Source organism: Aethalodelphis obliquidens, unplaced genomic scaffold (genome assembly GCF_003676395.1).
Source record: "Aethalodelphis obliquidens isolate GAN/ISIS:26980383/991018 unplaced genomic scaffold, ASM367639v1 scaffold34, whole genome shotgun sequence".
NCBI classification, from domain to species: domain Eukaryota; kingdom Metazoa; phylum Chordata; class Mammalia; order Artiodactyla; family Delphinidae; genus Aethalodelphis; species Aethalodelphis obliquidens.
The window spans coordinates 2,582,622-2,725,291 of NW_020837978.1; the positions used below are offsets into that span (position 1 = coordinate 2,582,622).

General features: G+C 44.2%; 4 protein-coding genes and 1 long non-coding RNA gene across 15 annotated transcripts; 3 read left to right on the forward strand and 2 right to left on the reverse strand.

Annotated features, from left to right (window-relative positions):
• Positions 1 to 14,928: 14,928 nt before the first annotated feature.
• PRP4K (pre-mRNA processing factor kinase PRP4K) lies at positions 14,929 to 55,809 on the forward strand. Of its 11 annotated transcripts, XR_003437513.1 has the most exons (20): positions 14,929 to 15,133; positions 22,315 to 23,514; positions 26,213 to 26,389; positions 34,707 to 34,862; positions 36,192 to 36,273; positions 37,587 to 37,797; positions 40,828 to 40,901; positions 42,123 to 42,213; positions 42,933 to 43,080; positions 44,780 to 44,917; positions 45,538 to 45,691; positions 48,275 to 48,389; positions 48,948 to 49,099; positions 50,403 to 50,489; positions 51,213 to 51,490; positions 51,820 to 51,951; positions 52,466 to 52,511; positions 53,029 to 53,115; positions 53,898 to 53,942; positions 55,623 to 55,809. XR_003437513.1 is itself a non-coding variant. In XM_027128265.1 (16 exons), exons 1-16 carry the CDS (start codon positions 14,997 to 14,999, stop codon positions 51,414 to 51,416), a joined length of 3,264 nt encoding a protein of 1,087 aa, XP_026984066.1. In that variant the 5' UTR covers positions 14,950 to 14,996; the 3' UTR covers positions 51,417 to 55,807. The 11 variants fall into 11 exon arrangements, 1 of the variants encoding a protein (XP_026984066.1); XR_003437510.1 differs by lacking the exon at positions 51,213 to 51,490 and adding an exon at positions 16,099 to 16,236 and having other exon boundaries at positions 14,949 to 15,133; positions 53,898 to 55,807; XR_003437511.1 differs by lacking the exons at positions 51,213 to 51,490; positions 52,466 to 52,511 and adding an exon at positions 16,099 to 16,236 and having other exon boundaries at positions 14,949 to 15,133; positions 53,898 to 55,809.
• Positions 55,810 to 59,529: 3,720 nt separating this feature from the next.
• FAM217A (family with sequence similarity 217 member A) lies at positions 59,530 to 68,850 on the reverse strand. The gene is given in 9 exon segments (XM_027128173.1): positions 59,530 to 61,129; positions 63,487 to 63,554; positions 63,652 to 63,726; positions 64,352 to 64,365; positions 64,533 to 64,617; positions 66,867 to 67,039; positions 67,138 to 67,166; positions 67,838 to 67,942; positions 68,798 to 68,850. Coding segments are annotated over 9 exon segments (1,818 nt in total). The 3' UTR covers positions 59,530 to 59,913.
• A 1,860-nt stretch (positions 68,851 to 70,710) lies between these two features.
• LOC113631693 (uncharacterized protein C6orf201) lies at positions 70,711 to 77,090 on the forward strand. The gene is made up of 2 exons (XM_027128267.1): positions 70,711 to 71,447; positions 77,027 to 77,090. The coding sequence occupies exons 1-2, from the start codon at positions 71,230 to 71,232 to the stop codon at positions 77,088 to 77,090; spliced, it is 282 nt and encodes a 93-aa protein (XP_026984068.1). The 5' UTR covers positions 70,711 to 71,229.
• ECI2 (enoyl-CoA delta isomerase 2) lies at positions 76,846 to 97,332 on the reverse strand. Its single transcript, XM_027128266.1, has 10 exons — positions 97,239 to 97,332; positions 94,033 to 94,195; positions 91,818 to 91,916; positions 91,422 to 91,610; positions 88,820 to 88,889; positions 85,415 to 85,517; positions 84,548 to 84,668; positions 80,023 to 80,112; positions 78,290 to 78,433; positions 76,846 to 77,652 (listed from the first exon to the last, which is right to left on the reverse strand). The coding sequence occupies exons 1-10, from the start codon at positions 97,292 to 97,294 to the stop codon at positions 77,497 to 77,499; spliced, it is 1,191 nt and encodes a 396-aa protein (XP_026984067.1). The 5' UTR covers positions 97,295 to 97,332; the 3' UTR covers positions 76,846 to 77,496.
• A 5,419-nt stretch (positions 97,333 to 102,751) lies between these two features.
• Positions 102,752 to 111,760, forward strand: LOC113631694 (uncharacterized). Its single transcript, XR_003437514.1, has 3 exons — positions 102,752 to 105,261; positions 107,738 to 107,881; positions 111,098 to 111,760. It is a non-coding gene; the product is annotated as an uncharacterized LOC113631694 (long non-coding RNA).
• Positions 111,761 to 142,670: the final 30,910 nt, after the last annotated feature.

The window sequence follows — 142,670 nt, forward strand, 5'->3', positions numbered from 1 at the left end:
GGACAGTTAATCCAAAGCAATTCAAATTCTCCCCAGAATACTACCTAGAACTTATAACTTGAGGCAGTGCCCACTGACCAGAGGAAACAGGTGACTTCCTTCTAGCAGGGTACACCAGAGGTACCCTCAAGAGAGGTGAGAACGTCCCTCCAGTGAAGTGAAAAGGGCGAGTCTAGTAGCCGTTGTCTCTTTCAGGAATGAGAAAAACACAGGAATACTCCCCATGTAGAAATAGTGGAGAAATAATCCAATTCTGTAGCGGATGTCTCTGCCTTTTATATTCTCTATTGATAATCCTATCGACAACAGGAAGTCGGTCATCAGTTTAACAAGCACCCAAAGTAGGCAGGATTCAGCATTGTTTATGCCAAATAGTTTGTGAAAGTGGCGAAAGGCTTTAAGTAGGCAGAAAATAAGAGGAGGGGGCAGTGACTGGAAGCGACGACATGCCCCCCACATATGAAGATGGCATGAGTCCCGGAAGTTTTGATTTTATCCTTTCTTCAGTCTTGAGGACACTTGTAATAGGTAGCTATCCAGCACTTACTTACTACTTTGGATTGACGGCTAGTTGGTTATAATTTTTAAATGAGGCCTCATTTCCTCCACTATTAATTTTTAAAAGCAAACATCTATACGATTAAATTTTTTTTTTTTTTTTTGCTGTATGCGGGTCTCTCACTGTTGTGGCCTCTCCCGTTGCGGAGCACAGGCTCCGGACGCACAGGCTCAGCGGCCATGGCTCACGGGCCCAGCCGCTCCGCGGCATGTGGGATCTTCCCGGACCGGGGCACGAACCCACGTCCCCTGCATCGGCAGGCGGACTCTCAACCACTGTGCCACCAGGGAACCCCACGATTAAATTTTATAATAATTTTCAACGAGAAAACATTACAGTACACATGAAGGCAAAATAATTTGACCAAAAAAAGGAAGAAAAGCAACTGGATGAGGTTAGATAAAGAGAAGCAGTAGGTAAGACTGGAGTGGGAACAGATCACACGTAATTGCCGGGAAAGGCAATCTCCTGCCCACGGCCCTTCGACCTCGCTCGCTGCCTGGATACTTCCTCACCAAGGGAAAGAGCCCACACAGCCTGGTCTTTTATGGCCTTGTGTGGGATGTATTTCCCTGTTTCAGGCTCACTGTGGGCTCCTTTGCTCCGCTCCAGTGGGTGTCTGGATAACCCACAGACTTTCAGTATTTCAGACTCCTCGGGGAGGGACCGGGTCCTTCTGCTGCAGCACAAGAGAGGTGCGTGCAGGCCGTTCGTCCTGCCTCGGCTGGGGTGGGGAACTGCTGGCCGTGGGAGAGCAACACACACTGTTTACTGGAGCTGATCGTCCTCTGCCTCTTCTCTACACGAGTAGAAGTGTTGGTCCATCCAGCGCTAGACCGCGCTGTGTTTTCCTTGGCGACTCTGATACCAGTGATGAGTTTCGCTGCCCTCCGGGGGCTGGAGCCCTCCCTGGCAGTGCCAGCCAGTGCACGGCGCCACCCCTCCCTATGTGTCCATTTAACTAAGTTTTCTAACTACCGTCGCAGTTCTCCAAGTGTGGCCCACAAATCACTGGGGGTTTCCAGACGCCTTTCATAGGGTCTACAATGTCAAACTACTTTCATAACAACACTGAGATGCTGTCTGCGTTTTTGGCTGTGTCGATGCTGTACTGATGGTACAAAATCAAAGGTGGTAAAACTGCTGGCACCCTAGTACCCATCAAGGCAGTGGCACCAAACTGTATTCTTCACCACTGTGCCCTCATGGCGAATAGACTGCAGGCTTGTCAAGATACGTAGAAAAGCTTTTAACTCTTCAAAATTATGGACATATATTCAAACAGACATTAAGAGGAGACAATATAATGCATATACTAGAAAACCATTTTCTATTCCAACACTCTTTGATTATACTGAATTCTATCAAACTGCCTGAAATTTTGCAAGCTGCAAAGGGCTAATAGTAACCAGCTGCACTAGGAAACACAGGTGCCGTGACTGTTCACATCCAAAATACGATTTTCTGAATTTCATCTGAGTGAATAAGAACAGCAACAACCAAAAAGAAATGCTCTAAACTTTCCAGAAAAATGACTGTTCAGAGACTTAAGTTATCATAACGAGAAGTCTCCTGAGATTTCTAACATGTTCAGCTTCACAGAAAGCCAAACACTATGGACAATTTAAAAACCACTGATGACTGACTCCTTTCTGTGATGACTGATTCCTATGTTTCCCCCAATCACTTTGTGTCAAGAAAACTTTTTCCCTATCAAGCGCTGATGATTACTTTTCGCAGCATGTGAAAAACTGTGAAAATTGTCTTCCCATTAAGTTCTACTTAGATCTCAGTTACAATAGAAACGTGTAAATCCGAAAGGTCTCTATTGACATTTACAACATAAGTTAGTACGACTGTGGTCTAAAACGGGCTACACAGAAGGTTTCTTTCATCACAGCATTTTAAGAGGTAAGCTCGATTGTCATTTCTTCCTTCTTTTCTGACTTTTATCAGTTCTCATTTTGAAACAACTTTGGACACTGAATTCTCCCCAGGTTCTGAGATTGTATAGTAGAAATTCAGCATAAGCCAACAGCTCTAAAGCACTCAGGCCGGGTCTTTCTATCTTACCTACCTGATTGTAGCTCAGAGGACATTAGCCACAGGAGAGAAAGGCCCATTAGCAGGAACTGTCCAGCTTCTTCCGTGTGATTCACGGGCCCACGAAGACTGTCGCTGTGACCACCCGGGGTTAGGATCTGACACAGAATTTAGGTCTGGGAGCACGTACGTTGGTAACAGAAAAGGCATCGTTTCCAGATTTTGTTTGTTTTCTGACTAATCTGCATTCTAAAACTTGAAGTTTTCATCTGAGTCGATTTTCATTTCTGGTTCAAAACCGTACTGGCACCTATCATTCAACAGGAAATTAAGACGTGGCTCCGGAGGCGTCCTTTGTGTTGGCTCGTGACCTGGCAAAGCTTGCACCCACACGTCTCTAAAGAAAGTATTTCTCCCAAGCTTGCAACTTGAGCTTCAAAGTCTTCCCCTAGGAACCCTAGGAAAAAGGATTTGGACATAATGCTTTCCTCTGGTAAATGTCAGGATCACAGGAAACGTACTGGAATGTAAATTCAGATTCATTAATTTAACAACACAGACCTACCTATGAATAGAAAAAAAAAAAGAGAAAAGAACGTATAAGAAGGCATTTTAAAAGGCTGGTGTTAAATCCTTTTTTTTCCCCAGTTTTATTGAGATATGACTGACATACAGTTGGGTGTTAAATTTTCACTACAAGGCACACAATTTTAAAAACAATCTATTGTAGGGCTTCCCTGGTGGCGCAGCGGTTGAGAGTCCGCCTGCCAATGCAGGGGACACGGGTTCGTGCCCCGGTCCGGGAAGATCCCACATGCCGCGGAGCGGCTGGGCCCGTGAGCCATGGCCGCTGAGCCTGCGCGTCCGGAGCCTGTGCTCCGCGACGGGAGAGGCCACAACAGTGAGAGGCCCGCGTACTGCAAAAAAAACCCCAAAAAACCAATCTATTGTAAATGTGGAGGGGAAAATGTTGCTGAAATGACATCTAGTTATCTGTGACTCCACCCCGTACACAAAGACACCTCCCCCACACACTCAAAACATACAGAGGTCTACCTCACAAATTGACAGCTGAGCTTTTTAAAAACTAGACTTTATTAGAGTTTTAGGTTTACATACAACGGAGCAGAGAGTACAGAATGTTATCGTATACTCCTCTCTCCCCATCTCAGTTCCCCCTACTGTTAATGTCCTAAATAGGTGTGCTACATTCATTACAATTAATGGACCAATGTTGATACATTATTAACTAAAGTGCACAGTTTACTTTAGGGTTCCCTTTGGTGTTGTGTGTTCTATGGGTTCGGACAAATGTACAATGACACGTATCCACCATTATAGTATCACTCTCGTAAAATCGTCTGTGTTCAGCCTGTTCATCTCTCCCTCCCCTTGGGCCCCTGGCAACCACTGTCTCCATAGTTTTGCCTTTTACAGAACGTCATATAGTTGGAATCATACACTATTCAGCCTTTTCAGACTTCTTTTACTTAGCTACGTGCATTTAAGATCCCTCCATGTCTTTTTGTGGCACGGTAGTTCATTTCTCACTATCCTGGAATAGTATTCTATTGTACTGATGTACAACGGTTTGTTTATCCATTCACTTACTGAAGAACATACCATACAGAGATCTACTGCACAAATTGCTGTGCTTGCAACTGCAACCTAAAAAAAAATTTTTTAATACAAAATGTTTTGACTTCTAGGCATATCTTACCTAGATCTTAGAAGGTAATTTTATCTGAAAAATTAAATCATCTTTCCCTAAACTTCAAAAAGGTTCTGAAGTCACTGAGAAGTGACATATACATCAAAATTCTAGTTTGATCAGTCACGTAAAGACCTACAGTGAATATTAAAAAGTCTGGAGTATATCCGATAGAGTACTTTGTAACAAAATGTAAAGTTGAGGGAGATTTTTTTGGCCTGGTATTTATTTATTTATTTGGCTATGCCGGGTCTTAACTGCAACATGTGGCATCTTTTTTTTTTTTTTTTTTAGTTGTGGCATGTGAACTCTTAGTTGTGGCATGCGGGATCTAATTCTCTGACCAGGGATCGAACCTGGGCCCCCTGCATTGGGAGCGCGGAGTCTTAGCCACTGGACCACCAGGGAAGCCCTGAAAGAGGAATAACTGGGGCAAATGGCATTGACATTCGTAAGGATCTTGAAGCACATTACTAAATTCATTCCCACCAGCAGTGTGTAAGCAAGTCCATTTTACCAAACTCTTGCCAGCACTGAGTACAGGAATTTATATAAGTACCTGGAATTTGAGAAAGCAAGAATGTGTAGTTATCCAATTTTAAAGAATAATAGGCTGCAGTTGGAAGGTCCAATGAGGCTCTCGTCATCACCTAGCTCCACTCCTTCATTCTAGTCGAGGAAACTGAGATTATACAACTCACTCAAGGCCACACGCTATTACTTGGCCGCAGAACAGTTAAGGAAATTGTTAAATGTCTCCTAACTCTTTATGTGAACTTAACGTTTTTTCTCTAATGGCACCTAAGTGATAACGCTTACTGCCAATCACCCTAAATAAGCATGGCCTTTAAAACCTTGCCTACACTCTTCTCCATCTACCTTCTTGCCCAGAACCTAAGTGAGCTTGGTCAATCTCATTCTTAAAATGCATGCACACGCCATGTCTCCAGAACGTCTATCTCCGGCTCTACTTTCACCCTTGAACTCCAGACCTGTCTATCCACTGCCTACTTCACATCTACAATTAGACATTTAACTGGCATTGCAGTGTGAGGAGTTCCATGAACCCACTCCCCAGCAAACCTGATAAAAGGTATTTAAAACAATCACTTATACTCTCTGGAAATTATCCTAAGGGCATGCAGCAAATGAAGAAACACTCATTCAAGAAAATCTATTAGGGGCTTCCCTGGTGGCGCAGTGGTTGGGAGTCCGCCTGCTAATGCAGGGGACACGGGTTCGAGCCCTGGTCTGGGAGGATCCCACGTGCCACGGAGCAACTAGGCCCGTGAGCCACAACTACTGAGCCCGCGTGTCTGGAGCCTGTGCTCCACAACAAGAGAGGCCGCGATAGTGAGAAGCCCGTGCACCGCGATGAAGAGTGGCCCCCGCTCGCCGCAACTAGAGAAAGCCCTCGCACAGAAACAAAGACCCAACACAGCAAAAATAAATAAATAAACTCCTACCCCCAACATCTTTAAAAAAAAAAAAAAGAAAATCTACTATAATTTGGTAAAATCAGTGAGAGTTTGTGGTATTTGAACCAACACCTGCTCCCTCCTTCACACCCTCCCAAATCAGAGAGACAGAAACTCCACCCCAGCCTGGTGTCACCCAAAACACGGGGCTCCCTGTCCCCCAGCTCCCAGGCAGAGGGCCATCTTCTGGAGCTGTCAGCCTTTCTCATTCTGCCCCCAGCTCCCTGTTCCTCAGGCTAAGTTCCAGGAGACGCAGCCAAGAGGAGAGGACTTTCTTCTGCCCAGCTCCCGTTTGCAGACTGAAGGCTTTACACCTCAAGTGTGGCACCACTGAGAATACTGGGGCCCTGACTGCCTTTGCCATGGTCCCAAGGCAGAGGCACTGGGAGAAGGAGAGGACCTGTGGCTACCGTTGTCCCCTTCCGCCGAGCGCCCAGCCCCTAACACAGTGTCACTCAGAGAGAGGCGTGTCACTGCCCCACTCCCAGCTCCAGAGTCCTGGATCAGAGACTTTGCCAGGAGGCTACAGGAGGCTGTAAAACAGACAGCTTCTCATCTCCTCCCAAAGGAATGGCTTCCTCTGCAACAGAGGAGAGGAAGTTCGAGCTTCCAGATGCTCTCAGAAACAGTGGAGGATGTGGGGAAAGACAACCCGGAGGAGATTGGTAGAATCATTGCATATGGAGGTTAAACTGTAGGCCAGCCGTTTGTAACAGAGAACCAGGGATAGAGACTGGTGGTAGGAACCCACCTTGAGTCAGATCTCAGTCAAATCTCAGACAGTGACCTTAGAAAGTATCCTGTTAAATGTCCCTGAATTTGATTGGTTTAGTCTGTGGACCAATTTATGCCCCAGGGTAATGTTGAAAACAATACAGCAGTCAGCCAGCACCTAGTGGAGCTTAGCACACCGGGGTATGGCCAGTACGAGAAACAGGCAAAGGGAACCTTTCCAAAACCACTGTCATCCCAGAGCGACTGTAGGAATCCGCAAGGCTGCAATCCCTCAGGAGCAACACCAGAGACTTCACACAGCATGAGGTGAGGAAGGAATAGACTTCACTAGAATAACTCAGTCACTCAACAAATGAACAAGCATATAATAATAACAAGACTGGAGAAGGGTGGAAGCCAGTAACCAGAGTTGCTAAAACATGCCAACTTCCAGCAAAAGGTTACAAGGCATGCAAAGAAACAGGAAAGTATGACCCCACACCATGGGAAAAAAGCAGGCAACAGAAAACGCCTGTGAGAGTAACTAGATGCTGGACTTACCAGCGGCTTTCAAAGTTGCCCCTGTAAACATGTTCAAAGAACTAAAGGAAACGTGGTTAAAGAAGTAAGGTCTGATGACAATGTCACATCGAATACAGAATATCAATAAAGAGAAATTATTTTTAAAAAACAAGCGGGAATTCCGGAGTTGAAAAATACAAGAATTGAAATGAAAACCTCATTAGAGGGGCTCAACAGTAGATTGGAACTGGCAGAAAAAAAAATTAGTAAACTTGACAATAGATCAATAGGAATTATGCAATCAGAAAACAGAGAGAAAAAAGAATGTTTGAAAGAATGAGCAGAGCCTTAGGATTGTGTGACATTCTAAAGCACACCAACATACGTGTAATGAGGTTGCCAGAGAGAGAAGAAAAAGGAGCAGAAAAATATCTGAAGAAATAATGACTGGAAGCTTCCCAAATTTATTGAAAAGCCATAGAACAAAGAGCTCCAAGTAGAATAAACGCAAAAGAAATCCACATATAAACACATCACAGTAAAATTGCTGAAAGCCAAACACAAGGAGAGAATCTTCAAAGCAGCAAGAGAAAAACAATTCATCATTTAAAGGGGACACTGGGACTTCCCTGGTGGTTCAGTGGTTAGGACTCCAAGCTTCCATTGCAGGGGGCACGGGTTTGATCCCTGGTTGGGGAACTAAGATGCGATGCGGCCCAAAAAAAGTTAACCTCAATGAGATTAACAGCAGGTTTCTCAGCAGAAACAATGGAAGGCAGGAGGCAGAGTAATAACATATTCAAAAGGGTCAAACAGGCTTCCCTGGTGGTGCAGTGGTTAAGAATCCGCCTGCCAATGCAGGGGACACGGGTTCAAGGCCTGGTCCGGGAAGATCCCACATGCCGCGGAGCAACTGGGCCTGTGCGTCACAACTACTGAGCCTGTGCTCTAGAGCCCACGAGCCACAACTACTGAGCCCATGTGCCACAACTACTGAGCCCAAGTGCCACAGCTATTGAGACCCGTGCACCTAGAGCCCGTGCTCCGCAACGGGAGAGGCCACCACGGTGAGAAGCCTGCGCACTGCAATGAAGAGTAGCCCCCCTTCACCACAACTAGAGAAAGCCTGTACACAGCAACGAAGACCCAACACAGCCAAAAATAAAATAAACAAATTTAAAAAAAAGGGTCAAATAAAAACCTGTCAACCAATAATAGTATATCTCAAAAGTTATCTTTCAAAAATGAAGATGAAATAAAGAAACTTCCAGATAAACAAGAACTGAGAATTTGCTGCTGGAAGTCCCACCCTACAAGAAATACTAAAGGAAGTTCTTTAGGCTAAAAGAAAGTGACTACAGACAGTAATCTGAATCAACACATAAAAACAAACAGCACTGGTAATTAGGTAATTACAAAAGACAGCGTAAATGCCTTTTTGTTTCTTCTCTTAAGAGATTTAAAAAACAATTGTATATATTCATACAATCGAATATTATTCCTCCATAGAAAGAAATGAAGTACTGATACATACTACAATGTGAATCAACCTCTAAAACAAGTAAAAGAAGACAGATTCAACTGGTCACATAATATATTATTCCATATAGATAAAATATCCAGAATAGATGACTCCATAGCAACAGGATACGAACTGGTGGTTGCCAGGGGCTGGGTGGATAGGGGAATGGGGACAAACAGCTTAGTGGGTCCAGGCTTTATTCTGGAGTGATGAAAATATTTGGGACTAGACAGAGGTAGTAGTTGTACAAAATTGAGAACGTACTATAAAATTGAAAAAGAAAAATACAATGATTGCCGAGAAAAGACAAATCCATAGAGAAAGAAAGTATATTAATGGTCGCTTGGGAGCAGGGGTGGGAATGGCGAGTGACTGCCAGTGGGCATGAGGAAATACCACAGGGGTGATGAAAATGTTCTGAAACTGGATTATGGTGATGGTTCACAATTATGTAAATTTGCTAAGAATCACTGAAGTGTGCACTTAAAATGGGTGATTTTATGATATGCAAATCATACCTCCCTAAAGTTGTTTTTAAGATGCACACATGAAAAAAAGCAATTGTATAAAACAATACATTTTATGTATATAAATAATAAAATGTATGGTTGGGTCTATAACATATAGAATAGAAATGTAACATATTTGCTCACAGCAGTACAAAGGAGGTGGGTAGAAGCAAGGCTGTACTGAGCTAAAGAAATTACTCCAGATGGTAACTTGGATCCATAAAAACAAGAAATAAAGAGAACGAGAAATGATAAATAAGAAGGTCATACATAATAAAAGCTATACAGTCGACCCTTGAGCAATGTGGTATTAAGGGCACTGACCCCCTCGCAGTTGAAAACGTGTTATAGCTTTACAGTTGGCCCTCCATATCCAAGGTTCTGCATCCGTGAATTCAACCAAGCACGGATCATGTAGTACTGCAGTATTTATTGAAAACAATCCACGTATAAGTGGATCCACAGTGTTGTTCAAGGGTCAACTGTAAATATGTATTGCTTTCCTTTCTTCTCTCAGTTTCCTTAAAAGATATAAAGTAATCAGCATAACAATGTACTGTTGGGCTTGTAACATTTATAGATAGAATATAGATATAATAATTATACCACAAAAAATAGGCAAATAGAACAAACCTATACTGGAGTAAGGTTTTTAATCTCATTGGAATTACGTTAGTACAAATTGGGAGCTAATTCTGGTAAGGTAAGATGTATGTGGTAAACCCTAGAGCAACCACAAAGGAAATAACTAAAATAGTGGGAAAAAAATCACTTAGAGATTAAACTGCTACATTAGAAAATATTCACTTGATTCAAAAGAAAACAGTAAAGGAGGGACAAAGGCACAATAAGACATGAGACATACAGAAAAGTAAAATCATAGACATAAACCCAACTATGTCAATAACATTGAATGTGAGTGGATTAAACAATCTCTAATCAAAAGGCAGAGATTAGAATAGATTTTGAAAAACAAGACCCAACTACATGCTGTCTACAGAGATATACTTGATTTCATAGTAAAAATCACGCAAGCAGCAACCACAGAAAGTGGGAATGACTGTGCTAATGTCAGACAAAATACTACAGAAAAAGAGGGACATTTTGTAATGATGAAAGTGTCAATCCAATGTGTGAACCTAATAACAAAGAACCAAAATACATGTAGCAGAAACTGACAGAAATGAAGGGGAAAATGGACAACAATAATTGAAGTCTTTAAGACCCCACTTACAATTAGACATCTAATAGACTCTGAAAACATAATATGACTGAAACAGAACTCTTCATTTGCCCCCAATCCCCACCAATTAAATCTGCTCTAAGTGGCAATTGCATTATATCTGCTCAAGCCAAAATACCTTTAAGTCACCGTCTCTCACACCCCACATCCAATCGATCAGTGAATTCTACAGCTTGTCCTTTCAAAATATATCCAGAATCCAACCACTTTTTCCCACTTTCACCCTGTTCTAAGCCACCACCTCCACTCACCAGGATTACTGAGTTACACTCTTAACTGGATTCCACCTTTCCTCCCCAGGTCCCCGGCTGTCTAGCTCCTTGGAGCAGCCAAGAAAACATTCTAAAATAAATTATGCCATTCTTCAACCCTGCACTTACTCTGTCCAATAAATTTTAAGTGAAATCCAAATCCTACAAACTCCCTTTCCAGCTTTACTTCCTACTCCTGTAATCACTGCACTCTCTCCACACTGGCCTCTTCGCTATCCTTGGCCCGTTATGAGACTGCGTTCATAATGCAATTGCAGTTTTTAAAATGTCATTAATATACGAATACAAGTATAAAAAAGTGAGAAAGGCTAGCTAGCCCTATTATAAAATGTGAATAATAATTATCTACAGGGAGTAGGATTACAATTTTCATTTTTTCTTACTGCAAAAAGTGCTTCTAATTTATGTATTATTTATGTGTTACTTACGTAATAAAATTATAAAAAGCTGTGTATAAAACCCCTTACACCCAGTGTAGCAACTGTATGTAACTACATACAAAATCTGGAACTAAACAAAAAAATCAGAACAAAAGAAACAAACTAAAAAAAAAAAAAACCTTGCCTATAGAAATAGCTAGTATTTATCAATACATGCTCCAGGGACTTTCACTCATTATTTCATTTAATTCTTGTAATAATCCGACATGATGGGAACTATTACCCTCACGTTACTGAGGTGTAAAGTGAGGCTCCAAAGGTTAAACACGTGGTGAAGCCCAGGTCTTCCTGACCTGAATGGTCACGTTCTGAACACCACTGGAGACACTGCCTCATCAGAGTCACACACAACAGAGCAACACTGACCCTACTGGACACCCAGTAACAAAGGAAAGGGCCATCGTGTAGTTACGAAGACATTTACTAAAGCTAGAATTATGTAAAAATTGATAGGCATGGGGCTTCCCTGGTGGCGCAGTGGTTGAGAGTCCGCCTGCCGATGCAGGGGACGCGGGTTCGTGCCCCAGTCTGGGAGGATCCCACGTGCCGCGGAGCGGCTGGGCCCGTGAGCCATGGCCGCAGAGCCTGTGCGTCCGGAGCCTGTGCTCCGCAACGGGAGAGACCCGCGTACCGCAAAAAAAAAAAAAAAAAAAAATTGATAGGCATGTTACGTGGAAAAGCAAACTATCACATTCCATACAGGAGTACAAGAAATATTTCACGTGGAAATAGGCCCCAATAGGCCCGTACATGAATTTTGGTTCAGTTTGGGCAATGGAACTCTGGGTGGTTTTCGTTTCGTTTTCTTTTGCTCTCTTGTATTTTCCAGATATTCGTGAATGCATTGGAGCTGCTTTAAAACAAAGAACAAAAAACTATTTTCATGGAACAAAGGGAAAAGTTTTTGTTTTGTAATAAAGGAAAAACTCAACCCAGTGTCTTCCCAAGCATCTACAAATCCCAAGTCTAGATCTAAACTGAGACAAACCTTACGTGTTACCTAAAAGGTGGTCGACATTCTTCGAATTGACATCTGGGGAGTCTGCGCGGGCCGGTTTTCCTCAAAGGACTTAGGATAGCTGTTTGTTTGTCTGCTAACGAGCCACGCTATAACGAGCCTATGAAGAGCTTGGCGCGATCAAGAACGGGGTAGCTTAGAAGGTCCAAGTTTAATACATCGCTTGGCACGGGAGGAACGTCACGCTAAAGCACCGCACTATTTCGGGAAGGTGCGTCTTGCAGGAAACCACTAATACTTGGAAAACGGTAAGAAAAAGTCCAGTGTGCGAAAATGCATGCTTGTCCCCCAAACCTTGTCCTCGGGCCGGAGAGTGTGTCCGGCGTCCGGGCGCTGCGGTCCCCGAGATCCGTCAGCAGCACCGAGCAACCCTCACGGGTCCGCTCGCAGGCGCGAGCCTGGCTGGGCTCCGAAGGGCGGGGCGGGGCGGGGCTGCCGCTCTCCTTAGCCCCGCCCATCCTTTCCCAGGCGCACGCACGCAAGGACGCACGCACGCGCCTCCCTGGGCCGAGAAACGCGCGCTCGCCGAGGCCCCGCCCCTCCAGGGACTTCCGGTGGGCGGGGTCAGCCCCTGAGCTCGCTCCCGGCGCGGGATCGACCCAGCAGCCGCTACTGCGGCTGCTTTCCGGTGCAAAGGTTCCCGAACTAGGACAGGAAAAAGTAGCGAGGCTGAGAGGATGGGCTTCAAGTTTAAAAATGAAAAGTTGGGCTTAAGTTTGTCGCCTAGTAAACGTTTGCTGAATGATTAAAGTAATAAGTGGATGTTTGCTTTAACTTCGCCTTCAGAGAACCCCGTTTTTCCCAAAACTTCAACGGCAGTATAGTTCGGACTGAGTCCTTGACAAATCCTGTCCTAGTGCACCCTCCGAGAGTAGTACCGAGCGAGAGAAAAGTGTTTGCCAGCATCATTTTCTGAAACTTGATTTTTACTATGCTTTTGTTGAAAAACTTGAATGGTTTGTCCAAGTCTAAACTTGAGCCAGTCATAATCAGGCTTCAAGCCTGAACCTTACTTCCTGTGTTCCCCACCTATCCTTCGCCACACTCGGTGTGCTTAGTTTAATGTCCACATGAAAGCTGCTGCAAAGAAACGCGGAGCGGGGGGGCGGGGCGAGGGAGGTCAGGGAGATCACGTTATGACTGAGGAAAGATTGGTTTATAAGAGTTCCACGAATCAGCAACAAGGAAGAGACTACAGCTTACGGACACAGAGAAAATAAAGAATTTCTAGGTGCCAATCCAGTGCTCTTTCCGTTACCTTTATTCGAAAGGAGTTTGAAAACCAAAGAGCTGTGTGGGTAGGTGCTCAATAAGGGGATGCTAAACCAATGACATTTCTGTGGGAAGCAGCACAGTAAGAAGGAAGAGCACAGACGAGAAATTTCAGTTCAAACCGTGTCTTGGCACCCAGGAACTGAGTCATCACAAGCAAGTCACCTTACCTCTGAGTGCCAGTTTGCTAGGCTTCTTTGCCTTAAAGTATATTATTCTACTGTATATCCAAGGTGAGATCTCTTACAGGCTTGCCCTCAATTCCAAGAAGAGATCTGTAATAAGTCTGTTACACTCTGTTTATTTTCATTTTAAAATTATTTATTTAAAAATAATGTACTAATTTTCTGTTATTTTAATAACATATTTGAGCTATTCTTAACACAATGACACATGGCCTTGCCTTCGTGGGACAGAGAATATAATAAACTGTAAATACAAGGCTGCCATATACAAAGTACCTTTGAAAAGATATACAGGGATGAGAATCTAGAGGTAGGAACAATTAGTGGAACTCTGAAATCCCAACCTACACACTATTCGTACATAGATAAATATATGGTTGAAAATATAAACCATTCTTAACATATTTCTGAAAACTATTTCCTTTGAAAGAAGCCTTCTAAGTTATTATACCTGGATTTGATTATTAAGGAGAAAGAGAAATCCTTCATAAGGAAAACAATATAATTAAGGACCATATAAAGAAATGCAACAATAGGTATGTGGGGGGGGAACCCACAAAAATCAATAAATATCCAGGGATTGATTTAGTGTTCCATGTTAATAAAGTCTATGAGGGGAAAATGCTTAACATTTTAACACATTTGGAATTCCAGCCAACGGAGGACTTACTTTGTAAGAGTATTTGTAACTCTTCCTCTCTGAAAATCAAGAGATATATAAGAAGCTCAGATATTCCGAACTCAAATTTCTAGGTCAAACCCAAACTCAGTGGATTATAAGAATAAAAGTGATCATCACCCTGCTTTCAGGTTCCAGAGTATGGAGAAAGATATGTCTCTTTTGAGAGACAGAGAATGTAAAAACTTCCATGGTTTTGAAAGCTCTCCAAGAGACAGTAAATGTTTTCTCACACAATATTTCATTTAATCTCGTTACTGTAAATTCATTATAGAAAAACAAAGTTACAAAGTTATTCGGACCAATTACAGAACCAGCGAAACTAAACTGGAGTAACGGATTCCTGAATCGTTACCCCTGTACTTAGCAAAAGCTAAACAAAGTTCAAAAGTTTCAAAGAAGTGTATCAATAAAAATATTTCCCTATGTTCTAGGCACAGTCCTAGGTTTCCAGTACTCCTGCCTTTCTACAAGTTTCCTTTAATGCCGCTTCACATTGACTTATCTAGACAGTAAAAGGCATTTAAAAGCAAAGTCATCTTGTTTGCCCCAGTTTGAGAATTTTAATCCAACTGTGGGCCCCACAATGTAACCAGTTCTCGGAACCGCGCCTGCAAGGCGGACACCCCCTTTTCCCACCGGGGTCCTAGAACGTAACGTCGGTTCTAACCCAATCAACGCGTGCCTTTAAAGCCCCAGCCCTCGCCGCCGCAGCCCCGCCCCGTCGCGGAAGTGCGTCATGACGCTAGTGCGCCCTGTCCCCGGATGCATTTTATATCCGGATTCTCCGAGCAATTCTGAGTTCCACGGTTCCCGACGCTGTCGGCACATGCGCGACGGCCCTGCTCCCTCTTCCTCCTCCTCCAGTGGCTTCCACCGTCCGGGCAGCCACCGCCACCGCCGCCCAGGAGTCAGGAAGTTCAAGATGGCCGCCGCGGAGGCTCAGTCGCTGCGGGAACAGCCAGAGTAAGTAGTCTAGGAGCGCGGAAGGCCGGCGCCCGGGGTCGGCCGAGGGGGAACGGGCGGAGAGCTGCCCGGGCGGGCGGGCGGGAAAGTTCGGGCCCTGGGGCCGTGGCCAAACTTTGCCTCCCGCGAGGCGTTGTGGGGCGCGGGCGGGCGGCCTGCGCGCTCCGCTCGCCGGGAGGCCGCGGCTGCTGGGTGGAGGGCGGCCGGGCCTGCCGCGTCGTTGCCCCGGGAGGCGTGGGCGCGAGCGGCCTCTACAGGTCCCGAGCGCGCGGCTCCAGCGGGGGCGCGCCTGCCCGCCTGCAGTCCGCGGGGACGAGCGGGGCTCCCGGCGGCCTCGGTGCGGGCCCCCGAGCAGCAGGGCGGCGCGGGCGAGCCCTGAGACCTTCCCTCCGCAGGCGGTTCCCCCAGTGCTTCTGCTGCCCTTGTCAGTCTTAGGACCTGAAAGCAGGGAGGAGAAGGGGTGCCGGGGCCGTGCTCCTTGACCACCCCAGAGCTGTAGTTTGCGGCTGGCGGGGTGCTTTCTCCTGCCACCCTGTACTCTACTCCAGCATCCACCCGATATCCCCCCTTCCCCTCCCCCCCCGGCCTATTACTGCAATTTGCCAACTTGCAAACTTGAGACAAAGTAAGATCAAGTCCTCGGTTTTGAGGCCTAGCATTTTTGGCCTGAGTTTATAGTGCTTCTTTGGGAGTACGAGTGGAAGAAGTAGAAATTGTTAGCTACTTCCAAACCCAAGCACTTCATGTCTGTAATTAAGCTAATATAAGGATCGATGCGGCCGAGCGAAAACAGACTTGTACATGCTGCAGGGGTGACCGTTGCCTAACTAAAAGCAGTATCTTGTTTTTCGTGTGTTTGTTAGGAAAACTCAAGAACCTAGAAGAGAATGGATTTTAAAACAGTTTTCCTATAGCGACCTTTTCTTTTGCATCCGCATTATCTGACTTGTTTCCTGACATCTTAGGAAAGAGGTAGATACATTCTCCCAGCAACTTTGGACTGAGAGAGAGGAGAAATCTTTGCCACCAGCCAGCCCATCGCTTCATTGCTGTGCGTCCAGTTCTGGACTGCTCAGTCATTTGTTTTACTCAGCTAGACAGAGGTATTTACGAAGTTTTTCATTAGAGGCCTCTGAAAGCTGCTTTATTATCTTCACTTCAATTTGACTTAAAAGAGGGCAGATGGATTCCGAAGTTCTGGGTAGACTTTGTCTCTTTTTGTTTCTCCTCGAGTTCACAGTGAGGCCCAGTTCCAGTCTTCATGACAAGATGGTCCAAACCTTAGGCAACGCGGCTGATTTTTCTAGTAATCTGTTTAAAGTTCTATAGTATGTCCATTTATTTGATTACAGGGACAGTTCAGATTCCTTTTGAGGAGTGGCTCAGCCATGTTTATTTACATATTCAAATAACACTAGATTTAATAATATTTATTTTGGCCCCTGCAGTATGAATGACCCTGAGATAGTCTTTAATTCCACCTCCCCCCTCCTCGACACTTGTTTTGCATGGAATGTGTGGTCTGTGTGTGTCCCACTTTCACTTATTTGAAAATGTTTTGCCATAGAAAATGACAGTTTGCTAAGAAAGCAGGTACCCTGTTGGCTGCCCGCAGTGAATGCTGGAATGTAGTGTCTTAATAGTTTTTTTTTGAGGACACAGTGAGGAGTTCACAGTTACATGGAGTCTATTCCAAGTGGAACATTTAGAAAAGGTAAACGTATAAAATAGTTTTAAGCTCCCTGAAGGCCTTTTAGTGGCTTTTACATTTGTCAGTCTCTTTAGTTCAGCCTTTTTTGATGGTTTTAAGCATTTAAATTTTTATATGCATTGACTTACTTGCACTTACCAAGACCAGGTACTGAACAAATATCACCTCAGTCAATCCTTCCAACAACCCGACGGAGGTGGATACTGTTATTTCCCGCATTTTACAGATGAGGAAACGGAAGTATGGAGAAATTAAGTTAGCTTGCCCAAGGTCACACCAAGTGACAGATGCAGGATTGAAACCCAGGCAGTCTAGTTCTAGAGCCCTGCTCCTGACTTTTGTACTGTCTGGTCCCTCGCTATACAGTGTGGCTCCTTTTAAAAATAGCCTTTAACATTTGAAATCATTTTTATTTATTTCCAGTGTCCTAGAAAGGTCCGTTTTCATGATATGACAGTTCTAACTCTTTGAAACTTAATATCCCACTTGGAAAAGGTGGGGGCAGAGGAAGGTTCGTTTTAAGACTAGTTGGTCTTTTGAATCCATTTTTATTTTTACATCTACATAGTCAGAGAAACAGGCTTAATTATTTTCCTTATAAAATGCAGTGGCATTCATTTTGCTCCCCCTTGCCCCCAACTGCAAAGCATGAATTGAATGCTTCCTGAATAAGATGTTATTAAGAATATTCTTTGAAAAAAATATGTGAAAGAGGAAGTTAAAATAACGCTAGAGGTTGGTAACTGGTCACTATTTTAAAGTTGTTCCATGGCTATTTTCATTGTGCCAGATGCCCCAAGACCCTGGGTTGTTTGAAGGGTGAAACTTGTACAATGTATTTAACCAGACACGTGAATGAATACTGTTTAACACTTCCATACTGTCTGCACTTTGAATTCAGCTTTGTTTCCAAGTGAGATTTGAAGGATGTTACTCAGCTCTCAGTAAGTACTGGTTTATGACAAACCTGTTGTAGACCAGTTTAGTGTAGACATATACCTGCTAAATGTGTAGTGTTAGGTTGCAAGATGTAAATGTTAAAGTATAAATTTATGTATATGGAATTTGTATATGTGTGTTTATTGTTAATATGAACCATCCAGGAAGATGATCAGGTTTCTTTACAAGAAACCTTTTCCTAAAGCTTTAGTAGAGCGTTGTTGATAATGAACCTAAATTAACTGACCTAGCACAAGCTCGAGCATTATATGTGATATGTTACGAGTTCACTTACTCGTTGAGTTCAACTTTCCCTGATTTACCTAGTCAGACTTCACTCGTTATTTTCTTTGAAATTTGCCTTGAGAGATCAACGGAAGAGGCTGAAGGTCTGCTCTCTGCCTAACCCCAGTGTAGGAGAACTCGGGTTAGTTATTAAGGTTAGCCTAGCTGGCCCTAAGGCACTGGTAGCGTTTCATTAGCAGCCTAGTCATTATTTCTTGAATTACGTTCATTAAGTTACAAGGAAAACTGGGGTCACTCATGGGAATGACTGTTTAGTAACATTGGGAACCGCGATGTCAGTCTTCATTCTGAGGCTTTAGGAGCTTGATTTTCTTCTGAAGGAAATTACTTCCTCTGTGGGTAAACTCTTTTTTTTCTTTTTTTTTTTTTTTTTTTTTTGCGGTACGCGGGCCTCTCCCATTGCGGAGCACAGGCTCTGGACGCGCAGGCTCAGTGGCCATGGCTCACGGGCCCAGCCGCTCCGCGGCATGTGGGATCTTCCCGGACCGGGGCACGAACCCGTGTCCCCTGCATCGGCAGGCGGACTCTCAACCACTGCACCACCAGGGAAGCCCCCTGTGGGTAAACTCTTAAGAATTTTGATTGAAACTCCTTGGAAGACTTGTAAATTATAGGAAGCATTGGAAAAGGGTTAAAAGAGCAGATTTTTCTGCGGAAGGTGGTTAAATTTAAATCGTTTGAGGGTCTTGCCGTCAAGAAATAGGCATGTGCACTGTATGGGGCACTGGGGGTGTAAGTGAGTGAAAAGTGTTCACCGTCAAGAGCTGCGAGTGCGGGTGCAGACAGTGTAAACCAGCTGTAGTCAGTGATACCGTTTCTATATGTTACTCTATGTAGATCGTTTCTTTGACACAACAAATACTTACTGAGTACCTGCTCTAGCTTAGATCATCTTATGGGCCTCAGGGATAGAGCATCGAGCTAAACAGATTCAGATCCTGCCCTCTTAGGGCTTGTGTTACAATAGGGAGAGGTGAATAAGAATTCTATTAAGTGGAGGGCAGTTAAGCAGAGAAAGCGCATCTGTGTGGGCTAGGGTGGGGTAGCAGTTAAAAGGAACTGGCCCGGAGGCCTGGCTGAGGAAGTGTAATTTGAGCAAAGGCCTGAGGTGGGCGAGGGGCAGCAGCGCTGTCTGGGGGAAGCGTGCCAGGCCCTTTGGTGGGAGAGCCCCTGCTGTGGGAGGAGAGCAGTGAAGGTGGGAGGGAACGAGGGGTTCAGGGTGGTGGACAGGTTGGGCTGATAGTATAGGACTCAGAGAGTTTACGTTTTTGCTCTGAATAAGGTAGGAAACAGTAGTCAGTTTTCACTCAGAGTGGTGACATGACCTGACATTTTAAAAGCATCTTTGAGCAAATGCAAGAGCTCTGACTTTGAATGCAATACCAGCCTTCTCACCAGCGTGAGATACAGCTGCCCTTAGGCGAGTCCCGTCCGCCTCCTTGAATGTGAAGTCTCATCTGTCCTGGGGACATAGGCAGAGGCAGTACTTCTTGAGCACTTTGTGTGACAGTTTAATTTGTATGAACTCATTGCTGCGACAAACCTGTGATTTGCCAGTGCTGTTTTGTCCCCCGTTTTTACAGTGGAGGAAACTGAGGCACAGGGGAGTAGCTTGTCTAAGGTCACATTAGAGGTGTCCCATTGCAGGCAGCGTTGGAACAAGGCCGTTTGACTTGAGGATCCTCGCTCCCGCCAGGATTCCTTAAAATAACACCCTTAGTGTCTGTCTGCAGCTGCACAGTATCCACAGTGGGGAGCACATTTATCCAGTGTCTGAACAATAAGAACAACTTACTTTTGGGGCCCTAGGGTTGTGCTAGGCCTCGCTATCCTTGATGTCTGTTAACCAGCACTGTGCTGTCCTTACCGTGTGCCTTGAGGTGGGTACTGCTCCTTTCTCCATCAAGCTTAAACTCACCTAAGGCCACACAACTAGTAAGTAGTGAGACCAGGAACTGAGCCCAGGTAGTCTGGCTCTGGAGACCTTACCACCCAACTCTCCTTTTTCTTGAGGATACTTAGAGGGTCTTCAGATGGTTTGAGTTTGTTTTTTTGCTGCACTGTGCAGCTTGTGGGATTTTAGGTCCCCAACCAGGGATTGAACCCAGGCCCTTGGCTGTGAGAGCATGGAGTCCTAACCACTGGACCACCAGGGAATTCCCTAGATCAGGGGTCTCCAACTCCCCGGCTGCGGACCGTTACTGGTGCGCCGGTGCGTGGCCTGTTAGGAACCGGGCCGCACAGCAGGAGGTGAGCGAGCGAAGCTTCATCTGCCGCTCCCTATGGCTCCCCGTGGCTCCCCGTCGCTCGTGTTTTGCCTGAACCATCCCCCGCTACCCCGTCCGTGGAAAACCTGTCTTCCATGAAACCGGTCCCTGGTGCCAAAAAGGTTGGGGACCGCTGCCCTACATTGTTTGGGTTTTAGCTTATTGACTAGAATTTTGTACTTCGGACACTGAGATTTTATATACCTGAAAACCCTTCCCGACCTTAAAAAGGTTCTCCGTACCTACTTCTGTATCTTGAATTAGCCTAGTTCTGTTTTTCTCAAGCTTTTCTCTCTGTAACTCAAGGTTCAGAAAAACCGACACATAGCTCACCTTCTAGACTGTGGGCTGGGAGATTCTAGGGAAGGGAGGTGGTTACCTGTATGAGGTTGTAGTCTATACAAGGATCAAAGTTGAAATGTCTTTGTATCTTCACCCTAAATCTGTGATTTTTCCCCCCTCCTTGATAAAGCCATGTTGGTTTTTTCTTTTTTAAACACAAAAATTACACTTTCCTTTTCCAAATCTCTGAGAAAATTTGATGATCCCAGAACACTACTTCATGTATCCTGTGTCTTCTTATACCACATCTGAGAGAAGTCAGGCCAGACTGAAACCTGACTCAGCTGCAGACACGGCTTCCTCTGCAGCACTGTTTAATACTTTCTCCTTTCCCACAGTGCATAGTGCCAGAAACGGACATTGGCAGTCTGGCACCCCAAATTCAGAGTTCGTGCCATGTGGTAGTTGTATGTTCTCCATGTTCTCCACACCCCCTCATTGTTGTGAGCGAGTAACTTCACAAGCATGCTGTGCTGTGTTGTGCTGCTCGCCCCGCCCCTCATCCCCCAAGTGTATCGAAGACTGAGACCTGGCTGGAGGACCATGATAGCAGTATCATTACAGACCATCCATCCAGTAGCTTAACCTTGCAGTTCCTGAGCCTCTGACTGTCTCAACCATGTGCTTCCAGAATCCCATACTATATCTTTTCATCTGGAATTGGTCTGCTTGAGATCTTAACCTCCGTTAGACCAGTCTCTTCCACAAGTTTGATGCCCTGGTAACACTGATCTTTTTTCCTATATCTAAAGTACCCCTTAACCCTTGTGGTTAATTTCTTACTCATTCTTTAGGACAGTGTTACTCACCCTTTTTTTTTTTTTTGCGGTACGCGGGCCTCTCACTGCCGTGGCCTCTCCCGCGGCGGAGCACAGGCTCTGGATGCACAGGCTCAGCGGCCATGGCTCACGGGCCCAGCCGCTCTGCGGCATGTGGGATCTTCCCGGACCGGGGCACGAACCCGTGTCCCCTGCATCGGCAGGCGGACTCTCAACCACTGCACCACCAGGGAAGCCCAACTTTGAAGTTTTTAACCCTCGGGATGTGTTTACAATATCAACATCAGCCATCAGCCGCCTGTGCACATCGAAGGGACTGCTGCTTTTGGGTGTAGCTCTGTATTGGCTCTAGAGATTTAAATATATATATATTTCTGAATCCAAGTGGAGAAGGAGATGAGTGTCCCAATATATGTCATTACTAATGTTTTACGGAAAAAGAAAATGGGAGGGGGGGTTCCTTTGGTGTTGAGTTGTGTGAGAAATGCTAGTTTAAAAACCAAGTTACTTGAGTGACTGTTTAAGGAAGTCAGCAGTAACAATTTGTTGCACCTGGTTTGGATTCCCTTCCTTATTCTATTAAGTATAATTATGTTAACCTCCCCCATTATGTATTTCCTGTAATACTTTTGGTATTTGAGTTCAACCATTAGAAACAAATTAAAGTTAAATCACTGTTCAACTCAGTTCTTGCCATATACCTTTGAAATAAAATATTTCAGTGACTAACTTCTTGTATCCCATTGAGATGTATTTTTTATCATTGCTATTATTTTGTTATGATTCTGAATGCTTGATAAATGATGTGACTTTTAAATGTGTTTGATACATTTATAGGATGGAAGATGCTGATAATTCTGAAAAGAGTGTAAATGAAGAAAATGGAGAAGTATCAGAAGACCAATCTCAAAATAAGCACAGTCGTCACAAAAAAAAGAAGCATAAACACAGAAGTAAACATAAGAAACATAAACATTCTTCAGAAGAAGACAAGGATAAAAAACATAAACATAAGCATAAACATAAGAAACACAAAAGAAAAGAGGTTATTGATGCTTCTGACAAAGAAGGTGCGTCTCCAGCCAAAAGAACTAAACTGGATGATTTAGCTTTGCTGGAAGACTTGGAGAAACAGAGGGCCTTGATTAAAGCTGAACTTGACAACGAGTTAATGGAAGGAAAGGTGCAGTCTGGCATGGGGCTCATATTACAAGGTTATGAGTCTGGCTCTGAAGAGGAGGGGGAGATTCATGAAAAGGCACGAAATGGAAATAGGTCTAGTACTAGATCGTCAAGTACGAAGGGGAAACTTGAACTTATGGACAATAAAAATAGTACAAAAAAACGAAGTAAAAGCAGATCCAAAGAACGGACTAGACATAGGTCTGATAAAAAGAAAAGTAAGGGAGGTGTGGAAATAGTTAAAGAGAAGGCGACGAGGAGCAAGTCAAAGGAGAGGAAAAAGTCCAAAAGTCCCTCCAAACGAAGCAAGTCTCAAGATCAGGCAAGAAAGTCCAAGTCTCCTACCCTCAGAAGGCGCTCTCAAGAGAAGATTGGGAAGGCCAGATCTCCTGCCGATGACAAGGTGAAAATTGAAGATAAAAGTAAGTCAAAAGATAGGAAAAAATCCCCGATTATAAATGAAAGTAGAAGTCGTGATCGAGGCAAAAAATCTAGATCCCCAATTGACTTGAGAGGTAAATCCAAAGACAGAAGGTCACGGTCCAAAGAGAGAAAATCGAAAAGGTCTGAAACTGATAAAGAGAAGAAGCCAATTAAATCTCCCTCTAAAGATGCTTCCTCTGGGAAAGAAAATAGGTCCCCCAGTAGAAGACCTGGTCGTAGTCCCAAGAGAAGAAGTTTGTCTCCGAAACAACGTGATAAGTCAAGAAGAAGTCGATCTCCACTCTTAAATGATAGAAGGTCTAAGCAAAGCAAGTCACCTTCTCGAACTCTGTCTCCTGGTAGGAGAGCCAAGAGCCGATCCTTGGAAAGAAAACGCAGGGAGCCTGAACGGAGACGCCTTTCTTCGCCAAGGTAACTTGACTGCAAAGCTGTATTGCAGCAGATTTCAGAGGAGAAACTAGAACTTGTGGACAATAAAAGTGAGATGGTAATGAGTTTTATAGTGTTATGTATAACCCTGTCCACTAACTATATTAATGTTTGCACTTTTTTGTCAGTATCTTGACTCTAGGTGATTTTTAATTTTATTGACATTTTAAAAGTTCTTAATTCAGTATTTGATGTGCAGAATCACTCCTTTAAATCCAAGTAATTTGGCTGATAAGTCTATGTGTGCCCATTTTATGGGTAAGGAGAATGTATAGTTCCAGAGTAGGGATTGTTCTTTGAACAGTATGGGCTGACACTTTAAAAAATGGAGGTATCAGTTTAAGGATTGTGATCTGTCCATTCTTTTGAATTGACATGATTTTGAATTCTGACAATATGATTGGAACTACAGTTGTCTTTTTTGGTCCCCAAAATATAATTAAATTAAAACTGGAAGTTTTTTTCTGTTACTAATTCATATACTTGTAATCTCATTGAAAAAAATAAATAGTACCTCTTAAGTTTAGGAAGAATAGTGTAAAGTGATTTTATTTTTTATCAATAATAATGAAAATACTTCATATACATTTGGTCCATCAATTCTTTTCTCAAGTTCTCATGATTGTCTCTCATGAAGTGGAGTGATCCTCATACTTAATTTTTTTTTGGTCATTTTTTTTTCACATCTTTATTGGAGTATAATTGCTTTACAATGTTGTGTTAGTTTCTGCTGTACAACAAAGTGAATCAGCTATATGTATACATATATCCCCATATCCCCTCCCTCTTGAGCCTCCCTCCTGCCCTCCCTATCCCACCCTTCTAGGTAGTCACAGAGCACCGAGCTGATCTCCCTGTGCTATGCGGCTGCTTCCCGCTAGCTATCTATTTTACGTTTGGTAGCGTATATATGTCCATGCCACCCTCTCACTTCGTCCCAGCTTGCCCTTCCCCCTCCCCGAGTCCTCAAGTCCGTTCTCCACATCTGCGTCTTTATTCCTATCCTGCCACTAGGTTCATCAGTACTGCTTTTTTAGTTTCCATATATAGTTGTTAGCATACGGTATTCGTTTTTCTCTTTCTGACTTAATACAGAGTGAAGTAAGTCATACTTAATTTATAAATGAGAAAATAGATTGAGAGGTTATCTAACTTACCTAGGGTCATAGAACTGATGAGTAAAGGCACAGAAGGGATTTTGGCGGAGAGGGGAGGGTGTTGTTTAGATTAGTCCAAAAGCTACTTTAGAAACTGATTTTTTAATGTCTTTATGTTCAGTAATTAGACATGAGAAATTACCAACCAAGTTTCTAAAAGAATGTCGGCTTATACCATGCAAAGATAACTCTGAATTCCTAGCCATCTACTGTTGCATGTTAATGTTTCCTGTGTATGGGTATAAATCTGAACTGGCCTTGAAGTTTAAATAAATCATCCTATGTTTTGAGAAGCTTCAAGAATGCTATTTTCAAAGTGCTGTATCTTAAGAGATCCTGTTGACTCTTCTAAGCAGTGTAATGAAATGGCTCTGCCTGCAGCTCTGTGGAGACAGTGTTGCTGGTGTTATCTGACGTCGTTCTTAAGGTCCTGTTCTCTTTCTGTTGCTTTCAGTTTGAAAAGGAAATTCTGAGGAGGAGTTTATCAAGGACTAGAGTTGAATATTTGAAACAAATTTTTATTTTTAGTTGCAGAAGAGATACATGCTAATTAAAGAGAAATTTAAATCGTGCTGGAAGCCTGTAAATTCACTTTTTCCATCCCTCCTCTGCTGCCACTCCAAAGAAGACTGTCTCTTTCTAGCCCCTTTACTATGCACATACAATTGTATGTATGCGTTTTTTCTTAAAAATAGGATTCATACTATTTATGTTAACAGTGATTTTCTTTTTTCATGAAACACTTCTGTGACAATACATAAGGATCGTTTTTAATTCTTCATATATCAATAATAGCAACATGGTATTTCACAGCGTAGATGTACCATAATATATTTAACCATTCCCTTGTTGAAACTGACGAAAGTTGAGGTTGGTTCCAGTTTTTCATGATTGTTTGCAAAGACATCCATTGGTTCTGCGTTGTTTCTTTTAGAATAGATTCATAGAAGTGGAATTGCAGTCTGAGATTATGTACATTTACATTTTAGAAAGTTAACTGCCACATTTCCTTCCAGATAAGTTATACCAATATTTACTTCGATGACTAGGTGGACTGTCATTTTCCCTAAACTCTTACCTGTATTTCTTCTTCTGAGGTTAATGTTGACTTTTAAGGGGGGTTTTATTCTTAACTGATACATTAAAAATAAGGCTCTTAATTGCAAAAATGTCAAAAATTTAAAAAGAAAACAGTATTCAAACCAAGGGAATGGAATATTATTACTCACTTGGGCAAGTTTTATTTGTTTATCTGAAATTAAAATCAGTGGCTTTAACAATATGAATAATCTTTAATAATTCTTCAAATTGTGAGACCAGAGGAAATAGACCTTCTATTGTGTGTCTGCCGTAACACCAGATGTCACTGTGATCATCTGAATTTTTGTTATAAAACTTATTAATCTGTGTTTACTACCTTTAGGTTAATGTGCCCTTTCTTCAAGTGTTCTTTACATGCAGAAGAAATTCATTTATTCTGATTTGATTTATTCTTCTTTGAACTTGTATTTGGTCCCCTTAAGAACACGACCTCGAGATGACATCCTCAGTAGGCGGGAAAGGTCAAAAGATGCCAGCCCAATCAGTAGGTGGTCTCCAGCCCGAAGAAGAGCCAGTAGATCTCCTGTTAGGAGGAGGTCCCGCTCCCCCCTCAGACGGAGCCGATCTCCCAGAAGAAGAAGCCGGTCTCCTCGGAGAAGGTAAAGATACCCGTTTGATCCGTCAAACTCTGACTGCTTTTGAAGCTCAGTTGGTAGGTTTTCTTAACAAACAGTTTTCTCTGAAAAATTGTAGCTGTGACGCCATATAGTTTTCTATTACCAACGTGTGATGTTTCACACACACTGATTTTTCTTTAATAGAGGTTTCCTTCAAATTTATATAAATCCATGTTCGTTAAAAACACAATCTTTTTTTTTTTTTAAGTAGGACATTTTTTTTCCTCTGTTTTAAAGAGAGATAAATACTAAATGAGCTAGGCTTATGATTTTTCTTTTAACTAGCAGGCTAGATCACAGTAATAAATAAGTATCCTGTCATTCCATAGTTGCAGCTCTGTATTTATTTTTCTGTGAACTTGTATTTGGTCCTCTTAAGAACACGACTTGGAGACGATGTCCTCAGTAGACGTGAAAGACTCTTTGGGTGAAGATCTCTTTTAACTCACAGCAGTAGAAACCAGTCTTTATGTATGTATCTTTGAATGTTTTTTGTTTTTTTTTTTTTTTTGCGGTATGTGGTCCTCTCACTGTTGTGGCCTCCCCTGTTGCGGAGCACAGGCTCCGGACGCGCAGGCTCAGCGGCCATGGCTCACAGGCCCAGCCGCTCCACAGCATGTGGGATCTTCCCGGACCGGGGCACGAACCCGCGTCCCCTGCATCGGCAGGTGTACTCTCAACCACTGCGCCACCAGGGAAGCCCTCTTTGAATGTTTTTGTGTGCTAGATTCTCAGAAGTGGAAATGCCTTGATAGTGTGTTTGTCTAATTTTTTTTAAGTTATTGCCATATGTTTTGGTTTCATTAGTTTTTTTAATACTGTTCCTCACACGTTTCTGTTCTGCCCAGTTTCATCACATTTCTTGCAGATGGACATGGTCGAGGTTAATGTAATCATTGTGATCGTATACATACCGTTCATTCCAGAGCAAGCAGTCGGTGGGAGAGGGGAAGAGAGGACTCTCATGCTCCCAGCCTTCTGGCTCCAAGCTGACGGTAGTTTGCGTAGGATTTGCTTCCCTTTTCCAGAGTCCCTTGTTCTTCTCTGACGTTGTGATTCCGTTTCCTGTATCCAGTTTCTTGCTTTACCTCCTTGTTTGCTAATGCATCTCCAATAGCTTTTTGAGGAAAGTGAACATAAAGGACAATTTTGGGGAACTGTGTCTCTAAAAAATGCCTGTTATTCTCATTGCTGATTTATCAAGGAATAGAATTCTAGTTTGAGATCATTTTCTTAAGAATTTTTAAACTGTTATTCCACTGATTTCTAGCTTCCCTTATTGCTATTCAGAAGTCCTCCTCTGATAAGAGGGCGTTTCTTTATAGGACTTGCTTTTTTCTTTCTCTTTTTATAAGAAATGTCCTGTGTTCCGAAATTTCACTGTAATAATGCCTTGATGAGCAGCTCCTTCTTTTCCACTTATTTTGCGGGGCACTAGATAGGCCCTTTAAAGCAGGGAGATTATGGCTGCCTGTACTGGGAAATTTTCTCATGTTTTTGTTTGCTTTCTCCCCCATTATTTTCTGGATTTTTTCCAATTAGACCTTATAAATTGTTACACTGACTTCCCCCTCTCTCATCTTTTTTTTTTTTTAATTTATTTTATTTTATTTTTATACAGCAGGTTCTTTTATGTCATTCCCAAACTCCACCACCACTGCCCCCTACCGCTTTCCCCTCTGTTGTCCATACGTTTGTTCTCTACATATGTGTCTCTATTTCTGCCCTTCAGACCAGTTCATCTGTACCATTTTTCTAGGTTCCACATATATGCGTTAATATACGATATTTGTTTATCTCTTTCTGACTTACTTCACTCTGTGTGACAGTCTCTAGATCCATCCACGTCTCTACAAATGACCCAATTTCATTCTTTTTTATGGCTGAGTAATATTTCCATTGTAGATATGTACCACATCTTCTTTATCCATTCGTCTGTCGATGGACATTTAGGTTGCTTCCATGACCTGGCTATTGTAGGTACTGCTGCAATGAACATTGGGGTGCACATGTCTTTTTGAATTATGGTTTTCTTGGGTATATGCCCAGTAGTGGGATTGCTGGGTCATATGGTAATTCTATTTTTAGTTTTTTAAGGAACCTCCATACTGTTCTCCATAGTGATTGTATTAATTTACATTCCCACCAACAGTGCAAGAGGGTTCTCTTTTCTCCACACCCTCTCCAGCATTTGTTGTTTGTAGATTTTCTGATGATGCCCATTCTAACTGGTGTGAGGTGATACTTCATTGTAGTTTTGATTTGCATTTCACTAATAATTAGTGATGTTGAGCAGCTTTTCACGTGCTTCTCGGCCATCTGTACGTCTTTGGAGAAATGTCTATTTAGGTCTTCTGCCCATTTTTGGATTGGGTTGTTTGTTTTTTTAATATTGAGCTGCATGAGTTTTTTATATATTTTGGAGATTAATCCTTTGTTGATTAGTTTGCAAGTATTTTCTCCCATTCTGAGGGTTGTTTTTTCGTTTTGTTTATGGTTTCCTTTGCTGTGCAAAAGCCTTGAAGTTTCATTAGGTCCCATTTGTTTATTTTTGTTTTTATTCCCATTACTCTAGGAGGTGGATCAAAAAAGATCTTGCTGTGCTTTATGTCAAAGAGTGTTTTGCTTATGTTTTCCTCTAAGAGTTTTATAGTGTCTGGTCTTACATTTAGGTCTCTAATCCATTTTGAGTTTATTTTTGTGTATGGTGTTAGGGAGTGTTCTAATTTCATTCTTTTACATGTAGCTGTCCAGTTTTCCCAGCATCACTTATTGAAGAGACTGTCTTTTCTGCATTGTATATCCTTGCCTCCTTTGCCATTGATTAGTTCACCATAGGTGTGTCAGTTTATCTCTGGGCTTTATATCCTGTTCCATTGATCTATATTTCTGTTTCTGTGCCAGTACCATATTGTCTTGATTACTGTAGTTTTGTAATATAGTCTGATTCCTCCATCTCCGTGTTTTTCCCTCAAGACTGCTTTGGCTATTCGGGGTCTTTTGTGTTTCCATACAGATTTTAAGATTTTTTTGTTCTAGTTCTGTAAAAAGTGCCACTGGTAATTTGATAGGGATTGCATTGAATCTCTAGATTGCTTTGGGTAATGTAGAAATTTTCGCAATATTGATTCTTCCATCCAAGAACATGGTATATGTTTCCATCTGTTTCTGTCATTTTTGATTCCTTTCATCAGTGTCTTATAGTTTTCTGGGTACAGGTCTTTTATCTCCTTAGGTAGGTTTATTCCTAGGTATTTTATTCTTTTTGTTGCAACGGTGAATGGAATTGTTTCCTTAATTTCTCTTTCTGATATTTAGTTGTTAGTGTATAGGAATGCAAGAGATTTCGGTGCATTAATTTTGTATCCTGCAACTTTACCAAATGCATTGATTAGCTCTAGTAGTTTTCTCGTGGCATCTTTAGGATTATCTATGTATAGTATCATGTCATCTGCAGACAGTGACAATTTTACTTCTTCTTTTCCAATTTGTATTCTTTTTATTTCTTTTTCTTCTCTGATTGCTGTGGCTAGGACTTCCAAAACTATGTTGAATAATAGTGGTGAGAGTGGACATCCTTGTCTTGTTCCTGATCTTAGAGGAAATGCTTTCAGTTTTTCACCATTGAGAATGATGTTTGCTGTGGGTTTGTCATATATGGCCTTTATTATGTTGAGGTTGGTGCCCTCTATGCCCACTTTCTACAGAGTTTTTATCATAAATGGGTGTTGAACTTTGTCAAAAGCTTTTTCTGCATCTATTGAGGTGATCATATGGTTTTTCTCCTTCAGTTTGTTAGTATGGTGTATCACATTGATTGATTTGCGTATATTGAAGAATCCTTTCATCCCTGGGATAAATCCCACTTGATCATGGTGTATGATCCTTTTAATGTGTTGTTGGATTCCATTTGCTAGTATTTTGTTGAGGATTTTTGCATCTGTATTCATCAGTGATTTTGGTCTGTAATTTTTTTTTTTATAGTTTCTTTGTCTGGTTTTGGTATCAGGGTGATGGTGGCCTCATAGAATGAGTTTGGGAGTGTTCCTTCCTCCGCAGTTTTTTGGAAGAGTTTGAGAAGGATGGGTGTTAGCTCTTCTCTAAATGTTTGATAGAATTCACCTGTGAAGCCATCTGGTCCTGGACTTTTGTTTGTTGGAAGATTTTTGATCACAGTTTCAATTTCATTACTTGTGATTGGTCTGTTCATATTTTCTATTTCTTCCTAGTTCATTCTTAGAAGGTTATACCTTTCTAAGAATTTGCCCATTTCTTCCAGGTTGTCCATTTTATTGGCATAGAGTTGCTTGTAGTAGTCTCTTATGATGCTTTGTATTTCTGTGGTGTCCATTGTAACTTCTCTTCATTTCTAATTTTATTGATTTGAGTCCTCTTCCTCTTTTTCTTGATGAGTCTGGCTAAAGGTTTATCAATTTTGTTTATCTTCTCAAAGAACCAGCTTTTAGTTTTATTGATCTTTGCTATTGTTTTCTTTGTTTCTATTTCATTTATTTCTGCTCTGATCTTTATGATTTCTTTCCTTCTACTAACTTTGGGTTTTGTTTGTTCTTCTTTCTCTAGTTCCTTTAGGTGCAAGGTTAGATTGTTTATTTGAGATTTTTCTTGTTTCTTGAGGTAGGCTTGTATTGCTATAAATTTCCCTCTTAGAACTGCTTTTGCTGCATCCCATAGGTTTTGGATCGTCGTGTTTTCATTGTCATTAGTCTCCAGGTATTGTTAGATTTCCTCTTTGATTTCTTCAGTGACTCTCTTGGTTATTTAGTAGCGTATTGTTTACCCTCCGTGTGTTTGTGTTTTTTACGTTCTTTTCCCTGTAATTGATTTCTAATCTCATAGCATTGTGGTCGGAAATGATGCTTGTTGTGATTTCAATTTTCTTAAATTTACTGAGGTTTGATTTGTGACCCAAGTTTTGATCAATCCTGGAGAATGTTCTGTGTGCACTTGAGAAGAAAGTGTAATCTGCTGTTTTGGGATGGAATGTCCTTTAAATATCAATTAAATCTGTCTGGTCTCTTGTGTCATTTAAAGTTTGTGTTTCCTTATTAATTTTCTGTCTGGATGATCTGTCCATTGGTGTAAGTGAGGTGTTTAAGTCCCCCACTATTATTGTGTTACTGTCAATTTCCTCCTTTATAGTTATTAACAGTTGTCTTATGTATTGAGGTGCTGCTATGTTGGGTGCGTGAATATTTATAATTGTTTTCTCGGAGTGATCCCTTGACCATTATGTAGTGTCCTTCCTTGTCTCTTGTAACAGCCTTTATTTTTAAGTCTGTTTTATCTGATGTGAGTATTGCTACTCCAGCTTTCATTTGATTCCATTTGCATAGAGTATCTTTTTCCATCCCCTCACTTTCAGTCTGTGTGTGTCCCTAGGTCTGAAGTGGGTCTCTTGTAGACAGCATATATATGGGTCTTGTTTTTGTATCCATTCAGCAAGCCTGTGTCTTTTGGTGGGAGCATTTAATCCTTTCACGTTTAAGGTAATTATCGATATTTGTCTTCCTGTTACCGTTTTCTTAATTGTTATGGGTTTGTTTTTGTAGGTCCTTTTCTTCTCTTGTGTTTCCCACTTAGAGAAGTTCCTTTAGCATTTGTTGTAGGGCTGGTTTGATAGGCTGAATTCGCTTAGCTTTTGCTTGTCTGTAAAGCTTTTGATTTCTCCATCGAATCTGAATGAGATCTTTGCTGGGTAGAGTAATATTGATCGTAGGTTCTTCCCTTTCATCACTTTGAATATATGGTGCTACTCCCTTCTGGCTTGTAGAGTTTCTGCTGAGAAATCAGCTGTTAACCTTATGGGAGTTCCCTTGTATGTTATTTGTCATTTTTCCCTTGTTGATTTCAATAATGTTTGTTTCTCCTTGGGTTTATCCTGCCTGGGACTCTGTGCTTCCTGGACTTGGGTGGCTATTTCCTTTCCCATGTTAGGGAAATTTTTGACTATAACCTCTTCAGATATTTTCTTGGGTCATTTCTCTCTCTCTTCTCCTTCTGGGACCCCTATAATGCAAATGTTGTTGCGTTTAATGTTGTCCCAGAGGTCTCTTAGGCTGTCTTCATTTCTTTTCATTCTTTTTTCTTTATTCTGTTCCACAGCAGTGAATTCCTCCATTCTGTCTTCCTTGTCACTTATCCGTTGTTCTGCCTCAGTTATTCTGCTATTGATTCCTTCTAGTGTATTTTTCATTTCAGTTATTGTATTGTTCATCTCTGTTTGTTTGTTCTTTAATTCTTCTAGGCCTTTGTTAAACATTTCTTGCATCTTCTCGATCTTTGCCTCCATTCTTTTTCCAACGTCCTGGATCATCTTCACTATCATTATTCGGAATTCTTTTTCTGGATGGTTGCCTATCTCTCCTTCATTAATTGTTCTTCTGGGGTTTTATCTTGTTCCTTCATCTGGTACGAAGTCTCTGCCTTTTCATTTTGTCTCTCTTTCTGTGAATGTGTTTCTCGCTCATCTTTTATGTTTGTCCTTTTGTTCTACTTTCAGTCTTGAGAAGCTTTCTCAATCTGCCTTCTTACCTTTCTGTTGATTTTGTTTTTCTCCCTTCTGCACACTCATAATTTTTTAAATTTCCAAGACCTTGTTGGCTGTTTTTTAATAACATTTTACTCTCATTTTATGAAAGTAGCATCTTTATGTCATAGATGATAATGAGTCTATTTTGTGGCGCTTTTCTTCTCTCTAGTCTCTCCTGTTCCCTGTGTATTGTTTCTACCCAGATTTCTTTGGCTGCTTGTTTGCCTTTTCATTTGAGGACTTTCCTCCACCAGGTGGATCCTCCCTTGCTGCCTATTCTGATTCATCTGCCTATCGTCTCCATGAGAGTAGGATCTTAGGTCTCTGACCAGGGATGGAACCTGGTCCCCCTGACGTGGAAGTACAGAGTCCTAACCACTGGACTGCCAGGAGAGTCGCAAATGACTACTTATTTATTTATTTATTTATTTTTCTATTCTGGTTTAGAACGCTAGATGGAAGCTTCCTTCCATTCTGACAACCTGGAACTTGTGGTTTGGTGGCGGATTAGCGTATCAGTGACTGTAGATCTTTCCTTTTGGGCTTGTGAGTTTTCCAGAATCTCCTCATCTGGAGAGTAAGACATGGCTGCCAGTAGAGTTCTGGTCCTAAATAATGTGGGTCCCCCCTTAACCCTTCTCTTCCCAGTGCAGTGCCCTCCAGTACCGTGGGCCAGTTTTCACAACCACCACTACCTCTCTGTAAAGTGAATATTAAGTTTCCTGCGGTAGTGTGGGGAATGGCGGCCGGTGGCATTCTCCACTGAGTCAGAAAGGGGAATATACCAAGTCAAGCTGTTCCTAAAGGATTTCAGCCAATTCTCTTTAGCTTCTCTCTTGTACTCCATCCTTCAGAGGATACAGTATCTCCAGATCTTGAGACTTTCTGGGGCTTCGTGGCAGGCACTGACTTGTTTCTTATTTACCCTGTGCGTCCCTATTGGACTAAGATTTAGATTTGATCTGCTGCTGCTTTTCTGTCCACTTTGCATGTTTCAAGCTTTTATTGGTATCTGTTGTCACATCTCTTCACATTGTCTTTGACTGAAGGTTTTATTTTGTCATTGTTCCTTTTAATGTTGTTTTAGTAAGTTTTCAGAAGAAATCTGAGATAAACATGGTCAGATGTGACATGAACATAGTTTATCAGCCCTCTGTAGACTCACAGCCTTCTCTGGGGGCCCCACAGCACTGTCTCACACAGACGTCCACCTTCATACTTGCACTCTGAAGTCACTTTCTGTTTGGTTAACAGGGCATTTATAACAATGTCTGAGGGCCATATTAACTAGACTTATAATTTCTGTCACCTTTGTCTTTCCCGTACTTTATTCAGCAGTGATCTTTTTAAAAATCAAGTTTGTCGAGATATATTATTTACATAAAGTAAAATTCACCCTTTTTGTTGTAAAGTTGTGAGTTTTGACAGATGTGTGGTTGTACAGCTGCCATCGAGGTACAGAGCCCGACAGTTCCCTCGCACCCCTTTGTAGTTGATAGGAAGAGTAGCTGTGGTTTAGTTGTCGTCAGTTAGGCTGGGTATCCATATCTTACTGATGGTGTGTTAATTTTGTTTAAAAATTTTAACTGTTTTTAAAGACTTGACTTTTAGAACGCTTTTGGATTCACAACAGAGCTGAACTTTTGAAAGGTACAGAGAGTTCCTGTACTACCCCTACGCCCAGCAAACTCACAGCCTCCTCAACTTTAATTGACCTTTAAAATATGTCTTCTTCTTCTCCTCAAACAGGGACAGAGGTCGAAGGAGCAGATCACGCCTGAGAAGGCGGTCTCGGTCACGGGGTGGTCGTAGACGTAGGAGCAGAAGCAAAGTAAAGGAAGATAAATTTAAAGGAAGTCTTTCTGAAGGAATGAAAGTTGAGCAGGAATCTTCATCTGATGATAAGTAAGAATGGAACTTTCCTATAATTTCCTTTTTCCAAATCAGAGAAACACTGTTTGACTTGGAAATCTTTAATTTCCTTCTGAATATTTTAAGCAAATACATTAATTTGACCCTGAATTTAAGTTCATCTTCTGTGCAGGTTTTATAGGTTATGTGACAGAGGTCATGCTTGTCTGAATTTGGGTTTGGCTGGGGTGAATATGGACCGTCACTTTATCACGAGCCTTTCCTTCTATATTTTCATTAGGAACCATAGAGGTATCCTGCCAATCTCAGTTACCAGTTTTGGTGGGGGGATTTTTTTACTAAGTATAGACTTTGCATTTTGTGTAAACGGTACACACTTGCTGTGCCTGTTACAATGTGGAAAATGCAGAAACGTTCAGCCTAATAAAATCGCGGGGACAGTTTTTAATGCAAACTTCGTTGTCTAAATGGCACATCTCAAAAACAAGTGAGACGAATTCAGAGCAGTGGTTCTCAGCGCGGGGAGGTTTGCCTCCCTGGGATGTTTTGGCGATGCCTGAAGACCTGTTTAGTTGTCATCTAGTAGCGGGAGGCCAGGGACACTGTTCTGCATCCTCCGGTGCATAGGATATGCCCCACCGCACAGAACCGTCCTAGTGTTAGCAGCGCTTGAGCTGAGGAGCCCTGGTTGGAGCTGGGAGAGAAGAGGGCTGAGTGGAGGGAAAGTGTCCTGCGCAGACCTGGTACCTTCCAAGTGCAGGTCGCTTACACCTCTGTAGTGAACACCCAGCAGGTCATAGAAAGGGCTGCGCTAGGAGCGATCATGAAGAGTGCGGGGTTCTTGGGGGACCATCTGAACCGCTCGGGGCAGTGTTTGCAGGGAGAGCCACTTTCCCTTCAGATTGTGTGCAAATGTCTACCTGTGCATTTTGGGTGGGGAAAGGATCTATAGCTCTCAAAGGCTTCTGTGACCCAGAAAAGGTAGCAGTTTACTTGTGTGTCCCAGCCCTCCTCTTGTTGTATGGGTGTGGAAACGAGGGCTGCGGAGATGAAATGACTTTACTACAAGGCACAGCTAGTGATGACTTTTAAACTTAGGCATCTTTCTTTTGTTCCCAGTCTTTGTGCTATGAAACAGGTGAGGAGAAAAATGAGACGTAGAAGGTTAAGTTACTTGCCAGGATTCCAAACCAGGACAGTTCGAAAGCAAGGATAGAGTGGGGTGGCTTAAGATTTTTGCTCAATGTACTGATGACCTACATTTTCCAGCTTTTATTTTTTAAATGTATAAACGTAATGCTTTTGGAGTCTCTAAGTATGTTTGAAGTTAATTACACGGATCTGTGTGTAATTTTTTCTAAGCCTTGAAGACTTCGATGTTGAGGAGGAAGATGAAGAAGCCTTGATAGAACAGAGAAGAATACAAAGGCAGGCCATTGTTCAGGTGCGTGGTTTCAGGAACATGTTGATCAACACTCCTTCACCACGATTGTAACAAAATTAAGGATTTTTGCTTTGACAATGCAGTGACAATAGTAGCAATTGAATAGGTCTTGAAAGGAAGGTGGTTCCTTAATAAAATTGAAACAGTTAATCTTTTTTGTTATACATGGGATTCTGATATAAACCTCTTTTATAAGACAAAATTTGGAGTTTGCTTTCTTTTTTTTTTCTTTAAGTTGATGAACAAGAAAACCCTCATAAGTGAGTATAAATTGGAGGAATTTCCTTTAGCTCAAACTTATAAATAGCCTGTTAATATGTGGGAAAGATTTTTTAATGCCTAATAAAATGGCACATTTTCTAATGCAGTTGTGAACGTTTAAATGGAACATCTCAATAATTGTAAGACTCCTTGAGAGCCGAGCGATGCAGGGATTGGGTGGGAAAGGGTGTCAAACTCAGGCCTAATGGTAAGGTGAGCTGCCTGGGAAGGCTGCCGGTTCTCCCTGCCATCCTGAGATGAGGCCTGGCTACTCCAGCCTTGGAGGACGGTGGTCCCTGTAAAGCACCTTCTCTCACCATCATGTGATGGGGGTGAGTGATGGAGCTGAGAGGAAGAATTCTGGAACATATGAAACATACTTGGGTGCTGTTAGGAGGACAGCAGACAAGGAAAGGACAGTCGTAGCAGCTTGTGTAAACAGAGAGAGCAACCACAGCATTTCAGAGTGAGGGGAAGAATTTGAATCACCTGAGTACATAGGGCATAACTAGAATTCCAGAGGAAACTTACCTTTGTGGGGCGCTGATGAAACTGTTATTAAACTGATATCCCTAAAGACTTGGTTGAATCTTTTTTTGTTCTTACCCAGGTCCACAATCCCTTATCTCCAACCTTTGGGGCCAGATGTGCTTCAGAACTCAGAAATATGTGAATGTTAGAAAGGTAATATGGTGCATATATGTATATTCCTTTGCCCCATCAGTGGGGTCTAGCACAGCACCCCATTATCAGCCACTAGGAGAGTTTTGCAGTGAGTGAGGCGTATCGTGTTCACACTGGGGAAGGTGAGCCTGTTCAGAGCGTCACATCTCTGCAGCGCAGGTTTTGCCACCTAATGAATGTGCACCAGACATAGCAAAGCTTTCAGAGTTTTGTGGATTTGGAATTACATATAAGGGATTGTGGATCTAATTCAGTTAAGACTTCAATACCTTTAAAACTTTTTTAGCATTACTTGACACTTAACTTTTCAGTTCAGGCCCTCTTAGCACCAGATGTTGTGACAGTAACACTCTGTGTCGTTACCGCAGAAATACAAATACCTTGCTGAGGACAGCAACATGTCCGCGCCGTCTGAGCCCAGCAGCCCCCAGAGCAGCACCCGTACCCGCTCTCCCTCCCCGGAGGACGTCCTGGAACGCGTCGCTGCCGACGTCAAGGAGTATGAACGGGAGAACGTTGATACGTTTGAGGCCTCAGTCAAGGCCAAGCATAATCTCATGACAGTCGAACAGAATAATGGTGAGTCAGTTACAGTTTTGTTTCAACCATGCTTTTCTCTAAATTTGCAGCCCTGTTACTTCCTAAGGAGGGAGGTTATTTGGGGATGGGGGTGGGATGGGGGACTAGGAATGCTGCTTCTGCAGCAAACTGCAGAGGACAGCAGGGCCCTGGGCGCCTCAGTGACTGCTCCCCGTGAGCAGGCGTGACCTGAGTGTCGCCCTGAACCCCACGCGCATGCTCACCGCCTTCGCTTTGGCTTGTTAGGCTATTTTCAGGCAAATCCCAGCCATGATTTGATTTCATCTGGGAATACTTCAGTTTGTATCTGCTAGATAAGGACCTTTTAAAAAACATTACTTACACTTGATAAAGTTGATAATTTTTAAATATCTGATGTCTAAAGTTGGTTGGTTTGAGTCAAAATCCAAGTAAGATACACATTATGTTTGGCGTATACATCTCTGAAGTCTCTTTTTTAATAGTTTTCTCATTGTGGTGTGGTCTGTCCCCCGCCCCCCGACGCCCCCCTTTACTTGTGAAGGTGCTAGGGCCTGTGTCCTGTGAACTTTTCTACTCTGATTTTGTCTGGCCACGTTCTTGTGTCATTTATTTCCTCTCTCCGTATTTCTTGAAAACGAGTAGTTAGCGTTAGAGACTTGAATAGATGTCGGCTTAATTTTTTGGGGCAGGAATGCTTCATTAACTGGCGGTATGTACTTCTATATCACATCTGGTGGCACGTAGGTGTGGTGTGGCTGTCCCTGTTTTTATTGGCACTGAGGTTGTGTGTTTAGGTAAGATATTCCACTGAAGTTTCTGTTCAGCTGTTTGCCTCACGCTTTTAGCAGCCATTGATGGTTCCTACTTAGATCCGTTATTTCATTGGGGGCGGCAGGGTTTCCAAAGTGGTGATTTTCAAAATATCATTCCTGTTGAATTATTAGCTCTAATTCTGTAAAAGAAGAGGTTTCCATTCTTTGGTTACCCCAAAATCTAGTTCATACAGGAAAGGCAGGTTAAATGCTTGATTATTTTCGCTATTGACCAGTTTTTAGCATGGCATAGAGTTGGAGCCCCAGCAGCCTCCAGAGGCGAGCAGCGAGGTTTTGGGTATTTTGTTGGGTTTTACTGTTTGGTGTCATCATGCTCTTGTGTTTGGATCCACTGCTGCCATTTTCTTTTTGAAGCTTAGGTTGTTCTCTCTTCACACGAGGAGGGAGCCCCTTTTAAATGGGTTTCTGGTGTCTTTTTGAGGCAAACCCTGCAGTATTTATTTAACATGGCTGTTTTACTTTCTGGGACAGGAGCTTTCTGTAAAATATCCAATATTTTAGGCTTTTGTAATTATTTTAGACTTTTTTCTCTGTTCCAACTACTGAGCTCTGCTCTCGTGGTGCAGAGCGGCTGGGCCAGCACAGATGGATGAGCATGGCCACGTTCCCAAAACACTTGATGGACTGAAGTTCACGAGGTGTTCACGTGTCAGGGCCATACAGGAACAAGCAAGGGGCCAAATTCGGCCCCGTCTGTAGTTTGCTGACTCCTGTTCCAAGGCAGTAAGACGTCATAGGCTCACCTTGTGTGTATCTTGCCCCAGAGCAGAATCAGTTATTCCAGGGATCCTTGGTTCCACTTGGTAGGAAATGCCACTTGGAGACTACAGGGCACTTAGGGATGCCCATTACTGGTGGGCCTTTTCAGTGGACCAAACTAGGAAATACATACGTTTTTGGAAAGGAGGAGTTCCTACTGATTTGCCAATTCAAATTCGAGATTACAGGGTTTTTATTAACTTTCTTGACTTTGTATTTCTCTCTTTTACAGTAGAAAAACTTGGTTCCTAATAAGCACAGGTACTTAGGTTATTTTGAAACTTTCATACGCAGAGTTATCACTGCGATTGTCAGTATTAAATGTACTGCATGCAGTTTGAAAATGTAATGGTTTTGTCCTTAGGATATATTTCAAGATGTATGCAAACCTGTGTTGTTTTAAAGGTTTTTGAAATCGTTCTCCTCTGTACGATTATACCACCAGTTTGATTTGGTTTAGGCTTATTTTCATTTGCTTTTGATTTTTAGGAATATTTTGAGTTTTTAAAAAATCACTAAAACATCTTTCATATATGCATGTGTTTATGTTCTGTCTACACATGCACACAAAATATTATACATACTCATCTGTATGAAATGACCTTCATTCCTTTTTACAGCTGCGTATTCCCACCGTGTGATGAGTGTGCCGTAGTTTATTCAGTTAGTCTTCTAACGGTAGACGTTTGGCTGTTGATTGGAGCATTAATGATAATAGCGTTGTGCATTAAGTCGTTTTTTTCTGCTTGTTACTGTCTTTGGAATGGTTTCATAGAAGTGGGATTTCTGGGTCTGAATGAATATGTCATTTTGCTCTATACTTCCAGATTCCCCTCTGTAAAGGTTATACAGTTTTGCCATCCCACAAGCCATGTCTGAGGGCTTTTTACCCAGGGCCTTGTTAACCGAATGTTGTCATACTTTTAGATTTTTAGCCAGTCTCACAGGATGGTATTTCATTGTGATTTTAATTTGCGTTTGAGTTGGGCGTATGAGGTCGGGCATGTGTTCGTATGGTTAAGGCTGTTGCATTCTTTTTTCCTACATTTATTTTTTTGCCCAGTGTTCTAATGGGGTCATTAGGCGTTTTAGGAGAGAAACACGTAGATCTGTATTCATAGTGCGGGGTGCTAACCTTCTGAGAGAAATTGCAGTTTAGAGAGGAGCGTCCCTTGTAATACCTAATCGTTGCTTAGTTATTAGCATATTAATTCAGCGTTAGTGGAAGTACCGCTATTAGGTCTTTCAGCTTTCTGAAGTGCACTCTCAGTAAAAAGTGGATAGCTGTGTATGTCATAGTGTCACAGAGTGATTGTAAGCTGGATATTGGTGAAAAACAGATGTGCAAGAGGAAAAGGAAGTTAGAATTGCTGTTAGTGATTTTCCATTGATATATTATTTGTGTTTCAATTTGTATCTCTTCATTTTTCAAATATTAATGCTAATTTCCATTAAGGTTCATCTCAGAAGAAGCTGTTGGCGCCCGACATGTTCACAGAATCTGATGATATGTTTGCTGCGTATTTTGACGTGAGTAATTTTAAGTCATAAAAACACAACTGTTAATCAGAAAAGGGTATATAACAAATATGTATTTCACGGTGTATACATAGAGAGAGAGAGAAGGATAAAGCAAATTAATGCTAACATTTGGACGGTCTGGGTGAAGTGTATCTAGAATCTCTTTGTACTAGTTTGGCAACTTTTCTCTGTCTGAAATTAAATCAAATTTTAAAACAAGTACAGCGGAGCAATCTGAGGGCTTCATACAAGCTAAACAGCAGATGACTTGAATGTAGGTATTTTCTTTGAACAGCTTTGCTTCTTGGCTTTACAAGCCTCTGTGTGTGTGCTGCAGTCAGGGGAGGCCGGGTGACGTCAGTCATTTTCAGGCCTAGAGTCCACTTTGGGCCTCTGCAGTGCAGGCTATTGGGAGCTTAAGGATTTGGAGCCTAATAGAAGTCATGGAAGAGTTGGAAATGTTATAAGGGGTGGGTTGAGAAATTTTGTACCGTTAGCCACTTTATCAGTGGTTTTTCTTGAAAAAATTTTCTTGAAAAATGGTCTCAAAAGTAGCAGACCATTTCCATCATAAATTTAAAAGAACGTGAGAAATACAGAGGCTTTGGTGAAGGGAGGTGGGAGAGATAAACATGTAACAGGGAGATTAAAAATGGACTAGGATAAAGCAGTGATGTCCAGGACCCTGAAGACACCAGTGATTGGCTTAAGTAACGTGTCCCGTGTGTGGTGTGCTGCCACAGGAGCACGCAAAAAAGATGGGTTAAGAAAGCGTGAGATGATTTTGAGCCAGTTAAAGTATTGGCACCCATCATCCACCTGGATGATGTTGAAGGGCTTTCTGGGTGTCATGGAGAGTGATGTGAGTGACGTGTAGTGAAGACACTTCAGAAGTACCAGATATTCTTAAACTCATCTTCTAACACAGCCAGTGACATTTCATCCATAGATGGGAGGAGACAGGGAGGGGGTGTTGCGTGACTAGGGCAGTAAAAGAAATGTGAAGATAACTTGTTCCTTTTTTTCTTGAGCATTATTGTGATTCAGGAGACTTAGATAATCATGTTTCTGCTGTGTTGCATTTACACAAGTCATAGTACGAGTTTATTTAAGTTGGCATAAAATGTTATCAAATTTTAGCTGGTTCTACCTGTTTTTCTTTTAAAGGAAGTGCTTTAAATGTCTGCCCGTTTGGTGGCTAAATAGCTCATGTTGCTGCCTTAATTTCAGAGTGCGCGTCTGCGGGCTGCTGGCATTGGAAAAGATTTCAAAGAGAATCCCAACCTCAGGGATAACTGGACTGATGCAGAAGGCTATTATCGTAAGATCACAATTTTTTGTTTTTGTTTTTTTAACTTTTTATTTTCTATTGGAGTATAGTTGTTAACAATGTGATAGTTTCAGGTGTATGGCGGAGTGACTCAGTTATACATGTATCTATCCTTTTTCAATACAGTTCTTATTAATTTTAGAGTTCATTGTAACAGCTTGTAAAAGTACGTGGCCTAATGCCTTCACACTTGGGAGGACTCTGAAAGTCACATCACAGTGCCGTCACTTCAAAAGTGTGGCACGTCTAGCAGCTTCATGAACCCATGTTACAGCCCGGAAGCATCACAAATTGAAGTGAGGTGAAGACTTGATGTGCAGCTTAAATCTGTTCAGAGTTATTTTCAGCCATGAGATCATCCTCCAGAGGGAAGGGGTGCCAGCCACGCAGACTGCAGCTGGAGACCCTGCAGCGAGCACAGTTCTTCCTTCCTCGGTGTTAGGACCGTCAGCAGTTGCTAGGAGAGCAGAAAGTCTTCCTGCAGCGGTTGGCAGCCGGCAGCTTTAACCGCATTACGCAAGAAGGTCACGACGGGGGCGAGGCCTTGAGTCTCCATGGTGTCCAGGAAGCCAAGCACGCAGCAGAGATTTGACAGTTTTTAAGTGACTGCACTGTGTATCCTACTTTTCGACTTTTCTGATGTGTATCTCACAGTTTTGTGCAGTAGTCTGTTATGGTCAGAATTCTAATCTTTTAGCTTACCTTTTCAGGTGTGAACATAGGTGAAGTCCTGGATAAGCGTTATAACGTGTATGGCTACACGGGTCAAGGCGTGTTCAGTAACGTGGTCCGAGCCAGGGATAATGCGAGGGCCAACCAGGAGGTGGCCGTGAAGATCATTCGGAACAACGAGCTCATGTAAGTTCAGGACACAGAACAAAACCTTCACCGACACCTTCACGGGCGTTCACAAATAAGCCTGTTTTTAAATAGTGACCACAATCTGTGTAGGACAGGTATTGGGCTTATAAAGCGACAGAGCAGCTCTGGGTATTTGATTGATCGTCACGTGTTGTTCTGTGAGAAGCACTCGAGCCGTAGGCTGATTGTATTTAATTCATTTCAGTGCATTTCAGCACTGCTTTGTGCACGGATGTCAGCTCAGACTCCTTCCGCCTACCGCTTGTCTTACGACCATCCTTTGCTGTGAGTAGCTTAAGCTCAAGCCGAAAGGTGAGAAATCTAAAGGTCAGATTGATCAGGTGTCACTGAGCATACGGTGGCCTGCAAACGGCGTAAAATCAGATAGTTCTGGGAATTATCTGTATCTTTGTCTGTTGCCTCCTCTCTTTATGAGCAGGGAGGTGATTGCCATAGCCGTGTGCGTTAATGCATAATCTATGCCACACACTGAGCTGGCATTAAAGTCAACTTGGCACTGGTTTGGAAACGCAAGAAAGAAGTGTTTAGGTTTATACTGAAGTCTTAGGTTGCCTAGGCTTAGAAAGTTTGTTTGATGGAAGTCCCCAACTTCTGTATTATAGACACTAATTTTAAACTGTAGTCTATTGACAAATTATAACTAGAATTTCAGAGGATAATATTTACATCAAGACATCTTGAGATAAAATGTGCAAGATTGATTTCCGTTCAAGCAAGGTGGGTTTATTCCTCTATGTTTCTGTTTTGTTCATTGATTATTTTGGAAATTAACTCCATGAAAACAGTATTTGGCTAAGAGTAAAGTATTGTGTGAATGATATAGAGACTTGTGTTCCTCAACAGTTCTATTATTAGTACTTAAAAAAAAAAACAGACTAAACACATCACTAAATAAATACATATTATTTAGTTTTCCTAAATTCTTTTTTTTTTTAATTGGGGTATAGTTGTTTTATAATGCTGTGTTAGTTTCTACTGTACAGCGAAGTGGAGTTCCCTGTGCTATACAGCAGGTTCTTATTAGTTATCTGTTTTACACATAGTAGGGCATATATGTCAATACCAATCGCCCAATTCATCCCACCCCACACACCCACCCTGGCTCTCCCCCGGGTGTCCCTACGTTTGTTCTCAATATCTATTTCTGCCCTGCAAACAGGCTCATCTGTACCATTTTCTAGATTCCACGTATATGCGTTAACATGATATTTGTTTTTCTCTGTCTGACTTGCTTCACTCTGTATGACAGTCTCTGGGTTCATCCACGTCTCTACAAATAACTCCATTTCGTTTCTTTTTATGGCTGAGTAATATTCCATTGTATATATGTGCCACATCTTCTGTATCCATTCATCTGTCACTGGACATTTAGGTTGCTTCCATGACCTGGCTAGTGTAAATAGAGCTGCAATGAACATTTTGATACATGACTCTTTTTGAATTATGGTTTTCTCAGGGTATGTGCCCAGTAGTGGGATTGCTGGGTCATATGGTAGGTTCTGCTTTTAAAGGAACCTCCATACTGCTCTCCGTAGTGGCTGTATCAATTTACATTCCCACCAACAGTGCAAGAGGGTTCCCTTCCCTCCACACCCTCTCCAGCATTTATTGTTTGCATAGTTTTCCTAAATTCTTGATGTATCCAATTTTGACCTAATTTTCTTTTTCGTTTCAGGCAAAAAACTGGTTTAAAAGAACTAGAATTCTTGAAAAAATTGAACGATGCTGATCCTGATGACAAATTTCATTGTTTGCGACTCTTCAGACACTTTTACCACAAACAGCATCTCTGCCTCGTGTTTGAGCCTCTGAGGTACAGTGTCCAAACCTGTACATTACCCTGAAAACTCAGCCTCTTCACCGTTGCCAACCTCAGTTCAGATAAATGCCGTGATAAATGTTCTGGGTATTTGATGTGTTTTTAACTATTGGTGAAGACCTAGCTTCTTGACAGTTATTAATGTGTAAACAGTGATTGGCTGTGTACTGTGTGTCACACGCTCACCTCGTGTGGCCTTCAGCTCAGCAGAGAGTTCTCCGAAAATTAAATACTTCAAGAAAGGATTAAGCCACAGTGAAAGGAAATGGGAATAGTGGAGGAGGAATATGACATCCCCCTTCAGAATTTTGGCTTCATGTTTATGCTTTCCAGCGGAAGCCCATTCCAAATCAGTAGGAATTTTAGCGCTGCATACCTTCCCTTCTCTTCATTTTGAAAATTGTGTTGTGTACACAGAGGTTCATGTGCTCTCATTTCAATGTAGGATAATTTATCAACGTTCGGGCCGTGGGAGGGGGTTCTTGAACGAGTGTTTTCATTGTAATTCGTGCTTTGAACGTGATTTTACTTTATGCTTGAAAATGGTTTTGCCTTCCTCAATTTCCATTTTGCATTTTAACCCTAATTTTATTTGTTTTTTTCTTTCCTAAAAGTATGAATTTACGAGAGGTGTTAAAAAAATATGGTAAGGATGTTGGCCTTCATATTAAGGCTGTACGATCCTATAGTCAGCAGTTGTTCTTGGCACTAAAACTCCTTAAAAGATGCAATATCCTCCATGCAGATATCAAGCCAGACAATATCTTGGTAAGTCAAACGATCAGGCTGCCTTGTTATATCCATATAACGTCTATAATGTGATCGCCACTGTGTTCTAGAAATGACACCTTTGAAGAATAATTCAGTGCATTACCATTACAAATGACTTTGCCAGTTTTTACTCTTCTAGAAATTGGGCCATGAAATTTTATAGTAAAGTATGAAGAGAGAGGAAGTAGGCTGCTGTCCCAATTTTTTCCTGTTGATTGATGGATTTGATGAGTGCAGACAGACCCCCAGAATGCTTTGATGTAGGAACGATGGGCTTCCTCGGGTACCTGGAGAAATGCTGCAGTGTTGCTGTTTTGAAATAAGGAGTGTTCACAGTCTTTTGTTCTCTAGTTTTATAGACTGACAGAGCGAGGGACGTTTAAGGGAGTTACCCTCTCTGAAGTAGATGCATGGGGTTGAGTTTAGGGTGTCCAGGAATAATTCTTTTTCATTTATTCTTCATGCTTTAGAAGCTGTGGCTTCTGGCGGCCACACCCAGGAAAGCTCGGTCGTTCTCGGGCCTTGTATGGAAGGGAGCCTTTCCCAGTCTTGACCTCTCCTAGCTCGTGCCTTCTGGTGTGGTAGATGCAGATTTCCCAGTGCTTATGTTTTTGAAACTTAGAAACACATCTCATTACAGTGGAGTGATTGGTGTGTGCGCGCCCCTTCCCTCCCCAGCCCTTTCTCTGTCATGCTGTCAGAGTCGGGGCTGTTCACAGCTGGGGGATTCTAGCTCATCTGCCCATAACATGTTCCACATGTTTTTAAGAAAGATACAATCCCATTAAAGTTTGTTTTGGACTCCTTGTCAGTAACTTAGCTCTTAGTTCAGATTTCGCTTTCTCTTCTTTTTTAAAATCTTAAAATATCTCCTTCCAGACCACCACATTAATGAGGCGTTCCATTTTGTACGTTTGGTCTGAGTTTCAAAGGAAGGTACTGCATCTCTGATGTTACTTGAGGTTAGAGTGGCTGAGTAATTCCAGTGAACTGGCGGCCACAGTGTCAGCTGTAAGCTGCACGGTCCACTTCATAGTTGATCTTTACCTCAATTTTTCTCTCTCTTTTTTGAATTGTGAAGTACACCATCCATATCAAAGAATGTATAAACTATGTATAAGGTAAAGGTAACTATGCACTGAACATCTGTGTAACCACCATGGAGGTTAAGTAATAAGACATTTGTTAGCATCTTAGAAGCTCTTGTCTTTAAAACTTCATTTTTCTTTGAGTTAGTGCTAAACTAGTATAGGTTTTCACATGGGTTTCAGACAGTTTGGCCTTCTTCCTGAGAAAGGAACAAACAGACATCCTCAACCACGCGGCGCTGTTTGTTAATGAAAATCCAAAGCTTTTAGCCCAGGATTTCAGCCGTCAGGCCGGCAGAAGTGCTGCGTTCCCCGCGGGCGTGTGGAGGGAAGTGCCTGAGAGTGGGTCCCTGCTGCTGAGGGCATGTCACCCAGCCCGAGCACTCCCCTGACAGACTCAGATGTTAAAGTGGCCCCGGGGTTTTCTCTGGTTACTGCAGCTGCACCCTTAAGCGGCTGAATGCAGTTTATATTTAAAAACTTTAAAAGTACGTTTCCTGTATTATCTTAATTCCGTGGATGTCGTCTGTAGTGGACCAGTCTGTAGCGCTGACCAGGCTTTATGGTATCCCAGGAGAGACCGCCCAGGGCTGCTTATTTAAAGTGTTACGTGTCTTTGGGGTGGGAACAGCAGGCCAAGTTCAAGTCCCAACTCAGAATTTGTGTGTGTCTCTTTTGAAGGGGGGCGGGGACTCTGGAATGTGGATTACCTTCACTTGTTAACCCTGAACATGCTCCGACTCATGAGTGTGGCAGTAGCCATGGGAGCATCTCCAGCCTCTCTCAGGTGCCACTGTCGCTGTGAATGTGGAAGTGTTGACAAAGGAGAAAAGAGACAAATGACCAATACAGTGTCCCTGTTTACCCGTCTTGCCAAATATATTTAACATTTTCCTAATACTTTCTTTACATTTAAGGGATTTAATGTTTTTTAGACTCGAAGGGAGTGCTAAATTTGGGAAGGTCTAGCAGCTTTGGATGAAGAATTGTTTTTATTCTCTTTTTGTCCAAATTGAATCTGAATCATTCTTCTGCTTTCATTGCCATTGTAATTTTCTGGCAAACGAAAGTTAACTTAAGTCAGTTGTAAGTTAATCTAAGTCTGATTTCTTCCCAGTGACCGTCTTCGTGTTCCTTTAGGCAGTAACTTGATTGGTTCGGGTTTCCTGGGGGTTTTTAGAAGATGCTTTGCTTCAGTGCCTTCTGTTACTATTCCACCCTTTCCTAAATAGCTTTGGTTAAATTTACTTGGCATTATCCCTTATTTCCTCACTGAAGAAAGTTCTTTTACTAATTTATGATCAAATATTTGAGCGCTCTTAATTCTTCACAATTAGGAAGTTGAATTATAAAATAATTAGAAAAGGAATTTTCAAGTGAGTGACTTTGTTCTCAGTATTGGGAATAACTTCTCAGAGCCATTTTTTTTAACTGATCATGTGTCTTAATTTCTCCCGGCGTGAGTTAAACGTCAGTTATAAATGTTTTGCAGGTTAATGAATCCAAAACTATTCTAAAGCTCTGCGACTTCGGGTCGGCGTCACATGTGGCGGATAATGACATAACGCCTTACCTTGTCAGTAGATTTTATCGCGCCCCCGAAATCAGTAAGTTCCTTCCAGCGCTCCTCGACCTGGGCCGCCGTGCGCAGTGGGAGCGGCACGCTGACGGTCTAAGCAGTGTTTTCCGGCGCTGCGGCAGCTGCTTGAGTCATTCGTGAGGAAGGGAACCGTAGCCAGTTCATGCTCCTCAGGTGGGATGGCCGTGGTTGTGGCAGGTGTGGAAAGCCCTCGGCTTCGGGAGACTGCCCTCACTTCCTCAGGGCCTGACCGTCACTGTGGACCGTCTGGGTCCTGTGTTCTTCCCCTTCCTCGGCCTTGGCCGAGGCTGGCTAGCCCTCCACCAAAGGTGAAACGAAAGGATAGGAGAGATGCACCCTTTCTTCTGCCCCTTCATTGCTTCCCCACGCCCTCGTTTTTTTTAAGGTTTTTAAGTTGAAGAGTCCCTATTAAGAATTAGTGGGAAAGAATATGAAGCTAATGTGAAAGTGAGGTACTCAGACTGTGGTTACATAGTCCGAGCTAAGTTGATTCCCCTGTTAATGGAAGTAAACAGTAGTTGATTGTTTTTATCATCATACGTTAAAATTTGTATTATGTTTTCAGTTATAGGTAAAAGCTATGACTATGGTATAGATATGTGGTCCGTAGGCTGCACCTTGTATGAACTCTACACTGGAAAGATTTTATTTCCTGGCAAAACCAATAACCATATGTTGAAGCTCGCCATGGATCTCAAAGGAAAGATGCCAAATAAGGTAGGATTTAGTGGGAGCTTGTTTCCGAGGTCTTCGTGGCGCCTCCGGCAGATTCGTGGTTGCTGACGCTCCTCTCTCGTGGCTATAAAACAGTTTCTGAGAGGTGGGCACGTGGCTACTCTGATTCCTTAGCTCTTCTCATTTCTGGTGTTTAAATTAGTGGTTCTAACCAGCCAAGAGCTGTCAAGAGAGAATAAGAGGATCCCATTTTCCTTTTCTCGTCTAAAGTCTGCCTTTGTGCTTTTCTTTACTCTCCTGAATTAAGCAGAAGTGTAGGGCCCATAGTTTAAGGTAGAATTGGAACTGAGGGAGAGAGGATACATGCGACTGTTTTCACATCTCTGTCCTTCCCTTGTTCCACTGGTTGTCATTCAGTGATGGGCAGAGCAGCAGCAGGGTTCCTGGGAGCACACCTGTATTGGTAACAGCTGCAGTGAGAAAAGATGCAGGTCCAGGTAGGCAGATGGTGGAGGGAAGGACTCAGTCATCAGAGAATGAGCGGGGGACTTGGCGGCAGTCCGTTTATAGAGGTTGGAAGCTGCTGGGAGAGGAAGAAGGTACCGAGAAAACTCACGGCAGATGACATCTTTTTAACGTGAAACTCACCCTTAATGCTTGAGCTGTAATATTAGTTTGTTTGATTAACACAAATCAAGAACTTTATAGGCATTTATAAAAATGTCTAAAGACCGTATCTTAGGCTTTTATGATTTCAGCTTATGTGCTGACTTTCTGAGAGATTTACAGATTTTTCTCCCTGTAGGTCAGAAGCCATTATGTTTTTTAAGTTCTGTCCAAATTCTGTTAGGTTGGACTCGTTTAGACAGATACACAGAAATTAGCTACGTTGGTACTTGTTTTAACGAGGCCTGACCTGCTATCACTCTAGGGCTGTTAGAACATAATTTTTTAAACGTCCTTAGGTTTCTTAACTGCCAAGAGAGAAGGCCCCACTTGTGTAGTATTTTTCCTAAGAACCACTGATGTAAGTCTCCGCTCACTTAGTCTTCAGTGTTGAATAGTGAAAGCACGACATGATACTTATTGTAATTGGTTTAAGTCACTGCCTGGGAAAATATAACTTCATGTTGTTAAGTAGTCTTAGGTACAGCATTTGTCTGAGCTTTTCCAAAGGTGTTATTCTCTCGAGAACAAGGAATCGGAGATCATTCTCAAATAAGGAAGCAAACCCAGAGACACTAAACAGGAACACTTGTGTGACTTGTGTATCGGGGTCATCGGTAGACCAGACTACCAGTGTTGTCTAAGAGCTCAAAATCCAACTGTTCTGTTTTATTGCCAGATGATTCGGAAAGGCGTATTTAAAGACCAACATTTTGATCAAAACCTCAACTTCATGTACATAGAAGTTGATAAAGTAACAGAGAGGGTAAGTGTCCTTTAATTTAGGTGTGCTACATTAGATGATTATCTTATGTGCTACATTAGATGATTATCTTACGTTAACGGATTGCGTGCCGGGTGGTTCTAGGAGATGCGAGTATTTTAAAACAAAAATAATTCCTGTTGCAGTTGGCCAATTCCTGAATAAGACACGTCAGGTTATGGAAAAGATTTAAAAATGTTTGCCTAGTATAATGAGTTTATTTTTATCGTATTTAGACCCTTTTCTCTCTCCTTGGGTCCCTCTCTTGGTCTGGCTTCCCATCCAGCTTCCGTACTGCTGCCAGTGATCTTTTTGAAAACAAATTCGAGCGTGTTACTCTCCCTGCTTAAAGGTTCTTCCTTGGCGCCCTCTTACCTATAAGATAATGTATTTAACTCCTCAGAAAGACTGCGGTCCTCAGCCGTTCCCCCTCCTCACGACTCCATGGACCCCACCATCCCACACCTGGCAGTAGGCCAGCAGGCATGCTGCTTGTTCCAGACCTCCATGCCTTTGTTCACACCCCATCCTGACCTTAATCACTTAACTATGTTTTTGAATTCTCAGAATTCCTTTCTGTTGTCATTCTGATCTGTTCATAAAATTACAGAATGACGTTTTAAACTATCATAGCTAACTTGGGGTTGACCTTTTTCATTCAAGTTTTTTAGGTTATATATGTTTAGTAATTTATTTAGAGATACACATTTAAAAAATTATTTGTAGGAGAAAGTTACTGTCATGAGCACCATTAATCCAACTAAGGACCTGTTGGCTGACTTGATTGGGTGCCAGCGACTTCCTGAAGACCAGCGTAAAAAAGTGCACCAGCTGAAGGACTTGTTGGACCAGATCCTAATGTTGGACCCAGCTAAACGGATTAGCATCAACCAGGCCCTACAGCATGCCTTCATCCAGGAGAAGATTTAAGCGAGATGAAGAAGCTCCAAGGGTTTGAGTAATTAAATACAAAGACTGAAGAAATTTCACAGCAGTTTATTAATGTATATAAACTTATAAATATTTCTCCTGCAAATTTGAGGAAGCATGATATATTTGAATTAACACCAAGGGTGATATTTCTTTTAGAAATGTTAGTTAATCTGTTTTGTGTCTCATGTGAAATTTCACTGTAGAAATGTTTTAATTGCCAAGACTGCACAGAATTACAGTGCTAATGTAAATGGTTGCAGTTCACATAAAAGACAGAAGCATCTGTTACGAAGCGAGCAGTAATACTGGGTGGTTGATTTATTTTTAGCAAACTTGGCTTCGTTTTGGTCTCCAGGTAAAAAGGCCAGCGTAAATGCTGTTTATATTCACGTTTTCCTAGGTGTGTGTGTGCAGGCCACAGCAGCATGCCCTGGGTAGTCAGTGCCGAAGGGGCCTGTTCCTTCTTGAGCCTGCCTGCAGGGATGGTCTCCTCTTTTAAAGCAGGTTGTGTGCAACATTCAGTACACTGAAGGTAAGCTAAACCATCAACATCACCGGTGTTTTAAGATGTTATTGTATTGGAACAATTGACAAATGAGGGGTATTAGCTTTGTGGCAGAATTCCCTGCATGTGTGATAACTGATCTTGTTTTATTTTTTGGCATTGCAACTGTGGCATAGTTACAATTTCTGTTCTGTTCATCACATTTAAAATTTGAAGAGTATGCGCTTGATGGATAGAGCGCCTTCAGTGTACTGTTTCTTATTAACTTTAATTTTTTTTAAATCAACTTGCTATAGACTTTATATACATTTTGTTTAAATACAGTTCCTAGTGACACAGAAACAATGTGTAGTTTTCATTTCCTAATAACAGATGTTGAGGCCTAATTCTGCAAGTCCTCATATTTAAAAGTTAGATAGACAACATAGTGAAATTTTTAACTATTTGTATGTCATTTTGAAAGTGTACTGCTTTATGGTAAAAGTGTTTTTCATTTGTTCATTGTTTTCATTATTTGTGATCATGTTGTCTTTCAATACAGGCATAAACCTTCCACTCTTGAACAAAGCAGCTGCTTTTTAAAAGCGGTAATTGCTTCTTTACCTTTTATTTCTTTTGTAAATGAAGCTTTTCTTTAAGGATGTGACTTTACAGTGTTGTCTATTGCATAAAACAGTTGACACTCACTTATTGTAAAGTGAAGATTGTTCTACTGCATGTGACGGTGGACCATGCAGATTTCTGTATGTTCTCAGTATGCATCACTAGGTAATAAAGTCTTTTGTGAACAAGGCATTTGTAGCCATTTTTAAAAGTTTTTGTCTTCAGTGCTGGTAAGTCAGGTAAACGATATAGAGTTAAAAGCAACCTTGCGTTTCTTCCTTTAAGTCTTTAACTGAAAGAATTATTTGTTAAAGATGTAAACCTAGCCAGAAGTTTATCATTTTATTAATAATTAGGATCCTAATTATTTCATCAAAAAATTCTACCAGTATTGTCAGCTTTCAGTGTAGTGAGGTAATTCCTGTAGGTTATGGGGTATAATTCAGGATTTAACTAATGTTTCTGCTATTTTCTCACTTTTCCTTCTGATGGTGCGGAAAGAGAAAAAGGAAAACGGGGCACAGGCCACTCACCGCCTTCTCCAAGGGGTCTGATTTGCTGAGACACCAGCTTCACCTTCTTAACAAGGTTATTTCTGACAGCATGTGTAGATAAACATTTAGCAACAATTTAAAACAAAATCATGTAAATCGGTTTGGCTTTGCAACACGAAGAAATTAGTATTTTTTAACATTATAGCAGAGAATTTTCAGAAATGTATGTAATCTTTTCTGTTTGGGTGGTAAAATTAATGCTTGTCTCCCTGAGGAATGTGGAAAATCATCAGATTTTAGGGGTTTAAATAATATTTTTAAATTGTAAATGGGATTTTTTTATTCACCCAGGCACCTAATTACAACAAGCATGCACATTTTGGTGCATTCAAGAATGGAAAATCAGAGTAGCAGCATTCTTCTGGTGGGTTTACTCCATTTAAAGGCATGAGATGCACTACAGCCAGGAAGGTGATAGGTGATACGATAGGCCAGCTTTGACTCTGTACCCCCGTCTCCTCGTGGTTCAGACGTAAACTGACATAAACGCCAGGTGGTTCTCATCCTCAGGTGGTGGCGCCTTGTAAACAAGGCGCCACAGGTGCAGCTCTCCTACCTGAGTGAAACGGGTAGTGATTTTCCCACCGCTGTTTACTTTGGTGATAATATGCTGCATGGTCAAGTCTCTCCTAGGCATTTTCACTCAGAATATTGATAGTTAGCGTTTGTATGTTTCTGGTGATTTTCATGGCTTCATTTTATATACTTATTTAAGTAAGTTAACTTCCACTTAGAGACAGTTCATCTTATGCCTTCAAAACTGTTACGTGTTCTTTAAAAAACAAAGTTGCTTGTTACTTGTTCTTTGTGTTTTAGGTGCAGCTCAGTGGAAGATGATGACACCAGAAGACATGAGCTAAGGTTTCTGTCCTATAAAAGATTAAAAAAAAAAAGAATCCTCCATTTAATTTTTGTCCAGTTTTTTAGTTTTCAGCATTATGATTTGGGGTGCATTACTGTTGGGGGCTTAGAGTGGCGCTCCTGTGTTCATTGTAAAGTTTTCGCTTTATCACGCTTCCTGCCTCTCCCCCGCTTCCCCCCCACCCCCAGGATGAGAGTAGTGGTCAGATCTAGTGATGTTGGCCGTGTGGGCGGTGAGGTTCCACATCACACGTGGTTGTCAAGATTGGTCCCTAAGGATTATTAGAAAGACAGTAGCCACCGGAAGAGCATCCGTCTGAAGGTAGCCGCCCACGTGCGGTGCCACGTCTCCTTGGCTGGTGCAAAGGGTCGGAAGGAGCCCTGAGAGCGAGCGCTACTCAGCGCCTGGGGCGCCCTCTTCTCCAGCTCGCCCGCAGTGTCTGTGTTCAGCCGCTGCTCCGGGCGCGGTCTTGAAGTAGACCAGATACCCAGAGCACTGCCAGCGTTCCTTCCTAAGGGAAATGGCGAGGGCACGTTCCGTAGATCTTTGAAATTCCCGAACTCAGCATTCCTTGATTTATCTACTTGAGAGGAACCCTGTAAGCAGTGTTTATCCACACACACGTAATTGTATTGGAGTCTGTAATGTTCTAAGGCAGAGAGATGTGGAGCTCCGCAAGCCCTCTGCTAGGTGGGCCCAGGGCATGCACCATCCTCCACAGACGCGCGGTCAGCTGCTGTGTAGTTACTCTCACAAAGGTCTTGCTGTATTTCACTTTATGGCAAAAATGATGACAAGTGATTGTGAGACTTCAGGGTCCATAAGTCCTAGGACATAACCCACAAAGATGGCGTAGTTCTCTCTGTAGTTGGGGGGATAGTTGAGCTTCCACATTTTAGACACCATTCTCTGGGTAGACCTGTTCTCGAAGGTTATCAGAAATTAGGCTGCAATGTCAGGGTTTTGAAGGGAGTGTCTTGTCATAAATCTTAAGACCCTCCCAGCGTTTGTATTCACCCTCACCTTCACGTCCTTATTAATAGCGTCCTGTTTCTTTATTCCCCAGTGCCTGTTTCATTCCAGTCTACTTTTTCTCAAAATAATTTTGTGTTTAAAAAAAAATTGTTTTTTGCCATTATAATTACCACTTTCTTTTCTTGACTAAAACAAATACTCAGGACATTTTTACAGTCACAGTGTTTTGGGTATGTGGTGGAGGCAGTGAGGTGCAAAGTTCTCAGGTTTGTCCCTTTTTGCATTCTTCCCCCTCCCCTTCACCTGGACTTCTGTAGCTGGCCGGGGAGAAGGAGAATCTCTGAAACGGGCATCACATGTCTTCAGATTTAGGCCGAGCAGTTGAGGGAATCCCCTTTTAAATGTCGAGATAGGAAAGAAGCCAGATATCAAATGCGCAGTTACTTTATGTTAGTTATCATGACATTGTCAGAAATTGGGCCTCATAAAGTGCTTGCTTTTTCATAGAATCCTAGTTCAGGCGTATATTTAACGTAAATTTTATCATTCTTTTCTGAGACGAAATGTCCTTATAGAAATGTTCACTACAAATTCATGTGTTTTACATGTCAATTAATGTACACTAAATTGACTTTTTAAATGCTTTCCAGTTATTTTGATAGATATCGTCATGGTATCTTTAATTTTTCTTCTCCTATGTGTAGGGTAAGGGACTGTTCTTCTGAAGAATCTTTCCATTTAGTGATCAAGATATGGAAGCTCATCTCTGAAAATACTTGACATGTATCCTAATTATTCCCAGTGTCATTTGAATTGTAAGTTGCATTTCAGCAGCAATGTTCCCAGTTGACTTATTAGGAAAATGTAATAAATGTGCCTCTTGTTACCATACTGCCTCCTGAGTTTTCATTTAGCTTTAGGTCAGAAACACTCTTTCTTACCTGATCTTCATAGATGTGCTTTGCGAAGTGTTTTGTGCTCAGAAATGACTGGGAACCGCCAGGTTAGGGAAAGTTGTCGGAAGACATCCAGCAGGCTTTGTGAGTCTCACGCAGGGGAGGGTGGGGAGGAGGTCCCGCCGAGCGAGCGGACCTGCGCTCAGAACCTGCAGCCCGGAGACAGCCTGCAAGCCGCTGAGCGCAGAGCACACGCCAGAGGTGCTGTGTTCTCGTTCCCGCTACACGTGCTTCCCTTTTCCTAGGGATAGAAACGATGCGTAACGGGATGACCCCTTCCTGTAATGACTTAAATCAGTCAGTTCATTGCAGGCAGGGAAGCCTGACGAGTATTGGACCCCTGTCCGCTTCTGCCCATTCTTTATTTTCTCCTAAGGAACTGTCTTCAGCTTTAAACAGAACAGTGATGAAATACTTAAGAGGAACAGGGAGGTCGTGTGAACCTTCAGCACACGCAAAACAGGACCGGAGGGCGGAGGCCAGAGGCCCAGGCTGGCTTTGTAGAGCACGTCCGATCCAGCTGGAGCCCCTGCCAGCGGTGGCTGGCCAGGTCGTGGTGGTTGGAGCGATGGGCTGAGTGGCAGCGGCTCTGGAGAGCCTTCTTGTCAAAGCCCCGGGTGTGTTTCCTGTGCGGCCTGGTACAGGACTAAGAGCTACGTAGTCATCTATCCAAAGTGATGGGCAGGGGTCATGAGATCCTGTTTTTATCAGGGGAAGTAGTATGCAGGGTGGATTTAGGTTGATGGCAACTTTCAGCACGGGCTTTCTCCTACGGATGAGAAACTCAGACTCTACCTCAGTTAAGACCCGGAAAGGAGCCAAGAAGTGTCAGTGCTGGAGGCTGAACGTGGGATCCACGAGCAAGCCAGAAAGCCAGAGTTAACTAGAATTTCCTGAGCAGGGTTACTTTGTACATGTCTGTTGCAAACTGCCAACTGTTTCTGCAAAAACAGTGGTAGAAGTTGACTTCCAGCAGGTCTGGGAAGTAGCAAAATGTCTGGAATTTGTTGATAACTACACATCAACCCCCCGCTCCGTGGAGAGTTTTTCTCCTCACCGGTTTCTGTGTGTTGCCTGTTTCCCCGTCGTCGTACGCGGTGCCTCGTTCTAGGGCCTCGGTTTAAACACCGGAAAGAGAATCCAGTCCCAGCAACTCTGTTTTAACCAAGTGCTCCAGACATGTTATATAATTACTAGTCCCTTTGCCGCATAATTGAAGTCTTAGCCGTGCTGCTAACAGCTTTTACATAACTACATTTAGAGCAATTTGGGACTCTTAACTGAAAGCTATCTGGTAGGTGTTTCAGTTGTTACTTTCTTTTTATTTTTTTAGGTCCAATGGCATCCTAAATAAAACAGTCTGGTTATGTTCCCAATGAGAAATTTGCCATTACCTACCTCTAAGACGTTACAGGTCCCCAGTGCCCGGCACGTGCCTCCCGAGAAGTGGGACGCTGACGGTCTATCGTGAGCTGTCACTTAATCCGGTGACAGTCCAGTGCCGGGGCGGCCCACTCCAACCGCTCTGCCCTCCTGTGCCCTTCCTACTCTCCCTGATGACGTGCCTGAGTTTGCCAGGCACTTAATTCACTTGATCTCACGTGATTATATGAGATAAAAGGTATCCTACTCGCTTTACAAATTGGGTAAGTGAAGGACAGAGAGGTTAGGGAACCTGCCTGAGGAGCTGGGGCTGTTAGCGGCGGCGGAGCCTGGGAGCGAGTGCTTGAAGCTGCTTTGCGAACGTCACAGTCCTCTGTGATGGGTGAAGTCCACTCCAGTCAAACGCCTTAAAGGATGTCTACCACCTGCCAAGCAGTGACCGGGCTGCAGCAGTGGACAAAATGCATGTCCCTTCCTGAAGGGATTACAAGGAAAAATTAGCTCATTCCAGCTCTACAGGCGAGGGGCTAAAAATCGAAACACGTAAAGAAAGAAGAAAATGAGAATGGATACAAAGGGCCGGTACGTAAGGTTCAGGACTCAGAATTGTAGGCAGGAGTAAAGAGAGCTGGTGGAGGAAACGAGGAAGGTCATTGCAGGTTGGAACTGAGTGAAAGTACAAGTCCATGTCTGTATTACAGTCTGTGAATGGGATGTTACGCCATTTGGCTAAAGACGCTAATTATATGGGATTTAGGTAAAAGTCTATTATAATAAGGGATCCTGAACAACTAAGTTTATTTGTTACTGCTGTTGATGAGGTTCCAGAACGTTCTTTGAAATTAACCTAAAAGCTAAGCATACTCTGACCCCTGCCTCTAAATACTATTTGAGACTTGTTCTTTTCCTAACGATAGAATAGAGGAAACAAGCTACCTCTTGTTTCAAACAAGTTGCCTCTTCAACATTTATTTCAATTGTCCCTTAAATCATCTCACCCATCCCTAACTCGAATATTCCGTCTTATTTAGGGGGATGATATACAGAAGCTTAATACTGACTGCCTTAGTGCCGGGGAGGAGTTTGGGGGTGGGAAGAAGCCTTTCCCTTTTGGTAATGTTTGAAGTTTTAATCGTGTGTGTGTGTGTTTTAACGTTAAATAAAAACTAATTTGAACTCACCATCCACCAAAACCAAAGCCCACTACCCCCCAAAATATCCAAACTCTGATCCATGCGTGTTACATCGCGTTTTCCCCTTTACAGTGTTTTTCAAGTATGTCGTTCCAAGAACCACCTGCAATAAGATCACCTGGGATGCCTTCTTCTGCAAAGTGGATCCCTGGGCCCGCCTCCCAAAGATTCTGTTTCCGTAGGCCTCCGGGAGAAACCAGGACTCTCCTTTTTTGTTTCCCTGACTCTTACGTACAGTGAAGTGTGTCAATTGCATAGTTTCCCTTTTTCACCGGTTAATGAGTTAAGCTCTGGCTGTCTGAGCTTTATCTAACCAAGATTAACACTTCCAGCAACAAAGAGCCTCGGGGAAAAATCCCATGAACTGAGAGATTTGGGCTGCTCTGTGGACAGAACCGAGGCTCTGTGGATATCTTCAATATCCTAAAACTATTAGATCTGAGGGAAGCGGGTTGTTTCAAGCCTGAACCTGTAGCTAGGCCCCAAAGAGAAATGATCTTGCTTTCCTGTATATGACAAAGGGCCTGGGGAAGGGAAAGTTTCTAAGGATCATGGGAGGACCTAGAGGATCTTGTATGTTAATTTAACAAAATAGCAACTTCTTTAGCTTTTAATGGCCAAGCAAATACCCAAAGTTTAGCTCAAAATGACAGACAAAGGAGATTTGTCAAGATGGGAAGGGAAAGAAGAAAGGGTACCAGTGGAGGAAAAAAAAATCACTGAGAGAGACAAATACTACATGATGTTACTTATATGTGGAATCTTAAAAAATGATGCAAATGAACTTATTTGCAAAACATAAACAGACTCACAAACACAGAAAACAAACTTATGGTTTACCAAAGGGGAAGGGATAAATTAGGAGTTTGGGATTAACAGATACACACTACTATATATAAAACAGATACACAACAAAAACCTAATGTATAGCACAGGGAACTATATTCAATATCTTGTAATAATGGAAAAGAATCTGAAAAAATATATACATATATATGTATAACTGAATCACTTTCCTGTGCACCTGAGACTAATACAACACTGTAAATCAACTCCAATTAAAAAAAGAAAAAAAAATCACTGACTCTTATGATTGTTTCATAGAACAGAATAAAAGAATAACTGTACCAGCGATAAGTCTATTATGCCATTTATTGATGATGGAATCACACTGGGAAACAATCACAACAAAAGAACCATCTTGAATAGAACGGTTTTCCAAGTGAAACATTCCTTTGAAACATAACATGTAAGAGACTCAAATATGTCATCAGGGAAGCCCCTGGTTTATATGTAGACATCTCAGCTGCGACTGTCACAAGTTCCACTCCACAGCACATTCAGGAATTGTGTGTGTGTGTGGGTGTGTGTGTGTGTAATACCTGTACCTCGGAATGAGGAACCATATTTTTGCCAGGCTTCTTGGAATAGACTTGCTCACGTTGAGATGCAGGAAAGAAAAGTTATTTTTGGTCGATGGATGAGCACTTATCCTCAGCTATCAACGAAGGGGATTAACAGTTTAGCTTCTGAATATAGAATGGTCTGTTCGGTACCATGTCTTTTCGGTAATGTTTCTTTCCGGTCCTTGGTGGTGCCTTAATTTCTTCCCTCTGATTTTCAGGAAAAGACAGAAGTATAGGTGAGACTGGTGTAGGAGACTTTGGTGGCAGACATCTGGGTGAGAGCATTTTAACCAGCACCCGAGCTGTCTCGGCAGGAGCAGGCTCGGCTGACAGTTCTCCGCGTGGGTTTAAAATGGAGACCTTGGGGTTCTTAAAGTCGTCGTAAGCTGCAATCACCTGTTTTGTGGTGGGTGAGGTTTTCAGAGCTGGTCTAGAATTCCACGTGTACTTCCCAGCACGGCTGCAATCCCACTTGGGAGCACTGTATTCAAGCTTGCAAGAACCAGAATTGGTTTTCCTTTCCTTGTGACTTTTCTCTACACAAGTTGTCTGAAGACCCCCAGAGTCAGAAGGTCTGGGCTGTCTCATTCTGGGTACAGCTTTGGAGGAAGAGGGCTGTTCGGTGGCTAAGGGAGCACAGAAGGAAGTCTGCAGTCTCGGCCGTTCTCTTTGAATAGTCATGCGCTGCAATCTCTCTAAGTCCAGTAAACGAGCTACCAAATGTTCCAGAGAGCTGTCTAGAGGCTCCACTGTCATTTTCCAATTTTCAGATTTTGAGATGGCTAATTTGTGCAAGTCCAGGGTATTGAAAGGAGGGGGAAGAAAATCAGGATATGGAAATACTTCACTTGGTTCTTCTGTGAAAGAGTCTTCAACATTTTCTATTGTTTCTGGCTTTAGGTTCAGGTCCATCTTTTTAAAATAGCTGAGTAAAGTATCGTTTGCTTTTTCATTTTCTGATAAATCACTTTCATCTGTTAAATTTTCTTCCACACTGCTGCTTCCATACTTCAGATTCCAATTTGGCGCAGTTAAAAGTTCGCCACTGTTGTTTCCTAGAGTTGAGCGTAAATTAATATGAGGCTCATTTCTGTCCTTAAAAAAGTCTCCATCAGCATAAGGCCAGCAGTGACTTAATGGCGTCTGCAGGGCAGGGTAGGAGCCAACTGGCTTGTCCACTGAAGCACTTGTTAGTGAGTGGTTCACAGCGAAGAGCCTTATGCGATTACTGGTCACATTACAGCCAGTTTCCACTGAAGATTTTTTGAAATCCCTTAAAAAATGATTTATTTAATGAATGGTTGGTTGTCTAGGATTAAAATGCTATTAAAATGATAATGAATAAGAAACCTTATCGAAGACTAGCTAATGTCTGGTTCCCAATGGCATATGTGTATCTATCTATAACAGAAACATGTTAATTTTCAAATATGCTCTAATTATATACAGCTATATACATTTTTTAAAGGACAGATTAAAACAGTAACTGGGCATCCCTTTGTACATGCACAGGTGACTAGATCATTATACCTACAAATGGCTAACTGGCTATGAATGGCCACTAGGCTGAAAGTGTCTAATTATAGCTATTTGCCTATGATATATTGTACGTTCAACCATGATGCCTGAAAAGGAGGCTGTCCAACTCCAATTGAAATTATAGTGAAATGTTTATTTACCCAGAATCAGATAAAAGGAAACTTCTTAGTTCGGTTACTTAAGAAGGGCTTCTACTTTAGCCACTGTGGTTTTTAAAAAATTATTCTATCAAAAAAGGAAGCAAACCAATGTCTATCAAACAAAAATGATCCCAGAGAGAGTCTATTGTAATTTTCATCTGACTGTGCTCTTTTATTTTAGGACTAATACTTCTAGGTATTATATTCAAATGAAAACTGCAAAAAAGCCAGGCCACAGAATACTGAGTTTACAGTTAGTATTTGTTTAACGCTTACTAGAAATACTGCCATGGAAAGATCTGATGTGTTAACTGACATATTTATAGCCCCATTATCTTCCTGCTGCTTTTAAAGCCAATTTACACTAAAGACAACAAAGCAGCCTTGAAGGATTTTGAAAAGTACAGAAAATAGTAAAAATTGATTTATTTAGCTAATAAATACTACAGCTTTACTGACTTGCCTCTGAAAATCACAGGAAAATCACCTTAAATCTGTAATTGATAACAGACACAATCCATGTAGCACAGTTAGAAACAAACAGCTTGGAATCTGGATGCGGAAGACGTAGGCTTGAACCGCTTTGCCACCAACGAGCAAAATGGAAATTATAATACCCACCCTGGAGGTGGTCTAAGAAGCAGACAATTACATGAATGTACTTTGCAAATTGTTAAACACTAAATGAAAGCTATGGTGACTTTTAACCTTTCCTTGTTGACAGCATATTGAGGAGAAACATCTCAGTAGTAAAATGTCTCACTGACCCCAAGCTTCCAACTCTGCACCATCACCAGGCCTCCCCAGCATCAATCACGAACACCCTCCAAACGCGTGATTCTGTTTAGTCCTCACAACAGCCTCATGAGGTCGGCAGTTTCATTCTCTACCTTTGACAGATGAGGGAACTGAGGCCCCGACTGGCTGAGGTCGCTCATCTCGTAGGTGGTGGAGCTGGGATTAAACCCTGGCATTGGGTCCCACGTTCACGTCTCCAACCCCTGCGCTCTGCCGACTCATTTACGTCCTCTCACGTCACTTGACCTCTTCCTTTGCGTTTCTCTTAAAGCAGGCTTCCTCCCCCCGTCACCACCCGCATCCCAGGACATGAGTCACTACAATCCCCTTTGCGCCTCTTGGTTCTCCCCTCAGTATTAGCGCTAGGTGAGCTGTGTCCCGAGCCACACAGGGGAGAATCCTCAGCTGAAGAGACAGCGGCTGTCAAGGGAGGCACACGGTTGTTAAAACTGTGTTGACAGAAGAGAGGAACGCAACTCAGCATCCCCATTCAATAATACGCTATGTAACAGCAACACCCGGCGGTGCCCGGTACATGTTAATTTCGGCGGTGCTCCATACATGTTAATTTCCCAATAACAGTAACCTGCGTTTTGAAGAAGGCTTCTAGCTGGTTCTCACGCACACCAAAGTTTAAGAGCAAAAAGTAAGAATTCAAATCCCAGGAAGGGACTGAAGCAGGGAAGGGGGTGTGAGAGCATGAACCAAGCCTTCACATTCTGGTCCAACCATCTGGTACCTGTCACCTGCTTCCATGTCCTCACCCGTAAAACAGGGACAATGACAACAGCACCTCCCTTGCAGGACTGTCCTGAGGGTTAAATGAGTTAATACGCGTAAGGAACGAAAATCATTCCTGGCACGTGAATTATTACTTTCCTATTACGGTTCCTTTTCACTCGAACGGGAAGTCCAAACTCTCTCCATCTAGACCCTCCTGGTAAAGGCCCAGTCACCGCTTCACCACATACTGTGCTGTCTGCCAGCCATGTCCTATTTTAGGGAGCGTCGCTATAACTTCCCACTACTTGCGCACAATACTTTTTTTCTTCTGTTTGTTTTTTGGCCTCGTACTTCAGCTGAGCAGTTAACTCATCTGTACTTGGATTTACTTCAGTCATTTAGGGGTTTACAAACAGAAATATTCTCTCACCTGTTCTCCGTAGCACTTCCTTTGTTGAGAGGATAACTCCGTACCTGGAATATCCCTTGTTTACTATTCTAAGAACAGGAAAACTACGGACAACATTTTAGTCAGTAACTGCATGCCTTTTTAAAAAAAAATAATACTTTCAGAGTGTGATGAATAAAACCCTACCTGTGTTCTTTTGGGAGCATGCTCTGACAAAGTAAGTTCCAGCATGAGTTGCTCTACTGGAATTTCCAACTGGTTCTATAAAGCAGCAGACTTAAACACATGACATCTCTGTTCCCGACTCTTGTTCTAAGAATGTATAGTTCTTGTTCTAACCAAGCAATATATAGTAAAGTCCTATAATACTCCCTCATATCCATATAAACGGTTTTTACTGACCTCAGTAGGAATTAGTATAATCTGTTTATAAACATCAACTAAACAGTGCTAACTAATAAGCCTTGACTATCATTAAGATTGTCTTTATTTTATTAACTGTTTTATTTTTGATCAAAAAAAGTAAATGAAAGATTCATTTTTTTCACTACTTCAAAACAAAATATAACCATTTCAGCTGCTTCAAGATATCTTAAGGGCTGAGACCACTTCCCTTTTGGCAGTGACTGGAAAGCATTATCTTCGCTACAATGTTAATTTCCATTTATAACACTGTTATGTTGAAAAAAAGTAATATAGTAAGATATTTAATGACCAATTTGCAGCCTTGTAAAATAGTAAATAAAGGCTTTGACTTGTTTGAAGAACTTTATAGAAATAAAATTTTAAAGTTTAACTTTGAGGAAAGAAATTTTATTTAAGGAGCATACATGGTAATGTTAAAATAATTTTTGTGAATTACTTAAAACCAAATACCTATCCTTACCTTGTTCATTTTGTCTGAAAGAATGTGTATGAAAAAAAAGACAATTAATAGGTACATAAAACTGGTGATATTCAAAACAAGCCCCCTTTAATATGAGTGGTTGTTCATATTATAAATTAGAATATAAATTTTCATATATTTATAAGTATAAATATAAATAGACACATCGAGGATTTCTTACCACCTGTGGCACCATCCCTTCCAGGTGGGAGGTTTTTATTTTCAGGAACGGGTACTTCTGTATCCAAATTCCAGTGAGATAAGTTCTAAAACAATATTTGTTTTAGGATAAACTTAATGTAAGAAAATTTTAAAAGCTCAAGTACATAATTGTACAAGTCCCTTGGTTAAAGTATAACAAAAGGCACAAAGTTCCATGACCGCCCCCCCCACTCCTATAAAGGACACTCAGCATTTGTGAGGAGTGGGCAATGTTCCCATCCAGCTATCATCAGCTGGATAACACCTCTTAGGAAATGAAAGGCTTTTATACGAATTTATGATTTCATTCACATTTTGTTAAAATAATGGCACCCCAGTTTTCAAAACTGGTGATTTAAAAAGTATGATGAAATGTCCAGGTCACAATGGCACAGTCACCAGAGTTCATATGTCTGAGTATCAGACCTGAAAGAGTATAAAAGTCTTTCCATCAACCGAACAAGATTCTCACATACTCAACACTGACCAGCCCACCTCTCATTCTAGACTCCAGATGCTGAGAAACACTTAGGAAATATTTTTTAAGGCAAAAAATGAATAAGGACAGGTACAAGACCTATTGAGGATTTATGTTCCAGACACTATGCTGAGTGGTATGCGGGAGAAGCGTGGGGTGCATGCGGGAGAGGGATGTGATCATTTACCCTGGAAAGGGAAAGTGAAGAGGTGAGCAGTTAATTTTAAAAAGTGATCTTTGAGGGATGAACTCAGTTTTTTTTTTTTTTAAATCTCAAATGAGAAAATCCTTTGCAAACCAAACTCCAAGCAGGTAGTACTAGGTATTATCTCTGCACTAAGGAGAAACGGGGACAAATAAGCTTAAGTACAGGATGAGGATTTAATTGATCCACAGGGAAGTTCTCTCTCGACAGGAAGGAGGGTTGAACATTGGAATGTGGGCTGCAGATTATCTTTCTCTGGAGGTTTTCATGAAAAATAAAATTAATAAAATTCTCTGCTCTCTGAGATAACATGCACTGGATCTAGTCTCTGCTTGAGAATCGCCAAGGGAGCTCTTTAAAAATAATAGTTGAAGAAACTGACACAGATTCTGATTCAGTAAGATGAAGCCAGATATTTGTGTTTTGTTTTTTTGCCGTACGCGGACCTCTCACTGTTGTGGGCTCTCCCGTTGCGGAGCACAGGCTCCGGATGCGCAGGCTCAGCGGCCATGGCTCACAGGCCCAGCTACTCCGTGGCATGTGGGATCCTCCCGGACCGGGGCACGAACCCGTGTCCCCTGCATCGGCAGGCGGACTCTCAACCACTGCGCCACCAGGGAAGCCCCAGATATTTGTATTTTTAAAGCCTCCTGACAGATTCTCAAGCTTCTCTCAGCTCTGTAATCCTGGTTCCCTAAGGTACAAAATAACCTGTGAGAGAAATAGCCTTACCTTAACATGATAAAGGGGAGGTGATGAAAACCATGCTGTTGAGGTCATAGAATGAAAGTAACCAAATTTGTCAGCCAGTAAGGAAGGCTGTCAGTAGTCCATGAAGTCAGCCAGAGTGCAAACTGCCTACAGGGTGGGCATTGGTTCTACTATTTGATATCCACCTGCCTTACCAATATTTTTCACAAAACACGTGTGAGAAAATTTAAAAGGTGAGCATTGCCCGACGGTTCAAGGTGGCATGTTTCACCAAATCCAACTGCAATTAGAAATGCTTGGAGGACTTCCCTGGTGGCGCAGTGGTTAAGAATCCACCCGCCGATGCAGGGGACACGGTTCGAGCCCTGGGCCGGGAAGATCCCACATGCCACGGAGCAACTAAGCCCATGTGCCACAACTACTGAACCTGTATGCCACAACTACTGAGCCCGTGTGCCACAACTACTGAAGCCTGAGCGCCTAGAGCCCGTGCTCCGCAACAAGAGAAGCCACCGCAATGAGAAGACCGCGGGCCGCAACAAAGAGCAGCCCCCCATCGCCACAACTAGAGAAAGTCCGCGCGCAGCAACGAAGACCCAACGCAGCCAAAAATAAATAAATAAATAAATATATTTTTTTTAAAAAGAGAAATGTTTGGAGATTTACAAAGAAGCTGGTTAGCTTTTCCTTTGTTAAAAGACATAAAAATTTTCAGGGAACTCTACTCAACACTCAGTAATAACCTAAATGGGAAAAGAATTTGAAAAAGAAAAGATGTTTATGTATAACTGGGTCACTCTGCTGTACACCTGAAACTAACACATTGTCAACCAACTATACTCCAATATAGGATAAAAATTTAAAATAAAAAAAAAAGAAAAATTTCCATTCGGTATCCCCCGACGCTGCTTGCCGGGTACCTCTCGGGAGACGGACGCGCGCAGCCTGGGGCCGCTGTCCTCACCATTTCTTCCCCCCGTCCCGCTTCTCTGTTTCCTCACAATCCTGCACAGGTGTGGGACAGGCACGCTGAGGGTACGGCACGAGGCTGATTTCAAAGAGCGCGTGAACTTGGGCTCCGCATACAAAGGAGCTCAGGAGAAAGCTCAGAACGCGGGAGAGAGGGCCTGTGGGGCGAGGCGGGGTAGCAACAGGAAATTAACTGGAAGCCAGAGGCGATCAGACAAATACGGGGGCACAGAAAAAGCAAGGAGGAAGGTCTAAATGACAGAAGAGGAGGAAGTGAAGGTCTGAAGTGAGAAGGGAGATATTTTCAGACAGGACGATAAAACACAAATTAGAAAAAGTATGGTGAGTTATCTGGAATTAAAACACAGGGTCACGAACTCTGCTTTTAATGATTTAAGCCAGGTGCTCCGTTTGAAAGCAGGATTAACCTTACACACGGGCACAGCCGACACTCCCACATGCCTCAGAGGTACCAAAAGGCCCGCTCCTGTTTAAGGCATAAGTCTCCGAGAACTACAGTATCATAAAACAAGTGAAGCAATCTTTAAGGCGTTGCTTAAACGGATTAAGTTATTGCTTAGGGCATGGGTATCTGCAAAAAAACCACAAACTGAAGCCACCGCAGTACTCAGTGTCTTTCCTAGTCGTTTACAACTGTTTGTCCCCTAGAGGAAGGGTGGGTCCCAAAGACGCAGAGAACGCAGCTCAGGGATGCCCTGCATCAGTAAGAACTGATCCACCTGCGCCGCGCCCGGGCGGAAGGACCGGGAGGGAGGCGCGCGCGGGCGCTGGGGATGCGGCGCCGCGGGGTGTGCGGGGTGAGTGCGCGGCCCGGCCTCTGTGACGGGGACCCGGGGCGGGGCTGGGGGGTGGGCGTCCCGCAGGTGCGGGCCGGGCCGCCTCTTACCGCTCGGCCTCTTACCGCTCGGCGCCGCTGGCCACCGGCTCGTCCACGGCGGCGTCTCCGCGGGCGCTGCTGCCCCGAGGCCCCGGCCGCTCCGCGTGCACAGCCTCCGACTCGGCCCGCCTGCAGAGAGGACACAGGGCAGCACGCAGCCGGAACGCGGCCGGCGGGGCCGCGACCCCGACCCCTGATCCCCGACCTCTGACCCCCGACCTCGACCCCACCCGCGGCCCCGCCCCTAGCCCGTCCCCTGACCCCCCCGCCCCTGGCCCCGCCCCCTCCCCCTCGCCGTACCCGGGTCCTAGACTCCGGCCCTGTCCCCGACCTTGAGCCCAACCTCGCCCCCGACCCCGGCCCTGACTACGCCGGGCCACGACCCTGATCCCGATTCCGCCCCCGCGCCACCAGGCCGGGCTGTGTGTCCAGTGCTGTCCACGCTGCCAACATGCAGTGTCCCCATAACTGACGTGAGAGCAGAAAGGTGTCCCAGCTGAGCGCAAGCCCGCCTCTGGGCGGGTCCTCATGAGTCCAGATTCGATTATACGACAAAGCACTGACATTTGAGCCAGAAATGGGGGTGGTATTAATGCATTCTGTGCGTGTAACACCCAGCTCTGGACTCAACCCCCTAAAGCCTCATTAAGCAGCTGAATGCACTGGTTCTTAATATCTGGGGGGAGGGATCCTTGGAGAAAAATGCAGATGCACCAGATGCTCACCACCATTTCAAGGGTTTCTCAGATCTCTGACTCCCGCCTCCACCCCCAGCCCCTAAGTGTGTCCCCCATTTCCATTTTCCTCTCAGAAAAGCCTTCCCTGACTCCACTTTAAAGAAGCCCTTAAGCAGTGCTCTTCAAATTTATAAATATTTGAAATAAAATTATGTGGGTAAAACACACAAAAAAATAAAGAAGCCCTTCCCATGCACTTTACTGCATTTCAGAACCCCCATCTTTCTTTCTTCCCTGGACTCCTCACCATCTTGTTTGCTTCTTTGTTGTCTGTCTCTTCCCAGCAGAATATGACTCCATGAGGGCAGGGGCCTGCGCGTCTCGTTCACTGCTGTATCCCCGTCACTTTAAAACTGTGCTGGGCTCTGTTCCATCTTGCAAGATGGCGGGTGAAAAGGCTGAGAAGCCAGATGCTAAGGAGAAAAAACCTGCAGCCAAGAAGGCTGATGCCGGTGGCAAGGCTAAAAAGATGAAGCAGGGGGCTTCCCTGGTGGAGCAGTGGTTGAGAGTCCGCCTGCCGATGCAGGGGACGCGGGTTTGTGCCCCGGTCCGGGAAGATCCCACATGCCGCGGTGCGGCTAGGCCCGTGAGCTGTGGCCGCTGAGCCTGCGCGTCTGGAGCCTGTGCTCCGCAACGGGAGAGGCCACAATAGTGAGAGGCCCGGGTACCGCAAAAAAAAAAAAAGAAAGTTGACATTAAAATATCTGTAAAACACACTACAGAGTTTTAATAAGCTGCAGAATAAGGAACAATGATTCCATTTTTGCCAAAAGAAGACTATGTATTTGTAAATGCAAATATGTATATAAATGCATAGAAAAGAGTTCCAGAAGGAGACACAGCAAATTCAGGGTGGTGCCTACCTCTGAGGAAGGATAGAGATGGGAGGGAGGAAGATGTTCCCTTTGCTGTTGACTTGAACCAAAAGGACCGCCTGGTATTTCTCCAGCAAAGACGGGTTTATTCAGGGTCAGAAGAGAACCGCAATTTGGGGCCTGCAACCTTGGTGAACCACCGGCAAGTCTCCACATGGCATGGGAAGGATAACATCTTATAGAGGGGAAAAGAAGTTAGGAGGGCAACAAAAATAGTAAACAAAGAGTCTGTGGTTGAGTCCTAGCAGGAAAGAAGGGAATCTTTCTTCTTTCTGGTTGGGCTCAGCTCTGAATGCAGGGGTGAGAGCTCCCCCTGCTGGTCTCTCGGCTCTATTTAACTGAGGCTTCTGTTCATTAATTTTTTACACTATGTATATACTTCTTTAAGTTGTTTGATTTTATTTATTCCAGTGGAAATCTTTTCATGTGTCTTTAATTTTTGTAACTAAAATGCAATTTTAAAATCGAAAATACAGTGAGCATTTATGTGAGGTTGGAGAATTGGGTTTTGATTTCCCAGTGATATTCCAGTTAAATGCTGATTTAGAGTTTGTTCTCTTAGCCTCCCAGTGTAGACACGAATATTGATACATCTTTAGCAACTGGTAGTGTTCCTGCCGTGTAGACTACTGTCCATTTCATTAGATGTGAAGTTCTGACAACCAAAGCAAACCCTATGCTCTTCCTATTGTTCAGGCAAGCCTGTGGGAGCTGCTGGGCGGCCCAGCTGTGTGGTCACTGAGCTAATAAACTGCTACCAAGAGCCCTGGCCTTCACCCACTGGGCAGGAGCTCCATACTCCAGGCCTGCCCTTGACTCACTTGGAGTGGTTTTTCTGGCCTCTAAGGATCAATCTATTCATCAAGTCATTAAACAATTTAGTCCGAATGCCAATCTATGGTCCCTTGAGCCAATTCTTTGTCCCTTAGGTCTCTGTCAATTACCCTACCTAGGAGGGACCTTCAGGGATTCAGCCTGAGAAATAATGGGGGCCGGACAAGCACTGATCTAATTCCTAATCCAATGCAGGGTCCCCCTGAGTCTCTCTGAGGCTCAGCTTCTCTTCCTACGGTAGATGTGTAACAGCTTATTTTCTATGCACCCAAATGGATTGCAGAGATGCTCATAGCACAGCCTGCAAACTGGCTTTCGCTTCTCAAATTGTCACCAGTTGGCAAAGAGATAACAAGCTTACACTACAAGATAGCTCAGCTATGTCACTAAACACCCTGCGTGGTTCAACTGACTCCCCTTCTCCTTCCCTCCCTCCCTCCCTCCTTCCCTTCCTATCTCCTTCTCTCTGTCTCCCTCTTTCTCCTTCCCTCCCTTCCTTCCTTCTTTTTGGAGAAGATGGTTTTAATGAAGGAAGGAAGTAGAGTACTGGATTACATCCTGCCACAAGCTCTTTGGGTCACTACGGAAGGGCGATTTGGTTAGGGGCCAACTGAGGTCAGTGTGAAGCAGTGGATGTGATGTCAATGCAGAGTATGGTTAATATCGCTGAAGATAAAAATAGTAGTCCAGTTACTTACCATTCGTTTGAGAATCATGCAGAGATTACACCAATGACCTTCAGTACCTGTGGTAGTACGAGCACACCTGCTTTGTTCGTTCATTCACTCATTTCTTGCTGTGCATCTATTAGATGTCTAGAACCAGGCTACGGTCTAAATGTGGCTCACTGATATTTTTGGAATGAAGAAATGGCAGAGACCTCAATAGCAATTAAATGGCACAAACAGTCTTTCTCAAATTAATGGCATCTTTGCTGTGCAAAGATGGAAAGGAACATTGAATTGTATTAATGATTGTTCTACTACTAGGTGAGAATTCTGAATTCTCTGGCTTAGAAAGGATCTTAGAAAGACATCGATTTCCCAAAGAGATTAATCTGACCCCCAAACCAAGCAGTATGCCCCTGTGGAGAAGAAAAGTCAACAACAATGCAAATCAGGGGTGGAAGAAATGCCATGTGTGGGATAAAAACACAAAGGAGCCTCCAGTGTCAACCATAGTTGTCAGGTAGGTGCCTAATTTTTGTCCTATGCAGGCATATTTAGAGATGGATAGGTGACCACAAACCCTCTTTATGCCTTAAAAAGCTAAAAAATGACTTAATGTTGTCTTTGGCATATACGGTAAGTGTGAAAACAAGCATTGCTCTGTATAAAAGCACATGAGTCCCGTTTGCAGAAAACTCATGGAGACTGGAGCAGGTGCATGGGTTCCCCATGGGCCATCGCATTCCAGGTCAGTGAGCAGAGACCTAGCAGGGTGGAGAGGAGGGATTCTTAGGGACCCAACCACCGAGCTGCAGGGCTTTTATGCTGCATGAGTTGGGAAGCACCAGCCCACCCCAAGCATGACCAGGACCTAGGATGATATCATGTGAGTGGCAGAATTTCGGCTTTACACCTAGTCTACAAGATTTCTTCTTTTAAACGTAAGCACGTACAGCTATAAAATTTCCGCTTAGCACTGATTTGACTTTATCCCACAAGTTTCGGTATGTTGTGTTTTTATTTCATTTGTTTCACGATATATTCTAATTTCCCCTTTGACTCATTGGTGGTTTAAAGGTGTGTTGTTTAATTGCCGTATATTTGTGGATTTTCCAGTTTTCCTTCTGCTGTTGATTTCTAGTTTAATTCCATTGTAATAAGAAAAAGATATATGATTTTACTCTTTTTAAATTTAGGGCTTCCCTGGTGGCGCAGTGGTTGAGAGTCTGCCTGCCGATGCGGGGGACACGGGTTCGTGTCCCAGTCCGGGAAGATCCCACGTGTCACGGAGCTGCTGGGCCCGTGAGCCATGGCCGCTGAGCCTGCACGTCCGGAGCCTGTGCTCCACAACGGGAGAGGCCACAGCAGTGAGAGGCCCGCGTACCGCAAAAAAAAAAAAAAAAATTTATTAACACTTGTTCTGTGGCCAAACATATGATCTTTCCTGGTTAATGTTCCAAGTGCACTTGAGAAAAATGTGTATTCTGTTGTAGTTGGGTGGAGTGTTCTGTACACATCGGTTAGGTCCAAGGGATCTATGGTGTTGTCCAAGTTCTCTATTTCCTTATTGATCTTCTGTCTGATTTTCTATCCACTATTGAAAGTGGGGTATTGAAGTCTCCTACTATTATTGTAGGCTGTTTCTCCCTTCAATCCTGTCAGTTTCCTTATATATATTGGAGTTCTAATATTAGTGTGTAAATGTTTATAATTGTTATATCTTCTTGCTGTCTTGACCCTTTTATCATGATATTATGTCCGTATCTTATAGCAGCTTTTGAGTCTATTTTGTCTAAAATAAGAGCCATCCTCCTCTCTTTTGGTTACTATTTGTATGGAATATCTTTTTTTCATCCTTTCACTTTTAACTTATGCATGTCGCTAGGTCTAAAGTGGGACTCTTACAGGCAGCATATAGTTGAACCTTGATTTTTTAATCCTGTCAATCTGTGTTTTTTGATTGGAGAGTCTAATATATTTAATTATCAATAGGGAAGCACTTACTTTTGCCATCTTGTTTCCCGTATGTCTTATATCATTATTTTGTCCCTCATTTCCTCCATTACTACTTTCCTTTGAGTTGAGTTGATATTTTTGTGTTGACACATTTTGATTCCCTCCTCATTTCTTTTTGGGTATTTTCTATGGATATTTTCTTTGTGGTTACCACGGGGGTTACAGATAACATCCTAAAATCATGATGATCTGTCTTAAACTTTTACCAACTTAACTGCATACAAAAACTACTGATTTACAGCTCTGCATCTCCATTTGTTATTTTTTTTATTTTTTATTTTTTGCGGTATGCAGGCCTCTCACTGTTGTGGCCTCTCCTGCTGCGGAGCACAGGCTCTGGACGCGCAGGCTCAGCGGCCACGGCCCACGGGCCCAGCCGCTCCGCGGCATGCGGGATCCTCCTGGACCGGGGCACAAACCCGTGTCCCCTGCATCGGCAGGCAGACTCCCAACCACTGCGCCACCAGGGAAGCCCTCTCCATTTGTTATTGATGTCACAGATTACATCTTTATATATTACATACCCATTAACATAGATTTATAATTATATCTTAAGCATTTGTCTTTTAAATCCTGTAGAAAATAAAAAGTGAGGTTACAAAGCAAAATTACAATAATAGTTTTATATTTGTGTGCATGTATTTACCTTTGCTGGAGCACTTTATATTTTCATGTGGCTTTGACTTACTATCTAGCAGCCTTTCATTTCAACTTGGACTCCCTTTAGCATTTCTTGCAGGGCACATCTAGTGGTAATGAACTCCCCCAGATTTTGTATAAGAATGTCTTAAATTTCTCCCTTATTTTTGAAGAACACTATTTGCCAGATGTAGAGTTAGCGGGTGACAATTGTTTTTGTTCGTTCAGCACTTTCAACACATCATTCCATTCCCTTCTGGCTGCTGAGAAAGCTGCTCATCTCATTGGGGAGCCCTTGTGTATGATGAGTTGCTTTTCTCTTTCTGCTTTCAAGATTCATGCTTTGTCTTTGACAGGTTTGATTATAATGTGTCTCAGTGTAGGTCTCCTTGTGTTTATCCTACTTATAGTTCATTGAGCTTTTTGCATTGTATATCATGTCTTTCCTCAAACTGTGTTAAGTTTTTAGCCATTATTTCTTCAAATATATTGCTCTGTCCCACTGTCTCTCCTCCTCCTGGAATTCCCATTGTGTGCACACTGGTCGCTTGATGGTGTCCCGTAAGTCCCTTAGTCTCTGCTCACTTTTGTTCTTTCTTCTTTTTGCTCCTCAAACTCAATAATTTCAAATGTCTTTAAGTGTGCTGATGCTTTCTTCTTCCTGTTTGAGTCTGCTGGTGAACCCCTCTAGTGAATTTTTCAATTCAGTTATTGTAATTTTCATCTTCAGAATTAATTTAAAAAAATAATTCCCATCTTTGTTAATATTATTTTGTCACACAGTGTTTTCCTGATTTCCTTTAGCTCTTTGCCTATGTTTTCCTTTAGCTCTTTTGAACATATTTGACAGTTGTTTTAAAGTCTTTTTCTAGTAAGTCTCATGCCTGTGTTTCTTCATGGACTATTTGTGGAGATTTTGTTCCTTTGAATGGGTCACATTTCCCTGTTTCTTTGCATGCCTTATGACCTTTTCTTGAAAACTGTGCATTTGAAAGAACAGCCACCTCTCCCAGTGCTTGCACACCGCTGTGCAAGACCTTGAAATGGTGGGCCCATGAGTCTTAAGACCAGCCCAGGCCTTTTCAGGTTTAACTGGGCATGATTCCTGTCTGAGCCTGTGTATAGGTTTAATTTTTGGTTTTGTTTTTTTTAATCCTGCCCCCCCACCCCGCAACTGCTTTTAAATGTCTTCCCAAAGAGTCTCATTCCAGCTTCTTCTCAGAGTCTTAAATGCTCTATTGTCTTCCTCTGCTTGTAATCTCTTTCTCTGCACGGGTCTGCAATCAGCTTGTACTTTTCACGTGTTTCAGTGCCTTCTGTGGCTTCTAGCCCAGGACCCAAACTATGCCAATGTTTCCATCTAAACTTTGAGTCAGGCAAGACAGCAACCAATCCCTCAGGCAACCCAGACAGGCCAGCATGTTGCAAACAAGTTCCAGTCTGTTCCTTCCTCCCAAGAGAAGGAGGTGGGAAGTAGACTAATTCCTTCCAACCACATCATGCAGGGGAGTAGGTGGGGCAAGAGTGAGTAAAAATGTCACAAAATCTCCTATCATTTTTAATGTAACTTATTTCTTGATTGGACATTCACTTGTTTGCTGTAGATGTCTGACGGGTTTCTGTAGTTGATTATTTGATGTTTCTGTTGGGCGATGAGGACCTGAAACTTCCAACATCTTGCTGATGTCACTCTGATTATTTATTTTTCCTAGTATTTTTTTCTCTCTGTACTTCACATTGCTTAGTTTCTGTTGACTTATCTTCTAGGTTCTTTGACTCCTTTGTCATCTACATTCTGCTAGAGTCCCTCCAGAGAATTTTTTTTTTTTTTTGCCACATCATACAGCTTGTGGGATCAAACCCAGGCCACCACAGTGAAAGCGCTGAATCCTAACCACTGGAATACCATGGGATTCCCTAGAGAATTATTTTTAAAGTTCAGATGTTCAGTTCTAAGTATTTTATCTGGTTCTGTGTGTAGTTTGTTTCTCTGGTGAGAACTCATGTCGTTTTAATCATTTCAAGTGGGTTTTTCTTTACCTTGTGGAGCACAGTTATGAGAACTGCTTTAAAGTCTTTGTGGGACAATTCCAACATCTAGGCCATCTCGGGATTGACGTGTGTTGTCTTTTTTCACCTTAGTGTTCACATGTTCATGGTCTTTTGTATGTCGGTAATTTTGGATTGTATCATGGACACTGTGAATATTATGTTGCCTGGACCGAGTTTTGTTGAATTATCTGGAGAATGTTGATGGTTTTGTTTTAGCAAGTAATCAACCTGCTTACGTTGAGACTATAAGCTGTCTTGATCTTGTGTTAGTGGTGCTTAAATTCCCAGTTTACTTCCCAAAGCCTTTACCATGTTGGTTTGAGCCTGTCCCACTTGTGAACCTAAGCTGTGTAGGTTTATACCTAGAATTAGGGGAGCACCTCATTCCTTCTCTGCTCTGGGATTCTCCTCTCCAGCCCCAGGGAATCCTTTTCCTGGTTAGAGAGATGTTCTTCTTGGCCTCAAATTTTCTTTTGCCAGTCACACCATGGCAACCACTGCACTGCTGCACAGTTGGGCCTGCCTTTGGGGCATATGTCCCGTGCTTAGGACAGAGATCCCAGCAATTGTTTCCTAATGTCCCACAATCTCAGAAACTCATGGGCAGATGCTTCTCCACATTCTGATGCCTTACCACAATCCGTCTGCTTTTGTTTAATGTCAGCATCCTCAAGCCATTGTTTTTCACCTTTTGTCCAGAGATGTTAGTTGAAGTCAGTGGGAGGGATGGGCGGCTCATGGGGACACAGTGGGGCTGGGACTCTCTGACCCTTACTGGGACTTTGACTCTGGAAAAGCTACTTACATCTCCATGCCTTGGACTCCTTACTTGTAAATGGGTAGCAGCAACAGTTTACCTCATTTTTAATTCTGGGCATTGTTTTTTGAGGACAAAATGTGCTTATGGGCATTAAGCACTAGAAACAAATAGTAAGTGCTCAGTAAACATGACTGGGTTATTACTATTAATGTATTTCCTATAAGAGTGAACACTTTGGGTTAGGATTACTGGAATAAAAAAATTAAGAATTAAGAAGTCAGAGGTTCGGTGGGTTGGCTATCTGGATGCTGATGCTTGAAGGAGGTTAAAAAGGAAGGAGGACATTTAGAAGAGCAAAGTCTTCCACACCAATCCTACAGCCACTGGAATTAAACTCTTGTCAAGTGATTCATACGGCAGCCATCGAAACAGAGTCACAAGGACGGTTAAGGCAGCTTTCAGGGTGCTTTTTATAAAGTACCACATTAAACGAGAATGGAGACTATATGACAAATGAGGAAATAATCACTGATACAGAACATCACTTTCCAATGAAACGATCCAATCCCTTCATCCCTTTTTATCAAATTATAGGGGGGAGGATGAAACTAAGATTCTAATTCATCCTCTAGTAATATTGCTCCCTCTGTTTGCTCCCCCTGCCAGACGGCTGAAAAAGAACATGCGACCCACTGAAGATCTTGACTCGGTCATCCAGAGACTGTCGGTGTTTGGGCCGATCAAGTCAGTGAGCCTGTGTGGACGGCAAAGTGCAGTAGTGGTTTTCGAACACACGGTCTCAGCCTGCAGCACTGTGAATGCCTTTCAGAGCAGAACGCCGGGCACAATGTTTCAGTGTGCCTGGCAACAGCGATTCATAGCGAAAGACGTAAGACTCCCCACTACCAAAAACCTACGTAAATTCTCAAAGCTGGTTTCACATCATTTGTTTTACATCAGGGCTCTAGTGAAGTATAATTATCAGAACTGGTATTTTAGCACTGAAGAAAGGCACAGCGAGGTTTACTTAGTTCAGGAATTGGAAAGCAGAAATAGTAGCACATCCCTTCCTTGGAAACGTTTAGCTTTGATGTGACGGCCATCACAGCTTTGCTTTTTTGGACAGGAAGCTCACGACGGCGTTCATGCACTCATCTGACAGCCACCTCTCCCGCAGGACGTTGCTTTCTTCAGCATTAATCGCGTGCAACTTTTCTTTCTCCGTATTTCTGATGACCTGTTTTGAAATTCTCATGGCCTGAAAAAACAAAACCAACAGTGAGGTTAAGAGGCATTCTAAGAGGAGTAAGATTATTCTAGAATTCTGAGGCTTGTTTCTCTGTCGTTCATTTGATCCTGTGACACCTTAAGAAACGTGTAGATAAGACGCTGTTCCTCAAACGTTCGTGTGTGCACACATCCTCCCAGCAGGTCTGAGGCAGGGCTTGTGATCACACATTTCTACGAAGCTGTAGATAGAAACCAAAGCTTCTGGCTCCAGGACATTTTGAGCAGTGAGAACATGAGAAAATCAGTCACCAGCTACATATAAAAATGAGTGCTGTGTGGTCAGAATCTCCTCACAGTTAACCTGTCTGGCTGCTCACCTGGATTCAAGGAGCAAAGTGCTGGTGAAGGTTGCCTATCAACCTCCTCCAAGTGGTGCCCAGAGAGAACCGCCCCTCGGTCTCCACAGCACAGGAGTGGGACGCCTATTTGATCAGTTTTGTAAAAGTCAGTATTTCTAACATTATTAGGCTTACTTTTAATCTCAGATTTAGATGTGCTCAGAGCCAGCTGTCTTGTTTTTTAAATTGCTTATTCTCTTAAGGCAAACAGATGATTTCCATGGTTCTTACAAGCAAAACAAAACAAACAAGAAAACGAATACGAACATTTGGGGGGAGCTTTGAATATGCTTTCAGCCTGACCCAAACTTCTTTCTGAAAAGTGCTGTCGGGAAAAACTTCAGTAACAAGTCCTTGGGTACATGCTTCCCGGGCTGTTAACTTCTTCCCAAAAACGAGCATCTCTGTTGCCTGAAATGAAAAGCAGGATTGAGACGTTACCACAGTGAAACAAGGCTCAGCTAACTTCAGAATGAACTGCTTCCAGCAGACACAGGGACATCTCCTTCTGGCCGCTGAGGCTGCCAGTATTTCTCATTAAGGGGGAAACTGATGGTGCCACAGGCAATGGTTTGCCAGCTTTGTGCTGACACCATTGGGCTTTCTGGACAGTTTGTAGAGGTTGCTGCTTCTGTGTTTGTCTACGACGCGGAGCAAAGAGAGCTGGGAGCCTGGGGCAGAAAGGCTGCGAGGCAGGTGTTGATTCTACGACACACGGCAGCAATGAGTTCCTGTTTTAGACACTATAAACAATCATAAAACGAAAAGAAAAATCACCGTCATAGGAAATGCCAACCAACATTTAGGCACACCAACTGTCAAAATTCCCTTCCCCGGGGACCTCCCTGGTGGTCCAGTGGGTAAGACTCCATGCTCCCAATGCAGGGGGTCTGGGTTTGATCCCTGGTTGGGGAACTAGATCCCACACGCCTCAATTAAGAGTCTGCATGCTGCAACTAAAGATCCCACGTGCTGCAACTGAGACGCGGCGCAGCCAAAATAAATAAATAAAATAAATAAATACATACATATATATATATATATATATTTTAAAATTCCTTTCCCTGGAAATTCACACAGTGGTCTGGCTCTGACAGTTTTCTTTACCTGCCCAGGTACTCCAATGAGCTCCACTTAACTGAAGGAGAGTGAGGGAGACTGATGTTCAGTTTCTAACAATACTGGGGGCACCAAGTGGATTTCCTTTCCCATGTCTGCAATTTCTCTTCCAGAAAAGGAAAGACGGTTTCAGAGTCAAATGTTCTAAGCCTTAGGGTTGGGTCTGCCCAAATTTTCAAAGTTCAAAGCTGTATAAGAATTCAGGGCACGTGACTGAAGAAAGAGATTTAAAAAGGGAATTCCTTGGTGGCCTAATGGTTAGGATTTCAGGCTCTCACTGCCGTGGCCGGGGTTCAGTCCCCAGTCGGGGAACTGAGATCCTGCAAGCCGCATGGCATGTCCAGAAACAAAAGAAAAGAGATTTTAAAAATATACATTTTTTTCAATGAAAACCTAATAGCAACGAACAGAGGCTCAATTCCCACTCCCCCCCTTTCAGATCCTGAAGGATGTCTGCTAAGCCTCTCCCTACCCCCGGCTCTCGGGCTTGTCATGATGCCCTTGGGGTCCTGCCCACCAAGGGTGGGCACCTAGGTTTCCATAACTGCAGGGACAGACCTGAGCGGCCAGTGGGCCCCTTGGAGCCTTGCTGCCCTGTGGGACAGTCTGGAGGAAAGGCTGTGGGGGCCGGGAACGGCGCTGGGAGCACGGGGCACCCAGCTGAGAGTCACCCCCAGTTTGGGGACAGAGCGTCTAAATTTCCCTGCGGACCAGACGCTTCCCACAGCCTGGTTCCTCTATGTTTAAAACTCTTGGAGTTGGGTAGCAAATAATTCGCTTCCGTCTGCTGCCTCTACTATAGAGGGAAAGAACAGAGAGTGTGGGGTTACTTTTGGAATGGAGATGACATTACCTTTCGTTTTAAGGTTTCCAAAAATTACCTTGCTTGGGCCCATTATCTTCGGAAAAGTGTAAGAGGAGCATCCTTCTGGACTCTGGCCTAGGTGACTGAATGGAGTATGAAATGTTGCCTTTTTGAAGAGAGAGAAAAAAAAAAGAAAATCATCTTTTCACATGTGATTTCAAAAAAATCACTATTTGTTTCTATCCTCCTTACAATACTTAACTGAAGAACTTTAAAAAAAATCAGGGTTACTGTATTATTACACAGGCAGACCTCCTCTTATCGTGCTTTGCTTTATCGTGCTTCGCAGATACCGCATTTTTATTTTTTCTTTACAAATGGAAGGTTTGGGGCAACCCCAAGTCAAGCAAGTCTGCCGGAGCCATTTTCCCAACAGCGTTACTTTAAATTAAAGGTGTTCTAAAATGTCTGATGGTTTTCTTAGACATAATGCTATTGCATGCTTAACAGACTACAGTAAATGTAAACATAACATTTATATGTGCTGGGAAACCAAAAAAGTCCCGTGACTCGCTTTATTGTGATATCTGCTTTACTGCGGTGGCCTGGAACCAAACCCACAATCTCTCTGAGGTCTGCCTGTATACACACAAAATCCACTCTTGACGTACGCGGTTTGATGAGTTTTAAACAAATGTATACAGTTACGTAGCCACTACCATGACCAAGGTACAGAATAGTTCCATCACCCCCCACGCCAAGGTGTCCTCACGCCCCTTCTGCAGTCAGTCTGTCTCTCACCCTCAAGCAACCACGGATGTTTTGTTCCTACAGTTTTGCCTTTTCTAGAATGCATATAAATGGAATCACACGTTCTGTAGCCTCTTCTCCTTTGGTGGGTTTCTGTCCTTAGCAGAAGGCTCGAGTCACCACGCTGTTACTGCACATCTTAGGGTCTGTTCCTTCTTATTTCTGAGAAGTATTCCATTGTACGGATGTGTCATAATTCGCTTAGCCATTCACCCGTTGGAGCCACTGTGGTATTTCCAGTGTTCTGGATGTTATAAATAAGGTTATGATGGAGGTGTATTTTCAACTCTCTTGGGTAAATGCCCAGGCATGCAGCTGCTGGGCTGTGTGGTTCATGTGTGCTGTAACTTTCTCAGACGTTGCCAGACTATTTTCCGAGGTGCAGCAGGAGTTCCAACCACTCTGTTCCCCCTAAACCTGTCGTTGTCCTTAGTCTTTTCAATTTTACCCACTCTAGTAGGTGTGTTGTGGTGTCTCGGTGTTGTTGTTGTTTTTTTTTTGTGGTACGTGGGCCTCCCACCATTGTGGCCTCTCCCGTTGCGGAGCACAGGCTCCAGACGTGCAGGCTCAGCAGCCATGGCTGATGGGACCAGCCGCTCCGCGGCATGTGGGATCTTCCCGGACCGGGGCACGAACCTGTGTCCCCCACATTGGCAGGTGGACTCTCAACCACTGCGCCACCAGGGAAGCCCTTGGTGTGGTTTTAATCTGCTGTTCCCTAATGACTAATGATGTTGAGCATCTTTTCGTGTGTTTATCAGCCATTTGCATACCTTCTTTGGTGAAGTAGCTTGCAATACTTTGCCCACTATTTTTAAGTTGTATTGTTTGTCTTTTTTAAAAAAATTAATTAATTAATTTATGGCTGCATTGGGTCTTCGTTGCTGCACACGGGCTTTCTCTAGTTGCGGCGAGTGGGGGCTACTCTTCGTTGCGATGCACGAGCTTCTCATTGCGGTGGCTTCCCTTGTTGTGGAGCATGGGTTCTAGGCACGTGGGCTTCAGTAGTTGTGGCATGAGGGCTCAGTAGTTGTGGCTTGCGGGCTCTAGAGCGCAGGCTCAGTAGTTGTGGCGCACGGGCTTAGCTGCTCCTCGGCATGTGGGATCTTCCCGGACCATGGCTCGAACCCGTGTCCCCTGCATTGGCAGGCAGATTCTTAACCCCTGCACCACCAGGGAAGTCCCTACAAGTCCTTTCCTTAATGGTGTCTTTCTCACGTGTTTTTAAGAGCCATTTATACTTTCTTTTCTGTGGGCTATTCATTCCTCTCTGTCGTGTATTTTTATATTAATTTGTTGATCCATCACTTTATAGACACATTTTAAAAAATATATTAGTTTAGCCTGTATTGTGAGTTGAAAAATTACTTCCTCAATCTGCCATTTGTCTTGATTTTGCCCAGAGGTTTTTTGATTGGTTTTAAATACCAGAAACTACTTTAATGTTGGTTATTTAGACTACAGAGTCATTTGTAGTTTTTTTCTAGATGTCAGAAATAGTTTTGTGTGTTTCTTGATGAATGAAAAGTTCTTATGGAAGGAAATTAACTTATAATCAACAATTCCATAAACAGCATATGTAGACTTCATTTCCCATAATCAGGTATGGAGGGTTTTTTTTTAATGAATATTGCTAGAAAATATAAACATATAATGTACAAAGCATACAAATTAAAATAATAAAAGTATAAAGTAAACAGTTATTAATGTCACCTGTCTTCTCTTTTCCCCCCAAAAGAAAGCGTATTGGAGAAAATGTGCTGAGAAGTCACAGCCTAAGGAACGTGACCAGAAAACTGAAAGAAGCAGCCGACCTTGGTAAGAGCCACAAACAGGTGCGTGGAAAGCTGATAATAAGCAGCATTTAATTCACTTATAAACATTATTATAAGCAATGGAGCAGTAGATGTAGTTAAGGGTTAGATGCTGGCCTCAGGCTGCCTGGTGACACTAGAGCTTCTTAACTTCTCTGTGCCATGGTTTTCTCATCTGTGAAATGGGATGAGGGCACCTGCCTCGCAGGGCAGTTAACGTGGGCATTTACTGAACACATATAATGTGCATCAGCAGAGTGCCTCCTAGATACTGAGCGCTCAAAGATCTATTACTGTTATGATTTCTGCCTTTTTATTAACTCAAAGAGGAAATGTACTGTTTGCTGACAGAGAAGCTAATAGGCAGAGGCACTACTTATTGCCCATAATAGAGAATAACTTGGTTATATGGGTTAAATGTTAACCCACATTTAATATGGTATCTATTCATGAAGCCAGGGATGAGAAACCCTGTAAAATGAATTCCTCTCCACAGCTTCTTTCTTCTGTGTCTTTGCCTGATTTTAAATTGAGCCCTGGTGTAACTCAGTTGGGTGAGCTCTCAGCAGTGGTCACTGTTTGTCAAATATTTTGCTTTGGGCCCAACCTTTTAGCACACATAACATATACGCATTTCCCTCTGATTTCCATTTGAATTCAAATTGTATCGTAAGATGGGAGTCCTAGAAATCTTTAAAAAGATGATGTACATGACAATCATTTGGAATCCAGTGGGAGAATCGGGAAGAGATTCAAATATGATGATACTCCAAGTACTGAAGAATGAGGCCCCCAAGTTCAGGCCAGGAACTCCTGATCCCACCCTGCTCAAAGCAGGTCAATTAACTGGTCATTTAACACATAGAACGTGACCGAAGACTGTTAATTTCTGCCTTTGAGCAGAGACTTCCACCTACAAAGGTTAGGTAGCCTAGCGTCTAGACTTCCATTTGCTATTTTTATGGGAAAATTAGATCTGACAATATGCCCAACCTCACTGAAAGGAATCCAGTAAAAGGTGAGCCACAGGGTTAAGGACCCTCATGTACGGCCCCATCAGTGGAGAAAACACCTGCAAACAAAGCCAGGAATCTCTTCAGCGGTAAAAACCAAGCGTTCCCTGCAAGGCTGTATGTACATTAGCAAACTGTTCTGCCACAAAAGCAAAGTCACTCTAAGAACCTGATAACCCTAAGAGGTGGTTATTAGTTCTACAGTAAACGTTCTAAGATAAACGTTCATCACATTTTTGTTTATAAGGATAAAAACTGGAAATATTCTAGGGTTCCAGTGTCAGGGACTGGTTAAATTAGATAAGTTAAATAACCCAAATGTTAGCACTGCTTATCTGAGTGGTGAGATAAGGAGTGACTTTTAAATTAACTCTTTTCTTTGTACTTTTCCATATTTTCCAAAATTTTATTTTCTACTATGACATATATTATGACTGTAGTAGGAAGAAAAATTAAAATCTATATAACTCAATGGTGAACACGACTCCTCTGAGCTTTGGTTTTCTTATCTGCAAAGGAGGGAGTGAAAGTGGAATAACGCCTGAAAGTTCTTCCTTATTCTGGATTTATAAATTCCAGGATTCATTTACTTGGGAAAACTGATCAAATAACTCACTTGCATAACCTCCCAAACAGCTATTTTTTGCCCCCTGCTAACAAGCTTTGAAGGTTCCTGACTATTTTAGAGTAAAAATGAACAAGTGTGTGTAACAGGATTAGAGCACAGAGCCAAAAGAGCTGGGGCAAAATGTTCACAACAATATTCGTGTTTAGGAAAATTCAAGTTAATAGTAAAGGAAAAAAAAAAGCGTCATCTTAGACTAATTCTTTGGGAAAAATTAAAATTCGGTCCATTCTACCATAAACCATATGTAATCTGTTTACTACTAGCAACAATAAAGGAGAATTCAGAGGATCTCTTTTTAACTTGTATAACTTCATACATTTCCGGGAGCTGACTTACCCTGTCGGTCGCATACACGATATCAAATAGCCCGAGAATGGTGACGGAGATTCCTACAGCTGGTCCATTTACCACTGCAACGAGAGGCTTCGGAAAATCTATAAAACAGTCGACAAAATCCCTACAGACGTGGAAATATAAAAGCATGTTTAAATATGCCAAAGTAGCATCACTGAAGTATGCAGGCGAGACAGGGTGAGTCTGGAACGTGCTTTTCTGGCCAGGCTGGTGAATTTCCCATCGCCCGGCAGTGCCTCTCCCTGCCACCTCCCTGGCCTCTCGCACCAGGTTCCTCCCATCTGAACGGCACTTGAGGGAAACTCGCAGAGTCCCACAGGTCAGCCTTGGTTCAAATCTTGTGTTCTAGGCATTCGGTCAGGGACGTAAGCCAGCTGTAGACTCAGAGGCGAGGGTGGCCGCCAGCACGTGCTGCGGTATCCCAGCTCAGTGGGCACCAGAGACGCAGCGGGGACTAATGAGGCGGGAGGAGACGCCTTCACGCCCTCTGTGTCTTCTGAGACCATTTCAAGTCTCCTATGAGCAGCGATCATGGCAGTCACGCCTTCCTCTGGCCAGAGGAGAAGTTGCTAAACTCCTCTGCCTCAATATGGGAGAATTTAATTGGTAGCGGTAGTTGACTTGTATGCTTTCCAATCAAATGTGGTGTAGGGAGGCCAGGAGAACGGCTAACAGAAGCTACAGTGATGGAGCAAATGCCCCCTACTGATAGAAGCTTGGAGAAATATGCTTGCCTAAAGTCACAGCCGATTACACAGGACCTAAGAAGTATTTATTTTACTTTGGCACAGCTGAAGACCCCACACCGATAAGGGTAAGCCCCCCGGGATGAGACAGACGTGCTCTCACCTCAGTAAAACGGCCCCGCTTCTGGCTTTCTCCTCCACTCCACCAGGGGGAATATCCGTGAAGTTGGTCAGATCATTCCCACTACAGTAATAGTCCCCATTGCCTGTAAACAAAATCCATGGACCCAGCACTCACTCACTCTGCAGTAGTCACTGGGCATCTTGTATGTGCCAGGCTCTGTACCAAGCTCTGGAAATACACTGGTGGACCAGCTGGGGTCCTGCCCTAATTGACAGACCAGGGAGTCAGCTGGACCTTGATTTAAAGACACATGAATAACTGTAGGCAATGCAACTATGATGATGCAAAGGGACACGAGGACAGGACAGCAGGCAATGGGGCTCTGCTCTCACCTGGGGGTTCAGGGAGGGACTTTGCTAAGGCGGGAATGACTGGACTGAGATCTGAAGGACACGGGCAGGGGTAGATGGAAAGAGGGTGGGGGGAATATTCTCCAGCGGTGACAGCATGTGCAAAGGCTCTGGGGAGGGGGGGACCCAGCATAGCATGGGCTGAGAGAAACAGATGCCTTTAATTTTCTTTTTTCAGTCCAGACAGATAAATTAGAAAACAGAATTTAGGAAACCTATATAACATGAATTAGAGAGGCAAGTTTAATTGATATAATTGTAACTCTATACCTTAAAAATCAAGAATGAACTTTTAATTTTTAAAAATTTCTTTTTTATTTAAAACATTTTTTCATTACTATTATTTTTTTGGCTGCACCGTGTGGCATGCGGGATCTTAGTTCCCCGACCAGGGATCGAACCGGTGCCCCCTGCACTGGGGACACGGAATCTTAGCCACTGGACCACCAGGGAAGTCCCTGAACTTACTTTTTAAGTGTTCCTGGATGATATAAAATATTGGCCATTTTGTTGATTCTTAATCTTCAAGGCAGAGATTTCAATATATAGCTAATATACACGAAATTTTAATAGATTCTAAAAAAGTAAAATTGGTAAAACCAATCATTTCTGATTATAATACAATAAACTAGGAATTGATAACAGAAATGGAAAACCAAAAAAAAAAATCCTTTCTGGAAATTAAAGGACCTACTATTACAACGTTTAGATCAAACAGGAACTAGAAAATGAACATGAAGAATATACAGAAGATCACTATAGGAAAAGCACTATTTATCAAAACCTAACCTTTCAGTTTCCTCACCTGTAAGATACGAGTAATAACAGGGCCTAACCTCACAGGGTTAGTGCAAGAAAGCTTAGAAAAGTGAAGAATCAAAACGCTATCAGATGAATTAAAATGCTTAGACCAGTGCTCAGCAAACAGGAAGTATGATAGAAACGTTAGCCATTATTACCATTATTACGAAACCCAGCAACTTCACTTCTAAGAATATAGCCTTTGGATTTTGCACATTCGCTGCAAGACGTATGTCCAAGGATACCCTTGCAGCATGATTTTAATAGCAACAGACTAAGTACGGTCTACCCATTCATCAATACAGGAATGATGAAATAAATTATGGAATCCCAAAACTTTCATACTTTGTAGTCCTGCAGAGAAAAACTTAGATGTATACGTGCTGACAGAGAACAATTTTTCGGGATATGCTGTGAGGAGAAGGTGGGTATAGTATGTATGTACTATATGCTTCCTTTTCTGTTTACAAGAGGCGGGGTACACACACATAGGCAGTTTCTGGAAGGCTCAAGAAAAGCTGAGTTTTTCTAGGAAGCAAGACTGGGGTTCCAAGGAGAGTGAGATTTAGTTTGTTATATGCCACTTCACAATCTTTGGATTTTTTAAAAAAACATGTGCCTGTATTATACTTTTAGTTAAAAATTTTTTTATGTATATGTATAGCTGACTGACTTCGTTATAGAACAGAAACTAACACACCATTGTAAAGCAATTATACTCCAATAAAGATGTTAAAAAAATTTTTTTTAATTAAAAAACCAGAAAACATTCTTCTCCTGTATCAAGCCAACACCACCTCTAGACTGATTTTGTTGCCTCCATTCTCCGAGGTGTATTTGTGAAATACAAGGGCCATGCTCAACTCTTCCCTTTCCTTCACCCCCTCTCATCAGCTGTTAGGTATCTCTCTTTCTCCTCATCTCCCTTTTTTACTGAAAGATCTCTGATATCTCTATACAATATTATATATTTTACAAATTTTAATGAAAATTAAAAGAAAATAAAATCACTCTGGGAATTCCCTGGTGGTCTAGTGGTTAGGACTCTGCACTTTCACTGCCAAGGGTGCAGGTTCAATCCCTAGTTGGGGAACTAAGATCCCGCAAGCTGCATGGCGTGGCCAAAAAAGAAAATAAATAAAATAAAATCAGTCCTGCTTCCACTGCGTCAACAAACAGTAACAGCTCCCGTCTCCCAAGTACCTGCTGTGAGCCCTGCCCTGCACTGTCTCGTGCCACCACCTCGACCATTCTGTGGGGTTAGGAAGACACTGTCTTCTCCATTCAGGAAGCAGAGGTCGCCCACAGGTAGTGAGGAATGAAGCCCGGACTTAAGCACCAGTTGATCCGAGTCCTGACCCTCAGCTTGCACCACTACACGCAGTGCCCCTTCCAGGTTCAATGACTTCCATTCTCTGAGTTCTCATCAGCCCAGGCCCAGAAGCATGCATATTTTCCACTTATTATCACAGTGCTGATATAATTGCTAATGCTTTTTATTATATCTTAAACATTTGCTATACTGTCGGTTTTTAGGGTTGTAATTTTTAATACTTGTACAGTATATAGTCTACTGGATGTTCTATAATGTGCTTTACTATTCTGTCACGCAGCATATTTACAATGTTTTAACATTTTCACAATTATAAGTAATGCTGCAAAGATTATCTTTCTTGCATAAGACCTTTCCTTTTTCTTGGATAATTTCCCCAAAATAAATTCCCATAAGTGGGATCCTTGTATCAAAGTATATGAACATTTTACATACTGTCAAATGCCCTTTCCTTAGCTACTTACACTTCTTATAGCCATCACGCTGCTGTCAGCAAGGGAGTAGAGGCATTTATTCTACCATAACCTTGTCAAAACTGGGTATAACATGAAATTTTGCTAATTCAGATAAGTATAAAGTGGTATCTCATCATTTTGATTTCTGTTTATTAATCTGGTTGCATTTTCCTTGTTTCTTTTATGCCTGTACTTTCTCATATAAATTATCTGTTCATTTTACTCACCCGTTTATCTAATAGGTCTTAGTACTTTTCTTACCAATTTGTATCTGCTTTTTACGTGACAAAGATATCAATCCTGTGTCTATCGTATTTCTTATGTATTTAAGAATTAGAGTATCTTAGCACTAGGAAAGATATTAGAGCCTATTTACTCAATTTCCTACTTAGATGAAAATCCCCCCAAATAGAAATTTAACTAGAAATCTAAGAAAATGTCTCACCTGTTAAAACAGTTATGGCTGAATCATCCTTGCTTGCAGCCTCAAGTGCAAGTATGATGTCGTGATACATCTGTGTGAAAGGGAGAAGACGAGGAAAAGAAAAAAACTCTGAAAACGGTAACCATCACCCAGGGGCTTCACTAAACATCAGTCTGCAAAGCCCACCCCCTGCAAAGTGCCAAACACTTACGCTGGCTGTATTTATAGAGCCAGAACGAAAGACTGAAAGGTCTTCCATTCCTTTTATGATTACGTGGTGCGTATTCTGTACCAAGTGCTATGTAGAAGATGCTGGGGAACATATCCACGTTTTTCCCCCAAAATGAACAAGTAAGACACAGTCCTTGAGCTTTTGGAATTAATAGACGGGGAGGGACAGCTCTAAAACTGGTGGAAAGTACAAAGCAGCAGAAAGCTCAGAGGAGCTGCCGGTCCTTTTCTAGGGTGGGTACAATGGCACGGGGAGCAGAGAAAGGTTTCCAGGAAGCAGTTTTTTATTTGGGGCGCCAAGACGGCGTGAGCGTGGCAGGCCGCCTGGGAGCGTCACGGAGGGCGAAAGGCTGGGCTCCGTCAGGGCGGCGGCCCAGCATCGCCCATCAGCAGCGTCTCTGCACATCTTGGATGTGGAGCTGTCACAGCCTCCAAGGCATTTAGAACAGGTGCAGTTTCTACCTTAGACGAGGGAGAGAATGGTGAAGAGCGCCGACGTTCATAGATACACATCCTTTACTGCAAAAACAGACGCATGGACTTTACATAATGCATGAATGGAGGTGAAACCGCTTCTACTGAGGGCGGGAATGAGGAAGTCGTTCCATTGTGACTACCGGGATGATGATGTAGCATGACAGGGTGTCTGGGAAGAGCCAGGCTCAAGGGATGGATAGATCATGGCTTCAACTTAGATCTTCCTGGTTATTAGTCATGTGAGTTGGAGTAAATAAGTACTTAACCTAATTATTTTATTGTTAGGTAGCAATAGTGGTAGGCTCCTTGTGGGAATTAAACCTCTGTGTGGAAAGTACTGACACACACGCGCCACTCTGTAAAGAGTAGTTATTACTACTACTACCATGGATATATAAAAATGAGTCAGTAGGCTTCCGTGGTGGCGCAGTGGTTGAGAGTCCGCCTGCCGATGAAGGGGACGCGGGTTCGTGCCCCGGTCCGGGAAGATCCCACATGCCGCGGAGCGGCTGGGCCCGTGAGCCATGGCCGCTGAGCCTGCGCGTCCGGAGCCTGTGCTCCGCAACGGGAGAGGCCACAACAGTGAGAGGCCCGCGTACCGCAAAAAAAAAAAAAAAAAAAAGAGTCAGGAGAAAAGAAAAAGTTTTGAGACTCAAATGCTTGTTAACTGCATAGTGCATATCCAACTTCATGGAATCCTTATTTGAGACTATTTTAAGGTAGTGCGCTTTTTCTACTACAACAGAGGTGATACGTCCGATGAAAAGGGGTTACGGCCCTTTTGAATTTTACTCCCAGTTCAGCACCAAGTATCCAATTAATTCTCTACTTTTTTCTCAAGGGGAAAGGGCTGAAGTGGCTATTTTTTCCTTAAACTTCGGTTTATTTTTTTTTTAATGATACATGTGTTTGTCTCGGGTGTACAACATAATGATTTAATATTTGTATACATTGTAAAATAACCGCACTAAGCCAACGTCCATCACCACACATCGTTACAATGTTTTTTCTTTGTGATGAGAAATTTTAAGATTTATTGTCTTAGCAACTTTCAGACACGGAAAACAGTATTATAGTCACTGTGCTGTACAGGTGATCCCTGTGACATTTTCATTTTATAACTGGAAGTTTGTACATTTTGACCCCCTTCGCCCCACCCCTCTGACAACTGCCAATCTGCTGTTCTCTGTATTTATAAGCGAGATCATACGGTATCTGCCTTTCTCGAAGCTATTTCGCTTAGCATAATGCCCTCAAGGGCCGTCCACGTTGTCACACATGGCAAGATTTCACAATTTTTTATGGCTGAACAGTGTTCCACTGTGTAGACGCACCATGTTCTCTTTGTCCATCGTCCACTGATGGATGCTTAGGTTGTGGAAGGGGTTATTTCTATTATTGTTCTAGTTCAATGACTGATTCAAAGACTAGCAGTGCCCTTGTGAAGCAGCTCATTTCAAGCAGAGCTGGGTTATGATCTATTTAAGTTCTTCTCTCCTTTTTCCCTCTACTTGTACAAAATAAAGCTCCACGCGAGTAGATTAGTACTCACTCTCAAGTCTAAGTGACATGAAGGTATGTCCAGGGAGCGTCCATGCCAACCTTAGAGAAGCCCTCTGCATCTTCTCTTACTGTGACATGTGTTTCATTTATATTCACATCATTTATCTGTGTTTCCATCATCAGAAAAGCTGCAGTGCCTCTGGGCATGCATAACCTACCCGAAGCTCACAAATTCTAAATAATGAATGTCCCACTCTGCTGTATGAAGTAGCCACAATCATTAATCTTCTGTACGAATCAAACACAAGCTCTCACAGAAACAGGAAGGATGCTGACACACTATAGTTTTTGAGTGAAACAGACAGAGGAAGAAAAGAAAAGCAGGACGGACTCTTAGGGCAGGTCGTGTTACCTGAGTGGTGAGTGCATTTTTTTTGTCGGGCCGGTTCAATGTGATGGTTGTGATGCCATCTTGGGAAGTCACCACCAGGGCGTCACTTCCTGGTTGCTTCCTGTCTGCTGCAGGTGTCACCTGGATGGAGGGCTCAGAAGAAGCACTCAAACTGGACACCAAGTCCACGTAGTTACGCCTGGCGGTTTCCTGCAGAGAGATGACAATTTCAGCCCACGGTCAATGAACAAGCATTCTGAGAAACTTCCTGGCAATGAAGAAAGAACAGAGATTCTGGTTCGGTAGAGGGATCTCAAGATCTAGAAGGCTCATCTGTGATGGCTTAATAATGAGAAGCAACCCCTTCCTCTAGGAGCACAGCAAATGGAGTAAGAGCAGAATGGTAAGTAAATGTACCTTGGGCAGACTGCCAAGAGCACTCCAAGCGTCCCACTTGGCCTTATTGATAAAGTCAAGCACACCGGGTTTGGGCACATTACAAGGTCCTTCGGTGGCCTGTGAAAAGGAGAGGGGCAATTACTGGTCAAACGCCCATGCAAACTGGAGCCTTAAACAGTTAAGACCCGTAAGAAGCACGCGAGCGTGAACGCACCTCCCCCTCCCAAGGCACATAAATTTATTTGAATTTTCTTCTCCCTTCGATGCTGTTGCTAAAAATGCACAAGCAAGAGAAAGAAGCCTGGAGGGACAAAGCACGCCATTGGCTGTTAGTCCCTAAAATGAGTTATAGCTGCCTGTGCGTGAAAATAATCAAGATTAGGGTTTTGGGAAAGTACTGAATACTTTTTAAAAAATCATCATCGTTCATTAGTTTTAGCGATGGTCACATTCTTCATACATGATGAAAATCTTCAAGCAAATAATCTTCAAAGGTAACTCGCCCACAGACATTTTGAACACACAGTGTATTCTGAAAGCCCATTCAAAAGAAACACCCTCCCCAACCCAGTTCCATGGCAGATATCTGATAACTGAGCAACACAGCTGCAGCTGCGTACGAGGGGGCAGGGGTGGGGTCATCAGTGCCGCTGGCCCTTAGGACACTTAACTGAAGGACACGCGAGCAGAAAGCAAAAAGCAACTAAAGTTTCTTTGTTTGAGGGGAGGTGCACTGAGTGTTCTGAGATGAAAAAAATATGCACTCAGTTATTTTCAAGGATGGCAAATTTAAAACTCCATTTAATAACCATGCTTTTCAACTTCGTAATATAACTAGCTGAAGGAGGCTCTGAAAAACAAGGGCAGCAAAGGAGGCTAAGACTCTCCAAAGAAAGAGATAAGACTCACCTCGCAAGAGCTAGCCATCTGAGAAATTAGAGGCAACGCAGGCCATAAGACTGCCCCCCTCCACTTCTGACACCAAGTGCGAGATTTGGGGGCTCCCGAAACCACCCTCGGGTTCAATAATCTGCTAGAATGACTCACAGAATGCACTGAAAGCTGCTGTACTCTTGGTTACTGGTTATTAGGGGGAAAGGATACGGATTAAGGTCAGCAAGGGAGGATGCAGAGGGTGGAATCTGGGAAAGGTGTGTGCGTGACACCCTAGCCCGCCGCCAACCGGCCACTGCGGAGTCAGGACAGCGTACTCTTCCAGTCCCAGACTGATGCGTGACGACACACAGGGTACTGCCCACGAGCGAAGCTCATTCAGGCCTCAGTGTTCAGAGTTTTCACTGGGGCTCCACCACCTCGGCATGATTGAAGTGTAATCGCAGCCCCTACTCTAAATACCATGGTTAGACTCTCCAGGCAAACAGAGACACTTCTATCACTCTTGGTATTTCAAGGGCTTAGAAATTACCTACCAGAAGCCAAGGGCAAAGGTCAGACCTCTTTGGGGGCAAAGTGAAGTTCTTTACTATATACACCAGTATGAAAGTAAGAGAGGCCCATATGCATCACAGGAAGAGAAAAATAGAAAACACACAGGAACCCAGAGGGGCTGACTTCCCAGGACATTTTTCAGACACTGTAACTTAAAAACTTGAGTTTTAAAATTTTGTAATAAAAAATTTCAAACATATACAAAAGTAGAATACTGTCATGAACTCCCAATCTTCGTCACCCAAACTCAGTAACGCTCATTTTTGCCATACTTGCTTCATCCACCCTTTTCTTTCCTTTTTTGTTTCATTATTTGAGAGAATGCCAAACACCATACTATTTTACCCCTAGGTACTCAGTATGCATTCCTAAAAAAGAAACAAAAAAAAAACCAACAAAAAAACATTTTCTTATACAACCATGATGCCATTAAGAATAATTCCTAGGTAACACCTAATACTCAGTTCCTAATCAAATTTCCCCAATTGTCTCAAGACCACTTTTTCAGCTGATTTATTTTAATTAGTGGCCAAATAAGATCTGCACCTTTGGTTGTTATATCTTTTAAGTCTCTTTTACTCTGGAGTGGTCCTGAAGAGTTACTTTTTGCCTTAATAATATTTTGAAGTCTAATATAATAAACTCTCATGTATACACTCTTGGTAGGAAAGGCAGCAACACAATCCCTAAAAGCATTAAGGCTGCATTTTAGTACAACACACAGCACGTCTGTCTGAGGACCTATCTGCTCAAAATGTCTTTATGTCGCACCTTAGGCATTTACCTGCTTATACAGTGCATAGAGTTTTAGCTTCACTTCATTTCCTGGATCCTTCTTCAAGAGTTTCACCTGATTCAGGGCGTTTTCAAAGTCCTTCTGGCTGGCTCTCATTGCTGGGCCACACAAGTGCAGCTGAAGTGCTGGGAAACGGGTGACCTGCAGAGGACTGCAAACAGGCAGGCTGACTGCTAATCGTTCCCAGCCCTTACACGCCAAAATGCTACGTTTCTCCAGAAATAGTTTCCCTATACTTCCCCAGCCACCTGGCTGTGAATGGTTAGTGGTTTCCAAAACTGTCCCGAGATAAGAAATCAGTACAGAAGCTAACGGCAGTCACGGAGCCTTCAAATCAAACAGAGGGAAAGCAGCCAGAAGCCGGGGAGCCGTGGACTTGTGCCCCGGGCAGGAAGTCAGTAGAGGCCTGTGGGATGGAGGACAGCAGGAGTGCTGCGCGGGGTGTGAAGACCGCAGAGCCACTTGCGTACAACTGAAGTGAAAGGAAAGACCCAAAAAGTTGTTTTTAGAAGTGAAGTGGTTTTGATATAAGAATGATGTGAGCTGTGTCAGGTTGACATCTCATCCTCCTGGTTGGTAGCCGCTCGGAGCTCAGCGTCTGAGGGGTCCTGCAGGGGACGTACTGATAAGAGCAGATGAAGTGACTGTATGCAGAGGGGTCATTGAGACTATAAATCCCCAGAGTTTGTGAGGACCGTCCGAGAGTGTCAGTCTGGGCAAGGCTGCCCTCTGCTGATCCAGATAGCTCTCCAAGACCTTGGGGCACTAGCTCCTGCCATGGTAAAGGGGACTCTTCGATCAGCAGTGGTGAACGCCATGTAGCGGCCACCGAAGAATCAGCCTGCCTGGCCACACCAGCAAACTGCTCCAGCATCAGGGGACTTTTACTTGGGGGCTGGCAGCTGGACATCAGCTCTTGGATGGCGAAGTCAAAACTCTCTACTGCCTTATGAAGAGGCATTATCCTGTATGCTACTGGCTTGTGAAATTATTACTATTCCCGCAGTGAACCTGGGTTAAATAGAACAGTGGCAAAGACAATCTCAGTCTCTGAGTTTAATATGCCTGCCCCACCCCCAGACAAAATAAAGATACTGAGACCAAGGGGGTAAAGTACAAATAATTCAGCCATTTGGGTCCCAAGGTCCAGAAACAGCCTCTGCAGTTGAAACTGAGTCCCTGTAAAACCGAGTTTCCTTACCGAGTTTGTGAGTCATCCCTCTGTCCAAAACTTTATTCCCTTTCTTGTCTCCTCTGACCTCAATTCTGGGCTAACTGAGCACTAATCAACCAGAGTCAGATGACTAAAATTGCTGCTGTCGATAACATGGTTTTTGTACTAAAACTGTTATTATAGACATCATTGTTAACGTGCAGACTCAGGTTGTTTCTGCAGAGCAGGACGAGTTCACAGACCCCTGTGCCATGGACCACCTGGCCAGAGAGTTATAAACCAGAGACATGCAATGATTAATAAATGTCACAAGAGGATAATTAATTTCAGCTTCTTTGTTCTTCCCCTCAAAAAAAAAAAAAAAAAAAAAGCCTGTAACAGAAAGATCAATTTGGAGTGTACCTGAGGCTTGTCCTCCCACTGCCTTGCTTAGCGCCCTGCAATAAATCCTTACTTTGCTGCAAACTCCTGCTGTCAGAATCTGGTTTTCTGCCCCTCAGGCACATAAGCCCTTTGCTCAGTCACATAGTCACTGATCAACAAAGTATAAACTTTTATCAGGTCAATTCCTTACTCTGCTCAGCAAACATGTGTGTCCCAGCACACACACAGGTGAAAGGAGGGGAAAATGAAGATGTAAGAAATGTTCAGAGGAGGGCTTCCGTGGTGGCGCAGTGGTTGAGAGTCCCCCTGCCGATGCAGGGGACACGGGTTCGTGCCCCGGTCCGGGAAGATCCCACGTGCCGCGGAGCGGCTGGGCCCGTGAGCCATGGCCGCTGAGCCTGCGCATCCGGAGCCTGTGCTCGGGAGAGGCCACAGCAGTGAGAGGCCCGCGTACCACAGAAAAAAAAAAAAAAGAAATGTTCAGAGCAGAGATGAGCAGTTGCTGGCATTCCAGATAGAGAGCACTTCTTTCTTAGGGAGGTGAAAGACCTACCTGGGGGAAATCTACCTGCCTTGGATGCTAGGCTGTGAAGCCTGCTGAGCAGACATACTCACCCCTAATGCAGACATGTCTAATGAGCCAGGTGCAGAGCAGAGACAGCAAGTGCCACCAGGTAACTAGCTTTTTAAGCACACACAGTAAGCAGAGGGGAGGGGAAAGCATCAATGCACAGCAGTGAGGTCACAAACAAACAACACTGTTGTTTCACAACAAATGACCCTGAGTAATAAAGTTAAAGGCATCAAAGATGATTAAAATAATAGCTACAAATAAAGCCCAAACCTAACAAATGTATCACCTCCTCTGCAATAATGTAACTTTCAAAGAGTAGGTTCAAACCTTGAGTTAGCCTCATTCAGTAAAATCAGCCTTCTATGAGTTTTACATTAAATAATTGAATCCGTTTTTTTTTTTTTTCCCCAAAAAGGGAAAAAACTGCATTTTACATGAATTTGGCACCTGGCAAGTTACAAGCAGAAAATGAAAGGAAAACTTAAAATGTACATAAAGGGCGAAATGTGCAAGTTCTCACAAAATATGGTGCAAACTTATTTATTTTAAAATAGAGTTTTTAAAAAATTACAAAACACGACCGCTTAGTATATAAAATCGGGAAAATCGTAACTCCACCCCCGAAGGTAACCGGCACGTTCCAGGGTTTTCCGCTTGCCGGTGCACAGCCCGGTTCTGGTTTCCACGTGGCCCGGTTGTGCATCCCGCCACCATCACCAGGCAGGACGTTCTCCACGAAGCAGACGGGTCACCCCCACCTGACCTCGGGGCGCGCTCCCACGGCGGGCACGAGCCCGCACGGCCGCTCACGCGACCCCCCCAACTCAGCAAAGCATCTCGGAGCCCGGCGGCGGGGGCGGGCGGGGACGCGCAAGGCGAGACCCAGCTCGGCCGTCCTGACCCTCCGGCCCAGAGGAGGGCGAGCGGGAGAGGGACACCTGACGTCACGCTCTGCTAGAAGCCCGCAAACCCTGCTGCTACCGAGACGCGATAACAGACAGCGCGCCCCCCGCAAGTACGGCGGCGTCCGAGGGCGACCTTGGGCCCGGGCTCGGCACTTACCTGCCGAGAGCGCCCGAGCACCACAGCCGCGCCAGCCTTCCGGCCACTCCTGCCATGGCTGCTCCGGGGCGTGGGCGGGACTGCGGGCCGTGGGGTGGGGGTGGGGACTGACTCCCGGACGGGGCCGGGACACCATAGGTCTGAGCGGGGCCGGGGAGGGGCGGGGCCTGAACGCGATAGGTTGGATAGGGGCCAGGGGCGGGGCCGGAGCCCGGGGAGGGCGGGCTGGGACGGGGCCTGAAGGCGACAGGTGGCGGCGGGGCCAGGGGCGGGGCCCGCGCGGGGGGTGGGGCCGGGAGTGATAGGTTGGGTCGGATCAGCGGCCGGGGCGGGGCCGGGGCGGGGCCGGGGGCGGGAGGCGCGTGGCTCTGCCCTAGGGCCCTGCGGGGTTGGCTGGAGCACCAGCCGACCCCGCTTAGAGGCCGGAGGCGGGGAGGCAGCCGAGGGCGCGTGAAAGGCACGTGTTCGCTCCGCAAAGTGAGCGACTCGAAGACCCGGTAGAGTGGGGGCGTCAGACATTCTCTGTCGAACAGTTTAAATCCAGCTTTTCAGGTCAGTCACCGTCTCAGGGTGTTTTTGAGTTCTGCCAAAGCATTTAACAAACTGTTTTTATGGGGAAGAAACCCTGAGAGTTGGAAGGGCTTTTGTCGCCTCGTCCAGGTCCCGGAGGAAAAAAATTCAGATTTTTAGATGAAGGGAGTTGACACCTGCGGACCAGCTAGAGTGAGCCAGGCTCGTTGTTATCCTCTGAGAAGCCCTGCAGGGAAAATGCTGTCGCCCTGTTTTGCTGATGTGTAACGTGAGGGCCGTGAAGATTAATTAGATGACTTCCCCGAGGACCTGAGACTTGCAAGTGGTTGAAGTCCCAAGTAATTTTATTATTTATGCTTCATCATAGGTGGGGGGCAAGACTGAAGGCCGTGTAGAACACTTTGGACTTATTCTGAACCCTTTCTCCAGATGTTACAAGGTGATGGTTGGTAGGCTGAGATGAGCCTCTCAAAGGCCTGAGAACCTCTCTCAGGCTGACGTAAGTAACCCTCGGAGGTAATGGAAATGCCTGAGAAGAGATTGAGATACTGGAAGACTCACTGGGCTCCGGAAGGTGAAACACCGCTCACAGAAATATTAATTTAAAAAAAATTCCTTACTGGTAAGCATATTTGGATGGTGAGACTTTTCGTAAGACAAGTGAAGTCTTCTCAGGCTTATGCCTACTATATTTTACACAGAAAAGGGGGGTATGGGAAATTTGCCGTTTTTGTCAAAGTATCATTTAAAAAATACAGGAGCATGTGTCAAAGATTTACCTAACCCATTAATTAGGGAACCAGCAGGATGATAAAAAAGAATTTGAAAAACTGGTTTATAGAGTCAGTGTAAAAACGTGAGCCATGGCCGCAGAGCCTGTGCGTCCGGAGCCTGTGTTCTGCAACGGGAGAGGCCACAACAGTGAGAAGCCCGCGTACCGCAAAAAAAATGATAAAAAGAAAAAAGAAGAGAAACGCGGAAGCCCAGTCAAGACCTCACCTAAAGCTGTAATCACCCTGTGATATGAGCAGGTTCCCCCAGTGCTTATGAAGGCTTTGGGAGGGGGACGTCCCATCTGGTTAGATCTTAGAGTATTGACTGCAGGGGAGGGGTCTGCCTAGGAGGGGAGTTGATCCTGTTCTGCGTGCAGAGAATCCCTGATACCCCCTCGTGGCCGCAGGTGCCCGGGAGGAGCTGTCCGCCGCTGTCATGAGTCTTAGGGGCACGGTGTTGTGCTCAGTGTTGGAGCTAAATGTTTCCTTTTTAACATTACAGAGTAGAATCTACCATGTTTGACACTCCTGCAGTCGTAGTATTATTTTAATTTCCGATCTTTAAACCATCAGGTGCTGTTATAATGATGTGTGAAAAGCCTGTCGTGCTCAGTCACGAGGGACATTCTGACATCGTTATTTAGTTAACCATGCAGACCGGAAGCCGGAAGCACCCGGGCTCCCTCTGTCTCACTGACACATCACTTCTGTTGGTTGCTATGTCCTGGTGATCCTGCCTCCTAAGTATTTCTTCATTTCCCCCCCTTTTCCCCTACCACTGTCTTACCTCAGGCACTTATCATGTTTGGGTTACTGTTGCTTAGATTACTGGGTTCCTATAACAGCCACTGACCGGTTTTGCTGATCTCAGCCCTGCATCTGCAATCCACTCTCTTCCTGCTTCCTGACTGATCTCCCTACCTTGTAAACCTGACACGATACTCATGATTCTCCCCTAATCATCCCCGCTTGGCTGAAAATCTCACAGTGGGACCCCTTCGCCTCCGAACAAATCCAAACTTCTTAGCCTGACGTATACAGTCCTCAAGACTTGGCCCTAGCCTACGGCCCAGTTTATCTCTCACCAGCCCCACACTTGAACCTTTTCGTTTCCGGTGAACTTGGGATGCTCAGTTTCTCTCTCTGTATTTGCATGTTCTCTCATTCCAGGCACTATCTTATCCAGGAAGTCTCCTCTGACCCTCCACTGGGTGTGTCCCCTCCTTCTGTGATTTCACAGGAGATCTCCGGTGATCTTCTCAGGCTTCTCTTTCTCAAAGTAGCTGTCACTATGTTATGTGTGTGCTGAGTCATTTACTCACCCAAGGGACACCCGGGGAAGTCTCCTACCCTTACGGTAAACCCCACTGCCCTTCTCCTGACACACTCCGTGACACAAAATACCCTGTGAATGTGTGTTAAAAGTTCTTATCTCCGCCATATTTTTCCATGTTTGATAATATGTTGTGAGTAAATTGCTACCTTTTTATTAAGTTGTCAGAAGGAATTAACATCAGTGTTTCTGTGCTTTGAAATATTTCTTTTTCAGTGAGTGGTAGCTCACGGAGAAAGAATTTGACTATTGCTAGGTTCCTGCAGTAAAACAAACTAGAAAAAGTGGCACCAAGGAAGCTGTGGTATTATTAACTCTATAAATTTCTGGGGGGAAAATATGTTATGTCTTCCGTTAGTCGTTAAAGATCGTTAGTCACGTTCTGTGTTCTGTATCGCAACTGTTTCTTGCAATGACATTGCTTGAGATCAGTTAAACCTATGCTGCTATGATGCTTTCTTTTCCAAATTAATTGCTCTTTTTTTTTTCCTAGTTAGGCTTTGTATCATCTTCCTACACAACCTTGTATGTTCATGTCAGAGATATTAATGGTAGTCTTCTGGAATCTTATATGCATTTGAGTGTTCTTTCCTAGTTCCAATAGTTGTGATTTAGAGAAGAAAGACATTTCAGAAGTAAACATTTGACCCACTGTTCTACCCCTGCTGTAGTTCTCATCACCTGTGGGATGTGTTCATTCACCCAAGGCTGGTTTTATCCACTTTTTGGGGGGTGTTTGTGCAAACATTAAACCAGCCTTGGGCTCTAGGATTACTTTTCAACTGGCAAAGAAATCTCCCTCAGGCATCCCTGTCTGAGAATGATTGGAACCGATAGATATTATTGTATAAGTAATGGCAGGTTTTTTTCCAGGGTCCTCCCAGTTCTTCATGTTTACACCAAAGCTTAACTTATAACCTGTCCAAATGCATAGAAAAGAACAAGAACAATGGCCACAATAAAAAGTCAGCTGAAAAGAGCCACAAAAAAACCATAGGCTCTGTATTCAGCACAGTGTTATATAGTATACGTTGGTTCCAGGGTTTTGAAAGAGAGCATCCCTGTTTGGTGGAACAGAGGGCATCCTTGCTGACCAGCAAAGGTGACCCAGACTCTCCTTTCTGTATAAGAAAGTTTAAAGTTCTATTCATAAATCACCACTTTAAGACTTTAAAAAAAGATTGAAAAGACACAGTCCATCCTCACTATTCTCAGATTCTTTATTTGAGAATTCACCTAACTTGTGAAAATTTATTCGTAACCTCAAAATCAGTACCCCCGGGGCTTCCTCTGTTATTTGCAGACACGTACAGACTTGAGTCTCCCTGCACGCGTGTTCCCAGCTGAGACTGATCAAGGAGACCTCTGCCTTCTTGTTCTATCCCACACTGTAAATACATGTCCTTTTTGCGGTCTATTTAGTATAATGTTTTCCACATTTTTGTTTTTTGTTGTTGGTAGTGGTGGTGCTGAGAGTGATTCTGCTGTTTAAATGGTCCCCAAGTCTAGTGCGAAGTGCTGTCCAGTGTCCCTAAGAGCAAGAAGGCTGTGACATGCCTTACGGGGAAAATACATCATTCAGGCATGAGCTACAGCGCTGCTGGCATGAGTTTGATCCTAATGAATCAACAATATATATTAAATAAGACGTGTTTAAACAAAAATACATATCAAACAAGGTTCTGTGTTGACCAGTTGATGAAAATGTTTTGACCAGAGGCTCACAGGAACCTGGCCCTGTGTTTTTCCTAGGAGCCATGGGTCGGTATCCACTAATTCAGTATTCACTAACTACATTGACTTTGGAGAATCTAACTTCCATGAATAACAAGAATTAACTGTCTATGCAGTAGTCAGAGCTTGGGTTCTCCTAGAAGCAGACCCCAAGAAAGGAGTTTGTTTGGTAAATGATCCCAGGAAGCATTGGTGTGAGGTAGGAAAGTAAGACAGGAGAGCAGAGGCAGCCAATAAAGGGTGAATTATCAGCAAATTACTTCCATAGGCAACTGATGGTCAACGCAGGCAGCTCTGGGAGCCAGTGAAGAACATGTGCCTTGGAGTTTAATTCCCTTATGGTCCAAGAACAGAGTCTGTATGAATTCAGTTCCTTTAGATTTGCTCAAGTTTGTTTAGCAAACCATACGTTGAGAGCATATGGTCTATCTTGGTGACGTTTCCACGTACCTTAGAAAAGAATGGGTATTCTATCACGATCCGATGGGTATTCTCTAAATGTCACCTACTGATTTTCTGTCCGCTTGTTTTGTAGATTTCTGAGAGAGGGATGTTGATGTTTCCAAGTACAATTGTGAATTTACCTATTTCTCCATTCAGTTCTATCAGTTTCGGCTTCATGATCTGTTGTTAGGTGCATACAAATTGATGATTGTATGTCTTCTTGATGAATTGACTGTTCTATCATTATGTATTGTCCCTTTTAATCTCTGATAAATAATTTTCCTTGATATGAAGCATAATTTATTTGATATTAATATAGACAATACAACTTTCTTTTCTTTGGGATTTATGTGGTTTATCTGTTTCCAAACTTTTAATGTATGTATTGGATTGGCCAAAAAGTTCGTTCGGGTTTTTCTGTAACAGCTTATGGGAAAACCCGAACGAACTTTTTGGTCAACCCAATATATCATCATATTTAAAGTCGGTTTCTTGTAGACAGTATATAGGTTTCTTTGGTTTAAATCCAATCTCACCATCTTTGTTTTTGAAATGGTGTGATGTAATGTGTTTATCCATATAGTTGAATTAGTCCCACCATTTTGTGATTTTCTGTTTGTTTCCTCCGCTTTTCCTTCTTCTGTTCCCCCTTTCTGCCTTCCTTTGAGTATTTTTTTAGTATTCTATTTTAATATATCAGTTAGTTTTTTGGCTATATCCCTTTGTGTTTTTTTTAGTGGTTGCTCTAGGGATTATAATACACAGGTCTAAGTTTTTACAGTCTAGCTAGAGTTAATTTTTTTTTTTTACAGCTTCAGGTAAAACCTAGAAGGCTTGCAACCACATAGGTCTCTTTACCCTCCCCCTTTATCTTACGGTGTCACATGTATCGTATTTACATACACTGACAGCTTCCCAGACAATGTTAAATTGTTGCTTTCAGCCTTCATACATATTTTAGAGAACTTAAAAAGAGAAAAATATCACTTAACCAGACATTTATCATTTTTATTGTGCTTCCTTCATTCCTGAAATTCCAAGTTTCCCTCTGGGAATATATTCCTCCAGTGGAAACTTCCTTTAGCAATTTCTCTTAGAGCAAACACACCCGCAGTGAATTCTTTTGTTTTCCTTCACCTGAGAATACCCTTATTTTACCTTCACCCCTGAAGGATGTTTTCACTGCATATAGAATTCTGCATTGGTATTTCTTTCAGCCCTTTAAAGATTTCACTCCACCGCTTTTATGAATTCTGACAAGGAATCCTTTGTATTCTCTAGCATCTGTGGTATTTGATTATTATCCCCCTGCACATAATGTATCATTTTGCTACGGCTGCTTTCAAGACCTTATCTTTGGTTTTTAGCAGTTTAATTTTGATGTGTATATGCGTGGGTTTATTTATTTTTTTGAGTTTACCTTGTTTGGGGCTCCCTGAACTTCTTGAATCTCAAAATTTATGTCTTTCACTAAATTTGAGGAGTTTTTAGTCATTATTTCTTCAAATATTTTGACTGTCACATCTTTCTCCTCTTCTTAGGGACTCCAGTGATACGGGTGTTGTCCCACAGGTCCCTGTGACTGTTTATGTTTCTGCCCTTTTTCTGTCTGTTCTTCAGGTTGGATCATTCCTATGGCTCCATCTTCAAGTTCAGGGAACTTTTTCTGTCATCTCCATTCTGCTCTTGCGCCTCCCAAGTGCCTTGTTTCTTTCAGACATTCTATTTTTCAGTTCTAAAATTTCCATTTGGCCCTTTCTTATAGTTTCTCTTTTTCTGCTGACAGTTTATCTTTATTTTCGTTTTAGAAGTGCTCACACTTACCTCGTGGAGGAAGGTTATAATGGCTGCTTCCTGTTGGTTTCATTTTACGTTGCGTCATTCTGTTTGGTTTCTTGCATTTGGCCCCTTGGATTTTCTGTTTCTGATGCGCCTGCTTTGGGCTGCCCACCCCTCACTGCCCAGTACTGCATTGGGCAGTGCTGCACTTGATGATGCCATATCTTGGGTTCTCAGCTAGGCTATTAGATCTCTGCTGATTAGAGTAGGACCATTGATTCTCCTTCTTCAACAGTGTCTTTGATCCTGCTGAACAATTTGAAGTAAATTGAAGTAAGCGGATTCATTGTAGAAAATTCACAAGGCCAACCCAGCTACTGTAATACTTTGTTTATTACAATATGATTATTATCTTGAATAACTCTTTTCGTTCTAAGCATCTGTGGGATCTCATGGGAAAGAAATATGGTGCACATTCCCTACCACCCAGCATTTTCAGCCCAATTAAAATTGCAGGCAGCCTTCATGAATATCATTGTGTGCTTTACAGAGACTCCACAGGTACCCAGCCCAGATGGAATTAACCCATTAGTGTTGCTGTCAATCACAGGAAGTTGACACAAAGTGTTTATTAACATTATTGACCTAAAAAGAAGGATCTGCCGTTCATCTGCCATGGTCACCTGCTTCATTAACTTATTGGCAGCATTTAGCAAGGCTGGAAAATTGATTGGTTGATTCATTCATTCATTCCCTCCTTCAGCAGACATTTTTGTTTTTTTTCTTTTTGCCATGCTGTGCAGCATGCAGGATCTTAGTTCCCTGACCAGGGATCGAACCTGCGCCCCCTGAAGTGGAAGCGCGTAGTCTTAACCACTAGACTGCTGGGGAAGTCCCAGCAGACATCTTTGGATCGTTCGTTATGTGTCAGGCGGCAGCAGCAGAGGATTCTGCTGGAGTGCAGCTGAGCCCTGGGTGCCCACGGAGTGAGGAGTTTGTTGAGGAGAAGCTGTGGAACGGCAGGTCTCCACTCTTTCTGCTGACGCAGAGAAGGGAGAGTGAGGCTCCAGTAGAACCGGTCCAGGAAGCCACAGGGGAGGGAGGGTCTTAGGACCCATATTTGCTGTAACAACATCAGTAGGAGTTCAGTAACTCTTAAGTTCAATAACTTAAGTTGAGCAATACGGGAAAGCCGCAATGTGCCACGCGTATCATCCAACATTACCACAGAGGTCGGTACAACTATGTTTGTTATTTTACAGATCAAGAAATTGAAGCACAGAGAGCCTAAGTAGCTTGCCCAGCGTCTCCCAGTTACCAAGTGGATGATCTGCTCTGGAAGCTCAGACGCTGAACCACAGTGTTTTCTCTGTGTGATCAGAGAACCAAGGACATGGATTATGGTGAAAACATACATACAGAGTTTCTGGTAAGCAATACTTTTTTTAAAGTCAGAAAATACAAATATTGTGTCAAAAAAAATCAAACACCTTATTATTTTAATCCAAGTGAGTCTCCTCTGTGTTAAATTGGATTCAGATAAATGAATTTGATATAAATGGAAAAGGATTACAGATTAGAGAGGTTTGATGGAAAACTCCCAGGAAAATATGTTTATGGGTTTAAGACCATCTGACATTAATATGTGGAGATTTTTATTAACGGAAAAGGATGAAATTAATGAACTGTAATTATTGCTGATTGTTTTTTTAATTGTGCCAAAATACACGTAACATCAAATTTACCTTCTTAGAGCCTTTTAAGGATACAATCCAGCTGCTTCAAGTGCAGTGACAACACCGGGCGTCCAGTCGCCAGAAGTTTCCATGTAGCCAAAATGAAACTCCGCACCCATGAAACAGCAACTCCCTATTCGTTCCTCTCCCAATCACCTCTCTACTTTCTGTCTGCGAATTTGACTCCTCTAGGGACCTCATATGAGTAAAATCATACAATATTTGTCTTTTGCAATGGGAATATTTCACTTACCATGATGTCTTCAAGGTTCATCCACATTGTAGCCTGAGGTGTCAGAATTTCCTTCCTTTTAAAGGCTGAACCATATTGCACTGTATCTGTAGATGACATTTTGTTTATCCATCCATCTGTTGATGGACACTGCTTCCACCTTTTGGCTGTTGTGAATAATGTTGTGTGAACTTAGGTGTACACTACTTTTAGTTCTTCTGGATGTATGCCCAGTTGTTGATTATTTTTAACCAAGGTTCTCCAAATAGTTCTGAGTCTCTTTCCCAGCAGATAAGCTATCTGTTATGATAAGTAGGGAGAATAGGTAATTTCTGCAAATTTTCTGGGGGGATCCTCTCTTGGTTTACAAATTGTATGACTTAGCTTTCCATTTTCTTTTATTTTTTCACTTTTTTTCATATTGAAATATAGTTGATATACGATATGAGCTTTCTGTTTTCTTACTAGAAAAGTAAGACTAGAAAATAATTGTCCTTCATTGAACCAATTGAGTTAAGAGAGTTGTGATTAACTATTAACTCGGGCCCATAATTTCTGCCCCAGAGCAAGTTGAAAGGCTCTGAGAACCTCCTCGCTTTGGAGGCTGTCCCACCAGAGTGAAGACATTCAGATGGAGAAGACTGCTGCCTTGGTCGTCACCTGTCCATTAAATACAGAGCGCCATCCAGACCCCCTTCAGGCAGAGGGCTGGAAGCAGTGCGGGCACTAGCTGCCTTGGTGTGGGAATGAAGAGACCATGAAAACCCTTTGGGCCAGTCTCTGACCTCTGATATCCTTCAGTTTCCATTCCTCTTCAGCGAAAAGAATCAGATTGGTCTGAGAGGAGAGACCACCTTCTTGTTTTGCAGGTCTTAGGAGAGTTGAGGAATCTTTTTTTTTTCCCAGCCTTAATCCACGTGGCACATGTGTATTTGGATGAGAAAGGGTGCCTCAGCTGGGCATATGCAGCCCCATGAGAACCTGGCTTGGCGAACTCAGCTGGCTTGACTTCGGCCCTGCCCTTTGTCCCTTCGTCCAGGTGCCCTGAGATAACACGCACCTGTGCACACCTGTGCTTGTTTCACGGCCCTCTGGTGGCCCTGAGATGAGGTACGTTATGAGACAGTAAATGTTTTGTTCATTATGCAGAGTGCCTGGTTGTTTGGCCCAGGGAAGAGTACAGAACTCTTCCGACAGGCAGACTCGGGAGAGCTGGAGATGGGAGCTGCCACTGTGGTCCGGGGTGGGCAGGGGAGGCCTTGGGGCTGTGGAGAGATGTGGGTATGTGGCAAGTGGGGAAAGATGCTCTATCTTCAGAAGATATTTTATCCGATTCCTGTTGTGAGCCAAAGCCCACACTACCCAGTACAGAGCAGGCCTTTAGATCAGCAGTAGGCACTGTTGTAGGGTAGACACTATAGTATGCTTTTTTGATCTTCTTTGGGAATGCCATAGAAGGTAGAGAGCTCTAAAATTATGTGTCTTTCAGAGGATTCTACTCTTTAATATATTCAAGGGAATAAGGACTCAGTGGAAGTGTATATTTTCAAAGAGAAATAGTAGATAAAACTTGAGATGATCCATGGGCTGTTTCACCTTTTCTGTCACTAATGCTGGGTATTTAAAGGCAATAAATTCCTTCCTAACTCAAATAAAGTAATGGCAGATACACCAAAGGCCATAAATCTTTTTAATGTAGCTGGGGTTAATTTGCTTAATTGTATATTCCTAAGCAACGATTTCTTAAAACTTTGTACTCAATTGATTTTCAGAAGCTAGGATCAACTCTGTCGCTGCTCTACCTTTTTGAATTCATATTGAATACTAATTGCAGATCTCAAGCCCATCAAGAAATGATTACATTGAATCTGGATAACTATATTCCTTTCTATTGAAATTTTCCACAGGAAAATGTTTACTTTTTTGATAAATTACAGATATTGAAAATTGCAGTTCATTCCTCAGCGTCTTCGGGAGGTGCTTATGAGTGGTTGCCGTGAGCCAGGTGTGTCCTAAACACCAGGAAGATGGTGGTGAACCAGAGCCTTGCTTCCAGGGAGCTCACATTCTGCTGCAAGGAGGTGAAAAATAATAGACAAATAAAATAATTTCAATATTAAATATCGTGTAGAAAATACACCAGGGTCCTGATTTTAAAAGGTGCTGGCTGGGGCTTTGTCAAGAAAGACTTCTCAGAGGAGGTCGGGTTTGAGTTGAAAGCCAGATGATGGCAAGAAGCTACACATACGAATGTCTGAGGGGAGAAGGTGCCCAGCAGAGGGAACCAGTGCCAAAGCCCTGCACCAGGAAGAAGCTTGGGAGTTCAAGGAACAGAGGAGAGACTGCTGAGGCTTTAATCTAGCAAGAGATGGGGAGGAAGGACAAAGCCAAGGAGGAAGAGTAGGAAATGACCATATCATTTAGGACCTTGTAGGTTATGTTCAGAGTTTGGATTTTATCCTGAGATTAAAGAGAAATTATTGGAAAAGTTTAAGTAGGAAGATGTCTTGAAAAGGCCAGTCTGGAGGCAGAGTTGGAAATGGATGGAGGAGCGAAACAGCAGTCAGGGGTCAATTTAATTCAGATAAGAGATGAATTTGAACCAAGGTGGAGCAGTGAAGATGGAGAGAAGGAAGTCGACTTGCCATGTGTTTTGGACAGAGAGCCTTCAGGACCTTAGGACGAATGGATGGCTGTGGGGTATGAAAGAGGGATATGAGTTAAGGATAACTTCTAGGCATTGGCTTGAAGGTATATGGTGGTGCTATTTAGACAAAATTGAAGACTAGGAGAAGGACAGTGGAATGAAGTGGGAGTGAAGGATTCATCTTGACGTGTTACCATAAGATGCATACCAGAGCAACGTTAGGGAATAATTAGAATAGAATATGATGCAGCTGTTATAAAAACTGCACTTTTGACTTCCAAGTGGAGGCGTTAAGTTGCAGTTAAGATGCTTAAGTTCAGCCATAGTTCTCGTGCTTGATACTGAGAGGGACCAAAGTGGAGCAGACAGCATCTCTGCCCCCAGCAGCTTTCCGTGTACTGTGGGATTCAGATAACTAGGTAAGTTAACAGGAAGCTTTAACTTGTAGGAATTTTAACTGCTGGAAGCAGCCCTGAGAGCCCCATGGCCTGTAGAAATGTGCCGGAGAGGTATGCACCTCCTGAGGGCGGCTGGGAAGATGGCTGGCTGGCCTCAGGCTGAGCCGCACGGCTGGGCTGCAGCAGAGTCACTCACACTGGCCTCGCCAGGCTGCCTCGGATCTTATCTGCATCTCAGCAGTGTCTCTGGTTTTAAGGTTTCCAGTGAGCTCAGAGCCTTGAGGTGAGGTCTGAGCAGGGCCCAGGGGGATGGGAAAGTCCTATTAGGATCTCCACTGCTGCATCTGCATCCTACAGATTTTGATATGTTGTATTTTCATTTCCATTGTGTTAAAAATACTTTCTAACTTTCCTTCTGATTTATTTTTTATTATTTTTAAATTGAAGTATAGTTGATTTACAGTTTTGTATTAATTTCTGCTGGACAGCAAAGTGACTCAGTTATACATATATATATATATATATGTATACATACACCTTCTTTTTAATATTCTTTTCCGTTATGATATATCCCAGGACATTGAATATAGTTCCCTGTGCTGTACAGTAGGACCTTGTTGTCCAACCATCCTATATGTAATAGTTTGCACCTTTTGATTTATTTTTGACCCATGGATTATTTGGAAGTATACTATTTAGTTTCCAAATATTTGAGGATTTTTTTTTCAGAGATCTTTCTACTATTGATTATTAACTGTGGTCAGAGAATGTACTTTATGTGACTTGCGTCCTTTAAAACATGTTGAGGCTTGTTTTACGGCCCAGAATATGGTCCGTCTGGTAAATGTTATGTGTGCCCTTAAAAACGTGTATTTTACGATTGCTGCATACAGTATTCCATAAACGAATTCAATGCGGTTGATTTGGCTGATGGTATTGTTCAGGTCTTTTATAGCCTGTTGGTTTTCTGTTTATTTTTTCTACCGCTTGTTGGCAGAGGGCTACTGAAGTCTCTCACTATCACTGTGACTTCTTCTGTTAATCTTTGTAGTTCTATCAGCCTTTTCTTCTATATTTTAAAGCTTCCTTATTACATGTGTAAACATTTAGGATTGTTATGTTCTCTTAATCATTATCTTGACACCTTTATCATGATAAAATAATCCTTTTTATCTCTGATAATATTTGTTGCTCTGAAACCTACTTTGTCTGATGTTAACATAGGCGCTTTGGCTTTCTTTTGGTTACAGTGAGCGTGATATATCTTTATCCACCCTTTTACTTTTAACTTACTTATGTCTCTTTACTTACAGTGAGTTTCTTGAAGGCAGTGTGTAGTTGAGCAGTTTTTATCTTTTAATTCAGTACAGCAATCTCTGCCTTTTAATTGGGGTGTTAGACCACATACACTTAATGTGATTATTGATATGGTTGGGTATAAATCCACCATCTTGCTGTTTGTTTCCTATTTTTTCCATCTGTTTTTTGTTTGTTCCTTTGTTCCTCTCTTTTCTGCCTTTTTTGGCAGAAAAGATTGATTTTATTTTATCTCATTTTTTATTATATATTATCCCGTTTGTTGGCTTATTAGCTATTATTAGCTGTAAGCTTTTGTTCTCTCAGTGGTTGCTTTAGGGTTGACAGTGTGCATCTCGTTTCATCACGGTGTATCTTCACACGATATCGCACCACTTCACATATAGTATCAGAACCTGAAACTGCACACTTCCAATAGCACAAAGATGTGCTATTGTCACATCTTTCACGTCTGTGTATGTTATAAATGCCACAATACACGTTTATTGTTAATTATCTTTTAAAGAGATATAAATAATAGGAAAAAGAGTCTTTATATTTACCACGTAGTCACCGTTTCTGGTTCTTGGGTTTTTGACGTAGACCCAGATTTCCATCGGGCGGCATTTTCCTTCTGCCTGAAGGATTGCTTTGAATACTTCTTGAAGTGCAGATCTGCTGGCAATGCATCCTTTCAGCCTTTGTATGTCTGAAAACAAACCTTTATTTTGGTTTAATTTTTTAAAATTTTAGACTAATTTTAGATTTACAGAAAAGTTATAAAAAATAATAGAGAGAGCACCCATATGCCCCTCACATGGCTTCCCCCGATGTGGATAACTTACGTTGCCACTGTACAGTATATGTGTCAAGAAACCAATATTGATACATTACTATTAACTAAACTCTATCCAGATGTCGCTTGTTTTCCCACTAATATCCCTTTCCTTTTCCAGGATCCCATCCAGGGCACCACGTGGCATTTGGTCATGTCCTGAGTCTCCTCTGGTTGGCGACAGTTTCTCAGCCTTCCTTTGTTTTTCATGACCTTTCCAGCATTGAGGAGTACCAGTCAGGTATTTCACAGAATGTTCCTCAATTTGGAGTTGTCTGATGTTTTGTTTATGACTGGACTGGAGCCATAGGTCTCTGGGGAGGATCTCACAGAGGTGAAGTGGCCTTCTTCTCGCATCGTGTCGGGGTGCTTTCTGCCAACACAGCTTCTCACTGTGATAGTAACCCCGATCACTTGGTGAAGGCGGCGTTTGCAAAGTTTCTGCGGTACAATTACTACTTCCCCCTTTTCATACTCTGTTCTTTGGAGGCAAGAACTGAGTCCAGCCCGTGCTTGAGGACGTAGGAGGTGAAGCTTCATGTTGTGGACAGGGAGTAGTTGCTTAAGTGATTTGGAATATTCTGCAAGGAATATTGGCCTCTTCCCTGCCATTTTAAAATTTGAGCCATCATTTATTTATATCACCGGGGTAGGCGGAATATCAGCCCCTCCAAAGATGGCCACGGCCTAATCCCTGGAGGCTGTAAGTTTGTTACCTTACACAGCAAAAGGGATTTTACAGGTGGGACTGAGTTAGGGATCTTGAAATGGGAGGTTATCCTGGTTTATCTGGTGGGCCCAGTGGAATCATAGGTATCCTTTTAAGAGGCAGGTAGGAATTTCTGCACCTGTCTCGTTGTTTGGCTCTGCTCGCTGATGCTCAGTCCTGTGAACTTTAGCTGCCTTGGCCTCCTTGGACTCCCAGTTCTAATGTCTCCTCAGCTCAGCGAGACCCTGGGCTCTGACTGGGTCTCCTTTTCTGTACCAGGGTCTGGAAAATTTCTCAAGGCGGGAAGCTGGAGGTCATTGTAGACATCATTTTATTTGTATCCCTTCTCTCTGGGGTGACTGTCCTGTGCTGCCTGTTATCCAGTGTCTGAAAACCTCTGTTTCATGTATTTTGGCCATTTTTCCAGTCATCTCTGGTGAGAGGGTAAATCTGGTCTCCTTGGCCCATTTTGCCTGGAAGTAGAAGTCTTCTTATTCTTCCCACAAATAATTTTTAATGAACGGCTGAACTATAATTTATTTAAGAAGTGTCTGTTGTTTGTGACTGCTGAATGATTTTCATTGTATTGATGTGGAATCAGTTATTTAACGGGCAGCCTATGGTTTGACATTTGGGTCAAGTTTTAGTTTTCCTTTTTATAAACACATCTACGAGACTACCTTGTAGCCACACACTGTGACCTGCATGCTTATTTCCTTATGATATATTTTTAGATACAGAAGACTGGCTCGTGGGGTGTGCAGCACCTAAAACCAGTCTTGTGTTGTCAAGTCGTGCTCCAGAGAGATGGTGCCAACTTACATGTTGCCCACGTGTAACTTCCTCAAAGTCACCTTTTCTCTTGGCTTTTTCATGTCATCTTCTTTGGTACGAACCTCCTCATATTGGTGGGACCCTCTGTCATAATAATTCTGAGTTCCAGAATTATAACATCTGACACTTTGAAAAGATGAATATTTAGACCATCCCATTAGTCTTGATTAACCCTATAGTAATTACATTTCATATTTCTGTGAAAATGTGTAATCTGAGCCATGAAGGAATTTAAAAAAAAAACATGTCAATAGCCCCTAACCTCTCAGTTGGGCTATAGACTGAATGTTTCTGTCCCTTCCGATGTGACGGTGTTAGGAGGTGGGGCCTTTGGGAGATGATTAGGTCATGAGGGTGGGGCCTTCATGAATGGAATTTGTGCCCTTAGAAAGGGATTCCAAGGAGCTCTCTCTCCGCCTTCTGCCCTGTGGGGACACAGCGAGAAGATGGTCATCTGTGAACCAGGAAGCAGGCCCTCAGCAGACACTGAATCTGCCAGACCTTGACTGGACTTCTCAGCCACCAGAACTGGGAGAAAAAGGCTAGCTGTGTGACAACATAGCCCCCAGTCGATGGTATTTTGGCTACAGCAGACTGAGCAGACTAAGACAGTAGGCCCTCAAATTAGAAACACGTAGAAACGTGGGCCAATAGAACAACAGCAAAGAGCAGATGCATTCCACCTGCCTGATCAAACTGCAGCTGGAAGTGAGAGACAAAGCCAGGCTCTCTGCTTGGTGTGGGGAGAGCGGGGCTGGGAGAATGTGGGGAAAACCAACAGCCCAGGACCACACTGCAGTGCTGGCAGGCAAACTGTGCCCTGTCCCTTTTTGCTGTGTATATTTCTTAAGAAGGGTTTATATGTATTTTTTTAATTCCTATTTTTTTTTATTGAAGTGAAATTCACAAAACACAACATAAACCGTTTTGAAGTGTAGAGTTCTGTGGCATTTCGTGCACTCACAATGTCAGGCCACCATCACCTCCAGCTGGTTCCAGGACGTTTTCATCACCCTGAAAGAAAACCCCATTAAGCAAACACCAGTCTGCATGTGGTCTCTATGGATTTGCTTATTCTGGAAATTTCATACAAGTGGAAGCATACAGTATGCTTCTTACGACCGGCTTCTTTCACCAAGAATAATGTTTTCAAGGTTCATCCATGTTGTGACACGCATCAGAACTTCCTTCCTTTTTATGGCTGAATAATATTCCATTGTATGGATAGACCACAATTTGCTTGTCCATTCACCTGCTGATGGACATCTGAGTTATTTCCACCTTTTGGCCATCGTGAATAGTGCCGCTATGTACATTAGCATACAAGTATTTGTTTGAGTATTGGTCCCTATTTTTAACCCAAGTGGGGACATTATATTTGCCTCGATATTTCCCACATTGCAGCTTTGGCTCAACTGTCTTGCTCAGGGGTTCTCAGTACTGTATGCACATCACCCAGGGAACTTTTAACAAATGTATGCTGGGACCCCACCCCCAAACAATGACATCAAATCTTTGAAAGCTCCCCAGATGACTGTACCTGGTGGCCAGGGTGGAACAGCATGGGCCCCTTGCCCAGCGTTCTGAGTTTACCACGCAGCAGACTCACCTGGAGGCCTTGCGAAAACACAGATTTTTGAGATTCTGTCTCGGTAAGTCAGGGGTGGCACACACACGTTTGTATTTCCAGTAAGTTACCAGGTGATGCCGATGCAGGAGCCATGCTTTGGAAATCACTGGCCTCTTGCCCATCAGAACGAGGTGGGGGCATCAGGGTCACTGGGAAGGTCTGGCAAGTCCTTCCGTCTTTCATGCTTTGCTCTGGTTGGCAAAGGCAGCATCTGTATTTTAGAAACTTCCCAGCTCACTTTGCTTACCCCCTCTCCTCCCACTTGCAGTTGAGAACCATCCTTCGAGCTTCCATGTATTTCTGGATACGGCTTCTCCATCCATCCTGTTTCCTACCCCTACCAGCCATGTAAGCCTTCACCCTTGTATTCACGTTGTTCTTCCGTCTAAACGCCTTCCTCCTTCTGTTGTTATGCTTTAGTGGGTGTCTTTCACCCACTAAAGCATCACCCTGATAACTTCTCTGACGTGCTCCCCAGTCCCTGAATTCTCGTTGTATCTACAAGGCTGCGAGGCACTAGGGTGTAGAACACAGCATACTGTTTTCAGTTATTCACAGACTGTTTCATCTGGGCAATGAGTTGCTTTGTGTTTCTTTCATACTCTCCTTGTGCTATGTACTTATTAGGACCCCAGTATAAAGGAGGAAAAGATGTTAGAGTATTTCTCTAGGAGAGCATTTGCCCAGTCGTCCTATTATACAAAGATTGCTAAGTGAGTGACCTTGAATTCTACCCAAGGGGCCTGGTTACCGAAATGCCTTGTCGCAAGGCAACTTGCCTACAAAAGGCTCCACATCACAGATACCAAAGGCAGGGTTTTTGCAGTGGCCAGCTGTGATACTAGGTCTACTTTTTCTACATACAAACAGTGCACATTACTAATTAAATAATATACAATTTAGAATTGTTATTTTCCTTGGAAACCACGCAGTATCTCCCACAGGGCAATTAGGAGAAAAATCCCTGTTTTTCTCAGAAGCAAATTGGATAAAACATAAAATGAGGTGTCAGGTGAGGTGACACCTAAAGCCTCGAACTGTTCTGACGTTTGTCTATGTCCACTCACTGGGCCTGTAGTTCTCACCTAGAATTTTACGTGCTGCCCAACTAATGACGTTGAGAAGGGCACTGTGGATGAAGCTCTCTCAGGGGTCGGCAGACTGCGGGGCCTGGGTCAGATCTGGCTCCCACCCCTTTTAAATTTAATTTAATTTTATTTATATTTTTGGCTGCATGGGGTCTCAGTTGTGGCATGCGGGCTTCTCTCTAGTTGTGTCGCATGGGCTCCAGAGCACGTGGGCTCTGTACTTTGCGGCGCATGGCTCTCTCGTTCAGATGCATGGGCTCAGTAGTTGAGGCGTGCAGGTTTAGTTGCCCCAAGGCACGTGAGATCTTAGTTCCCCGGCCAGGGATTGAACCCGCATCCCCTGCATCATTGGAAGGTGGATTCTTTACCACTGGACCACCGGGGAAGTCCCTCCCACCCCCTTTGGTAAATAAAGTCTTACTGGAGCGGTCCCATCCATTTGTTTACCTAGTGTCTGTGGTGGTTTTCTCTGTACAAAGGCAGAGTGGAGTAGTTGCAACAGAGACCGTGCCTCAATCTGCTGGGGCTGCCATAACAAGCAGTACAGACTGGGGGGCTTAGCTATAGAGTTCTCTTCTTACAGTTCTCAAGCCTGAAGTCTGCAGTCCAGGTGGCAGCAGGGCTGGTTTCTTCTGAGGCCTCTCTCCTTGGCTTGTAGACGGCCGTCTTCTTCGTGTCCTCACACGATTGCCCCTTAGTCTGTGTGTGTCTCTCGTCATGTGAGGGCATCAGCTGTATTGGATTAGGCCCCTGCCTAATGGCCTCATTTTACCTTAATTACTTCTATAAAGACCCCCATCTCCAAATAGTCACACTCTAAGGTATAGGGTTGAGGCTTCCACACATGAATTTGGTTGGGGGCACGATTCAGCCCATTATAGACCGAATGGCCACAAAGCCTAAAATACCTGCCATCTGGTCCTTCACAGGAGAAGCTGTTGACCTCTGTGATACACTTTGATTTCTCCTATAGAATACAGTGAAATACAACTCCAGATGAAACCACCGGAGTTCTTCTCCTCCCTTTTCTCTTCTCTCCATGAGCAGCATTGGTCACTGTGACAGTGTCCTGGGCCACGCTGCCACATCTCTGAGAAGAACTTTAGTGAATCCATTCCCATCAGAGACCCCAGAGCCACAGCCGTGCTGTAATGAGCTAAAACCTCCACCTTCTGGAAGAACCGTTATTTCCTTACACCTGCTGAGGCAGGAGATAGATGGGCTCCAGGCCAACTGGCCTCCTGGTCACACCTCCTGGGGGGAGGAAGAAGGTGGGCTCCAGGTCAGACATTCGTTACCAGCCCCCCGTTCACATTTCCTGAGGCAAGAGACAAACGGGCTCCAGGGTTTATGACTGGACTCCTGTCTATATTTCGAAATCTGCACTTTGATATGAAAAACAGCAACAGGAATAGGGTAGATAACCAGACATTGGGCACTTTCACAGCAGGGACAGAGAGGGGCTAAACCCTGTTGAAAGATCAAGAGGTTGTACACTTCCCAACCTTGGGGCGAGGGAGACATTGCACATGTGCAGAAAGGCTCCTTGGGGGTCAAAAAGGAGGGGATGCCAGACCACAGTAAGTCTGCTGTCTCCCCCCCAGAGGCCTTTGCAATGAAATCCATCTTGACTGAGGGGTGCGTGCACACCCAGGGGAGGGTCCAGAGACAAATTAGCCGTGGGGTCAAAACAATATGACTGGCCAAGGAGAAGGCAAAGACCTGGAAGACTGCCCCCTTTAAAAGGATTTAAACCCCCCAGAGGCACGACTCTCGCGATGCTCTCACTGAGCTTGTCCGCGCATCTCTCTGCATGTATTTGCTTTTCTAATAAACACTTTACTTTCTTCTATACCTTCCGTCACCTTGTCAGAGTCTTCCTTTCAAGATAGGCAAAGGACTGGGGACTCAGATTCTGACTGCTGGCCCCGTGCTCTAGAGGTTGAGATCCTGGTTTCCATCCAGGTGACCTGGGTTCGATTCCTGGTCAGGGAGCTAAGATTTTGCTTCCAGCTACTGCTCGCTGCCGCGTGCTGCCACCTGCGTCTGAAATCACTAGATCCCTTTTTTTTTCAACTTCCACCACCAGCATAAGCATTGGCCCCTTGGGGGAGCTGTTTCCATCGGAGAAGTGAACTTCTTCTCCCTCATGATGGTTGGCTGAGTGTGCCAATGAGGGAGAGAAGAGCAAGGTGGTTCCTCTGTAGCTTCTGCTACCCAGATGGGGCCCGAGAAAAAATCCCCTGTTGTTCACAGGACGTAGAGAACTGTGGGAGAGAACTCAACACTGTGTTGTGGACTAAGAAACTGACAAGCTTCCTCCATTATTATCATTCGAGAAGTAATTCACCTGGGCCCTGGTCAGTGTAGGTCCATGAGAGACTCAGCCGTGGCATTCTAAGGCGAAGTTTAAGAATCTAGGTGAACACTCCTATTATTTTCTGTTTCCTTTGGAGACTGAGATATGTTAGATCTCCAGCTGGGATGGGGCTGCTCTCAGGGCCCGTGTCCCAGTAGAGACTCTATGCGTCCAAACCTCCTCTTTCTGCTGAAGAGGAAACCAAAGCCAACAAGTGAAGGAAGAACTGAGGGAAGGTCACGTCAGATTGGACCTGACCCTGGGCTGGCGCCTCCCCTCTGCGCTGTCCGGTGTCCTTGAAACGTGCCCTCTGGCCTGCTGCCCTCTGAGGCCACAAAGGGTCCCCTGGGCAAAGTCACTCGTTGCAGGAATTTGGAAGCTGGCAGAGTGACAGTGTCGTGGTGGAGTTAGGTCAGAGATGGAGAGGACTGTGTGTCTGTTGCGACATGAAGGGCCTTCTGAACGCGGGTGGCAGCCTGGGGCACTGCAGTCAAAATGCAATGGAACAGGTCCAAGGGAGCTGGTTTTTGCAGGTCAGAAGCGTGAATTTGCTGGAAGGACATTTGCAGAAAGAACAGGTGCTGTGGTGCTCCAGCGCTCCCAAGCTCTCCTGTAAGGGCCGAGAAGAGCCGCAGACAGTGGGGCCAGCTCAGGGCACCAAGAACCAGGCAGCAGGACACTCTGGCCTGCACAGCACACAGCTTCAAGGTGGAATAGAGATGGGGCCGAGATGGACATTGACACGGCCATTCATTCAGCTGTTGAGCTCCTATTGTATGCAAAGTCCTGGAGTTGTCCTGCTGAGCTCAGCCCTTTGTAGCTTTCGGGAAAGGGAAGAAGGCAGACGTTGATGAAATCAGCTCAGGAGTAAATGGAAAATCAGGTGGTGATCGAGGCCCTGGAGGAAGGGTGGGTGCAGGGTGGAGACTAGAGAAAGGGACCCCCCTGAAACAGTGAGGATACCGAGAGAGCGGTACAAACTGTAGCTGCCGCCTGGACTGAGCCTCCCCTAAGGGGTCTGTTCCCAAGGAGTGCTGACTGCGAGGCGTGTGGAAAATGCCGAGCGTTTGTATGAGAAATGGGATCCCAGACCCAGAAGGGGCTTCAGTGTCTTCTGATCCAATGTCCATCCAGCTCCAAGCGACAGTCATCTCTACAGCATCCCTAACGGGGGTTACCCCGTCACCTCCAGGCACGGGGAACAGAACACTGTGTCACTGTTCTCTTAGGCTTCTTGGGACACAGGTCAGGAAGTTGGGGACAAATACTTGGCTGGGACAAAAGCAGTCCGAGAAGAGAGAAGTGAATGCTCCGAGCTGGAATCCAGGCCTAGGGGTACCCGGGACAGCGGAGCCATGAAAACGCACATTCAGAAAACAAACCGCTCTGAAGCTGGCGCATCGCTGCCTTTGGGGACGCCAAGGAAACGCCACACAAGCGGACCAGGGTACATTTGGGATCTCACGAATTCCCCTCTCCTCCCGCCACTGAGATTCCTAGCCTAGTGTTTAATTGAGAATGATGTATTCAAATCAGTTCCACGCTGTGTTGTGCTTATTTTTTTTATTATTATTACATATTCGTGTTTTTATTCCTATCGTAAATATTTCTAGAAGTGGGTTAGAAGTTACGTACACTTCAATTTTAATAAATTATACAAGTGGTGTACTTACTACTTTTTTATTTATTTATTTATTTATTTTGCTGTACGCGGGCCTCTCACTGCTGTGGCCTCTCCCGTTGCGGAGCACAGGCTCCGGACGCACAGGCTCAGCGGCCATGGCTCATGGGCCCAGCCGCTCCGCGGCATGTGGGATCCTCCCGGACCGGGGCACGAACCCGTGTCCCCTGCATTGCCAGGCGGACTCTCAACCACTGCACCACCAGGGAAGCCCTGTACTTATTTTTGATATCAGTAGATGCCATGGTGGTTTGACATATTTGATGCCAAGAGCAAATGCAGCACAGTCACCTAGACCAAAGAAAAGTCAGTGATTTGCTTCCAAAGCCAGGGGTGGGGCAGAAGTCACAGTAGTCCCTCTGCTGCCACATACTGGCGACAGCACTGCAAAGTGCTACAGGGTCTTTTGGGAACAAAAAGTTCTAAAGCACATTTATCTTTCCAAAAGGAAGCTTGTAATTCCTTCCTAATGCTCTATCTTGACTAAAATTAAAGATCATTTTTAAACTCCCAAAATTCATGTGCATGTTTAAAAAAAATCTGCACTGTAAGGGATTCATCATCAATTTCAAGAACCTAAAAGTTTTGATCAGCATTTCAGAGAGTAGACAGAAAATGACTTAACGAAACAGTCTCTAAACAAGCTGCTGCATTTATCGAAAAAACATGTCTCTGGCTCTTCAGCACGTAAATTCCTTTATACCCCTGGGTATAGTCACCTGAAGGCTAGGGGCTGTCAAATTCGGTCCCCAGTTGGTGGTCTATAGCCTTTCCTTCTATAGCTTTCTCTTTAAGTGGTGTCTGAAAGGATTTAAAAATAGTTGTGATTCTGATGTCTGGGTGATGTTTCCAGTTATGAGGAAAAATAAAAGAAAAGGGACGTGAACTTCTGCCTCCCTAGGGGAGGTGGCTGTGCCTTATTAATCCCTGTCCCTTGTTCCAGCACCAGCTGGGTTGCAGTAGGGGCTCAGTAAGTGCTGATGAATGTGGAAGGGGAAAGAGGCCAACACATGCATGGGTCCCTCCTAGGTGGTTCAGGCTGGGTTGGAACTTTTTAGTACGGTCTCTCCCTGCCATGCTCTCGGGCGAAATGCAACATGGTTGGAAGCCCCTGCCTCTCAGAGGTGGGCGGAGGTGGGCACTGAGGGGAGAGAAGGGCACAGAGAGCCTGGGGGGTGGTGCGGCTACGGCTGCCCGGCTCCTTCCCCCTCTCCCTTCTACTCCAGAAAGGGACACTGCTGGAGACGAGACAAGCGTGTCAGGGTTCTCTGGAGAATCAGAACCGACAGGACGTGCACATATACAGAGAGAGAGAGTTTAAGGAATTGGCTCACCTGACCGTAGAGACTTGGTAAGCCCAATATCTGCAGGGTGGCCAGAAGCTGGAGGGCCTCGAGAAGTGTGTCAGTCTGATCCAGAGGTGTCTGCGGGCAGAACTCCTTCTTGTTCTGGGGAGGTTAGTCTAGGTTATACAGGCCTTCGAGTGATCAGACGAGGCCCACCCACATTACGGAGGGCAATCTGCGTTACTCAAAGCCTACTGCTTTAAATGTTAATCTCATCCAAAACACTCCTACACAGAAGCATCCAGAATAATGTCTGACCACCTGTCTGGGCGCTGTGGCCCAGCCACCTGGACACATAGGATTAACCATCCCAGCTGGCACCAGGAATCCCTCAGAAGATGCGTTCAGTGGTCACTGGTTGGACACGGTGGGCCTCCCAGTAGACAGCCCGCTGGCTGTCGACCCGGAGCACGAAGCCCTCTGGGTCAGGGTGGCTAGGAGGGCTCTGCCTTCACCTGTGCCTTTACCCTCCACAGCACTGTACGGTGTAAGAGACATTGTCACAGTACATTTCCCAGGGCGAGTTTCTGCCATCGTTTCTTGAAAGCGGGACTGCAGGGATGCGTGTGTCTATGAATATGAAGACACGAGAAGTTATCCTCTGGGTCCGGGACTGGAGAAGAGCAAGGGGAAGGAGGCGGGGACCCGCAGGAGTTTCCAGACTTCCTGCCAGGATGTGCTTCCAGGCTGCTCTGGGTCAGGGCACCCGGCAGTCTTGAGATGACTGGCTTCATGGAACAGCCTGGCTTTCTGTTAGGTTATGTTTTCACCAGTTTGCTGTGTAAGCAGCTAGTTTGCAAACTCTCTTCAGTTACTGGGTGTTTAGCAATGTGACATATACACATGTGTGAATATAAATACACTTATTAAAACACACTAAAATGAATTATGGAGGAAGAATTTTGGGGGGATAATTTCATGTCTTTACAGTGTGAACACTGAAGACCTTCAGAGTGTTAAAAATATGCAGTTTTGGGGTCCCTGGAAAAATGACTTCAGGAGTCCATTTACAATTGTCTCTGCGCTCTCTAATGGCCTATATGGGAAAAGAATCTGAAAAAGGGTGGTTATATGCATACGTATAGCTGATTCACTTTGTTATAAAGCAGGAACTAACACACCATTGTAAAGCAATTATACTCCAATAAAGATGTAAAGGGCTTCCCTGGTGGCGCAGGGGTTGAGAGTCCGCCTGCCGATGAAGGGGACACGGGTTCGTGCCCCGGTCCGGGAAGATCCCACACGCCGCGGAGCGGCTGGCCCCGTGAGCCATGGCCGCTGAGCCTGCGCGCCCGGAGCCTGTGCTCCGCAGCGGGAGGGGCCATAACAGTGAGAGGCCCGCGTACCGCAAAATAAATAAATAAATAAATAAATAAATAAACAGAGAAAGTAATCTGGAAAGCACAGTTTCAGACAAATCAAGGAAATAGATGCTTTTACTTTTTCACCATTTTTAAATTTGATAACAGCTTTAATAACTTCCCACAATACAATTTTATACACATTTACGCATTAATTTGGGTTATATGTCTTTTTTGAACTTAAGATATCATGACGTGTGTGTATGTGTTTTGTTGGAGGATGAATCTTCAAATCTCTCTCACATTATTTTTATTGTTATTTTTGTTTTAATAGTAGGGGACTTTATTTTTTTATTTTTAAAATGTTATGTATTTGGCTGCGTCAGGTCTTAGTAGCGGCCTGCGGGATCTTTCGTTGTGGGTGCGCGGGCTCAGTAGTTGTGGCTCGTGGGCTCTAGAGCGCAGGTTCAGTAGTTGTGGCTCACGGCCTTAGTTGCCCCGTGGCATGTGGGATCTTCCCCGGCCAGGGATCGAACCCATGTCCCCTGCATTGGCAGGCGGATTCTTAACCACTGACCACCAGGGAAGTCCCTCTCTCACATTATTTATTTACTTGTTAAAATTTTTGTTGGGGTATAGTTGATTTACAGTGTTGTGCCAGTTTCACCATTTTTAATGAAAATCTTAAAAAAATATATAAATCCTCTGTTTTAAACAACATAAACTGAACAAACTTCAGCGTTTCCTTGATGACTTGGTGCCTCCCCTCGGCGGCTCTGAGCTGGCATGCGATGCTGCCTTAGCACCTCCTGAAGTGTCTGTAGCCTCTCTCCTGTCGCCACTGGATTAGCCCTTGTTTGTCAGTGTTTTTGTTGATACGTTATTCAACACATTTTTTTATGGAAAGCATATCACGTGCCAGGCCCTGGGTTAGGTATTAGAAGTGCAAAGATGTGGCCACAGTTGTATTTGCAGGAGATCACAGTCTGGGGAGGGGTCAGGCAATTGACCAGAAACACAGACTAGAGATAAAGGTGTGTGCTGGTGCTGGGAGCACACGGGCAGGCACTTAATCCAGACAGGGAGGTGGTCAGAGCACGTTTCCTTGAGGTGAGCCTCGAGGGACGATGGGAGTTATCCAGGGGAAGGGCTTTGTGGACTAGGGCTGGGAATCTGTGTTGGGGACGCCAACCCCTTCCCTTCCTCTGGGAACTCTGGTTCTCCAGGGCGCTGCCATGTTCCTGGGGTGCTCTCCCCTGTACCCCACACAGGCACGTGGTACTGTGGGTGGGCTAAGGGGAGCCCCTATCCCCTTGACCACAGGTCAAGGTGGGCACGCCGAGAGCCCTCCCTCATCTGGAATATTTGAATTGTCCCTGGGACATAGAGGCTCCTTCTGAAGGGGGTACTCAGGAGTCATCCCACATGGGGAAAGCTCCGTAGCCGAGAGGGAGCATGGGGGCTACTGTAGGGAGACACAGACAGGGGTGGAGGGTCCTGGCACATCCAGACGCTGACTTGTCATCCCCGTTTTTCTTACGGCTTGCTGGTCGACCCTTCCTTGGATCGCATGAGGCATTCTAGTACCTTCCAATAAATTCTTAATTATCTAATAAGTAATTTATAATAAGTTCCTAAGAAATAGCTTAAGCTAGTCTACGTTGGGTTTCTGTCATCCACAATCGAAAGAGTTCTGACAAACGCAGTGTCCTCACCCCTGGGACCGTCACTCGTGAGTCCATGGGAGCGGGCAGACAAGGGCTGTAGCTGAGGAAACCAGCCTGCCTTACGGAGGAATGGTTTCACGGGCATGGTGGGGTTGTCATGCCAACAGTGCAGACGGGTTTATGAATCAGATTCACTGGAGCCATGTTGGAGGCCGTAGGGGCATGCGGGCTACATTACTTAAAGACCATCAAGGGGGGCTGCCACGCGCTCAGTTCTGAGACCTGGCCACCCAGTACGAACCCCGTCTCCTGCCCTTGCCTCGTCTTGAGCCCTGTGCCCTCGATCTCAGACCACCCCTGGCGTCAGAGGATCGCAGCCCTCATCCAGATTAGAGCTGTCTGCGCCTAACCCCGTCCTGGACCCCAAGCTGCTTCTCTGTGGCAGAGCCTTGGGTGACGTGCCTGGTCATTCACTAGTATGACCGCACTCTGAGTTATCTTTTCAGCTTTGACTTCTTATGTCCACATTGAAAACTTAGAGGGACCCACGAGCCACGAGGGGGCGCTACCTGTGTGGGAGCTGCTCAGGGGCCCTCCAGACACTCAGTGGCTGAAAGACGTGAAATCACTTACATAACCCTTCCCGGACCTTCGGAACAGCTGCGGCCCAGCAGGCCACGGGGGATGATGATGGAGCCTCTGAAGAGTGAAAAGCAAAGATAGTTTTTAGCAAAAGTAGCTGAAAGGAGAAACATCTGGGCTTCGTGAGGAGAGGGTAGGAAGATAACTGGGGGGTCTGGGTAGCTACTGGGGCCCAAACCCTAGTGAGCTGTCATCTAAGTCCTTGACTGCCCCAAAGCTGGTGTGGTCTGGGGGAAATGAGTCTCATCTCCATCCTTGTTCTGAGATTTTCCAGGCATCCCTGGGTGAGCATCTGCACCCACAGGTGGGGCCCAGCCCTGGGTCCCAGGTGCTGACGAAGAAGTTCAGCAAAAGCCTTGACTCCAGTCCTCATGGTGGGAACAAAGTTCAGTCTAGTTTCAATGCCAGTGTCAACTCTGTCCTTGCACTTTGCTCTCCCCCCACAAGCCTCTTAGTGTCACAAAATAGGTCAGGAAAACAGCAGGTCTTTTGAGACACTTTCATCTCAAAGTGCAGAGCTGAACAGGCTTTCAAGGGTCAAATTTGCCACGCGGATTCTCTTGTCCCTTCCTAAGCTCTACTTGTCCAAAAACATGAAGGAGGTTTCTCCCCTCCTGGAGAAGTTTTCTGGAAAGGACTTTAATGGGCAAAGTGAGGAATAACAGACCTTGACCCCTGCAGCCTTCCCTCTGCCCCCTTCACGGCGCTGGACGCTTACCTGACGCTGGGCCATTGCCACCTTCTTCCTCCTCCTGCCAAAAGAAATTTGGAGGAGAGATTAGACAAGATATTTTGGTGAAGCAGCTTTTAAATATAGAGTCAGCTCTCCCTTCTCTGAGGTGTAAGGAGCTGGGGGGCTGATCTTGGGTGGCCTCGGCCTGCAGCGGGTTGAAGCAGGATGTCTGGCCAGAGATTGAAGCCGGGCTGCGGCAGTGAGAGCGCTGGATCCTAGCCACTAGACCACCAGGGACAGTGGCCAGCGACAAGGCCCTGGCCCGTCGGCTTTGTGGAAATGCATTTCCACAAAGAGACAGAAAGTAGTGAAACAAGTAAAGTGTTTATTAGGAGGGAAAAGAGTGCTTGTGAATAGACACACACAGGCGGGCTCAGAGAGAGTCACGCCCTCATGGCAGTTTGAATCACATATGGGGCATTTCTTCCAGGTTTCCCCTGGCCATTCATCTTGCTTTGCCTGGTTCTGAGTCCGTATTTGGTTTATCTCGGGGTCCTCACCTGTGTGCGTGCGCATCTCTTAGCCAAGATGGATTCCAACGAAGAAGCCTATGGCTAGGTTGACGTCACCTGCTATGGGGTGGCGCCCCCTCCCTTTTGACCCTCAGGAGCCTTTCTGTGCATGTGTCGTCGGGAAGGTCTCCCTGAGTTCGGGAATGAGGAATGTGTGGTCTCTTATCTGGGCAGGGCTCCTCTCCTCCCTCCTGTTATCTTCATCTTGGAGTCCACAGGGGACAGACCCCAGCTGCTCAGCCTGGGGCCCATCTATCTCCTGCCTCAGGGCCAGGGAAAGCTGTGAGGTCCTGTTTGGGGTAGCAGCCTCCAGGGCACTGAGTGGGGATGTGGCTGGGAGGCAGTAGCCGGAGGGGTCAGGAGGGAAGTGAAACAGCCCAGGCGATTCTCAGGCGGAATCCATCCTCGAATTAACAAAACGCGGTGCTGGGTTAAATTGGAAAAAGTCGGGAGAAACGCTGAGTGCTGAATGCCTCACCTTGAAAGAAGTCGGTAAGGCAGGTTCTAAGGTCTCAGCAGAAGCCTGGGGGGACCGGGTACAGGGGGTACAAGGAGTGGGAGCTGGTGCTCAGCCAGGGACTGACACCTGGATCTGAGTCAGGTGAACCGGCCTCGGTGCAGCTCGGATGGCAGGAGGTCCTCAGCTCTATCCCTGTCAAGCCTGGAAGTGATGGCTCCTAGTTCCGAGGGAAAGGCGCAGTGTTCCAGCAGACCGTGAGAAAATCTATGGATTACATTCCAGTGCAAGTAAAGGCATCTTTCAGAATTATTATTTAAATTATATACAGGCTGTTCTCCTGCCTGTGTATTTATTGAGACTCTGTAATGTAGTAGAAGCTAGAGGGTGGCAGCCACGTAGGGGTGAGACCTCCAGTGAAGGCGGCCACGACAGGCTGGAGGCGGCTAGGCAGCTCCCTGGTTTCGGCTGATAAGCCTTCCATCCGGCTCCACACCAGCTTCACCTCCCCCCGGTGTGTCTGCCAAGAACAGTGGGCTGAGAGGGTTACTGCAGGGTCTCCTCAGGCTAGAACGTAGACGGGGAGCCTGGAAAATGGGCTGTGTGCCCACTCACCCCCGATGACTCCCTGGCCCTGACTGCTGGGCCCCTGACCATAATTCGTGAGTCTCAAGCCACAACTCTGCAAACTGGCTTTTGATGAATCAGCCCTCTAGTGACTTTGGTCATTTCGTGAATTACTTTCTGGAGAACTGATCTTTGGGGGAATGCGGGGGACCCCTCCAGGGCCTGTCTCGGGTCCAGTGGACGTGTTGAGATGGGAAAGTTTACCCAGACAGAGCTCGGCCCCTGGGTTGAGCTGGAGCTTAAAGGTGATGGGTTGCGAGTGGGCAGAATTTTCCCTAGGGCTCTGTGCCCTGCAGTCGCCCGAGGCTGGGAGCTGCGCTGCTGCAGAGCAGAGGGTGGGCATGCAGGTGCAGGCGAGGTGAAGAGCCTCCAAGAATGGACTCGAAGTGAGGGTGCTGGGTCAGGGAGGAAGGGAAGGAGCTGCTGGGGGAGGGCGGGGGAGGGAGGGGTCCCACGGAGCACCGTGTGTCTCTGCTGCTGGGCTGGGCGTGTGGGCGAGCCTCCCTCCCTCACAACCCTGCCTTTGGTTCTCCGCTTGCGGAGGCCGTGATTATCTGAGCCCGCCTACGCCTCCGGGAGGGAAAATGCTCCTTGGTCAGAGGGCCTGGCAGCTCTCCCTGGGCTCTCAGGCTGCTGTCTGGATCACAGCCAGCCCGGCCCTTCCCACTGCAGTTTCTTCTTCTTGCCCTGGGTTGTTTGTCATTTTCTCTGCAAAGGTGTGCTTTCTGCTCCCCAGATGCCTGCCTCACCCCACTCACCCCTCCTCTTATGAAATGAAGTTGAGGGGCTTCCAGTTAAGAATTCTTATGTTTGTGCAGCAGATGAGCTGGGCGCAGGCCAGGGACTCACCGCCACACCTCCCCCACCGCACCCCCGGGGAGGAAGGTGGGGTTCCCCGTTCCTCTTCTTTCTTTTCTGTACAATGATGGGAGCGGAGCTGAATATCTTTACATTCTCTTTATTGTTTTAAAACATCTTTATTGAAGTATAATTGATTGTTAACCATATGGCCTTGAGTGAGGTCTGGGGAGACTACATGCAGATCAAGAGAAAGAAATCAGGTAGAGTTTTACTGTTTTGTTATACTCACAGCTCTCTGGAGACAGTGCACACAGGCAGGGCCACATGGGGAAGCGCCAGGTCCATCAGGAGGCCAGGGAGGGGTGAGCTGTGGGAAGAGCCTCTACTGTGGTTTCAGTGGGAAGGAACAGGCAAGGCGGGGTGAGCAGGCATAGAATTGGCCAGTTTGAGTAATTTCAGAGGACTCTAGGGCACAGCAGTTGTCCTGGTTTTCTGGTCCCTGGTCCTGGGGTGATTAAAGCAGGTGGATGGTGGCCCGGAGTGTGAGAGTCTGATGAGGGAGGTGGTAGGGGTGTGGACTTAATTAGCTGCTAATTAAGAAGGGGAGCTGACCAGTTTCTAGCCAGGGCCTCAAAACTGGGTCAAGACGGCGTTAAAAAACTATATTATTGGGCTTCCCTGGTGGCTCCGTTGTTAAGAGTCCGCCTGCCGATGCAGGGGACAGGGGTCGTGCCCCGGTCCGGGAAGATCCCACATGCCGCGGAGCGGCTGGGCCCGTGAGCCATGGCCGCTGAGCCTGCGCTCCGCAACGGGAAAACTATATTACTTTGACATAAAATAAAGTATACAGTTTGATGATTTTTGATATATGTAAACACCTGTGACACCGACACCACAATCAAGATAGTGAACATATTCATCACCCCAAAGGTTTCCTTGTGCCCTGGGGACCCCACCTCCCCAGGCAGCCAATGCTCTGCTTTCTGTCGCGGTAGAGGAGTCCGCATTTTCTGAATTCTACATGAATGGAGTCACACAGTGTGAATTCTTTGTCTGATTTCTTTCCCTCAGCGTTATGACTTTGAGATTCGGCCACGTGTTCGCATGTGTCAGTAGTTTACCCCTTTTTGTCGGTGAGTAGTATTCATTGTACAAATGTACCATTTACCCACTGGGTTAACGCACATTTGGGTTATTTTCAGTTTTGGCGGTTACTACAAATAAAGCTGCTGTGATATTCATGCATATTTGTGCACATACATTTTATGCATATATACTTTTGTTTCTCTTGGGTAAATACCTAGGGGTTGAATGGTTGGCTTGAATGACCCGTTCAAGAAAAAACTGTTTTCCAAAGTGGCTGTACCACTGTAGAGCCTCACCGACACTGCAGGATAAGGGCTCCAGCTGCACCGCATGGGGTGCCAGCACCTGGTGTGGTCAGTCTTCTAAATGTTACTCATTCTAACGGAGCGTAGGAGTATCTTATGATAATGCTGCTCTGCATTTGCCTGAGGGCTTTCGATGCTGAGCACCTGGTCACTTGCTTATTGGCTGTCAGTAGATCATCTTTGGTGAAGTGTGTGTTCAGCTCTCTGGGGTACAGTTTTTCTTATTCGTTTAAATGAATTCTTATTGTTGAGTTGTAAGAATTCTTTATATAATCCACATACAGGTTCTTTGTTGCATATATGTTTTGTATATTTTCTCATAATCTACGTCTTACTTTTAAAATTTCCCATTCCTTCCCTTTTGAAGGGCAAACATTTTCGTTTTGCTGAAGTCAAATTTACTGTTTCTTTTGTACTTTGTGTTTTTGTTTCGTATTTAAGAAATCTTTGCCAAAACTAAGGTCAGTAAGATTTTCTTTTCTGTGTTCTTCTAGAAATTTTATAGTTTTAACTCTTACATTTAGGTATATTATCCATTTCCTTTAATTTTTATTATTTTTATTTTTTAAAATTTTTTTGCGGTACGCAGGCCTCTCACTGCTGTGGCCTCTCTCCCGCTGCGGAGCACAGGCTCCGGACCATGCGGCCATGGTCAGTGGCCATGGCTCACAGGCCCAGCCGCTCCGCGGCATGTGGGATCCTCCCAGACCAGGGCACGAACCTGTGTCCCCTGCATCGGCAGGCGGACTCTCAACCACTGTGCCACCAGGGAAGCCCCTTCCTTTAATTTTTGTAGTGGTGTCAGGTAAGGGTCCAGGTTGATTCTTTTGCATGTGGACATCTAATTGGTCTAGATTATTCTTTCCCCCTTGAATTGCCTTGGTACTGTTATCAGAAATCAATTGACTGTATCTACGTGGGTCTATTTCTGGGCTCTTCTCTTCTAGTCATCGATTCCTCTTTTACACTAAAAATACAGCATCATATATTGTAGATTTATAATAAGTTTTTTCTTTTAATTAATTAATTTATTTTTGGCTGCATTAGGTCTTCATTGCCGCGCGTGGGCTTTCTCTAGTTGTGGCGAGCAGGGGCTACTCTTCATTGCAGCGCACGGGCTTCTCCTTTCAGTGGCTTCCGTTGTTGCGGAACACGGGCTTTAGGTGTGCGGGCTCAGTAGTTGTGGCTCACAGGCTCTAGAGCGCAGGTTCAGTAGTTGTGGAGCAGGGGCTTAGTTGCTCCACAGCATGTGGGATCTTCCTGGGCCAGGGCTCAAACCCACGTCCTCTGCATTGGCAGGCGGATTCTTAACTACTGTGCCACCAGGGAAGTCCCGTAATAAGTTTTGAAATCAGGTAGAGCTGGTCTTCTGACTTGGTTCTTCCCTTTCAGAGTTGTTTTGGCTATTCCTACAGCCTATTCTTTTGGCCTGTGCCAATGCGACCCTGTTGTAACTCCTGCGGAGCTGTCCTGTGCCTGGATGTTTGTCAGGACTGGTTCCTTCTCTGTGTGCTCCTAACCACTCAGAGACAGAGGCTGAGCCCCCACACCTGCAGCCCCCAGCTCATGCATTGCCTGGATTCTCCTGTCCCCGGGAGGGCCTGGGGGCCCTGAGGACAGAGCTGAGCATGTGCACAGAGGAGGACGGGAGAGGTCTGCCCTTTCTGCACAGGGCGTGTCTGACTGAAGGGTGTGCTGAGTGGTAGAGGAGCCAGCGTCCAAATGGAAAGATGTGGTCAGATTCTGCCCAGAGGTCTCGAGATCTGAACACTTGAGGCATAAAGACACGTTTGTTTGGGGACCGGTGGTGAATAGCGGGGAGGGGGGAGGGGGGGAGAGGTTCCCATGGCTTTTCTTTGAAATTCTTTCACAGCAGCATGGCAGGATTTGTGTAAAGAGGGAGTTTATTGGCAGATTCTGAAGGAGAGAGAGAGACAAGCTTGTTATTTTCAGGCTGCCGGTGATCTTCCATGTGTATGGTATTTCTTCTTCACGGATTACAAGATGCTTTACAAAGGTTACATTGCCAGACAGTCATCAGTCCTTCGAGCATCCCCGTGAAATGAAGAATACAGTCGAATGGTTTGAGATGAATGCAAATTACCTTCCGCCTATGCCCACCCCCCACCCCCCAAATGGCACAGTGAGTGAGGGAGTTCCTCCATCACGCTGTGCTGGTGGGATGCTGATGGGAGCCCTGAGCTCCCGCCCAAGGAGCTCCAACCACTCACATCATGCCAGATGCCCATTATCTAGGAGGGTCTTGCCAATAGCCAGACGGAATCCCTCTGACAAACTTATGCATCTTTTGGGAAAGAAGTCCTGCAACCTCTCTAGGTAATCCTGTTCAGATAGAAATATGTGATCTTTTTTCTATAAAATCTCCTTTTATTTTATGGACACATATGCACATTTATGCAAATTTACACATTTACAAATTGTTCTTCAGGAGACAGAGGAAGAATCATTGACCACAGCGGGTGTGAGGACTGGCTCGGAGAAGCCCTGAGCTGCTAGGGGAACAAAAATGGGGTCATGTAGGGAGAGGAGGGAGGTGCAAGGCAGGAACGGGCAGTCTGAGCACTCCTGTTGTCAGGAGGGCCCGTGTTCTGAATCTGACTGCAGCGCCGAGGCCCAGAGGGAACCGCAGGAGCTGCACGGCTTGACGGCTCACTTTACCGAAGGGTGCCGCCCGCTGAGAAAGACACCAGTTAACGCTGTTCTCTCCTGAAACTGAGATACACCCCTTTGATCTCTTCATCTCTTTTTTGAGAATTCTTTTATCTCCCCTCCGATACACATCCTCAGAATCAAAAACATAAAGTGATGAAAACTTGAGGTCTCCGGGTGGACCTGTGAACTTCTTTCCTACGGTCCTTTCCTACGGAGCAGTTGCCCACAAGGAAGAGGCTTCAGACTAAGACAGACTTGGGTCTAAATCCACCTCTGCTCCCTGGTACTTGTGAGACCCTGACCAAGCTCTGTAACTCCCCAGCATCAGTTTACTTATCTATAAAATGGGGACAATTGTAATTATAATAATTATACATAAATGTGTAGTTCTATACATGAAATTATAAAATATAAAACATAACTGAAATTATATTACAAATATAATTTATAGATATATAATTATATATATGTATAAAAATAGAAATAAAATAACTGCCTAGAGGAGTTCTATTAACTACGATCATTTGGTTATTTATCAGTGAAATAACATAGTGCATCACAAGGTTGGCTTACCTGGAGCTTTGCAAATTAACCTGATGGAAACCGGTCACTTTGGGAGAAGAGCGACATGGTCAGGTTTGGGACACATGTATCAGGGGCTCTCTCAGTGATGCAGACGCTCTCGAGAGTAAGGACTACCTGCTCGTGGGGAAACCCGCGGGTGAGACCCCAGGCTGACAGCTCAGACACGCCACAGCTGCCGCTTCTGACTTAGTGACACGTTAACATCTTAAATTGTGGATTATTTCAAACATCGCCCAAAATACAGAAATGTAACAGGTACTTATAGGCCCACCACTGATGGTAAATGTATGTTAAGATTTGGCCGTGTTTGCTTAGATCTTTCTAAGAAGCCTTAAGACATTCCCCAACAGCTGTCTTCCTCCTCGGAACCCTCCCTCTCCACCCAGTTCCAGGCGCCACCAGCATTCCTTCACACATGGCTCTTGTATCCATAAATAACCACACCATTTTAGGTTTGCTGAGAAACTGTAAATAGATGGTGTAAATGGTACATTCTAAGTATTCTTTGCAAATGACCTCTTTCCCCCACTGGACAGTGTGCCCTTGAGATTTCACCTTGTTCATATGCATAGATCTACCTCATTTTAACTGCCGACCAGCACTTCACATACAACCAAACGTGTTTTATTTATCTGTCCCTCCCCCTCGGGAACATGGAGACTTTTCCTCCCTCCCCACTCTCTCTCTTTCTTCTCTCCCCTTTTCTTTTTCTATTACCACCAGCCGTGGGCATCCTTCCGGCTGTCTCCCGGGTCACGTGTGCGTTTTGAGGGCGCCTCCGTAGAGGCGGGGCTGCTCCTGACTCTTCCTCTGTATCTCATGGCTGCAAAATTGCTTTCCCTCGCCTGCCAGCGGCGACGTACTGAGCTCCCACTTCTCCACATCCTTGCTGATCACTTGGTGTTATCAGACATAGGTATCCACCCATCTGACGGGATGACGTATTGTCTTATTGTTTGAATTTGCATCTCCCTGAGATTGAACATCTTTTGCATATGATTATTGGACCCTGGTTTCCTTCTCTGTGAATCCTGTTTATATCTTTTGCTCATTTATCAACTGGGCTTTTTTCTTGTTGATTACAAGGATAACATATATTCTACATATTAATCCTTTATCATATTTGTTGGCTGCCAATAATTTCTTTAAATCTGTCGGCTGGTTTTTCATACTGTTTGTGGTTCCTTTATGATACAGGTGTTTTCCTTTTAAGAAAACCAACTTAATATATAAGTATATATATATGTGTTTCCTTGATAATTTATGATTTTCACATCTTAAGAAATCCTTCCATATCCGGATGTCATAAAAATATTTGCCCATGATTTTTTACGTATTTTTTTCCTTTTTCCTTTTTTTACATCTACGTTTTTAATCCATCTGGACTCTGTTTTTGTGAAGAGTGTGAGCTAGGGAACTAATTTTAACTTTTGCCATACGGCTAGTCACTTTCCCAGCGTCACTTACGGAATAGTCCGTTTTCCCCCCACTCATGCGTAGGGTTACCTCTTTCATGTACAAATATAACATATAAATGCTGTGCCTTTAGTGCTCTCCTGATGACTTCCAACTTCCTGTTTTATCTCTGTGCCTGAGGACTTTACAGAACCACGAGCCTGGAAGTGCTGGACGTGAACCTCCCGTGGGAGCAGTTCCCAGCCCCAGTCTGAGAGGCCTGGCTTGTGACTGTCCCAGTACCTCCTCACTCCCCAGGTGGGATAATTCTGGGACAGAGTTTACATCCCTTCCCAGAGTTTCCGCACGGGAAGCGGCACCCCAGCCCACTATTCACCCTTTGCAGACTGTGCCTCTCTGCCCACCTCATTCCCTGCACCTCCCACTTCAGCCGTCTCAGAGCTTCTGGAAGAGCTAAACCCACGTGTGTGGATGTGCTTCCAGCTCTCTAATCGACCCCACTCCTTTATTTGTCTGTCGTGGCCCCGATCAGCTTCTTGAAGCCGGTGAACTCAACCCCATGTCACACAGCAGGTTGACATGAGAACCAGCCTCCAAATCCTCACGTCATCTTCACGTTGTCCTCTGCCACGAAACTCTTCTCTGTTGGCCTTCGCATCTGGCTTTCATGTTGATTCTCCTGGTCTTTGCCCTCGTGATTCACCTCACCTGGCCCCTTACCCTGTTCCTCAGCGGCGTCATTTCTCTGCAGTTGAAACGGAGCAGGACCCTAGGGTCCTTGCCTCCCATGTCCTCCGCCTGCCTTTTGTCTGTAGAAAAACTTTAGCCAAAGAATAAGTTTAATCAGAGAAGTGAGAAAATGCAGAAGCAAAGGAAAACAGTCCAACAAGACTAAATAATAATAGTGTCGTCATTAAGCATAGTCAGGGGCCTTTAGTTCCTTCTCAAGGGCTGTGGATACTATCCTGTCTTGTAAATACTGAAACCTCCACCAGGTGGAAGAAGTTAACTGCACGATAACCAGACTGTAGCCATGACACAAGCTGCCACAATTCTGAGAATTTGCCTCGAGGAGGAAATGGGAACCAACCGACCCTGGAACTGAAGACTAACTGTACTTAAAACAGTCAAGATGAGGCTGGTCAGAGCACCGATGACCAATTTCAAGATGACCGTCAGAGCTGACTCTGCTGTTTCTGCGTGTAGCCCCTTCCCTCTGTCTATAAAAGCTCTTGCCCACTGGCTGTCAGTTGGGGGGAGTCGGCCTTTGGGCAGGAGTCCCCCCCTTCCCCTGGTTGCCGGCATCTGAAATAAAGCAAACTTTCCTTTCCACCAGCCTTGCCTCTTCATTGGCTTTTGAACGGCGAGCAGCTGGACCCCACTTTCGGTAACACAGTGGCTTAAGATAATTTGGATTTTCCTTCAGGCTATGGCTCGGGTAGATAACACACAGTCTATCACGAAAAAATAGAACCAAACTGGAGCAGCAGAAGAGTGCAGATAATTGGTGGTTGTCAACATGGTGCCCCTTGGGGTCCTTCTTGGGTCTTCACTGTGTATCTCAAAGAAAAAGCTGCAGCTTTTTCTCTGAGATACAAGTAGAAGCCTATGTTGATTTCACAATGTACTGTTCTTGTTAGGCTTGGAGAGATTGCCTGTACCCTTCACCTTTCCCCGCTGTACCTCACTGAGGAGTGATATGGGACCCGCAGGGGAAGCCTCAGTCTATCTCTAGTTCCTTTGGAGGAACTAGAAATTGACCTCAGAACACACTGTACCTCCTTTATTACCGTATGTCATGATTGGAACATAATTCTTATTATGCAGTGTGAGTATAGTCATTCTCAATTAATGCTTTTGTAGTCTTCTTAAAGTCTGGAGGTTTTTTTTTAAAACAATACCGCTATAGTTGTTATATGTAAACATCTGGACCCTAACCCCAGCCATCACGGTTAACGATCTACCGTCCAGGACCAGCAAAACCGGGTAGAGAGCCCTCGCGTAGAATTCTTAACCTTCCTATTTCTGTTGGGGAGAACTGCAGGTGTCTACAATATAGGTGACACATCTGAGACCAGGAAGTGACCATACAACTGTAGGAAGTGTACCGATGTCAGGGAAAGGGCGTGGTGCAGCCAGGGTAGAAGAATGGAAGGCCAGGAAGAGCCGCCTCATTCATTCCTTGGTCAAGTTTGAGAGCGCTGGGATGTGTTATCCTTTAGGAGCTCCAGCTCTGCCCAGTTTCCTTGTTCAGTTCTTCTTCCTGGGCTCTGGCCCATGATCCTTCTCAGCCCTGAGCAGAACTGAGTTAAACTACACAGAGAACCGGAAGTATAAGCTGTGATTCCAAATCGTGTGGTACATCTAACAGGACTATTCTGAAGCTTTTCTGATAACTGGTTTTGTCGGTGGCGCTGTTGTTTTTTTATCTATAATAAACATTATTCTTGTGACACAAACACAGGAATTTTACTTGCCTTACATATGTTTCCAAAGCTAGCTTCAGACATTTTTCTTTTCTTTTGTTTTTTTTAAATTAATTTATTTATTTTTGGCTGCGTTAGGTCTTCGTTGCTGCGCGCGGGCTTTCTCTAGTTGCGGCGAGCGGGGGCTACTCTTCGTTGCGGCGCACGGGCTTCTCATTGCGGTGGCTTCTCTTGTTGCGGAGCACGGGCTCTAGGCGCGTGGGCTCAGTACTTGTGGCTCGCGGGCTCTAGAGCGCAGGCTCAGTAGTTGTGGCTCACGGTCTTAGTTGCTCTGCGGCATGTGGGATCTTCCCGGACCCATGTCCCCTGCGTTGGCAGGTGGATTCTTAACCACTGCACCACCAGGGAAGTCCCTTTCCTTTTTTTTTGCAAATTTTGGTGGAGTTACCAATCCATTTAGTCTGTCTTCCCAGAGTGGTTTTCAGATAAATGACTTCTTCTGCTTGGAGGCTCTTAGTACAGTGTTTTAAGTGTTATTTACATCAAAATCACAAACTGGTTGGCGGCCCCCTCTTGGGCCGATCACCCCTGGGCCGGGGGTGAGGTCGGTGGGGGGCGGCAGCCACAGGCCCAGACAGGATGGGACGCAGTTGTCCAAGCTCCTTTCCCTATTCCTGGTGCTTTAAATTGCCTTTTACCCCGAGGAAAGGCTCCTGGTTCCCAGCACGCGATGTGATTGTTTCGGAAAGCCCCGTGGACTCCAAAGAGCTGTAATTAAGGAGCCAGGGATTCCCGTTGAGATAATTAAAAGGCGATGGCAGAGGCCTGCGAGTTAAACACTTTTTAGACCACGCGTATCTGCGCGCTTTCCTCTTTAAGTGTATGTTCCTTGCTGCGAGTACTTCATTTCTAGATGACCAAACTGATGCTAGTTCCAGTGAGCAGAAGCAGTGGTGTGGATCCTCCTGAGATCTCCACGCACCGTCGATCAACCCTACGGTGCAGCGACACCTGCTCCAGGGCCCGACTCGGTGCGTCCCACCCACCCCTGGGGCTCCACGTGTCGCCAGGAGCAGTCACTGTTAAACCCAGAGTGCCTTCTTCTTTGGCTCTCTGTCCCCCGAGGACAAAGGACGAAACTTCTCTGCGCTCCACACCACTCTGTTCCCGCCTCTGTTAATAGCACTCACCACCCTGCGTTGTAATTGCCTCGGTGTCTCCCATTTTCCCGGGGCCACGTGGACACAGGGCAGTGGCACCGCTCGCAGCGGAGTGACCACCTGGCTAAATCCTTTCTCATCCTTCCGTGAACCTGGGTTCTGAGGATGCTTCGCCTCTGCAGTCCTCAGATGTTCTCGCTGTGTCGTCATTGACTCTCTGCTCTCCCTCCTCTCACCAGCTGACTGTGACAGCTCTGCCCACCTAACCAGTGCCTGGCGTCTCGTAGGCCCTCAGTAAATACGACTAGCTAAATGAAAGCGGTCTGGTATTATCTTTTCCTCTCTCTTTTTTACTGCAGTTATCACAACTGGGGTAATTGGGTCGGGGGCAGACTTTCACCTTGAATTAATAAGTCCTACTCTCCCAGGTGATCAGCACTTTTGGCAAGAGTAGTTCTCACGAAATATTCTTTCATTTATGCAACCTCTCCCTGGGCTGAATTCCTACAGGTGTTTTCTCAAGGACTGGATTGGAGGATGTTTGAGTAGTGCCACCCAAGGTCACTTCCAGGACCATCCCTTCATGCCAGACCCAAGGTTCTAGACTCAGAGCCCTCATGAATATGTTACACAGGCAGGTAATGACAATGAAAGAAATATCTTCAAGGAGTCCTCCCCCGACCCACGTGTTGCTCAGCGCTTATCTCTGGCAAATTTGACTTTCCTTCCCCCATAAACACACAGATGTAGGAGATAGAGGAGGGATACCCAACCACTCTTTGGACTTATCGGATCCCACAGATGGATGAACCAGATTTAGATGGCATGCTGAGAACCTAAAAGTTTATGAGAACCTAAGATCTCTATGCAGATGTGTTTTAGCATCACCATGGAAACGTCCCCTCAACAGTCAGATAATGAGATGGTAATGAAAAAGATGGGATATCATAAACTAAAACAGAATAGAAGTGCAGGCAGTTGAAGGGGGAAGCAAGAGGAGGGGGTCAAAGAGAGGCAGAGTCAATTACATTAAAATCTAGAATTAGGGCTTGGAATTTGAGCGTTACAGATTTAGAACCTATTTGAGGCCTATCCCAGTTGACTACTGTGAAGATTAATAAAGGAAAAGCTCACTAAAATGGTGTCCGGAGGCCAGAAGGGGGAGCTCTCATGTACGTACCACTCCATGTCGATATAGATCCCACTGGGAAGAGAGGTACCTTGCATCTCTGGAGGGAAGTGACACTGCTTCACTACCCAGCAGGAGGAAGAAAGATTTTCTCTTTGCCTGGCAACAGTTCAGCCAATGAGAGACTGTCACAACTCAGCCAATGGAAAGCCACTATACTTCAAACTCTCAGTTTCCTCCAATGAACTCTTTGGTTACAACGGCTCCTCCTAACTCCCTCTTCTCCTCTATAAAAGAGTTTCCTCTCCTTTGCTTTACCAGACTTGCATGGGGTTTGCCCCAGTGGTATGCCCCAAATTGCACTTCCTTGCTGCTCCTGTATAAACCTGTTTTGCTGATAAAAATAACTGGCTGTTTTTATTGTTTTAGGTTAACACTACTATGATGCCTAACAAATAGAGTTTTGATGTATGAACTTTATCCTCCCGACTTGCTACAGTGCTCAGGCCTCAAATGGTCCATGGTGGCTTAAGCAGTGAGGTCTAACTGATTGATTTCTACCGGTGCTATATATTTCTCAGCTTGCTGTGCTGGAATACTGTCGGGGGAACAATAACAACTTCGGGAGAGCAGCGCAAGCCCTCTGGTCAGACTGGAACCTATGAATCTTGACATCACTTAAATGCAAGTGCTTTTTCTTCCTAGGATACTTCCCCCAAATTAAAGGCATCTCTCGTAGTTTCTTATTTGGGAGTAAATACTAACTAGTGCTCAAAGTTCCCATCATGTTTTCCACCGGGGGGTAGATATCCCACTCCAAGAGCTGAGTGGTCCCACCACCAGCAGCATCTTTAGTTCTAAAACAATGTCCACACCCAGATTTTAGCCCCTGGAAAGGGGGTCCCCAATATTATTTATCTTTGATTCCTCGGCATCTTGCACACTGCACACGTATAGTTAGGTAGAAGCTCATACGTATTTAGTAAATGGTTTTAGAGGAGACTGTCTCTTCGTAATCAGAGTGGTTTATTGAAGAGTTTGCCACTGTGATCAAAGCAACTAAGAGGGCTCAGAGATGGACGTTTCTACTGGGGTCTGGGATGACGTCTGAGAATCCTGAAATGCAGCTGTGCACATACTAATGCCCCCACCTCCTCTGACAGTTTATTTCCAAATGCTCCTGATTGCCTGGTTGAAGAAGAATTAGTTATTAGGTTCGGGAGTAGTTTTAAGGGTGTATGCATATTTAAAAGCACAGATGAAAGCATCTAAAAATTAAGACAGCTATTACAATAGCTCCACCCGTCACTATTCCTGTTAGCAAATTTGAGGCACATCTTTGGCACTGCGTCTTAAACCATGGGTCCTTCTGAACGGTACGTGTGATCTAGGTGGACTGGGAGCTCTGTCTGCGTGGCCTCTGTCCCTGCTGTCATAGCTTCCTTCTCAATGTACCAACCTTCCTGGATTTTGTGAGTCTCCCTGAGTCTTTGAAGACTGTGCACTACTCTTTTTTTCTCATGAAGTTGATGAGGAATAACCTTCTATAGAATCACTGTGACACCTTGTGGGCATGGCTAGGATTGCACGCCGGCTTTTGATTGTTCTAAATAATACTAGTCCCATGCGTCTTGCCTTGGGGCGGGCCAGGGCGCACTCTTCTCCACCGGAAAGCCTCACCGCCCCCTTCTCTGCATCATTCCCAGAAGAGCAAGGATTCTGGACCAGGAGCGTGCGCAGTTGGCATGTGTGATTCCGGGTGACAAGGCGACTCTGTTAGTTTGCTCCTGTCTTGAGTTTTCAAAACCGTCTCCCCACCGCAGACGCAGGATTGGACAGGCACGGGGTGTGTTAGCTTCCCACAGCAGCAAGGGCCACTCTCTCCCAACTCCGCAGCCCTTGGGGACTTCTTCACACTGAGGCAATGGGCCTTTGTGGTTCACCTTTGGCAAATACACTTCTCTCCCCCAGAGACAGATTTCCATGGAAACCAAACCCAGAGGGAGTGTTCTAGAGAGCAGGGAGTGGCAAAAACCACAAGAGAGGTGAGGGTAGAAAGCAGTTGTCTCAGGATTACATTGGAAATGTGAACAAGATGCAGAGGCAGCAGAAAAGCATGTGAACATTTAAAATGTTTTAAAATGTTTCTATTAATGGGAGTGAAAAACCATAGAAAAAGGAAGGCCGTACACAGAGCACGCACTGTGTGCAAGGCGTGATGCAAAGTGCTGAGGGGGTCAGGTGTCAAATGTGACCCCGCCCTCAATGACTTTGCATCCTCCACGCACACATAATCACAGCAAACAAGAGCACAGTAAAGTACCAAAGGAGCCGGGCCAGCATCACTGGGCAATAGGCACGCATGACTCTCACTTCAGGCCAAACCAATTACTTCTGGAGCCCACTCTGTTTTCACTTGGCTGCTCTATTATGTTACAATAAGCAGTGGGGGGGGTTCCCTGGAGGTCCAGTGGTTAAGACTCTGCGCTTCCACTGCAGGGGGCGCAGGTTCCATCCCTGGTCGGGCAACTAAGATCCCGCATGCCACGCAGCCAAAAGATAAGTAAAATAAAATAGAAAATAAGCAGTGAGAAGAACAAAGCCATTCTGGGGTGAACTGAAAGGAACTCAGTCGACTGCTCTGGTTCTCAACCCCTTCGAAGGAGGAGTTTTGAAGCATGGATGGGAGGTAGTAAGGCCTGGTTTACACTGCTGGTGATGGCGCAAGAGATGGAGTTAGATGACTTGGGAGAGAGCACAGTGGTTTATAACACTGGCAGCACGTGGGGATCACCTGGCGAGTTTTAAAAAACACTGATGCCTGGCCCACCCCAGAGATTCTGATTAACTTGGTTTAGGGAAGAGGGAGGAGCCTGTGGGATTTATGAATTTCCCCCAAATGATTCTAATGCACAGCCAGGTTTTAGAACCACTGGAAGGTCCTATTCCCAGCACCTTCCCCCTCCAGGTTCTGCGACACACACACACGCACACACACACACACTCGCCCTTGCTCTTGTAATTCTCAGCTTTGCAGAAAACTGGATTACGTGTTAAATGGAGGGGGACAGATTTCAGAATAAGCTAACGAAGAGGGTGATGTCGCAGGAAGGGTACTGCAGCAGCGGCTCGTGGGAAGGACTTACCCTGAGGGTGGCTCTGACACACGCCTCTGACCCTTGACGTATTTCCCTGCCCCAACTCTGAGCCGCTGTTAGCCACGTGATGTATCTGTGCCAAGGGTGGTGGAAACATACCATGCTTTTCAGCGTCAGTTATGACACTCCACGTCCCTGCTGTCCGCCTCCCTGGGCTGGAGTCCCTGTGTCTGCCTTCTCCATGTATCCTGTTTGTACCTATGCTTTTCCTTCTGCATCTCTGTTAAAAAAAAACAACAACCAGAAAACAGAAAACACGCGTTTTTAACAGAACAAGGAGAACTTGTTCTATTTTCTGACAATGAACTTGAGCCCGTAAAGGAGTATCGGGTTTATTTTGTGTCTTCTGGTGGTAAACATGTGCCACGACACATGACATACTCCTGGTTTTGCGTTGTTTGCGTGATAGTTTGTTGCAGTGCGAGGAGTTACTTATTTGCTGTGATTTTGGGAATGTTGAGAAAATGCTCTTTTCCCCTGACAATCCAAGTTACTACTGAGGAAGCCTGGCGGTGGGCAGGACAGAGTGGACCGGGGCACTTAGGGATTATTGAAGTAACGTGGGGGATGAGGGGGCAGTCATAAGAAGATCCTACACTGGGGAAGTAGCAGGAAAAGGAGGAAGAAGTTGGATGTTGCTTCACGAGACGTTCTGAGGGCGGATTTGATGGGATATGACACTTAGGCAGGAAGGAGAGGGAAAATCCTGGGTGATGCCGACTGAAAAAAAATGCACAACGTGAGAGCTGTGAGCTAAGTTTTATTTGGGGCAAAATGAGGACTATAGGCCAGGAGACAGCATCTCAGAGAGCTCTGGGGAGCTGCTCCCAAGAGGTAGGGGGGAAGGTCAGTATATATGTGATTTTGGTGAAGGGGGTACATGCAACCAAACACACATTTTTGCAGAAGTTTTCTGCTGGTCACGAGGAGCAGACGTCACCATGAAGGATTTTAGTGCTTTTCTAGATACAAGGAGATGCAAGAATTGGGCTCATAAGAGCTTCTCCGGAAAATATCTAACTGTCTGAAGACCTGTTCTGCCAGTTTTTTTCAGAGCACAGAGGGCCTCATTTTTGCTCTCCACCCTGAACCCCTTGCGGGAGGTGTTGAAGGTCAGCAGCTGCAGCGACTCATAATTTAATCCTTGTAGAGGCAGATGGCAAGTACCAATTTGTAGGTGATAGTGACCACAGGATTTCAAGCTTGTGTGGAAGAAAGAGTAGCGGCAGTGTGTACAGAATCAGAGCAGACTTGAGAAGGAAATGGTGGTGGGAGCTGACATATTTGGTTTCATGGTATTGAGCTTGAAGTTCCAACAGGAGGCCACGTGGAAATGTTCAGTGAGCCGTTAGGAGCTGAAGAGAGAGTT

Coding starts and splice junctions, on each gene's coding strand:
- PRP4K (XM_027128265.1), top strand. CDS start 14,997: ATGCGCGACGGCCCTGCTCCCTCTTCCTCCTCCTCCAGTGGCTTCCAC. Junction 15,134..16,098: donor TCGCTGCGGGAACAGCCAGA/GTAAGTAGTCTA, acceptor CTGACATCTTAG/GAAAGAGGTAGATACATTCT. Junction 50,490..51,212: donor TTGATAAAGTAACAGAGAGG/GTAAGTGTCCTT, acceptor AATTATTTGTAG/GAGAAAGTTACTGTCATGAG.
- LOC113631693 (XM_027128267.1), top strand. CDS start 71,230: ATGATTGTTCTACTACTAGGTGAGAATTCTGAATTCTCTGGCTTAGAA. Junction 71,448..77,026: donor GTGTCAACCATAGTTGTCAG/GTAGGTGCCTAA, acceptor TTCATCCTCTAG/TAATATTGCTCCCTCTGTTT.
- ECI2 (XM_027128266.1), bottom strand. CDS start 97,294: ATGGCAGGAGTGGCCGGAAGGCTGGCGCGGCTGTGGTGCTCGGGCGCT. Junction 94,196..97,238: donor TGCTCGGGCGCTCTCGGCAG/GTAAGTGCCGAG, acceptor GCCTGTTTGCAG/TCCTCTGCAGGTCACCCGTT. Junction 80,113..84,547: donor TCGTGTATGCGACCGACAGG/GTAAGTCAGCTC, acceptor CTCTTCAAAAAG/GCAACATTTCATACTCCATT.